The 111,985-nt window shown below is 48.3% G+C and overlaps 4 protein-coding genes and 2 pseudogenes across 4 annotated transcripts; all 6 read right to left on the bottom strand.

The window, feature by feature from the left end:
* Nucleotides 1–11,083: 11,083 nt before the first annotated feature.
* Nucleotides 11,084–18,452, bottom strand: LOC148778655 (carbonyl reductase [NADPH] 1-like). Its single transcript, XM_088832010.1, has 3 exons — nt 17,975–18,452; nt 17,333–17,440; nt 11,084–11,710 (listed from the first exon to the last, which is right to left on the bottom strand). Exons 1-3 carry the CDS (start codon nt 18,258–18,260, stop codon nt 11,250–11,252), a joined length of 855 nt encoding a protein of 284 aa, XP_088688136.1. The 5' UTR covers nt 18,261–18,452; the 3' UTR covers nt 11,084–11,249.
* A 767-nt stretch (nt 18,453–19,219) lies between these two features.
* On the bottom strand, nt 19,220–29,916 carry LOC129552395 (carbonyl reductase [NADPH] 1-like). The gene is made up of 4 exons (XM_088828926.1): nt 29,862–29,916; nt 29,528–29,659; nt 29,049–29,105; nt 19,220–19,826 (listed from the first exon to the last, which is right to left on the bottom strand). The coding sequence occupies exons 1-4, from the start codon at nt 29,914–29,916 to the stop codon at nt 19,390–19,392; spliced, it is 681 nt and encodes a 226-aa protein (XP_088685052.1). The 3' UTR covers nt 19,220–19,389.
* An 11,865-nt stretch (nt 29,917–41,781) lies between these two features.
* LOC148778654 (carbonyl reductase [NADPH] 1-like) lies at nt 41,782–49,156 on the bottom strand. Its single transcript, XM_088831652.1, has 3 exons — nt 48,680–49,156; nt 48,038–48,145; nt 41,782–42,415 (listed from the first exon to the last, which is right to left on the bottom strand). The coding sequence occupies exons 1-3, from the start codon at nt 48,963–48,965 to the stop codon at nt 41,955–41,957; spliced, it is 855 nt and encodes a 284-aa protein (XP_088687778.1). The 5' UTR covers nt 48,966–49,156; the 3' UTR covers nt 41,782–41,954.
* An 808-nt stretch (nt 49,157–49,964) lies between these two features.
* Nucleotides 49,965–65,192, bottom strand: LOC148778653 (carbonyl reductase [NADPH] 1-like; annotated as a pseudogene).
* An 11,852-nt stretch (nt 65,193–77,044) lies between these two features.
* LOC148778652 (carbonyl reductase [NADPH] 1-like) lies at nt 77,045–84,419 on the bottom strand. Its single transcript, XM_088831376.1, has 3 exons — nt 83,943–84,419; nt 83,301–83,408; nt 77,045–77,678 (listed from the first exon to the last, which is right to left on the bottom strand). The coding sequence occupies exons 1-3, from the start codon at nt 84,226–84,228 to the stop codon at nt 77,218–77,220; spliced, it is 855 nt and encodes a 284-aa protein (XP_088687502.1). The 5' UTR covers nt 84,229–84,419; the 3' UTR covers nt 77,045–77,217.
* Nucleotides 84,420–85,227: 808 nt separating this feature from the next.
* On the bottom strand, nt 85,228–100,455 carry LOC129552388 (carbonyl reductase [NADPH] 1-like; annotated as a pseudogene).
* Between the last annotated feature and the right edge of the window lie 11,530 nt (nt 100,456–111,985).

Raw genomic sequence — 111,985 nt, 5'->3', positions numbered from 1 at the left:
AGGAACAAACAGGTGAATTAATACATGAGAAGGAATCAGTAGCAGAATAACAGAGGCAGAGGAATGGATAAATGACCTAGAGGATAGAATGGTGGAAATCCCACTGCCTCAGAACAGAAGATAGAGGAAAGGATGGAAAGAAACGAAGACAGCCTAAGAGACCTCTGAGAAAACATTAAACACATCAACATTCGCATGATAGGGGTCCCAGGAGGAGAAGAAAGAGAGAAAGGACCTGATAAAATATTTGAAGAGCTAATAGCTGAAAGCTTCCTGAACGTGAGAAAGCAAATAGTCAACCAAGTCCAGGAAGTGCAGTGTCCCAGGAAGGAGGAACACACTGAGACACATAGTAATCAAACTGACAAAAATTAAAGGCAGAGATAAAATATTAAAAGCAGCAAGAGAAAAATGACAAATAACATAGAAGGGAACTCCCATCAGGCTATCAACTGATTTCTCAACAGAAACTCTACAAGCCAGAAGGGAATGGCCTGATATATTTAAAGCGATGAAAGGGAAGCACTTACAACCAAGAATACTCTACTCAGCAAGACTCTCCTTCACATTTGATGGAGAAATCAAAAGCTTTCCAGACAAGCAAAAGTTAGGAGAATTCAGCACCACCAAACCAGCTTTACAACAAATGCTAAAGGAACCTCTCTAGCCAGGAAACAAGAGAAGGATAAGACCTACCTACCGAAAATAAACCCAAAACAATTAAGCAAATGGTAATAGGAACAGCTCAAAAAGATGTCCTTTTCATTATAGGAGACTGGAATGCAAAAGTAGGAAGTCAAGAGATACCTGGATTAACAGGCAAATTTGCCCTTGGAGTATAAAACGACGCAGGTCAAAGGCTAAAAGAGTTCTTCCAAGAGAATGCACTGGTCGTAGCAAACACCCTCTTTTAACAACAGAGAAGACTCTACACATGGCCATGGCCGGTGGTCGATCCCAAAATCAGATCGATTATACTCTTTGCAGCCAGAGATGGAGAAGCTCTATACCGTCAGCAAAAACAAGACCGGGAGCTGACTGTGACTCAGATCATGAACTGCTTATTGCCAAATTCAGACTTAAATTGAAGAAAGTAGGGAAAACCACTAGACCATTCAGGTATGACCTAAATCAAATCCCTTAACGATTATACGGTGAAAGTGACAAATAGATTCAAGGGATTAGATCTGATAGACAGAGTGCCTGACGAACTATAGATGGAGGTTTGTGACATTGTACAGGAGGCAGTGATCAAGACCATCCCCAAGAAAAGGAAATGCAAAAAGGCAAAATGGTTGTCTAAGGAGGCCTTACAAATAGATGAGTAAAGAAGAGAAGCGGAAGGCAAAGGAGAAAAGGAAAGATAAACCCATCTGAATGCAGAGTTCCAAAGAAAAGCAAGGAGAGATAAGAAAGCCTTCCTCAGTGATCAGTGCAAAGAAATAGAGGAAAGCAATAGAATGGGGGAAGACTAGAAATCTCTTCAAGAAAATTAGAGATACCAAGGGAACATTTCATGCAAAGATGGGCTCAATTAAGGACAGAAATGGTAGGGACCTAACAGAAGCAGAAGATATGAAGAAGAGGTGGCAAGAATACACACAAGGACTGTACAAAAAAGGTCTTTATGATCCATCCTGGAATGTGAAGTCAAGTGGGCCTTAGGAAGCATCACCACGAACAAAGCTAGTGGAGGTGATGGAACGCCAGTTGAGTTATTTCGATCCTAAAATATGATGCTGTGATAGTGCGCACTCAATATGAAAGCAAATCTGGAAAACTCAGCAGTGGCCACAGGACTGGAAAAGGTCAGTTTTCATTCCAGTCCCAAAGAAGGGCAATGCCAAAGAATGTTCGAACTACTGCACAATTGCACTCATCTCACATGCTAGCAAAGTAATGCTCAAAATTCTGCAAGCCAGGCTTCAACAGTATGTGAACCATAAACTTCCAGATGTTCAAGTTGGTTTTAGAAAAGCCAGAGGAACCAGAGCCAAATTGCCAACATCTGCTGGATCATCGAAAAAGCAAGAGAATCCCAGGAAAACATCTACTTCTGCTTTATTGACTATGCCAAGCCTTAGACTGTGTGGATCACAACAAAGTGTGGAAAATTCTGAAAGAGATGAGAATTCCAGACCACCTGACCTGCCTCCTGAGAAATCTGTATGCAGGTCAAGCAGCAATAGTTAGAACCGATCATGGAACAACAGAGTGGTTCCAAATCCGGAAAGGAGTACGTCAAGGCTGTATGTTGTCACTTTGCTTATTTAAATTATATGCAGAGTCCATCAAGTGAAATGCCAGGCTGAATGAAGCACAAGCTGGAATCAAGATTGCTGGGAGAAATATCAATAACCTCAGATACGCAGATGACACCACCCATATGGCAGAAAGCAAAGAGGAACTAAGGAGCCTCTTATTGAAAGTCAAAGAGGAGAGTGAAAGAGGTGTCTTAAAGCTCAACATTCAGAAAACAAAGATCATGGCATCGGGTCCCATCACTTTATGGCAAATAGACGGGCAAACAATGGAAACAGTGAGATTCTATTTTTGGGGGGCTGCAAAATCACTGCAGATGGTGACTGCAGCAATGAAATTAAAGGACAGTTGCTCCTTGGAAGAAAAGTCATGAGCAACCTAGACAGCATGTTAAAAAGCAGAGACACTACTTTGCCAACAAAGGTCCATCTAGTCAAGGCTATGGTTTTTCCAGTACTCATGTATGGATGTGAGAGTTGGACTGTAAAGAAAGTTGAGCGCCGAAGAATTGATGCTTCTGAACTGTGGTGTTGGAGAAGACTCTTGAGTCCCTTGGACTGCAAGGAGATCCAGTCAGTCCATCCTAAAGGAAATCAATCTTGCGTATTCATTGGTAGGACTGCTGCTGAAGCTGAAACTCCAATACTTTGGCCACCTGAAGTGAAGAATTGATTCACTGAAAAAGACCCTGATGCTGGGAAAGGTTGAAGGGAGGAGAAGGGGATGACAGAGGATGAGATGGTTGGATGACATCACCAACTCGATGGACATGAGTTTGAGCAAGCTCCGGGAGTTGGTGATGGACAGGGAGGCCTGGTGTGCTGCAGTTCTCAGGGTCACACAGGGTCAGACATGACTGAGCACCTCAACTGAAGTGGGATTGTGGTCCTTTCCTGGTCGTTTTTTTGGCCTGAGGTGACCCAGACCTTAGTTTTACAGGCTCTATTGTCAGTGGTGAATGCCAAGAGGGTTTGTGCCAAAGGGGACCTTCCCAGACTGGTACCCCCATCCCGGTGGTGAGCCCCTGCCAAACCAGGCCTCCACAGGAGACCCTGCAACACTAGCAGGTCGATTGGGGTCACTCTCCTGTGGGGTCACTGCTCTTTTCCTCTGCGTCTTGGTTCAGGCAAGGTTTTGTTGAGCCCTCCAAGACTGGAATCTCTGGTTCCCCCAGTCCTGTGAAAGTCTTATAATCAAATGCTCTGGTCTTCAAGGCCAGATTCTCAGGGCATTCCCAGTCCTTTGTTGGATCCCCAAGCTGGGAAACCTGATATGACATTCAGAACCTTCACAACAGTGGGAGAATCTCTTTGGTATTATCGTCCTCCAGTTTGTGGGTTGCCTACCTGACGGGTATGGGACTTGATTTTATCCTAATTGTTCCCCTCCTACCATCTTGCTGCGGCTTCTTCTTTGTCTTTGGACACGGGGTATCCTTTTTTTTTGGTAGGTTCCTGCATCCTCCTGGGCTTCCCTGCTGGCTCAGCTGGTAAAGAATCCGCCTGCAATGCGAGAGACCTGGGTTCGATCCCTGCATTGGCAAGATCCCTGGGAAAAGGGAAAGGCTACCCACTCCAGTATTCTGGCCAGGAGAATTCCATGGACTCTATAGTCCGTGGGGTGGCAAAGAGTCGGCCACGACTGAGTGACTTTCACTTCACTTCACTTCAGCGTCCTCCTGTCGTTGGTTGTTCCACAGCTCGTTGTGATTTTGGCTCACAGATAAGAATTCTTGACTACGTATATAACGTTCAGTTTTCTTTTTCTATAATTTGCTCTTACATGTTTTCTGTCATCATAGAAATTATATATGATAACTATTATGTTTTTTGTTATCTGATATTGGTAAGTGTCTCTAGAGAAACGTGATTGGATTGTTAGCTTTCTTTCCCTTCCCTCCCTTCCTGGCTTTTAAAAAAATGGTAGATAGTTTTTATTGAGTTCCTGCTCTCAGCATTTAATGTGTGTATGCTGAGACTCCTAGTCGTGTCCAACTCTTTGAGACACTTTGGACTGTAGCCCGCAAGGCCCCTCATGGACACATGGGTTTCTCCAGGTAAGAATACTGACGTAGGCTGCCATGCCCTCGTCCAGGGGATCTTCCTGACCCAGATCGAACCCATGTCTCTTGTGTCTCCTGCATTGCAGGTGGACTCTTGACCAGCATTTAATACTGCAGCTCAATTTATTACGACAGGAGGCTTTCTATAGTGGAGCCAAACTTGAGGAACCCCTTTTGAAGGCAGACTTGAAAGCATCTTGCTAGCCACACTAGTGTTCTTTCATAGCTTTCTCGCTGTTTCCTGCTCCTCTCCGTTTCAGCTGGTGATGGGTCCTCCCAGTTATCAGTGGTCTATCAAAGAGAAGATTCTTTTAGCAGTTTCCAGAGACATTATATTCCTTGGGAAGGAATCTTTGTGCTGCTGTCAAAAGATGTATCTGTCCCCCATTTTTAGAAACTCTTATTCTTTGAGCCTTCCCTTTATTATGAGGTAATACTGAATAATACACCCGTTTAAAGGATACGTTTCAATTGTTTTAATATGTTCTCATATTTGTGCCACCAGCACCACAGTTTTAGAACAGTTTCATGACCCCGCCTTTCCCCCCGTCCCCCGCAGATATCCCATACCTATTAGTAGTTGCATGCTTTCCCCCCAGCCCTAGGCAACCACTGATCTATCTTCTGTCTGTTGCTGTGCCTATATGGAACACTTCCTATGGATGGAGTCCTAAGATATGTGCTCTTTGTGGCTGACTGACTCCTTTCACATTGTGTTTTAAGGTTTACTTGTTTTGTAGTATCTCATTGGTTTTTGAACTTCACACTTAGCAAGTGTGATTTTTGATGGTATTTTATATTGAGCTTTTAGTTTGCAGAAATATTTATTTCTACAGGTATTAATCAAACATAATGAAATTGATGGGATATTGGCTTTAGAAGTCATTTTAAAAATTATAAGTACTTATAACTATTGTCAAAATTTCAGAATTTTAACTAGGTAAAACATTTCAGTGTTCAGAATTTTTACTAAGTAAAACATTTCAGTATTCTATTTTGCTCATCAATACTTAAAATAAAAATTTTGTTTTAAAGTGCTAAGAAATGGTTGGTGTAAAATATATACTCTTGAGAGTCCCTTGGACTGCAAGGAGATCCAATCCGTCTATCTGAAAGATCAATCCTGGGTGTTCACTGGAAGGTCTGATGTTGAAGCTGAAACTCCAATACTTTGATCACCTGATGGGAAGAGCTGACTCATTTGAAAAGACCCAGAGTCTGGGCAAGATTGAGGGCAGGAGGAGAAGGGGACAACAGAGGATGAGATGGTTGGATGGCATCACCGACTCAATGGACATGGGTTTGGGTGGACTCTGGGAGTTGGTGATGGACAGGGAGGCCTGGCGTGCTGTGATTCATGGGGTCGCAAAGAGTCAGACACGACTGAGCAACTGAACTGAACTGAACTGAACTGAAAATATATATTCTGTAATACCAAATTTGTGAAGCTGTAACAGTCTTCAATACCTAAGTAGGTATATCTAAACAAAATTTTACAGATATAGATTCTTCATTGACAATTTTAATTTTAAATTAAAGCTGTGTATTGGTAACTTTTTGTTCCATTACAAATTAGTCAAATTTAGTGATTAAATCAAGAAACATTTGTTTTCCCAGTTTCCACAGATGAGGAATTTGGTAATGGCTTAGCTGGGCAGCTCTGGCTCAAGGCTCCTGAGGTTGCAGTCAGGATGTCAGTTGGGGTGCATCTTCTAAAGGCTTGACGGCAACTGGAGGATCCATCCCAAGGTTATCAGCTCATGTGGCTCTTGGTTGGAGGCTTCAGTTCTTAGCCAAGTGGACCTTTCTGTAGGCTCTTAGGGGATCCTCAAGTTGTAGCTGCTGGCTTCCTCTCGAGTGGGTGATCCAGGGGACAGTGAGAAAGACAGAAGGCAAAAAGGGTCTTTTATGACCTAGTTTCATGAATTACATACCACTTCTCTGCTGTGGCTATTGGTCACACGGGCCAATTCTGGTCTAATGTGGGAGGAGACTACAAAGGGTTTGAATAGGCGGCAGGGGTCAACGGACCATCTTGGCTGGCTAGTGTGAGTTGGAAAGTCGTCTGACTCCCCAGACTGACAGTCCCAACATAATATGACATCAGTCATCAGGTAAAAATTAGGTCAACTCTGGTTTATACGTATTTTTAATATTTGCCTGCGTGAACTTAAAGAATATGGCACAGAACATATGAAAACACATTATTTGGGTGTGTGCCATGTGGAACTTCATCACCTGGGGATGGAACTCATGTTCCCTTCATTGGCAGCTTGAAGTCTTAACCCCTGGACCACCAGGGAAGTCCTGAAAATACATTTTATATCTGTGTGTGGATGACAGATTTGAGTCCTAGTGGAATAATCATAGTTCACACAAACATAATGGGGTTGGGCAACCATTGAGGATCTGGGCTCTGACATGTCCCTGTATCGCTAAGAACTGAATCTTTCTGAACTGTATCAAATCCAAGGGAACACCTGCTACCTTTACCTTGATTTCTCAGGTTCCCACTTGGACCTTTGTATCCATTTCAGAACTCAACCAATCTTTGTTGAATGAAAAAAGAAAACCCTTAGTTTTTTGCCAGCTCCAATCATGCTGCTGCTGCTGCTAAGTCGCTTCAGTCGTGTCCGACTCTGTGTGACTCCATAGACGGCAGCCCACCAGGCTCCTCCATCTGTGGGATTTTACAGGCAAGAGAACTGCAGAGGGGTGCCATTGCCTTCTCCGAGCTCCAATCAAATTCTTGGCAAACAACTTATGTAACTGTGACCTTAGTTTTTTTTTTTTGCCTTTATAAACTTCCTTCCATTTTGTAATCCAATGGCATATAATTGAAGTACTTCTTGAATTTTTGTCTCCTGGATGCAAACCTCAAATAATAAATCTTTCCTTGTTTCAGGTCTTTGTTTCTGAGATTTTGGTTTACAATGTGTGTGTGTGTGTGTGTGTGAAAGGGAAAGTCACTCAGTCGTGTCCGACTCTTTGCCACCCCATGGACTATATAGTCAATGGAATTCTCCAGGCCAGAATACTGGAGTGGGTAGCCTTTCCGTTCTCCAGGGGATCTTCCCAACCCAGGGATCAAACCCAGGTCTCCCACATTGCAGGCGGATTCTTTACCAGCTGAGCCACAAGGGAAGCCCGAGAATACTGGCGTGAGTAGCTTATCCCTTCTCCAGCAGATCTTCCCAACCCAGGAATCGAACTGGGGTCTCCTGAATTGCAGGCGGGTTCTTTGCCAACTGAGCTATGTTTTAAATGTGCATTTAAGGCAAAAATTCAACTTTTGAAAAAAAATTAGAAATTGTATACTAGCAATCACTAGTCAGTCTTATAAATTGAATCCTGAGTAACATCTTCACATGCTTGAGGAAAAACTGCATTATTATTTTGAAAAAAAAAAAATTGCTGCCTAGTTTGGTAGTCACCAAGCACTTGACGTGTAAAGAGTCTAAACTGTGATGTGCTGTAACCCTTAAAATTTCAAGACTGGACTTCCTTTGTGGGCCAGTGGTTGAGAATCTGCCTGCCAATGAAGGGGTCATGGGTTTGTTCCCTGTTCTGGGAAGATCCCACATGCTGAGGGGCAACTAAGTCCATGCACTACAACTACTGAGCCTGTGCTCAGGAGCCTGTGCTCTGCAGGCAACAAGAGAAGCCACCGCTGTGAGAAGCCCGAGCGCTGCAACGAGAGGAAGCGTGGGCAGCAAGGAACACACAGCACAACCAAAAAACAAAAAAAATGTTAAGACTCACCGCAACAAATTATAAATTATCTTACTAATTTCCATTCTCGTTACATATTACAGGGATGATGTTCTGGTTGTGGTGGGTTAAATACGTGAACATTAATTTCACCAATTTCTTTTCACTTTAATGTACTTCATGCACATGGCTGAAATATCACAGAGGAAATGCTTCCACAACCAGAAGAGGCAGAAAACGCTTTCCAAGGGTTCACTGAATCCTGAAGCACGGAATTATGCTACAGGAATAAACTTATTTCTCATTGGCAAAAACGAATTGATTGTAATGGTTCCTATTTTGATCAATAAAGATGTGCTTGAACCTGTCAACTAAAAAGATGCAAATGTGAGAGTTGCGAGTTGCATTTTATTTGGGGCAAAACGAGGACTGCAGCCCGGGAGACAGCGTGTCAGGTAGCATGTCAGGAACTGCCAGCACAGGTCATGCGCGACGGCAAGGCCGATGCCCTTGTTTACTCCAGTGACCAGCGCCATGGGGGTAATGGACATGGACATGGCAGGGTGCACAGGGCCCTTTCCATCTGGTAGAGCTTACCAGCCTGGGGGCCACCCATAGTGTGGCAGAGTGGGACGTGGAGGCCCATCACAGTCAGAAAAGCCAAGGACTGTGTTCCTGAGTCCAGTGCTGTGACTACTTGAGAAGGAGGCCTTGCTCCTTTCCCTCCCTCCTAGGAGGGGCCAGATGTTCCAGAAGATTCCTAATGACCACTCCTGACTTCACCCCTTCCTGGTGCAGCATCCTGAGCCAAACCGAGACACATCCCTCTTTTGATCCCACCTCTGAGATACACTGTGGTTTGAGGGGTGGAGTGGGGAGCTTCCTCCAAACAAAACTGCTGGTGAATGGTCATTAGGAGACTAGGGATTTCTGGCAGAGGAATAAAAATCATTAGGGGTGCTGCATGCGTGCACGTGTAGGTCTCCAAAAAGAGGAAGGAGTACAGTTATTATCTAGTGCTGGGTCCATCAAACCCACAGAATTGGCATGGTTGCTTCTTCCTAAGATGCAATGAAATTACTTAGGGTAACTGCTTTGAACTGTGGTGTTGGAGAAGACTCTTGAGAGTCCCTTGGACAGCAAGAGATCAAACCAGTCCATCCTAAAGGAAATCAACCCTGAATATTCATTGGAAGGACTGATGCTGAAGCTGTAGCTCCAATACTTTGGTCACCTGATGCAAAGAGCTGACTCATTGGACAAGACTCTGATGCTGGGAAAGACTGAAGGCAAGAGGAGAAGTGGGCGACAGAGGATGAGAAGGTTGGATGGCATCACTGACTCAAAGGACATGAGTCTGAGCAAGCTCCAGGAGATGGTGAAGGACAGGGAAGCCTGGCGTGCTACAGTCCATGGGGTCGCAGAGTTGGACATGGCTGAGTGACTGAACAACAATACAACTACTTCTAAGGACACAGCTCTGCCTGCTCTCTTGGTAGAAACTCAGCTTTTGACAATAGGTCCTGTGATCAGACTTTCTGTGTGGGCAGGCTAGCTGACTCTGGAATTCAGTGTGTCCCATGCTGAAGGGTTGTTTCTGAACCTCTTACTGTGAGCAGGGCCATTGACAGGAACGTTGCATTTCAAAGTTGCATATCCCTAGGTTTGTTGCAAGTGCATACGTATTGATTTGTCTTAGGTCACAGTTAACAACTGGTTTATCACGTGGGCTTCATTTTCCTGGAACTAAGGGTGCGTGACCATTGCGATTCCACTATCCATTTCCAAACTAGCAGGTGTGATGCTGACTGTTGACCTAGACATTGATGATCCTCTGCTGTCAGATGGTGTGGGGTGCGGGGAGAGGAGGAAAATAGCAGACTAGTTGAAAGCCTACAGTTGTGAAGTCAACCTGACTCTTCAGGAAGGGCCCTGCTTTGCCTTCAGGGGCTGTCACTTTTTACTTCCCCAGGGCTGACAGTCAGAGGTGGAAAGGGACAGGTAACCATGACAGTAGGGGCATCTGTACCACATGGAGCTTCTGTGAAGAGGGGATGTGGTGGACAGCCCTTGGCGCCTTGGGGAGCCAGACGTAGTTCTGGGCAGCAGGAAGCTTCTCGTCAATGCCCTGGGTGCCGCTGCGCCCCTCTTACAGGGACTCATGACATAGGACCCTTGGCACCTCCAGTGTATTTTCAGCACCATCACCGATATCTGGACAATTTATAGCAATCCTGTGAGAGTTCTCCTCCTTTGCCAATTGAGGGGATACAGCAGAGGTGGGATTTTTCTCAAGGTCACACAGGAAAGGGCAGAGGCAGGCTGTTTTGGTTCAAAGATTTTAAACAGAAAGTTGAAAGCGCAGTAAAGCGCTCACCCAGGTGTCCTCCCAACTAGGTGCGACTGTTATGTTACTCTGGTGATGAGTTCCACTTCTGTGTACAGTGTGCAGAACCATGCTAGTGCTGCAGACCTCCTGACACCTCATCCCACAAACATGACACATTCACCCTGAAGAGATTTGACAGTGACCTCTCATACCCACTCACACCCATCCATTCGCAATTTTCTCCATTGTCTCAGATTCTTGTAGGATGTTATCTTTCACACCAGCGCCCCCTCACATTTCACATTTACACTGTTTCTTTTCCCAATGAGTTTGGCATTTACAGGCCCCAGAGCAGATGTTTTCCCCTCATGGTGTGGTCCATGTTATGCAGGAGGCCGGTCAGCTTAAGCTGGCAGACCCAATGTGGCCATGCTCGTCGGCTTCTATATTGTCTCTGGCTACTTTCATGGTGAAAGAGAGGAGGTAAACAGTTCTCACAGAGGCCACTTGAACCTGAAAACTAAAAGTATTTCCCATCTGGCCCTGTTGATGACAATTCTTACCCCAAGTACTACTCTCCCTTTCCTTGACCTATATTTTGGTCTATCAGACTTCTGAACTTGTTTGACATATAATCAGTGGAATAAATGGACATTTATAAAGAACCACGTATTCATCTACTGATGCTTATTCCTTATTTGTCATCCATTCTTCTTTTATTCCCTGGGGTCACATAAGAAATCACAAAAGATCTCACAGAATAGTAGCCACTTCAAAGTGGCTTTGAAATTTACACAGAGGTAGGCTTGTTTGATTTTATTCATGGGGAGATATTTTGAACGCTGTGTTTTTTTAGTCTAATCAGGACAGGTAACATAGTAGGGCCTATGGGTAGAACTGTGGCATGAATTGCCATTTTGCAACTTTTTTCTCATGGACATACTGTCCATGAGGCCCCTCGGCATCCGAGGGCAGAAGGGCCAAGTACACGGGGGTCTCTGCTCCTTCTTTGGGGCTTTTGTGGGCTTTGGGTCCTGTCATGTCGGTTCTCACCCACCCTGGGCAGCAGGCATTCAGGAGGATCTTGTCCCCTCCTCTCTGCTCACTCAGTTTCCTGGCGTGGATTCTGGACAGGGCCGTGACACCGATTTTCGTCACTCCATATGTATAATCCGGCCAGCCCTCCTTCCTGTGCACCCCGTTCTTCGTGTCTTCCACAAACTTGTTCATGAGCCCCACCAGCTCCTCCTCCGTGATGGTCTCACTCCTCAGTTTCTGCTGCAGTTCAGGGCTGCAGCTTTCAAGAGCTTTGAACCCCATTCCGCTAGACACGTTCACCACTCTGCCTAAAATGCAACACAAACCATTACCTGGGAAGGTGTGTATGAGAAAAATGAATACCCAATTTGCTGAGGTGTTGGACTCAATTCCCCCTGGAGAGCCAGTTACCAGTTTCCTGCGAGATGAGCTAAACCTGTACCTGTGAGTGAAGTATCCGCCTGCAATGCGGGAGACCTGAGTTCGATCCCTAGGTTGGGAAGATCCCCTGGAGAAGGGAACGGCCACCCACTCCAGTATTCTGGTCTGGAGAAGTCCATGGACTGTATAGTCCATGGGGTTGCAAGAGCAGACACAGTTGAGCGACTTCCACTTCACTTCACTATGAGTGAAGGGTATTAGACAGTCTTGTAACCTGCCCTAACCCTGATCCTAGGGTAACTAAAGAGAAAGACATGGTATAATGGGGAGGGCAGAGACCAGGTTCCCATAGGAAAATGAAAACGGTATATTGAGGAAAGAGCTCCGAAGGCTGGAGGAGTCCTTACCGCCTTCAGGAGCAGACAGCATCTTTTTCTCAAAGGTCTCCTCTGGAACCAGCTGAGGACCTTAGGTCACTTGGGCAGGGCTCTATGACAAGCCTGTGTCGACCATAAAGGGCTGATGGGTTTGTGGATGGCATATCCAAGTTGACCAGAGAGCATCAGGTTGAAGGACGGTGAACTCAACTCAGTTCAGAGAGCTGAACTGATGCTTGTTTCTTTGGGTTCAGGTTTATATCAGCTCGGGAGTGGTGACTCACGTCCTGGCTGTATGATGACAGAGGTGGGCAGCGGAAAATGGACTGTTTAAGGGACAGTCACATGAGCATGACACTCTGGGAGTCAAATGGGAAGTCAGGAGGAATTAAAGTACAACTACTTCAGGCTCATCACAAGAACCACTTCCAAACTTGGGAGGCAAATGGAAGCACTGAGCGTTTTCAGGTGTGCTTATTTGAAGTGCTACCTGGCCCCATGAAAGCGAAAGTTGCTCAGTCGTGCCCGACTCTTTGCAACCTCATGGACTATACAGTCCCTGGGATTCTCCAGGCCGGAATACTGGAGTGGAGAGCCTTCCCCTTCTCCAGGGGGCCTTCCCCTTTTCCAGGGGATCTTCCCAACCTAGGGATCGAACCCAGGTCTCTTACATTTCAGGTGGATTCTTAACCAGCTAAGTCACAAGGGAAGCGCAAGAATACTGGAGTGTGTAGCCTATCCCTTCTCTAGCAGATCTTCCCAGCCCAGGAATCGAACCGGGGTCTGGCCCCGTGAGATGAGTGCAAATGGGATGCTGCAGGAATGCAGAGATGGGATCGTCGTTCATCCATGCCTCTCCTACGCCTGCTGTATCTGACAGCATGAGAGAAAAAGTCTTTGCATGGTATGAGTCATATTCTTTGAGCCAAAGGATCGGCACAGAGCTGGTGAGTTGCAGGTAGTAGCCGGGGGAAGTTAGAAAATGTCCTGACGAGGTGAGATGCTGTCTCAGGGCACAGCTCTGTGTACCCGGCAGTAGATCCTTGGGCCCAAGCTGTATTATGGTACTGAAGCAGAAGATACTGCATGATTTGGACTGATGAGGTACAGTCCTCAGGCCAGGGAACACACTTTCATGCTCAGAGTAGAGGTTTGATACAGAATTGGGAACAGCAAATGAAACTCTGGTTGTCTCAAACGTTGGCTAACAGACATTCATGAGCTTATTATGCCCACAATCAGCATGATGGGAGCCTTGGAAGAAGACCCCGGATAGACTCCTCTCTCCTCTGGGGAAGAAGGGATGTGGAAGATGCCAGGGTGACTCTGCAATCCTTGCCCTACTTCATTCCAACCTTCGTCTTTCTGGCCATACTGTAGTTCTGGGACCAGGCTGCAATTATGATATAGAAGTCAGGGGATAATTGGCAAGCAAGAAAGTAACTATCAATTTAGTTTTTTTGTCAGAATTCCAAAGGGCCCGATGAAATGGACTGAGTCTTCACCTATCTGGCCAATTTGGAGGAACAGCAACTGCAGTTGTATTGTCTAGTCAGTGGCTGAGAGAGTCCACCAGTCTGGGCCTGTGTAACCCTACCTGTGTGATGGGAGTGGACTAACGGGAGGCACTTGTTAGGCTAGTATTGCTGAGGGCAGTCAGCATGAGCAGTGACTGAACTTAACATCCCTTTGAAAGATGAGAAAGTATGGGTAAAAGTCGATGAAAAATGGGGAGTAGGGGGAATGGAAATGAGGGTGTTTAAAAGGGTTATGCAATAAGAGAAATCAATATTATGCTGAGATCAGGAGGCGATATCCTCTCTTAGCTCACTTATCCCAGATGCCTGATAGAGTGAAGCCACCTACAGTCAAGGTCACTCCTGCTTTGGGACCTGCCAAAGTCAAGCATGGCTGTAATAGTTGGACTATAAAGAAAGCTGAGTGCCGAAGAATTGATGCTTTCAAACTGTGGTGTTGGAGAAGACTCTTGAGAGTCCCTTGGACTGCACCGAGATGCAGCCAGTCCATTCAAAGGAAATCAGTCCTGAATATTCGATGGAAAGACTGATGCTGAAGCTGAAACTCCAATATTTTGATGTGAAAAACGGACTCATCTGAAAAGACCCTGATGCTGGGCAAGACTGAATGTGGGATGAGAAGGGGATAACAGGAATGAGATGATTTGATGGCTTCACCAACTCAATGCACATGAGTTTGAGTGAACTCCGGGAGTTGGTGATGGACAGGGAGGCCTGGCACACTGGAGTCCATGGGGTCACAAAGAGTTGGACACAAGTGAGCAACTGGACTGAACTGAAAGTCAAGCAGAAGCCCTGGGATCTCTGTGGGATATTTTCATAAGATGTGCTGATGGATTGAACCAATCGTTAATCACTGAGTGGTTCTCTAGCCAGGTGCCAGCATCTCTTGAGTCTTCGTTTTCAGGTCACATGTTCTACCTACTGTCCTGTGATATGGGTTATCACTGGCCTTGCTGGTAATATCCAACTCTCACATGTAAAAGAGCCATAGGAAGATACTGATACTGATGATCAAGTGTGATGGGAGATGGAGGTAAAGTCTCTGCAGGGTGTGATGCTAATGGAAAATAACTAGTTGATGAAGAACTCGGCATAGCTAACCATGAGCCAGTTTCCATGATGCAAATGAGTTAAACACGGAGGTCAGTAGGCTGAGCTGGCTCTAATTCCTTGGCGGCCTCTGTAAGCAAACCAAAACTGAAGCCTGAAAATGCCTCAAGGTGACCAAATGGGAACCTAAGGACCAATAGTCACAAAGAGCCCCCTGGGCCAGAAGCTGAAGACAGTCCACAATTTCCTTACTTTGCTTTAGCCTTTTCTCCACAATAGTCTCTTCCTGAGTGCCTGTCAGTGAGGCCATCCTCACTACGTCCTGTTCGGTGGTTTCCCAGTCAAACAGTTTTTTGTCTCAAACTCAATTTTTTTTTTGGCTTCTTTTTCTCTCTTAACAATACTAAATAGACTGCACAAAGAGTTTTATGCTAAATAAAAAGCTGAGCGCTGAAGAATTGATGCTTTAGAACTGTGGTATTGGAGAAGACTCTTGAGAGTCCCTTGGACTGCAAGGAGATCCATCCAGTCCATCCTAATGGAGATCAGTCCTGAGTGTTCATTGGAAGGACTGATGTTGAAGCTGAGACTCCAATACTTTGGCCACCTGATGGGAAGAGCTGATTCATTTGAAAAGACCCTGATGCTGGGAAAGATTGAAGGCAGGAGGAGAAGGGGACGACAGAGGATGAGATGGTTGGATGGCATCACCGACTCAACGGACATGGGTTTGGGGAAACTCTGGGAGATGGTGATGGATAGGGAGGCCTGGCATGCTGCGGTCCATGGGGTCACAAAGAGTCAGACACGACTGAGCCACTGAAGTGAACTGAAGGGACAGTAGCAGTTGATCAAGGTGGGAATCAAGGTGGTATCAATAAGGTGGATGAATCTACAGCCTAGTATACAGACTGAAGCAAGTCAGAAAGAGAAAGATCAATACTGCCTATTATGCAGGTGTATGGAAAGTGGAAAGATGGTGCTGATGAACCTATTTTCAGGGTAGCAGTGGAGACACAGACGTAGAGAACACACTTGTGAAGCCAGTGGGGGAAGCAGAGGGTGGGCAGAATTGAGAGAGTATCACGGAAACACACATACTGCCATATGTAAAACAGGTAGCCAGGGGGAATTTGCTGTGTGCCTCAGGGAGATCAACCCAGTGCTCTGTGACAACCTAGAGGGGTGGATGGGGTGGGAGGGGGCAGAGGGTTCAGGAGGGAGAGGGCATATGTATACCTGTGGCTGATTCATGTGGATGTATGGCAGAAAGCAGCACAATATTGCAAAGCAACTATCTTCCGATAAAAAGTAAAAACAACTTAGTATCAGCAGAAACACATGAAAATGGAAGTAGTGGCTTTAGAAGCTGGAATATCTGTTCCTCTAAACTACTCCAGCCCCACTCTGGCTGCTCCTGATGGGAGATGTATTTCTGTACTCTTTCTGTATCTGTGAAATAAATTCTATGCTGATTTTAGATGCCCAATGATCCTTTTGATGTAAGGGAGCCTTAGTGAGAGTCCAGAGGGTGTTCTCTATAAGTAAAGGGCTAAGGTTGGCCAGAGGAAGCTTCAGCCCTACTCCAGGACATCTGGGAGGTAATAGTGAAGCCTGAATGTCCTGCCTGAGAAGACTGTCCTCAATTACTTGTTCGAGAGGCAGGTTACCTAATCCATGTTCACACGTGAGTACGGTGGGGGCCTCTGCCTACCTAGTATCAGCTGGACCTCTGGAGGGGCTGGAGAGCAGGGCCAGCCATGAGGGCAGTGGGCCATGCCTGCGTGACCACCTGTCACCACGAACCCTGGACATCAAGGCTGGGGCGAGCCCGCTAGTTGGTAATAGCCCTTGTGTCTGACACAGGCTGTTTGGGGGAGAAATATGTGCTGCCCCAGGATCTGCAGGGAGACGTCAAGTCACAGCTCCATGCCATGAGACCTTTACCACTGCCGAACTGAGGAACTGTCCACTTTTCTGAAACCATGTCCTTTTGAATACAATGGCCTTTGCCGAGTTCCTGGTCCTTACAGTGAATTATTGAACTTGAGGATGGTCTGGGGACTTCCAGAACCTTAAAGACCGAAGTATGTATACTTGGTTTAGCATCTGGAAACCAGTACTGGTAATACACCATGTCAGTACCCTGGGAAGAAACACCCTGGTGACCGGAAGCAGAAAAAGCTTCAGGGGTCTAATAAATGTGGTAGTATGAGCGCCACAAACCCAAATCAGGTCACTCGGAGAGAGGCCCGGGGGAGAGAAGGTCTGGGGCAGACTCCTGAGAGGGCACCCCCTGGGATGGGCATGGAGCTCGTGAAGGGCCTCTTGGAGGAGACCTTTGAACTAAGATGGGAAAAAGAAGAAAGAGCCAAATGTGCAAAGTGCAGATGGACAGAGAGCACCAAGGACTCGGGCAGTGCTTAGAGGGACCAGAGGCCACAGGGCATCCTGCCCAGGGAACACACAGATGGGAGTCAGTGCAGCTGAGAAGGAGACGTAGGGAGTCCGGAGATGAGACCGGATGCAGGTGGGCTCAGATCTGGCCAGAAACCCTGCAGTTTGGGCTCATCATACTCACCTCGGCTTTTTATCAGAGGCAGGAGCTCCGTGCACACATCTCGGGTACCAAGGAAGTTTGTTTTCATGGTTACTTCTGCCTGAATTGCAATCGGTGTGGGATCACCAGCTTTTAGGGTAGAACAAGAATAGCACTAATAAACACAAGCCATATGGGAAAAATGCTCACTTGATACAGTACTTTTTTCTCTGAAATCTGTTTCCGGCTAGTGGTGTTTGGAGTTAGTGAACGGTATTGCACCGATGGGTATTTTGTGGTTTGATAATGCTATATAGTTAAGTAAGATGGCATCATCCGGGGAGGCTGAGTGAAAGAAGCCCATATGACCACTTGTGTACCACTGTGCAATTTTAAATTGGTTTCAGAAGTTAAAAATTCACCCAACTCATCCAAAGTTCAGTGAAACCAATACTGCGGAAATCTGGGCTTTGTCCTTTAGCCTGGTCAAAGCTATTGGAAGGCCTTCTTGCTGGAACAGCTTGTGATCGCAGAGGACCTGTTCTCCCTGTGACCTCTGGCCTGTGCTCCATCCCTAGGGAGGGGGTTCTAGATCCCACAGAGGAGATTCAGGCGATAGCCCCACCCCACCCATATGGCTCCCCTTACAGAGGCTGTAACCACCCCCAGCTCCCACCCACTTACTCTTGAAGCCGATGCCGGCATTGTTGACCAGCACGTCCAGGCCCCCGTACTCCTTGCTCAGGAAGTCACGCAGGGCGCGGATGCTCTGCAGGTCAGTGATATCCAGCTGGTGGAAACGGGGCTTCAGGCCCTCGGCCTGCAGCTGCTGCACAGCCGCCCGACCCCGCGCCTCGTCCCGCGCCGTGAGCAGCACGTCCCCCTGGAACTGCTGGCACAGGTCGCGCACGATGGCAAAGCCGAGGCCCTTGTTGGCCCCAGTGACCAGCGCCACGCGGGTGGAGGACATGGCCGGTGTGCAGGGCCCTTTGGAGTAGAGTTGCCAAGACTGGAGACGGACGGGGTGGCGTGGCGTGGGACGTGGAGACCCTGGAGACCAACGGGATGGGGCAGCGAGGGATGTGAAGACCCGTCAGTCCCAGAGGCAAAGACCTGTGTCCTCGGACCCAGTGCAGTGACTAGTTGAGAAGGAGGCCCTGCCTTCTCCCCCAGTCCCTGAAGGTGGGATCAAATGTTCCATACGGTTAATAAACACCACTGCTTGCTCCACCTCCTTCCTGGTACTGTACCTTGAGCCAAAAAAGAGGACACAGCCTTCTTTTTCTTTAAACTTTTGATTTTATATTGGAGGACAGGGCGTCCCTGGTGTCTGGGACAGTATAGAATCTGCCTGCAGTGCTGCAGACCCTGGTTTGATCCCTGCGTCAGGAGCATCCCCTCGTGAAATAAATGGCAACTGACTCCAGTATTCTTGCCTGGGAAACCGCATGGACAGAGGAGCCCGGTGGGCCACAGTCCATGGAATCCCAAAGAGCTAGACAGGACTGGGCGACTCACACTTTCAAGCTGATTGACAACGTGGTGAATTGTCACAACAGTCTCAGGTGGACAGCACAGGGACTCAGCCACACATATACATGTATCGGTTCTCCCCAGCCTCCCCTCCCTCCCAGGCTGCCACGTAACACTGAGCTGGTTTCCCTGTGTTAGACACTAGTATCTTGGATTTTGGCTCAAGGTCATGCAGGAAGGGGGCAGAGCTAGGAATCTCAGGTTCCTGATGTTTGTCCTGAAAAATTTTAAATAGAAATGTAGAAGTAACACTAGATACCCACATGTCCACCAACCTAGGTTCAACTATTACAAATAATGGCGCAGCTTTACCATTTAAGAGTTTGCACAAATGGACATTTATAATGAATTATTTATTTTTATTATTTGTCATCCATCCCACTTTCCCTCCCTGGGATCACAGAAGAAATCACAAACTCTTTACAATATTAGCAGCCCTCTCCCAGTGAGAACTTGATCTGGATATTTTGATTCTTTTTTATGCATAGGGATAATTCTGTCAGTGTCTGTTTGGTGAATCTGGGACAGCAATACAAACGGACCCATGGGTGGAGCTCTGAGTGAGCTCACCATTGCACAACTTTTTTCTCAGAAACGAACGCTCCATGAGGCCCCTCGGCATCCGAGGGCAGAAGGGCCAAGTACACAGGGGTCTGTGCTCCTTCCTCTGGGCTTTTTGGGGCTTTGGGTCCTGCCATGTTGGTTCTCACCCACCCTGGGCAGCAGGCATTCAGGAGGATCTTGTCCCCTCCTCTCTGCTCACTCAGTTTCCTGGCATGGATTCTCGACAGAACCGTGACACCGATTTTCGTCACTCCATATGCGGTATCGGGCCAGCCCTCCTTCCTGTGCACCCCGTTCTTCGTGTCTTCCACAAACTTGTTCATGAGCCCCACCAGCTCCTCCTCCGTGATGGTCTCACTTTGAAACTTCTGCTGCAGTTCAGGGCTGCATTTCTTTAGAGAGTTGACACTGACGAAGCTGGATACATTCACCACCCTGCCTAAAATACACCACAGATCAGTACATAGAAAGGCGAGCACGAGAAGGATGAATACCCAACTGGGGACAGGACTGACCTCTGGAAAGAGGACATCAGGGAAGAAAGAGAATGTATCATTGGGTTTTATTTGTTTTATTGTTATAAGTAACAGATATATAAGTATTATTCTGATGTTTTCAAAAGTTACACTACATCTAATTATTTTAGAAATTACAGGACTGAAATATTTCACTCAAAGTCAATAGATCAGTCATGACCAATGGAAGAAGTCTGTGAATATACTACCCAGAATGACTTATGAAAATTATTTTCAAAACTCAACTATTTAAATCTCTGGAAGTGGTCCCATCAGCGGACAGGAAATGAACCTTTTTTTCCAGATATCTCCAATAACTCAGGTGAGAACAGAGAGGATCTAGTTCAACCATGGCTGCTCCTCTCTTGCCTCCTTTCTGCCCGTAACCATGGAAACTTCACTCTGCGATGGTGCATCTGAGACACAGGGCTCCCTCCCTGCCAAGGGGCTGTGGTATCTTCCCACGCTGGGGACCACAGCAGCGTTTCTCATCCTGTTCCTCAGCCACCTGCTGCAGAGGTTCAGTTCCTGGCAAGTGTACCAGGGGGTTAGGACTTCCTTCTCCAACCCAGTCCTCACTCATGGGACCAAGGCTCTAACCTTGGGCTGGGCATCCGGAGAATACCCTGAGACTATCACTGGTCATAGCAAATACGCTTTTTTAACTTCACAAGAGACGACTCTACACATGGACATCACCAAATGACTGGTCAATACCAAAATCAGATTGATTCCATTCTTTGTAGCCAAAGACGGAGAAGCTGTATACAGTCAGCAGAAACAAGACCTGGAGCTCTCTGGGGCTCAGACCATCAGCTCTTCATAGCCAAATTCAGGCTTTGACTAAAGAAAGTGGGGAAAACCATTAGGCCGGTCAGCCACAACTTAAATCCAGTTCCCTAGGAATATACAGTGCAGCTAATGAATTAATCAAGCGATGAGATCTAGTAAACAGGGTGCCTGAAGAACTATGGACAGAAATCCCAAATAGTATCCTGGAGGCAGTGAACGAAACCATCCTAAAGAAAAAGAAACGCAAGAAGGCAAAGTGGTGGTCGGAGGAGGCTGAGGAAAGAAGAGAAGCGAAAAGCCAAGGGGGAGAGGGAAGGTTCACCCAACTGAACGCAGAGTTCTGAGGACAGCGAGGACAGACAAGAAGGCCTTCTTCAGTGAATAATGCAAGAAACAGAGGAGAACAACAGAAGCGGGGAGACTAGAGGTCTCATCAAGAGATCAGAAATGTCAAGGGAACATTTCATCCAAGGATGGGTACAACAAAGGACAGACGTGGTAAAGACTAATAGAAGCCGAAGAGAAAGCCAGGGCATTCCGGAAGAATATCCACCTCTGCTTCACTGACTACACTAAAGCCTGTGACTGTGTGGGTCTTAACAAACTGTGGAAAGCTCTAAAAGAGACAGGAATACCAGACCTTCTTACCTGTCTCCTGAGAAACCTGTATGCGGGTCAAGAAGCAACAGTTAGAACCCTGTGTGGAACAACTGGTTGGTTCAGGGTTGAGAAAGGAAGGAGAAGCAACAGGTAGAATCCTGTATGGAACAACTGATGGGTTGAGAAAGGAGTTCGAGAAGGCTCTTTATGGTCACCATGTTTACCTTTTACGCAGAGCACATCATGTGAAACACCAGGCTGGACGAGTTAGCAAGCTGGAAACCAAGACTGTGGGAGAAATATTCACAGCCTCAGATATGCAGAGGGTCTCTAATGGTAGAACGCAAAGAGGAACGAAAGAGCCCCTTGATGAGGATGAAGGAGGAGAGTGAAAAAACCGGCTTAACACTCAATATTTAAAATCTAAGATCATGGCATCTGGTCCCATTAATTCATGGCAAACAGAAGGAGAAAAGGAGGAAGCAGTGAGAGATTTCCTCTTCTTGGGCTCTCAAATCACTGTGGATGGTGAAGGCAGCCATGAAATCAGGAGATGACTGCTTCTTGGCAGGAAAGCTCTGACAAACGTACACGTGTCTTAAAAAGCAAAGATATAACTTCCGAGAATCAGGGGACACTTAGGAGGTGACTTCTGAGGTCCTAGTGAAGCAAGTCTCTGAAGGAGTAGCACCTTCCAGAAGGAGTGGACAGGGAAACAGGCTAGAAGCTGAGTGTAAATTGTAAACACGTGTCCTTAATCTCTAGGCACACTCTGAATCCTTCTTAAAGCATCTGCTTGTATTACCTTGTGTGTTTAATGGGTGGTGGTTCCCCTCCTGGCCCCTTACTTCAGGGTAAACATTACAGTAGTTTAACCTAGAGGAATGAGTGTGTTTTGTCCACAATACTGAGCACATTGAAAGGCAGATATCAGATTAGAGATCCTGTTAGCCACACTAAGGCCTTGAACTTCACACTTGCAGGATTTCTGGAAGGGGCAGTGAGCCTGCCGAGAAAGAAAGGCCTCAAGAAGGGCAGGGGCTCGCTTAGGAGGGTTTACAAGTGTTTAGAAACAACAGCTGAGGCCTGTTTGTAGAGTTGGGATGGGGCAAAGGTGTGGGGAGAAACTCAGTTGGATGATTAGGACCTGGTAATGGCAATAAGCGGGCAGGGTGACCTCCAGGTTCCTGGTGGGTGGATGATGGGACTGGTGACCAAGATGATTTGGGGAAAGGACGAGTCTTTGGTGGGGGTGGTGGGGACAGGACTATTGAACTGGAGGTGGTGCAGGCTCCAGTAGCCTGAGTAAGAGGGGGACAGGGGAGAGAAGGTCTGGGAAGGGCTCCTGAGGGAACGCCCCCTGTGATGGGCACAGGGCAAGTCAAGGGCCTCTTGGAGGAGGAAACATCTGAGCTAAGGTGGGAAAGAGAAGAAAGAGGCAGACATGCACAAAGCAGGTGGACAGACAGCACCACGGACCTGGGCATTGTGTGCAGGGACCTCCGGGTGCAGGACACCCGGCTGGGTGGAGACAAGGGTGGAGGCCAGTGGGGCCGAGCAGGAGTGGTAGGCGGCCTGTAGATGAGACCAGACCCGGGGGGCCCAGATCTTGCCAGAAGCACTGCAGTCTGGGCTCCAATCAGACTCACCTCGGGGCTTCATTAGAGGCAGGAGCTCTGTGCACACATCTCTGGTGCCAAAGAAGTTTGTTATTTAGTCACTTCTGCTGGAATGTGAAACGCTGTGGTATCAGCAGCTTTCAGGAGCAAAGGAAAGCGTCGCGAATAAATAGTACTCATGTGGTGGTATTCCATAAGAGGATATAAACAATAGTAAAATTGATAGTATTATGCCAGTGTGAATTTCCCAGTTTGAGAATGCCTTATAGTTTTGTAATAAGATGGCGCCACTGGGGGAGGCTGCACCAAGGGTGAGGACTTGGGACCACCTCTGGATCATTTTGCCGTCTTGCCGTCTTGTGGTTTCTGTGAGATTGTATTAAAAAATAACCCAGCTGCCCAAAGTTCAATCAGAGAGGCTGCGGGACTACCTGGAAAAGGGGCCCAGGATTCTGAGCCAGAGGAACACAAAGTTCCCTCTGGTGAGAGCGCGTATTCCCAGACACTTACCTTTGAAGGCAATGCCCTTGTGGGCCCCGGTGACCAGTGTCCTGTGGGTGTTGAATGACATAGCCGAGGGCAGTGGCGCTCCAGGCGCTTGGGTGGAGAGCGGAACTGACCCAAAGTCACCGGCGGCACGCGCTGCAGAGGCCAGTCCACAGTCAGAGAAGCCGGGAAGAACTGGGTTCTAGGCTCCGGCGTTGTGACTTGTAGAGAGAGAGGCTCCGGTCCCAGTTTTCCCTTCTTAGGAGGCGCAGTCTGTTTCTGAAGGTCTTGAAACATCGTATCCCGCGCGTACCCCTCACCCCCTTGCGCCCACTGTTGATGTGGCCTCTGAGCCACATCTGAGCCAAGCAGTGGTCTGCGGGGATGGAGAGGGGGTTCCCCTCCTGGCCCCTTACTTCAGGGTAAACATTACAGGAGTTTAACCTAGAGGAACGAGCGTGTTTTGTCCAGAATACTGAGCACATTGAAAGGCAGATATCAGATTAGAGATCCTCTTAGCCACACTAAGGGCTTGAACCTCACACTTGTAGGATTTTTGGGAGGGGCAGTGAGCCTGCTGAGAAAGAAAGGACTCAAGAAGGGCAGGGGCTCCCTTAGGAGGGTTTACGTGGTGTTGGAGAAGACTCTTGAGAGTCCCTTATACTGCAAGGAGATCCAACCAGTCCATTCTAAAGGAGATCAATCCTGGATGTTCATTGGAGGGACTGATGCTAAAGCTGAAACTGCAATACTTTGGCCACCTCATGCGACGAGTTGACACACTGGAAAAGACTCTGATGCTGGGAAAGGTTGGGGGCAGGAGGAGAAGGGGACAACGGAGAATGAGATGGCTGGATGGCATCACCGACTCTGTGGACATGAGTTTGAGTATACTCCGGGAGTTGGTGATGGACAGGGAGGCCTGGCGTGCTGTGATTCATGGGGTCGCGGAGATTCGGACACGACTGAGCGACTGAACTGAACTGAACTGAACTGAACTGAGAAACAACAGCTGAGGGCCTGTTTGTAGAGTTGGGATGGGGCAAACGTGTGGGGAGAAACTCAGTTGGATGATTAGGACCTGGTAATGGCAATAAGCGGGCAGGGTGACCTCCAGGTTCCTGGTGGGTGGATGATGGGACTGGTGACCAAGATGATTTGGGGAAAGGAGGATTCTTTGTTGGGGGTTGTGAGGACAGGACTATTGAACTGGAGGTGGTGCAGGCTCCAGTATCCTGAGTAAGAGGGGGACAGGGGAGAGAAGGTCTGGGAAGGGCTCCTGAGGGAACGCCCCCTGTGATGGGCACAGGGCAAGTCAAGGGCCTCTTGGAGGAGGAAACCTCTGAGCTAAGGTGGGAAAGAGAAGAAAGAGGCAGACATGCACAAAGCAGGTGGACAGACAGCACCACGGACCTGGGCATTGTGTGCAGGGACCTCAGGGTGCAGGACACCCGGCTGGGTGGAGACAAGGGTGGAGGCCAGTGGGGCCGAGCAGGAGTGGTAGGCGGCCTGTAGATGAGACCAGAGCCGGGGGGCCCAGATCTTGCCAGAAGCACTGCAGTCTGGGCTCCAATCAGACTCACCTCGGGGCTTCATTAGAGGCAGGAGCTCTGTGCACACATCTCTGGTGCCAAAGAAGTTTGTTATTTAGTCACTTCGGCTTGAATGTGAAACGCTGTGGTATCAGTAGCTTTCAGGAGCAAAGGAAAGCGGCGTGAATAAATAGTACTCATGTGGTGGTATTCCATAAGAGGATATAAACAATAGTAAAATTGATAGTATTATGCCAGTGTGAATTTCCCAGTTTGAGAATGCCTTATAGTTTTGTAAGAAGATGGCGCCACTGGGGGAGGCTGCACCAAGGGTGAGGACTTGGGACCACCTCTGGATCATTTTGCCATCTTGCCATCTCTGGTTTCTGTGAGATTGTATTAAAAAATAACCCAGCTGCCCAAAGTTCAATCAGAGAGGCTGCGGGACTACCTGGAAAAGGGGCCCAGGATTCTGAGCCAGAGGAACACCAAGTTCCCTCTGGCGAGAGCGCATATTCCCAGACACTTACCTTTGAAGGCAATGCCCTTGTGGGCCCCGGTGACCAGCGTCCTGTGGGTGTTGAATGACATAGCCGAGGGCAGTGGCGCTCCAGGCGCTTGGGTGGAGAGCGGAACTGACCGAAAGTCACCGGCGGCACGCGCTGCAGAGGCCGGTCCACAGTCAGAGAAGCCAGGAAGAACTGGGTTCTAGGCTCCGGCGTTGTGACTTGTAGAGAGGCTCCGGTCCCCAGTTTTCCGTTCTTAGGAGGTGCAGTCTGTTTCTGAAGGTCTTGAAACATCGTATCCCGCACGTACCCCTCACCCCCTTGCGCCCACTGTTGATGTGGCCTCTGAGCCACATCTGAGCCAAGCAGTGGTCTGCGGGGATGGAGAGGGGGTTCCCCTCCTGGCCCCTTACTTCAGGGTAAACATTACAGGAGTTTAACCTAGAGGAACGAGCGTGTTTTGTCCAGAATACTGAGCACATTGAAAGGCAGATATCAGATTAGAGATCCTCTTAGCCACACTAAGGGCTTGAACCTCACACTTGTAGGAGTTTTGGGAGGGGCAGTGAACCTGCTGAGAAAGAAAGGACTCAAGAAGGGCAGGGGCTCCCTTAGGAGGGTTTACGTGGTGTTGGAGAAGACTCTTGAGAGTCCCTTATACTGCAAGGAGATCCAACCAGTCCATTCTAAAGGAGATCAATCCTGGATGTTCATTGGAGGGACTGATGCTAAAGCTGAAACTGCAATACTTTGGCCACCTCATGCGACGAGTTGACTCACTGGAAAAGACTCTGATGCTGGGAAAGGTTGGGGGCGGGAGGAGAAGGGGACGACGGAGAATGAGATGGCTGGATGGCATCACCGACTCTGTGGACATGAGTTTGAGTATACTCCGGGAGTTGGTGATGGACAGGGAGGCCTGGCGTGCTGTGATTCATGGGGTCGCGGAGATTCGGACACGACTGAGCGACTGAACTGAACTGAACTGAACTGAGAAACAACAGCTGAGGGCCTGTTTGTAGAGTTGGGATGGGGCAAAACTGTGGGGAGAAACTCAGTTGGATGATTAGGAGCTGGTAATGGCAATAAGCGGGCAGGGTGACCTCCAGGTTCCTGGTGGGTGGATGATGGGACTGGTGACCAAGATGATTTGGGGAAAGGACGAGACTTTGGTGAGGGTGGTGGGGACAGGACTATTGAACTGGAGGTGGTGCAGGCTCCAGTAGCCTGAGTAAGTAGGGGACAGGGGAGAGAAGGTCTGGGAAGGGCTCCTGAGGGAACGCCCCCTGTGATGGGCACAGGGCAAGTCAAGGGCCTCTTGGAGGAGGAAACCTCTGAGCTAAAGTGGGAAAGAGAAGAAAGAGGCAGACATGCACAAGCAGGTGGACAGACAGCACCAAGAACCGGGGCATTGTGTGCAGGGACCTCAGGGTGCAGGACACCCGGCTGGGTGGAGACAAGGGTGGAGGCCAGTGAGGCCGAGCAGGAGTGGTAGGCGGCCTGTAGATGAGACCAGAGCCGGGGGGCCCAGATCTTGCCAGATGCACTGCAGTCTCGGCTCCAATCAAACTCACCTCGGGGCTTCATTAGAGGCAGGAGCTCTGTGCACACATCTCTGGTGCCAAAGAAGTTTGTTATTTAGTCACTTCTGCTTGAATGTGAAACGCTGTGGTATCAGCAGCTTTCAGGAGCCAAGGAAAGCGGCGTGAATAAATAGTGCTCACATGGTGGTATTCCATAAGAGGATATACACAACAGTAAAATTGATAGTATTATGCCAGTGTGAATTTCCCAGTTTGAGAATGCCTTATAGTTTTGTCTTAAGAAGGCGCCCCTGGGGGAGGCTGCACCAAGGGTGAGGACTTGGGACCACCTCTGGATCATTTTGCCGTCTTGCCGTCTTGTGGTTTCTGTGAGATTGTATTAAAAAATAACCCAGCTGCCCAAAGTTCATCAGAGAGGCTGCGGGACTACCTGGAAAAGGGGCCCAGGATTCTGAGCCAGAGGAACACAAATTTCCCTCTGGCGAGAGCGCATATTCCCAGACACTTACCTTTGAAGGCAATGCCCTTGTGGGCCCCGGTGACCAGCGTCCTGTGGGTGTTGAATGACATAGCCGAGGGCAGTGGCGCTCCAGGCGCTTGGGTGGAGAGCGGAACTGACCGAAAGTCACCGGCGGCACGCGCTGCAGAGGCCGGTCCACAGTCAGAGAGGTCAGGAAGAACTGGGTTCTAGGCTCCGGCGTTGTGACTTGTAGAGAGAGAGGCTCCGGTCCCCAGTTTTCCCTTCTTAGGAGGCGCAGTCTGTTTCTGAAGGTCTTGAAACATCGTATCCCGCGCGTACCCCTCACCCCGTTGCGCCCACTGTTGATGTGGCCTCTGAGCCACATCTGAGCCAAGCAGTGGTCTGCGGGGATGGAGAGGGGGTTCCCCTCCTGGCCCCTTACTTCAGGGTAAACATTACAGTAGTTTAACCTAGAGGAACGAGCGTGTTTTGTCCAGAATACTGAGCACATTGAAAGGCAGATATCAGATTAGAGATTCTCTTAGCCACACTAAGGGTGAACTTCACACATGTAGAATTTTTTGGGGGGGGCAGTGAGCCTGCTGAGAAAGAAAGCACTCAAGAAGGGCAAGGGCTCCCTTAGGAGGGTTTACGTGGTGTTGGAGAAGCCTCTTGAGAGTCCCTTATACTGCAAGCAGATCCAACAAGTCCATTTTAAGGAGATCAATCCTGGATGTTCATTGGAGGGACTGATGCTAAAGCTGAAACTGCAATACTTTGGCCACCTCATGAGACGAGTTGACTCACTGGAAAAGACTCTGATGCTGGGAAATGTTGGGGGCGGGAGGAGAAGGGGACGACGGAGAATGAGATGGCTGGATGGCATCACCGACTCTGTGGACATGAGTTTGAGTGAACTCCAGGAGTTGGTGATGGAGAGGGATGCCTGACGTGCTGTGATTCATGGGGTCGCGGAGATTTGGACACGACTGAGCGACTGAAATGAACTGAGCTGAACTGAACTGAGAAACATCAGCTGAGGGCCTGTTTGTAGAGTTGGGATGGGGCAAACCTGTGGGGAGAAACTCAGTTGGATGATTAGGACCTGTTAATGGCAATAAGCGGGCAGGGTGACCTCCAGGTTCCTGGTGGGTGGATGATGGGACTGGTGACCAAGATGATTTGGGGAAAGGACGAGTCTTTGGTGGGGGTGGTGGGGACAGGACTATTGAACTGGAGGTGGTGCAGGCTCCAGTAGCCTGAGTAAGAGGGGGACAGGGGAGAGAAGGTCTGGGAAGGGCTCCTGAGGGAACGCCCCCTGTGATGGGCACAGGGCAAGTCAAGGGCCTCTTGGAGGAGGAAACCTCTGAGCTAAGGTGGGAAAGAGAATTAAGAGGCAGACATGCACAAAGCAGGTGGACAGACAGCACCAAGGACCTGGGCATTGTGTGCAGGGACCTCAGGGTGCAGGACACCCGGCTGGGTGGAGACAAGGGTGGAGGCCAGTGGGGCCGAGCAGGAGTGGTAGGCGGCCTGTAGATGAGACCAGAGCCGGGGGGCCCAGATCTTGCCAGAAGCACTGCAGTCTGGGCTCCAATCAGACTCACCTCGGGGCTTCATGAGAGGCAGGAGCTCTGTGCACACATCTCTGGTGCCAAAGAAGTTTGTTATTTAGTCACTTCTGCTTGAATGTGAAACGCTGTGGTATCAGCAGCTTTCAGGAGCAAAGGAAAGTGGCGTGAATAAATAGTACTCATGTGGTGGTATTCCATAAGAGGATATAAACAATAGTGAAATTGATAGTATTATGCCAGTGTGAATTTCCCAGTTTGAGAATGCCTTATAGTTTTGTAAGAAGATGGCGCCACTGGGGGAGGCTGCACCAAGGGTGAGGACTTGGGACCACCTCTGGATCATTTTGCCGTCTTGCCGTCTTGTGGTTTCTGTGAGATTGTATTAAAAAATAACCCAGCTGCCCAAAGTTCAATCAGAGAGGCTGCGGGATTACCTGGAAAGGGGCCCAGGATTCTGAGCCAGAGGAACACAAAGTTCCCTCTGGCGAGAGCGCATATTCCCAGACACTTACCTTTGAAGGCAATGCCCTTGTGGGTCCCGGTGACCAGCGTCCTGTGGGTGTTGAATGACATAGCCGAGGGCAGTGGCGCTCCAGGCGCTTGGGTGGAGAGCGGAACTGACCGAAAGTCACCGGCGGCACGCGCTGCAGAGGCCGGTCCACAGTCAGAGAAGCCAGGAAGAACTGGGTTCTAGGCTCCGGCGTTGTGACTTGTAGAGAGAGAGGCTCCGGTCCCCAGTTTTCCCTTCTTAGGAGGCGCAGTCTGTTTCTGAAGGTCTTGAAACACCTTATCCCGAGCATATCCGAAGCGTATCCCGAGCGTATCCCAAGCGTATCCCGAGCGTACCCTTCCCCGCGTTGCGCCCACTGTTGATGCGGCCTCTGAGCCACATCTGAGCCATGCGGTGGTCTACTGGGATGGGGAGGGGGTTTTCCCAGAGCAAAGCCAGACGGTGGTGAGTCGAAATAGTCTGAAGATTTTCGGCAGTTTGAATGAAGAAACTCGTGTAGGAGAAACCCCATGGAGAAAAACAAATGGTGACAATTATCTTGTGCATGCGCCTGTCATCCACTGCAAAAGGAGGATGCTTGCTTTTCTCTTGAATACAGTGAAATGATTTCGACATGGTACCTGCTTCTCAGGACCTAGATTCACTTCCTTGCTTCAGAGAAACTCAAGACAGGGAATGAGAGAGAGAAGGTCCCAGGAGCAGGTTTCTAAGTGTGGGCCGGGAACCCAGCTCTGTGGGATCCCAGTGCGCCCCCACGTGGGCGAGAGTGTTTATGAAACTGTCCTTGTGTGCCAAGCCTCTTGCCTCCATGTTTTATCTTGCATAACTCCTATGGGTGCTAAGTGTGAGATTTAATTTTATCCAAGGAGGATACATACATGTTTTTTGTGTTTTAGTCTCAGTGAAACCTGTGCTCACAAAGGTCTACTGAAAATGAATCAGTCTCCAAAGTGTGTATGGGTTGGACAAGCAGAACCCTCCCACCCACCTTCCTTAGTGTAATTTCAGTGCATTTAATCCAAGTGTGTTTGATTAGTGACTTTCAGATTTATGCAGAGCTGCGATCTCATCATGACTCAGCTTTCCCCAAGCACAGCTTGGCTGAGCTGCCTAGAATGGAGGCAAAGAGTGAGAAGATGCAAGGAATGTTTACTAAAGACTTAGAAGAACTCAGAAGGAACAAACAGGTGAATTAATACATGAGAAGGAATCAGTAGCAGAATAACAGAGGCAGAGGAATGGATAAATGACCCAGAGGATACAATGGTGGAAATCCCACTGCCTCAGAACAGAAGATAGAGGAAAGGATGGAAAGAAACGAAGACAGCCTAAGAGACCTCTGAGACAACATTAAACACATCAACATTCGCATTATAGGGGTCCCAGGAGGAGAAGAAAGAGAGAAAGGACCTGATAAAATATTTGAAGAGCTAATAGCTGAAAGCTTCCTGAACGTGAGAAAGCAAATAGTCAACCAAGTCCAGGAAGTGCAGTGTCCCAGGAAGGAGGAACACACTGAGACACATAGTAATCAAACTGACAAAAATTAAAGGCAGAGATAAAATATTAAAAGCAGCAAGAGAAAAATGACAAATGACATAGAAGGGAACTCCCATCAGGCTATCAACTGATTTCTCAACAGAAACTCTACAAGCCAGAAGGGAATGGCCTGATATATTTAAAGCGATGAAAGGGAAGCACTTACAACCAAGAATACTCTACTCAGCAAGACTCTCCTTCACATTTGATGGAGAAATCAAAAGCTTTCCAGACAAGCAAAAGTTAGGAGAATTCAGCACCACCAAACCAGCTTTACAACAAATGCTAAAGGAACCTCTCTAGCCAGGAAACAAGAGAAGGATAAGACCTACCTACCGAAAATAAACCCAAAACAATTAAGCAAATGGTAATAGGAACAGCTCAAAAAGATGTCCTTTTCATTATAGGAGACTGGAATGCAAAAGTAGGAAGTCAAGAGATACCTGGATTAACAGGCAAATTTGCCCTTGGAGTATAAAACGACGCAGGTCAAAGGCTAAAAGAGTTCTGCCAAGAGAATGCACTGGTCGTAGCAAACACCCTCTTCTAACAACAGAGAAGACTCTACACATGGCCATGGCAGACGGTCGATCCCAAAATCAGATCGATTATACTCTTTGCAGCCAGAGATGGAGAAGCTCTATACCGTCAGCAAAAACAAGACCGGGAGCTGACTGTGACTCAGATCATGAACTGCTTATTGCCAAATTCAGACTTAAATTGAAGAAAGTAGGGAAAACCACTAGACCATTCAGGTATGACCTAAATCAAATCCCTTAACGATTATACAGTGAAAGTGACAGATTCAAGGGATTAGATCTGATAGACAGAGTGCCTGACAAACTATAGATGGAGGTTTGTGACATTGTACAGGAGGCAGTGATCAAGACCATCCCCAAGAAAAGGAAATGCAAAAAGGCAAAATGGTTGTCGAAGGAGGTCTTACAGATAGCTGAGAAAAGAAGAGAAACGGAAGGCAAAGGAGAAAAGGAAAGATAAACCCATCTGAATGCAGAGTTCCAAAGAAAAGCAAGGAGATCTAAGAAAGCCTTCCTCAGTGATCAGTGCAAAGAAATAGAGGAAAACAATAGAATGGGGGAATGCTAGAAATCTCTTCAAGAAACTTAGAGATACCACGGGAACATTTCATGCAAAGATGGGCTCAATTAAGGACAGAAATGGTAGGGACCTAACAGAAGCAGAAGATATGAAGAAGAGGTGGCAAGAATACACACAAGACCTGTACAAAAAAGGTCTTTGTGATCCATCCTGGAATGTGAAGTCAAATGGGCCTTAGGAAGCATCACCACGAACAAAGCTAGTGGAGGTGATGGAACGCCAGTTGAGTTATTTCGATCCTAAAATATGATGCTGTGATAGTGCCGCACTCAATATGAAAGCAAATCTGGAAAACTCAGCAGTGGCCACAGGACTGGAAAAGGTCAGTTTTCATTCCAGTCCCAAAGAAGGGCAATGCCAAAGAATGTTCGAACTACTGCACAATTGCACTCATCTCACATGCTAGCAAAGTAATGCTCAAAATTCTGCAAGCCAGGCTTCAACAGTATGTGAACCATAAACTTCCAGATGTTCAAGTTGGTTTTAGAAAAGCCAGAGGAACCAGAGCCAAATTGCCAACATCTGCTGGATCATCGAAAAAGCAAGAGAATCCCAGGAAAACATCTACTTCTGCTTTATTGACTATGCCAAGCCTTAGACTGTGTGGATCACAACAAAGTGTGGAAAATTCTGAAAGAGATGAGAATTCCAGACCACCTGACCCGCCTCCTGAGAAATCTGCATGCAGGTCAAGCAGCAATAGTGAGAACCGATCATGGAACAACAGAGTGGTTCCAAATCCGGAAAGGAGTACGTCAAGGCTGTATGTTGTCACCTTGCTTATTTAAATTATATGCAGAGTCCATCAAGTGAAATGCCAGGCTGAATGAAGCACAAGCTGGAATCAAGATTGCTTGGAGAAATATCAATAACCTCAGATACGCAGATGACACCACCCATATGGCAGAAAGCAAAGAGGAACTAAGGAGCCTCTTATTGAAAGTCAAAGAGGAGAGTGAAAGAGGTGTCTTAAAGCTCAACATTCAGAAAACAAAGATCATGGCATCGGGTCCCATCACTTTATGGCAAATAGACGGGCAAACAATGGAAACAGTGAGATTCTATTTTTGGGGGGCTGCAAAATCACTGCAGATGGTGACTGCAGCAATGAAATTAAAGGACACTTGCTCCTTGGAAGAAAAGTCATGAGCAACCTAGACAGCATGTTAAAAAGCAGAGACACTACTTTGCCAACAAAGGTCCATCTAGTCAAGGCCATGGTTTTTCCAGTACTCATGTATGGATGTGAGAGTTGGACTGAAAAGAAAGTTGAGCGCCGAAGAATTGATGCTTCTGAACTGTGGTGTTGGAGAAGACTCTTGAGTCCCTTGGACTGCAAGGAGATCCAGTCAGTCCATCCTAAAGGAAATCAGTCTTGCATATTCATTGGTAGGACTGCTGCTGAAGCTGAAACTCCAATACTTTGGCCACCTGAAGTGAAGAATTGATTCACTGAAAAAGACCCTGATGCTGGGAAAGGTTGAAGGGAGGAGGAGAAGGGGATGACAGAGGATGAGATGGTTGGATGACATCACCAACTCAATGGACATGAGTTTGAGCAAGCTCCGGGAGTTGGTGATGGACAGGGAGGCCTGGTGTGCTGCAGTTCTCAGGGTCACAAAGGGTCAGACATGACTGAGCACCTCAGCTGAAGTGGGATTGTGGTCCTTTCCTGGTGGTTTTTTTGGCCTGAGGTGACCCAGACCTTAGTTTTACAGGCTCTATTGTCAGTGGTGACTGCCAAGAGGGTTTGTGCCAAAGGGGACCTTCCCAGACTGGTACCCCCATCCCAGTGGTGAGCCCCTGCCAAACCAGGCCTCCACAGGAGACCCTGCAACACTAGCAGGTCGATTGGGGTCACTCTCCTGTGGGGTCACTGCTCTTTTCCTCTGCGTCTTGGTTCAGGCAAGGTTTTGTTGAGCCCTCCAAGACTGGAATCTCTGGTTCCCCCAGTCCTGCGAAAGTCTTATAATCAAATGCTCTGGTCTTCAAGGCCAGATTCTCAGGGCATTCCCAGTCCTTTGTTGGATCCCCAGGCTGGGAAACCTGATATGGCGTTCAGAACCTTCACAACAGTGGGAGAATCTCTTCATTATTATCGTTCTCCAGTTTGTGGGTTGCCTACCTGACGGGTATGGGACTTGATTTTATCCTAATTGTTCCCCTCCTACCATCTTGCTGGGGTTCTTCTTTGTCTTTGGACACGGGGTATCCTTTTTTTTTTGGTAGGTTCCAGCATCCTCCTGGGCTTCCCTGCTGGCTCAGCTGGTAAAGAATCCGCCTGCAATGCGAGAGACCTGGGTTCGATCCCTGCATTGGCAAGATCCCCGGGAAAAGGGAAAGGCTACCCACTCCAGTATTCTGGCCAGGAGAATTCCATGGACTCTGTAGTCCGTGGGGTGGCAAAGAGTCGGCCACCACTGAGTGACTTTCACTTCACTTCACTTCAGCGTCCTCCTGTCGTTGGTTGTTCCACAGCTCGTTGTGATTTTGGCTCACAGATAAGAATTCTTGACTACGTATATAACGTTCGGTTTTCTTTTTCTATAATTTGCTCTTACATGTTTTCTATCATCATAGAAATTATGTATGATAACTATTATGTTTTTTGTTATCTGATATTGGTAAGTGTCTCTAGAGAAACGTGATTGGATTGTTAGCTTTCTTTCCCTTCCCTCCCTTCCTGGCTTTTAAAAAAATGGTAGATAATCTTTATTGAGTTCCTGCTCTCAGCATTTAATGTGTGTATGCTGAGACTCCTAGTCGTGTCCAACTCTTTGAGACACTTTGGACTGTAGCCCGCAAGGCCCCTCATGGACACATGGGTTTCTCCAGGTAAGAATACTGACGTAGGCTGCCATGCCCTCGTCCAGGGGATCTTCCTCACCCAGATCGAGCCCATGTCTCCTGTGTCTCCTGCATTGCAGGTGGACTCTTGACCAGCATTTAATACTGCAGCTCAACTTATTACGACAGGAGGCTTTCTGTAGTGGAGCCAAACTTGAGGAACCCCTTTTGAAGGCAGACTTGAAAGCATCTTGCTAGCCACACTAGTGTTCTTTCATAGCTTTCTCGCTGTTTTCTGCTTCTCTCCGTTTCAGCTGGTGATGGGTCCTCCCAGTTATCAGTGGTCTATCAAAGAGAAGATTCTTTTAGCAGTTTCCAGAGACATTATATTCCTTGGGAAGGAATCTTTGTGCTGCTGTCAAAAGATGTATCTGTCCCCCATTTTTAGAAACTCTTATTCTTTGAGCCTTCCCTTTATTATGAGGTAATACTGAATAATACACCCGTTTAAAGCATACGTTTCAATTGTTTTAATATGTTCTCATATTTGTGCCACCAGCACCACAGTTTTAGAACAGTTTCATGACCCCGCCTTTCCCCCCGTCCCCCACAGATATCCCATACCTATTAGTAGTTGCATGCTTTCCCTCCAGCCCTAGGCAACCACTGATCTATCTTCTGTCTGTTGCTGTGCCTATATGGAACACTTCCTATGGATGGAGTCCTAAGATATGTGCTGTTTGTGGCTGACAGATTCCTTTCACATTGTGTTTTAAGGTTTACTTGTTTTGTAGTATCTCATTGGTTTTTGAACTTCACACTTAGCAAGTGTGATTTTTGATGGTATTTTATATTGAGCTTTTAGTTTGCAGAAATATTTATTTCTACAGGTATTAATCAAACATAATGAAATTGATGGGATATTGGCTTTAGAAGTCATTTTAAAAAATTATAAGTACTTATAACTATTGTCAAAATTTCAGAATTTTAACTAGGTAAAACATTTCAGTGTTCAGAATTTTTACTAAGTAAAACATTTCAGTATTCTATTTTGCTCATCAATACTTAAAATAAAAATTTTGTTTTAAAGTGCTAAGAAATGGTTGGTATAAAATATATACTCTTGAGAGTCCCTTGGACTGCAAGGAGATCCAATCCGTCTATCTGAAAGATCAGTCCTGGGTGTTCACTGGAAGGTCTGATGTTGAAGCTGAAACTCCAATACTTTGATCACCTGATGGGAAGAGCTGACTCATTTGAAAAGACCCAGAGTCTGGGCAAGATTGAGGGCAGGAGGAGAAGGGGACAACAGAGGATGAGATGGTTGGATGGCATCACCGACTCAATGGACATGGGTTTGGGTGGACTCCGGGAGTTGGTGTTGGACAGGGAGGCCTGGCGTGCTGTGATTCATGGGGTCGCAAAGAGTCAGACACGACTGAGAAACTGAACTGAACTGAACTGAACTGAAAATATATATTCTGTAATACCAAATTTGTGAAGCTATAACAGTCTTCAATACCTTAAGTAATTTATATCTAAACAAAATTTTACAGATATAGATTCTTCATTGACAATTTTAATTTTAAATTTAAAGCTGTGTATTGGTAACTTTTTGTTCCATTACAAATTAGTCAAATTTAGTGATTAAATCAAGAAACATTTGTTTTCTCATTTTCCACAGATGAGGAATTTGGTAATGGCTTAGCTGGGCAGCTCTGGCTCAAGGCTCCTGAGGTTGCAGTCAGGATGTCAGTTGGGGTGCATCTTCTAAAGGCTTGATGGCAACTGGAGGATCCATCCCAAGGTTATCAGCTCATGTGGCTCTTGGTTGGAGGCTTCAGTTCTTAGCCAAGTGGACCTTTCTGTAGGCTCTTAGGGGATCCTCAAGTTGTAGCTGCTGGCTTCCTCTCGAGTGGGTGATCCAGGGGACAGTGAGAAAGACAGAAGGCAAAAAGGGTCTTTTATGACCTAGTTTCATAAATTACATACCACTTCTCTGCTGTGGCTATTGGTCACACGGGCCAATTCTGGTCTAATGTGGGAGGAGACTACAAAGGGTTTGAATAGGCGGCAGGGGTCAAGGGACCATCTTGGCTGGCTAGTGTGAGTTGGAAAGTCGTCTGACTCCCCAGACTGACAGTCCCAACATAATATGACATCAGTCATCAGGTAAAAATTAGGTCAACTCTGGTTTATACGTATTTTTAATATTTGCCTGCGTGAACTTAAAGAATATGGCACAGAACATATGAAAACACATTATTTGGGTGTGTGCCATGTGGAACTTCATCACCTGGGGATGGAACTCATGTTCCCTTCATTGGCAGCTTGAAGTCTTAACCCCTGGACCACCAGGGAAGTCCTGAAAATACATTTTATATCTGTGTGTGGATGACAGATTTGAGTCCTAGTGGAATAATCATAGTTCACACAAACATAATGGGGTTGGGCAACCATTGAGGATCTGGGCTCTGACATGTCCCTGTATCACTAAGAACTGAATCTTTCCGAACTGTATCAAATCCAAGGGAACACCCGCTACCTTTACCTTGATTTCTCAGGTTCCCACTTGGACTTTTGTATCCATTTCAGAACTCAACCAATCTTTGTTGAATGAAAAAAGAAAACCCTTAGTTTTTTGCCAGCTCCAATCATGCTGCTGCTGCTGCTAAGTCGCTTCAGTCGTGTCCGACTCTGTGTGACTCCATAGACGGCAGCCCACCAGGCTCCTCCATCTGTGGGATTTTACAGGCAAGAGTACTGCAGAGGGGTGCCATTGCCTTCTCCGAGCTCCAATCAAATTCTTGGCAAACAACTTATGTAACTGTGACCTTACTTTTTTTTTTTGCCTTTATAAACTTCCTTCCATTTTGTAATCCAATGGCATATAATTGAAGTACTTCTTGAATTTTTGTCTCCTGGATGCAAACCTCAAATAATAAATCTTTCCTTGTTTCAGGTCTTTGTTTCTGAGATTTTGGTTTACAATGTGTGTATGTGTGTGTGTGTGAAAGGGAAAGTCACTCAGTCGTGTCCGACTCTTTGCCACCCCATGGACTATATAGTCAATGGAATTCTCTAGGCCAGAATACTGGAGTGGGTAGTCTTTCCGTTCTCCAGGGGATCTTCCCAACCCAGGGATCAAACCCAGGTCTCCCACATTGCAGGCGGATTCTTTACCAGCTGAGCCACAAGGGAAGCCCAAGAATACTGGCGTGAGTAGCTTATCCCTTCTCCAGCAGATCTTCCCAACCCAGGAATCGAACTGGGGTCTCCTGAATTGCAGGTGGGTTCTTTGCCAACTGAGCTATGTTTTAAATGTGCATTTAAGGCAAAAATTCAACTTTTGAAAAAAAATTAGAAATTGTATACTAGCAACCACTAGTCAGTCTTATAAATTGAATCCTGAGTAACATCTTCACATGCTTGAGGAAAAACTGCATTATTATTTTGAAAAAAAAAAAAATTGCTGCCTAGTTTGGTAGTCACCAAGCACTTGACGTGTAAAGAGTCTAAACTGTGATGTGCTGTAACCCTTAAAATTTCAAGACTGGACTTCCTTTGTGGGCCAGTGGTTGAGAATCTGCCTGCCAATGAAGGGGTCATGGGTTTGTTCCCTGTTCTGGGAAGATCCCACATGCTGAGGGGCAACTAAGTCCATGCACTACAACTACTGAGCCTGTGCTCAGGAGCCTGTGCTCTGCAGGCAACAAGAGAAGCCACCGCTGTGAGAAGCCCGAGCGCTGCAACGAGAGGAAGCCTGGGCAGCAAGGAACACACAGCACAACCAAAAAACAAAAAAAATGTTAAGACTCACCGCAACAAATTATAAATTATCTTACTAATTTCCATTCTCATTACATATTACAGGGATGATGTTCTGGTTGTGGTGGGTTAAATACGTGAACATTAATTTCACCAATTTCTTTTCACTTTAATGTACTTCATGCACATGGCTGAAATATCACAGAGGAAATGCTTCCACAACCAGAAGAGGCAGAAAACGCTTTCCAAGGGTTCACTGAATCCTGAAGCACGGAATTATGCTACAGGAATAAACTTATTTCTCATTGGCAAAAACGAATTGATTGTAATGGTTCCTATTTTGATCAATAAAGATGTGCTTGAACCTGTCAACTAAAAAGATGCAAATGTGAGAGTTGCGAGTTGCATTTTATTTGGGGCAAAACGAGGACTGCAGCCCGGGAGACAGCGTGTCAGGTAGCATGTCAGGAACTGCCCGCACAGGTCATGCGCGACGGCAAGGCCGATGCCCTTGTTTACTCCAGTGACCAGCGCCATGGGGGTAATGGACATGGACATGGCAGGGTGCACAGGGCCCTTTCCATCTGGTAGAGCTTACCAGCCTGGGGGCCACCCATAGTGTGGCAGAGTGGGACGTGGAGGCCCATCACAGTCAGAAAAGCCAAGGACTGTGTTCCTGAGTCCAGTACTGTGACTACTTGAGAAGGAGGCCTTGCTCCTTTCCCTCCCTCCTAGGAGGGGCCAGATGTTCCAGAAGATTCCTAATGACCACTCCTGACTTCACCCCTTCCTGGTGCAGCATCCTGAGCCAAACCGAGACACATCCCTCTTTTGATCCCACCTCTGAGATACACTGTGGTTTGAGGGGTGGAGTGGGGAGCTTCCTCCAAACAAAACTGCTGGTGAATTGTCATTAGGAGACTAGGGATTTCTGGCAGAGGAATAAAAATCATTAGGGGTGCTGCATGCGTGCCCGTGTAGGTCTCCAAAAAGAGGAAGGAGTACAGTTATTATCTAGTGCTGGGTCCATCAAACCCACAGAATTGGCATGGTTGCTTCTTCCTAAGATGCAATGAAATTACTTAGGGTAACTGCTTCGAACTGTGGTGTTGGAGAAGACTCTTGAGAGTCCCTTGGACAGCAGGAGATCAAACCAGTCCATCCTAAAGGAAATCAACCCTGAATATTCATTGGAAGGACTGATGCTGAAGCTGTAGCTCCAATACTTTGGTCACCTGATGCAAAGAGCTGACTCATTGGACAAGACTCTGATGCTGGGAAAGACTGAAGGCAAGAGGAGAAGTGGGCGACAGAGGATGAGAAGGTTGGATGGCATCACTGACTCAAAGGACATGAGTCTGAGCAAGCTCCAGGAGATGGTGAAGGACAGGGAAGCCTGGCGTGCTACAGTCCATGGGGTCGCAGAGTTGGACATGGCTGAGTGACTGAACAACAATACAACTACTTCTAAGGACACAGCTCTGCCTGCTCTCTTGGTAGAAACTCAGCTTTTGACAATAGGTCCTGTGATCAGACTTTCTGTGTGGGCAGGCTAGCTGACTCTGGAATTCAGTGTGTCCCATGCTGAAGGGTTGTTTCTGAACCTCTTACTGTGAGCAGGGCCATTGACAGGAACGTTGCATTTCAAAGTTGCATATCCCTAGGTTTGTTGCAAGTGCATACGTATTGATTTGTCTTAGGTCACAGTTAACAACTGGTTTATCACGTGGGCTTCATTTTCCTGGAACTAAGGGTGCGTGACCATTGCGATTCCACTATCCATTTCCAAACTAGCAGGTGTGATGCTGACTGTTGACCTAGACATTGATGATCCTCTGCTGTCAGATGGTGTGGGGTGCGGGGAGAGGAGGAAAATAGCAGACTAGTTGAAAGCCTACAGTTGTGAAGTCAACCTGACTCTTCAGGAAGGGCCCTGCTTTGCCTTCAGGGGCTGTCACTTTTTACTTCCCCAGGGCTGACAGTCAGAGGTGGAAAGGGACAGGTAACCATGACAGTAGGGGCATCTGTACCACATGGAGCTTCTGTGAAGAGGGGATGTGGTGGACAGCCCTTGGCGCCTTGGGGAGCCAGACGTAGTTCTGGGCAGCAGGAAGCTTCTCGTCAATGCCCTGGGTGCCGCTGCGCCCCTCTTACAGGGACTCATGACATAGGACCCTTGGCACCTCCAGTGTATTTTCAGCACCATCACCGATATCTGGACAATTTATAGCAATCCTGTGAGAGTTCTCCTCCTTTGCCAATTGAGGGGATACAGCAGAGGTGGGATTTTTCTCAAGGTCACACAGGAAAGGGCAGAGGCAGGCTGTTTTGGTTCAAAGATTTTAAACAGAAAGTTGAAAGCGCAGTAAAGCGCTCACCCAGGTGTCCTCCCAACTAGGTGCGACTGTTATGTTACTCTGGTGATGAGTTCCACTTCTGTGTACAGTGTGCAGAACCATGCTAGTGCTGCAGACCTCCTGACACCTCATCCCACAAACATGACACATTCACCCTGAAGAGATTTGACAGTGACCTCTCATACCCACTCACACCCATCCATTCGCAATTTTCTCCATTGTCTCAGATTCTTGTAGGATGTTATCTTTCATACCAGCGCCCCCTCACATTTCACATTTACACTGTTTCTTTTCCCAATGAGTTTGGCATTTACAGGCCCCAGAGCAGATGTTTTCCCCTCATGGTGTGGTCCATGTTATGCAGGAGGCCGGTCAGCTTAAGCTGGCAGACCCAATGTGGCCATGCTCGTCGGCTTCTGTATTGTCTCTGGCTACTTTCATGGTGAAAGAGAGGAGGTAAACAGTTCTCACAGAGGCCACTTGAACCTGAAAACTAAAAGTATTTCCCATCTGGCCCTGTTGATGACAATTCTTACCCCAAGTACTACTCTCCCTTTCCTTGACCTATATTTTGGTCTATTAGACTTCTGAACTCGTTTGCCATATAATCAGTGGAATAAATGGACATTTATAAAGAACCACGTATTCATCTACTGATGCTTATTCCTTATTTGTCATCCATTCTTCTTTTATTCCCTGGGGTCACATAAGAAATCACAAAAGATCTCACAGAATAGTAGCCACTTCAAAGTGGCTTTGAAATTTACACAGAGGTAGGCTTGTTTGATTTTATTCATGGGGAGATATTTTGAACGCTGTGTTTTTTTAGTCTAATCAGGACAGGTAACATAGTACGGCCTATGCGTAGAACTGCGGCATGAACTGCCATTTTGCAACTTTTTTCTCATGGACATACTGTCCATGAGGCCCCTCGGCATCCGAGGGCAGAAGGGCCAAGTACACGGGGGTCTCTGCTCCTTCTTTGGGGCTTTTGTGGGCTTTGGGTCCTGTCATGTCGGTTCTCACCCACCCTGGGCAGCAGGCATTCAGGAGGATCTTGTCCCCTCCTCTCTGCTCACTCAGTTTCCTGGCGTGGATTCTGGACAGGGCCGTGACACCGATTTTCGTCACTCCATATGTATGATCCGGCCAGCCCTCCTTCCTGTGCACCCCGTTCTTCGTGTCTTCCACAAACTTGTTCATGAGCCCCACCAGCTCCTCCTCCGTGATGGTCTCACTCCTCAGTTTCTGCTGCAGTTCAGGGCTGCAGCTTTCAAGAGCTTTGAACCCCATTCCGCTAGACACGTTCACCACTCTGCCTAAAATGCAACACAAACCATTACCTGGGAAGGTATGTATGAGAGAAATGAATACCCAATTTGCTGAGGTGTTGGACTCAATTCCCCCTGGAGAGCCAGTTACCAGTTTCCTGCGAGATGAGCTAAACCTGTACCTGTGAGTGAAGTATCCACCTGCAATGCGGGAGACCTGAGTTCGATCCCTAGGTTGGGAAGATCCCCTGGAGAAGGGAACGGCCACCCACTCCAGTATTCTGGTCTGGAGAAGTCCATGGACTGTATAGTCCATGGGGTTGCAAGAGCAGACACAGTTGAGCGACTTCCACTTCACTTCACTATGAGTGAAGGGTATTAGACAGTCTTGTAACCTGCCCTAACCCTGATCCTAGGGTAACTAAAGAGAAAGACATGGTATAATGGGGAGGGCAGAGACCAGGTTCCCATAGGAAAATGAAAACGGTATATTGAGGAAAGAGCTCCGAAGGCTGGAGGAGTCCTTACCGCCTTCAGGAGCAGACAGCATCTTTTTCTCAAAGGTCTCCTCTGGAACCAGCTGAGGACCTTAGGTCACTTGGGCAGGGCTCTATGACAAGCCTGTGTCGACCATAAAGGGCTGATGGGTTTGTGGATGGCATATCCAAGTTGACCAGAGAGCATCAGGTTGAAGGACGGTGAACTCAACTCAGTTCAGAGAGCTGAACTGATGCTTGTTTCTTTGGGTTCAGGTTTATATCAGCTCGGGAGTGGTGACTCACGTCCTGGCTGTATGATGACAGAGGTGGGCAGCGGAAAATGGACTGTTTAAGGGACAGTCACATGAGCATGACACTCTGGGAGTCAAATGGGAAGTCAGGAGGAATTAAAGTACAACTACTTCAGGCTCATCACAAGAACCACTTCCAAACTTGGGAGGCAAATGGAAGCACTGAGCGTCTTCAGGTGTGCTTATTTGAAGTGCTACCTGGCCCCATGAAAGTGAAAGTTGCTCAGTCGTGCCCGACTCTTTGCAACCTCATGGACTATACAGTCCCTGGGATTCTCCAGGCCGGAATACTGGAGTGGAGAGCCTTCCCCTTCTCCAGGGGGCCTTCCCCTTTTCCAGGGGATCTTCCCAACCTAGGGATCGAACCCAGGTCTCTTACATTTCAGGTGGATTCTTAACCAGCTAAGTCACAAGGGAAGCGCAAGAATACTGGAGTGGGTAGCCTATCCCTTCTCTAGCAGATCTTCCCAGCCCAGGAATCGAACTGGGGTCTGGCCCCATGAGATGAGTGCAAATGGGATGCTGCAGGAATGCAGAGATGGGATCGTCGTTCATCCATGCCTCTCCTACGCCTGCTGTATCTGACAGCATGAGAGAAAAAGTCTTTGCATGGTTTGAGTCATATTCTTTGAGCCAAAGGATCGGCACAGAGCTGGTGAGTTGCAGGTAGTAGCCGGGGGAAGTTAGAAAATGTCCTGACGAGGTGAGATGCTGTCTCAGGGCACAGCTCTGTGTACCCGGCAGTAGATCCTTGGGCCCAAGCTGTATTATGGTACTGAAGCAGAAGATACTGCATGATTTGGACTGATGAGGTACAGTCCTCAGGCCAGGGAACACACTTTCATGCTCAGAGTAGAGGTTTGATACAGAATTGGGAACAGCAAATGAAACTCTGGTTGTCTCAAACGTTGGCTAACAGACATTCATGAGCTTATTATGCCCACAATCAGCATGATGGGAGCCTTGGAAGAAGACCCCGGATAGACTCCTCTCTCCTCTGGGGAAGAAGGGATGTGGAAGATGCCAGGGTGACTCTGCAATCCTTGCCCTACTTCATTCCAACCTTCGTCTTTCTGGCCATACTGTAGTTCTGGGACCAGGCTGCAATTATGATATAGAAGTCAGGGGATAATTGGCAAGCAAGAAAGTAACTATCAATTTAGTTTTTTTGTCAGAATTCCAAAGGGCCCGATGAAATGGACTGAGTCTTCACCTATCTGGCCAATTTGGAGGAACAGCAACTGCAGTTGTATTGTCTAGTCAGTGGCTGAGAGAGTCCACCAGTCTGGGCCTGTGTAACCCTACCTGTGTGATGGGAGTGGACTAACGGGAGGCACTTGTTAGGCTAGTATTGCTGAGGGCAGTCAGCATGAGCAGTGACTGAACTGAACATCCCTTTGAAAGATGAGAAAGTACGGGTAAAAGTCGATGAAAAATGGGGAGTAGGGGGAATGGAAATGAGGGTGTTTAAAAGGGTTATGCAATAAGAGAAATCAATATTATGCTGAGATCAGGAGGCGATATCCTCTCTTAGCTCACTTATCCCAGATGCCTGATAGAGTGAAGCCACCTACAGTCAAGGTCACTCCTGCTTTGGGACCTGCCAAAGTCAAGCATGGCTGTAATAGTTGGACTATAAAGAAAGCTGAGTGCCGAAGAATTGATGCTTTCAAACTGTGGTGTTGGAGAAGACTCTTGAGAGTCCCTTGGACTGCACCGAGATGCAGCCAGTCCATTCAAAGGAAATCAGTCCTGAATATTCGATGGAAAGACTGATGCTGAAGCTGAAACTCCAATATTTTGATGTGAAAAACGGACTCATCTGAAAAGACCCTGATGCTGGGCAAGACTGAATGTGGGATGAGAAGGGGATAACAGGGATGAGATGATTTGATGGCTTCACCAACTCAATGCACATGAGTTTGAGTGAACTCCGGGAGTTGGTGATGGACAGGGAGGCCTGGCACACTGGAGTCCATGGGGTCACAAAGAGTTGGACACAAGTGAGCAACTGGACTGAACTGAAAGTCAAGCAGAAGCCCTGGGATCTCTGTGGGATATTTTCATAAGATGTGCTGATGGATTGAACCAATCGTTAATCACTGAGTGGTTCTCTAGCCAGGTGCCAGCATCTCTTGAGTCTTCGTTTTCAGGTCACATGTTCTACCTACTGTCCTGTGATATGGGTTATCACTGGCCTTGCTGGTAATATCCAACTCTCACATGTAAAAGAGCCATAGGAAGATACTGATACTGATGATCAAGTGTGATGGGAGATGGAGGTAAAGTCTCTGCAGGGTGTGATGCTAATGGAAAATAACTAGTTGATGAAGAACTCGGCATAGCTAACCATGAGCCAGTTTCCATGATGCAAATGAGTTAAACACGGAGGTCAGTAGGCTGAGCTGGCTCTAATTCCTTGGCGGCCTCTGTAAGCAAACCAAAACTGAAGCCTGAAAATGCCTCAAGGTGACCAAATGGGAACCTAAGGACCAATAGTCACAAAGAGCCCCCTGGGCCAGAAGCTGAAGACAGTCCACAATTTCCTTACTTTGCTTTAGCCTTTTCTCCACAATAGTCTCTTCCTGAGTGCCTGTCAGTGAGGCCATCCTCACTACGTCCTGTTCGGTGGTTTCCCAGTCAAACAGTTTTTTGTCTCAAACTCAATTTTTTTTTTGGCTTCTTTTTCTCTCTTAACAATACTAAATAGACTGCACAAAGAGTTTTACGCTAAATAAAAAGCTGAGCGCTGAAGAATTGATGCTTTAGAACTGTGGTATTGGAGAAGACTCTTGAGAGTCCCTTGGACTGCAAGGAGATCCATCCAGTCCATCCTAATGGAGATCAGTCCTGAGTGTTCATTGGAAGGACTGATGTTGAAGCTGAGACTCCAATACTTTGGCCACCTGATGGGAAGAGCTGATTCATTTGAAAAGACCCTGATGCTGGGAAAGATTGAAGGCAGGAGGAGAAGGGGACGACAGAGGATGAGATGGTTGGATGGCATCACCGACTCAACGGACATGGGTTTGGGGAAACTCTGGGAGATGGTGATGGATAGGGAGGCCTGGCATGCTGCGGTCCATGGGGTCACAAAGAGTCAGACACGACTGAGCCACTGAAGTGAACTGAAGGGACAGTAGCAGTTGATCAAGGTGGGAATCAAGGTGGTATCAATAAGGTGGATGAACCTACAGCCTACTATACAGAGTGAAGCAAGTCAGAAAGAGAAAGATCAATACTGCCTATTATGCAGGTGTATGGAAAGTGGAAAGATGGTGCTGATGAACCTATTTTCAGGGTAGCAGTGGAGACACAGACGTAGAGAACACACTTGTGAAGCCAGTGGGGGAAGCAGAGGGTGGGCAGAATTGAGAGAGTATCACGGAAACACACATACTGCCATATGTAAAACAGGTAGCCAGGGGGAATTTGCTGTGTGCCTCAGGGAGATCAACCCAGTGCTCTGTGACAACCTAGAGGGGTGGATGGGGTGGGAGGGGGCAGAGGGTTCAGGAGGGAGAGGGCATATGTATACCTGTGGCTGATTCATGTGGATGTATGGCAGAAAACAGCACAATATTGCAAAGCAACTATCTTCCGATAAAAAGTAAAAACAAATTAGTATCAGTAGAAACACATGAAAATGGAAGTAGTGGCTTTAGAAGCTGGAATATCTGTTCCTCTAAACTACTCCAGCCCCACTCTGGCTGCTCCTGATGGGAGATGTATTTCTGTACTCTTTCTGTATCTGTGAAATAAATTCTATGCTGATTTTAGATGCTCAATGATCCTTTTGATGTAAGGGAGCCTTAGTGAGAGTCCAGAGGGTGTTCTCTATAAGTAAAGGGCTAAGGTTGGCCAGAGGAAGCTTCAGCCCTACTCCAGGACATCTGGGAGGTAATAGTGAAGCCTGAATGTCCTGCCTGAGAAGACTGTCCTCAATTACTTGTTCGAGAGGCAGGTTACCTAATCCATGTTCACACGTGAGTATGGTGGGGGCCTCGGCCTACCTAGTATCAGCTGGACCTCTGGAGGGGCTGGAGAGCAGGACCAGCCATAAGGGCAGTGGGCCATGCCTGTGTGACCACCCGTCACCACGAACCCTGGACATCAAGGCTGGGGCGAGCCCGCTAGTTGGTAATAGCCCTTGTGTCTGACACAGGCTGTTTGGGGGAGAAATATGTGCTGCCCCAGGATCTGCAGGGAGACGTCAAGTCACAGCTCCATGCCATGAGACCTTTACCACTGCCGAACTGAGGAACTGTCCACTTTTCTGAAACCATGTCCTTTTGAATACAATGGCTTTTGCCGAGTTCCTGGTCCTTACAGTGAATTATTGAACTTGAGGATGGTCTGGGGACTTCCAGAACCTTAAAGACCGAAGTATGTATACTTGGTTTAGCATCTGGAAACCAGTACTGGTAATACACCATGTCAGTACCCTGGGAAGAAACACCCTGGTGACCGGAAGCAGAAAAAGCTTCAGGGGTCTAATAAATGTGGTAGTATGAGCGCCACAAACCCAAATCAGGTCACTTGGAGAGAGGCCCGGGGGAGAGAAGGTCTGGGGCAGACTCCTGAGAGGGCACCCCCTGGGATGGGCATGGAGCTCGTGAAGGACCTCTTGGAGGAGACCTTTGAACTAAGATGGGAAAAAGAAGAAAGAGCCAAATGTGCAAAGTGCAGATGGACAGAGAGCACCAAGGACTCGGGCAGTGCGTAGAGGGACCAGAGGCCACAGGGCATCCTGCCCAGGGAACACACAGGTGGGAGTCAGTGCAGCTGAGAAGGAGACGTAGGGAGTCCGGAGATGAGACCGGATGCAGGTGGGCTCAGATCTGGCCAGAAACCCTGCAGTTTGGGCTCATCATACTCACCTCGGCTTTTTATCAGAGGCAGGAGCTCCGTGCACACATCTCGGGTACCAAGGAAGTTTGTTTTCATGGTTATTTCTGCCTGAATTGCAATCGGTGTGGGATCACCAGCTTTTAGGGTAGAACAAGAATAGCACTAATAAACACAAGCCATATGGGAAAAATGCTCACTTGATACAGTACTTTTTTCTCTGAAATATGTTTCCGGCTAGTAGTGTTTGGAGTTAGTGAACGGTATTGCACCGATGGGTATTTTGTGGTTTGATAATGCTATATAGTTAAGTAAGATGGCATCATCCGGGGAGGCTGAGTGAAAGAAGCCCATATGACCACTTGTGTACCACTGTGCAATTTTAAATTGGTTTCAGAAGTTAAAAATTCACCCAACTCATCCAAAGTTCAGTGAAACCAATACTGCGGAAATCTGGGCTTTGTCCTTTAGCCTGGTCAAAGCTATTGGAAGGCCTTCTTGCTGGAACAGCTTGTGATCGCGGAGGACCTGTTCTCCCTGTGACCTCTGGCCTGTGCTCCATCCCTAGGGAGGGGGTTCTAGATCCCACAGAGGAGGTTCAGGCGATAGCCCCACCCCACCCATATGGCTCCCCTCACAGAGGCTGTAACCACCCCCAGCTCCCACCCACTTACTCTTGAAGCCGATGCCGGCGTTGTTGACCAGCACGTCCAGGCCCCCGTACTCCTTGCTCAGGAAGTCACGCAGGGCGCGGATGCTCTGCAGGTCAGTGATATCCAGCTGGTGGAAACGGGGCTTCAGGCCCTCGGCCTGCAGCTGCTGCACAGCCGCCTGACCCCGCGCCTCGTCCCGCGCCGTGAGCACCACGTCCCCCTGGAACTGCTGGCACAGGTCGCGCACGATGGCAAAGCCGAGGCCCTTGTTGGCCCCAGTGACCAGCGCCACGCGGGTGGAGGACATGGCCGGTTGCAGGGCCCTTTGGAGTAATGCTGACAAGACTGGAGACGGATGGGGTGGCGTGGCGTGGGACGTGGAGACCCTGGAGACCAACGGGGTGGGGCAGCGAGGGATGTGAAGACCCGTCAGTCCCAGAGGCAAAGACCTGTGTCCTCGGACCCAGTGCAGTGACTAGTTGAGAAGGAGGCCCTGCCTTATCCCCCAGTCCCTGAAGGTGGGATCAAATGTTCCATAAGGTTAATAAACACCACTGCTTGCTCCACCTCCTTCCTGGTACTGTATCTTGAGCCAAAAAAGAGGACACAGCCCTCTTTTTCTTTAAACTTTTGATTTTATATTGGAGGACAGGGCGTCCCTGGTGTCTGGGACAGTATAGAATCTGCCTGCAGTGCTGCAGACCCTGGTTTGATCCCTGCGTCAGGAGCATCCCCTCGTGAAATAAATGGCAACTGACTCCAGTATTCTTGCCTGGGAAACCGCATGGACAGAGGAGCCCGGTGGGCCACAGTCCATGGAATCCCAAAGAGCTAGACAGGACTGGGCGACTCACACTTTCAAGCTGATTGACAACGTGGTGAATTGTCACAACAGTCTCAGGTGGACAGCACAGGGACTCAGCCACACATATACATGTATCGGTTCTCCCCAGCCTCCCCTCCCTCCCAGGCTGCCACGTAACACTGAGCTGGTTTCCCTGTGTTAGACACTAGTATCTTGGATTTTGGCTCAAGGTCATGCAGGAAGGGGGCAGAGCTAGGAATCTCAGGTTCCTGATGTTTGTCCTGAAAAATTTTAAATAGAAATGTAGAAGTAACACTAGATGCCCACATGTCCACCAACCTAGGTTCAACTATTAGAAATAATGGAGCAGCTTTACCATTTAAGACTTTGCACAAATGGACATTTATAATGAATTATTTATTTTTATTATTTGTCATCCATCCCACTTTCCCTCCCTGGGATCACAGAAGAAATCACAAACTCTTTACAATATTAGCAGCCCTCTCCCGGTGAGAACTTGATCTGGATATTTTGATTCTTTTTTACGCATAGGGATAATTCTGTCAGTGTCTGTTTGGTGAATCTGGGACAGCAATATAAACGGACCCATGGGTGGAGCTCTGAGTGAGCTCACCATTGCACAACTTTTTTCTCAGAAACGAACGCTCCATGAGGCCCCTCGGCATCCGAGGGCAGAAGGGCCAAGTACACGGGGGTCTGTGCTCCTTCCTCTGGGCTTCTGGGGGCTTTGGGTCCTGCCATGTCGGTTCTCACCCACCCTGGGCAGCAGGCATTCAGGAGGATCTTGTCCCCTCCTCTCTGCTCACTCAGTTTCCTGGCGTGGATTCTGGACAGAACCGTGACACCGATTTTCGTCACTCCATATGTGGTATCGGGCCAGCCCTCCTTCCTGTGCACCCCGTTCTTCGTGTCTTCCACAAACTTGTTCATGAGCCCCACCAGCTCCTCTTCCGTTATGGTCTCACTTTGAAACTTCTGCTGCAGTTCAGGGCTGCATTTCTTTAGAGAGTTGACACTGACGAAGCTGGATACATTCACCACCCTGCCTAAAATACACCACAGATCAGTACATAGAAAGGCGAGCACTAGAAGGATGAATACCCAACTGGGGACAGGACTGACCTCTGGAAAGAGGACATCAGGGAAGGAAGAGAAGGTATCATTGGGTTTATTTGTTTTATTATTATAAGTAACAGATATATAAGTAATATAGGTATTATTCTGATGTTTTCAAAAGTTACACTACATCTAATTATTTTAGAAATTACAGGACTGAAATATTTCACTCAAAGTCAATAGATAAGTCATGACCAAAGAAGAAGTCTGTGAATCTACTACAAAGAATGACTTATGAAAATTATTTTCAAAACTCAACTATATAAGTCTCTGGAAACGGTCCCATCAGCGGACAGGAAATGAACCTTTTTTGCCAGATATCTCCAATAACTCAGCTGAGAACAGAGAGGATCTAGTTCAACCATGGCTGCTCCTCTCTTGCCTCCTTTCTGCCCGTAACCGTGGAAACTTCACTCTGCCATGGTGCATCTGAGACACAGGGCTCCCTCCCTGCCAAGGGGCTGTGGTATCTTCCCACGCTGGGGACCACAGCAGCGTTTCTCATCCTGTTCCTCAGCCACCTGCTGCAGAGGTTCAGTTCCTGGCAAGTGTACCAGGGGGTTAGGACTTCCTTCTCCAACCCAGTCCTCACTCATGGGACCAAGGCTCTAACCTTGGGCTGGGCATCCGGAGAATACCCTGAGACTATCACTGGTCATAGCAAATACGCTTTTTTAACTTCACAAGAGACGACTCTACACATGGACATCACCAAATGACTGGTCAATACCAAAATCAGATTGATTCCATTCTTTGTAGCCAAAGACGGAGAAGCTGTATACAGTCAGCAGAAACTAGACCTGGAGCTCTCTGGGGCTCAGACCATCAGCTCTTCATAGCCAAATTCAGGCTTTGACTAAAGAAAGTGGGGAAAACCATTAGGCCGGTCAGCCACAACTTAAATCCAGTTCCCTAGGAATATACAGTGCAGCTAATGAATTAATCAAGCGATGAGATCTAGTAAACAGGGTGCCTGAAGAACTATGGACAGAAATCCCAAATGGTATCCTGGAGGCAGTGAACGAAACCATCCTAAAGAAAAAGAAACGCAAGAAGGCAAAGTGGTGGTCTGAGGAGGCTTTCCAAATAACTGAGGAAAGAAGAGAAGCGAAAAGCAAGGGGGAGATGGAAAGGTTCACCCAACTGAACGCAGAGTTCTGAGGACAGCGAGGACAGACAAGAAGGCCTTCTTCAGTGAATAATGCAAAGAAACAGAGGAGAACAACAGAAGCGGGGAGACTAGAGGTCTCATCAAGAGATCAGAAATGTCAAAGGAACATTTCATCCAAGGATGGGTACAACAAAGGACAGACGTGGTAAAGACTAATAGAAGCCGAAGAGATTTAGAAGAGATGGAGAGAATACACAGGAGAACTATATGAAAAAGATATTAATGACCTGGACAACCACGATGGTGCAGTCTCTCGTTCAGAGCCCGCAATTCTGGAGTGTAAAGTCAAGTGGGTCTTAGTAAGCACTGCGATCGATAAAGCTAGTGGAGGTGATGGGATTTCAGCAAAACTATATAAAATCCTAAAAGATGATTCTATTGAGTGCTGCACTCAACATGTCAGCAAATTTGGAAAACCCAGCAGTGGCCACAGGACTGGAAAAGGTCAATCTTCATCCCAGTTCCCAAGAAGGGGAATACTAAAGAATGTTCAAACCACTGGACAATTATACTCATCTCCCATGTGCTCAAAATCCTCAAAGTGAAACTTCAGCATTACATGAATCGAGAACTTTCAGATGTTCAAGCTGGGTTTAGAAAAAGACAAATCAGAAATCAAATTGCCAACATTCACTGAATCATAGAGAAAGCAAAGGAATTCCAGAAAAATATCCACCTCTGCTTCACTGACTACACTAAAGCCTGTGACTGTGTGGGTCTTAACAAACTGTGGAAAGCTCTAAAAGAGACAGGAATACCAGACCTTCTTACCTGTCTCCTGAGAAACCTGTATGCGGGTCAAGAAGCAACAGTTAGAACCCTGTGTGGAACAACTGGTTGGTTCAGGGTTGAGAAAGGAAGGAGAAGCAACAGGTAGAATCCTGTATGGAACAACTGATGGGTTGAGAAAGGAGTTCGAGAAGGCTCTTTATGGTCACCATGTTTACCTTTTACGCAGAGCACATCATGTGAAACACCAGGCTGGACGAGTTAGCAAGCTGGAAACCAAGACTGTGGGAGAAATATTCACAGCCTCAGATATGCAGAGGGTCTCTAATGGTAGAACGCAAAGAGGAACGAAAGAGCCCCTTGATGAGGATGAAGGAGGAGAGTGAAAAAACCGGCTTAACACTCAATATTTAAAATCTAAGATCATGGCATCTGGTCCCATTAATTCATGGCAAACAGAAGGAGAAAAGGAGGAAGCAGTGAGAGATTTCCTCTTCTTGGGCTCTCAAATCACTGTGGATGGTGAAGGCAGCCATGAAATCAGGAGATGACTGCTTCTTGGCAGGAAAGCTCTGACAAACGTACACGTGTCTTAAAAAGCAAAGATATAACTTCCGAGAATCAGGGGACACTTAGGAGGTGACTTCTGAGGTCCTAGTGAAGCAAGTCTCTGAAGGAGTAGCACCTTCCAGAAGGAGTGGACAGGGAAACAGGCTAGAAGCTGAGTGTAAATTGTAAACACGTGTCCTTAATCTCTAGGCACACTCTGAATCCTTCTTAAAGCATCTGCTTGTATTACCTTGTGTGTTTAATGGGTGGTGGTTCCCCTCCTGGCCCCTTACTTCAGGGTAAACATTACAGTAGTTTAACCTAGAGGAATGAGTGTGTTTTGTCCACAATACTGAGCACATTGAAAGGCAGATATCAGATTAGAGATCCTGTTAGCCACACTAAGGCCTTGAACTTCCCACTTGCAGGATTTTTGGGAGGGGCAGTGAGCCTTCTGATAAAGAAAAGCCTCAAGAAGGGAAGGGCCTCGCTTAGGAGGGTTTACAAGTGTTTAGAAACAATAGCTGAGGGCCTGTTTGTAGAGTTGGGATGGGGCAAACGTGTGGGGAGAAACTCAGTTGGACGATTAGGACCTGGTAATAGCAATAGCGGGCAGGGTGACCTCCAGGTTCCTGGTGGGTGGATGATGGGACTGGTGACCAAGATGATTTGGGGAAGGACGAGTCTTTGGTGGGGGTGGTGGGGACAGGACTATTGAACTGGAGGTGGTGCAGGCTCCAGTAGCCTGAGTAAGAGGGGGACAGGGGAGAGAAGGTCTGGGAAGGGCTCCTGAGGGAACGCCCCCTGTGATGGGCACAGGGCAAGTCAAGGGCCTCTTGGAGGAGGAAACCTCTGAGCTAAGGTGGGAAAGAGAAGAAAGAGGTAGACATACACAAAGCAGGTGAACAGACAGCACCAAGGACCTGGGCATTGTGTGCAGGGACCTCAGGGTGCATGACACCCGCCTGGGTGGAGACAAGGGTGGAGGCCAGTGAGGCCGAGCAGGAGTGGTAGGCGGCCTGTAGATGAGACCAGAGCCGGGGGCCCAGATCTTGCCAGAAGCACTGCAGTCTGGGCTCCAATCAGACTCACCTCGGGGCTTCATTAGAGGCAGGAGCTCTGTGCACACATCTCTGGTGCCAAAGAAGTTTGTTATTTAGTCACTTCTGCTTGAATGTGAAACGCTGTGGTATCAGCAGCTTTCAGGAGCCAAGGAAAGCGGCGTGAATAAATAGTGCTCACGTGGTGGTATTCCATAAGAGGATATACACAACAGTAAAATTGATAGTATTATGCCAGTGTGAATTTCCCAGTTTGAGAATGCCTTATAGTTTTGTCATAAGATGGCGCCCCTGGGGGAGGCTGCACCAAGGGTGAGGACTTGGGACCACCTCTGCATCATTTTGCCGTCTTGCCGTCTTGTGGTTTCTGTGAGATTGTATTAAAAAATAACCCAGCTGCCCAAAGTTCAATCAGAGAGGCTGCGGGACTACCTGGAAAAGGGGCCCAGGATTCTGAGCCAGAGGAACACAAAGTTCCCTCTGGCGAGAGCGCATATTCCCAGACACTTACCTTTGAAGGCAATACCCTTGTGGGCCCCGGTGACCAGCGTCCTGTGGGTGTTGAATGACATAGCCGAGGGCAGTGGCGCTCCAGGCGCTTGGGTGGAGAGCGGAACTGAGCCAAAGTCACCGGCGGCACGCGCTGCAGAGGCCGGTCCACAGTCAGAGAAGCCAGGAAGAACTGGGTTCTAGGCTCCGGCGTTGTGACTTGTAGAGAGAGAGGCTCCGGTCCCCAGTTTTCCCTTCTTAGGAGGCGCAGTCTGTTTCTGAAGGTCTTGAAACATCGTATCCCGCGCGTACCCCTCCCCGCATTGCGCCCACTGTTGATGCGGCCTCTGAGCCACATCTGAGCCAAGCAGTGGTCTGCGGGGATGGAAGGGGGGTTCCCCTCCTGGCCCCTTACTTCAGGGTAAACATTACAGTAGTTTAACCTAGAGGAACGAGTGTGTTTTGTCCAGAATCCTGAGCACATTGAAAGGCAGATATCAGATTAGAGATCCTCTTAGCCACAGTAAGGGCTTGAACTTCACACTTGTAGGATTTTTGGGAGGGGCAGTGAGCCTGCTGAGAAAGAAAGGACTCAAGAAGGGCAAATGCTCCCTTAGGAGGGTTTACGTGGTGTTGGAGAAGACTCTTGAGAGTCCCTTATACTGCAAGGAGATCCAACCGGTCCATTCTAAAGGAGATCAATCCTGGATGTTCATTGGAGGGACTGATGCTAAAGCTGAAACTGCAATACTTTGGCCACCTCATGCGACGAGTTGACTCACTGGAAAAGACTCTGATGCTGGGAAAGGTTGGGGGCGGGAGGAGAAGGGGACGACGGAGAATGAGATGGCTGGATGGCATCACCGACTCTGTGGACATGAGTTTGAGTATACGCCGGGAGTTGGTGATGGACAGGGAGGCCTGGCGTGCTGTGATTCATGGGGTCGCGGAGATTCGGACACGACTGAGCGACTGAACTGAACTGAACTGAACTGAGAAACAACAGCTGAGGGCCTGTTTGTAGAGTTGGGATGGGGCAAACGTGTGGGGAGAAACTCAGTTGGATGATTAGGACCTGGTAATGGCAATAAGCGGGCAGGGTGACCTCCAGGTTCCTGGTGGCTGGATGATGGGACTGGTGACCAAGATGATTTGGGGAAAGGACGAGTCTTTGGTGGGGGTGGTGGGGACAGGAGTATTGAAGTGGAGGTGGTGCAGGCTCCAGTAGCCTGAGTAAGAGGGGGACAGGGGAGAGAGGTCTGGGAAGGGCTCCTGAGGGAACGCCCCCTGTGATGGGCACAGGGCAAGTCAAGGGCCTCTTGGAGGAGGAAACCTCTGAGCTAAGGTGGGAAAGAGAAGAAAGAGGCAGACATGCACAAAGCAGGTGAACAGACAGCACCAAGGACCTGGGCATTGTGTGCAGGGACCTCAGGGTGCAGGACACCCGGCTGGGTGGAGACAAGGGTGGAGGCCAGTGAGGCCGAGCAGGAGTGGTAGGCGGCCTGTAGATGAGACCAGAGCCGGGGGGCCCAGATCTTGCCAGAAGCACTGCAGTCTGGGCTCCAATCAGACTCACCTCGGGGCTTCATTAGAGGCAGGAGCTCTGTGCACACATCTCTGGTGCCAAAGAAGTTTGTTATTTAGTCACTTCTGCTTGAATGTGAAACGCTGTGGTATCAGCAGCTTTCAGGAGCCAAGGAAAGCGGCGTGAATAAATAGTGCTCACGTGGTGGTATTCCATAAGAGGATATACACAACAGTAAAATTGATAGTATTATGCCAGTGTGAATTTCCCAGTTTGAGAATGCCTTATAGTTTTGTCATAAGATGGCGCCCCTGGGGGAGGCTGCACCAAGGGTGAGGACTTGGGACCACCTCTGGATCATTTTGCCGTCTTGCCGTCTTGTGGTTTCTGTGAGATTGTATTAAAAAATAACCCAGCTGCCCAAAGTTCAATCAGAGAGGCTGCGGGACTACCTGGAAAAGGGGCCCAGGATTCTGAGCCAGAGGAACACAAAGTTCCCTCTGGCGAGAGCGCATATTCCCAGACACTTACCTTTGAAGGCAATGCCCTTGTGGGCCCCGGTGACCAGCGTCCTGTGGGTGTTGAATGACATAGCCGAGGGCAGTGGCGCTCCAGGCGCTTGGGTGGAGAGCGGAACTGAGCCAAAGTCACCGGCGGCACGCGCTGCAGAGGCCGGTCCACAGTCAGAGAAGCCAGGAAGAACTGGGTTCTAGGCTCCGGCGTTGTGACTTGTAGAGAGAGAGGCTCCGGTCCCCAGTTTTCCCTTCTTAGGAGGCGCAGTCTGTTTCTGAAGGTCTTGAAACATCGTATCCCGCGCGTACCCCTCCCCGCATTGCGCCCACTGTTGATGCGGCCTCTGAGCCACATCTGAGCCAAGCAGTGGTCTGCGGGGATGGAGGGGTGTTCCCCTCCTGGCCCCTTACTTCAGGGTAAACATTACTGTAACTTAACCTAGAGGAACGAGTGTGTTTTGTCCACAATACTGAGCACATTGAAAGGCAGATATCAGATTAGAGATCCTCTTAGCCACAGTAAGGGCTTGGACTTCACACTTGTAGGATTTTTGGGAGGGGCAGTGAGCCTGCTGAGAAAGAAAGGACTCAAGAAGGGCAAATGCTCCCTTAGGAGGGTTTACATGGTGTTGGAGAAGACTCTTGAGAGTCCCTTATACTGCAAGGAGATCCAACCAGTCCATTCTAAAGGAGATCAATCCTGGATGTTCATTGGAGGGACTGATGCTAAAGCTGAAACTGCAATACTTTGGCCACCTCATGCGACGAGATGACGCACTGGAAAAGACTCTGATGCTGGGAAAGGTTGGGGGCGGGAGGAGAAGGGGACGACGGAGAATGAGATGGCTGGATGGCATCACCGACTCTGTGGACATGAGTTTGAGTATACGCCGGGAGTTGGTGATGGACAGGGAGGCCTGGCGTGCTGTGATTCATGGGGTCGCGAAGATTCGGACACGACTGAGCGACTGAACTGAACTGAACTGAACTGAGAAACAACAGCTGAGGGCCTGTTTGTAGAGTTGGGATGGGGCAAACGTGTGGGGAGAAACTCAGTTGGATGATTAGGACCTGGTAATGGCAATAAGCGGGCAGGGTGACCTCCAGGTTCCTGGTGGGTGGATGATGGGACTGGTGACCAAGATAATTTGGGGAAAGGACGAGTCTTTGGTGGGTGTGGAGGGGACAGGACTTTTGAACTGGAGGTGGTGCAGGCTCCAGTAGCCTGAGTAAGAGGGGGACAGGGGAGAGAAGGTCTGGGAAGGGCTCCTGAGGGAACGCCCCCTGTGATGGGCACAGGGCAAGTCAAGGGCCTCTTGGAGGAGGAAACCTCTGAGCTAAGGTGGGAAAGAGAAGAAAGAGGCAGACATGCACAAAGCAGGTGAACAGACAGCACCAAGGACCTGGGCATTGTGTGCAGGGACCTCAGGGTGCAGGACACCCGGCTGGGTGGAGACAAGGGTGGAGGCCAGTGAGGCCGAGCAGGAGTGGTAGGCGGCCTGTAGATGAGACCAGAGCCGGGGGGCCCAGATCTTGCCAGAAGCACTGCAGTCTGGGCTCCAATCAGACTCACCTCGGGGCTTCATTAGAGGCAGGAGCTCTGTGCACACATCTCTGGTGCCAAAGAAGTTTGTTATTTAGTCACTTCTCCTTGAATGTGAAACGCTGTGGTATCAGCAGCTTTCAGGAGCCAAGGAAAGCGGCATGAATAAATAGTGCTCACGTGGTGGTATTCCATAAGAGGATATACACAACAGTAAAATTGATAGTATTATGCCAGTGTGAATTTCCCAGTTTGAGAATGCCTTATAGTTTTGTCATAAGATGGCGCCCCTGGGGGAGGCTGCACCAAGGGTGAGGACTTGGGACCACCTCTGCATCATTTTGCCGTCTAGCCGTCTTGTGGTTTCTGTGAGATTGTATTAAAAAATAACCCAGCTGCCCAAAGTTCAATCAGAGAGGCTGCGGGACATCCTGGAAAAGGGGCCCAGGATTCTGAGCCAGAGGAACACAAAGTTCCCCCTGGCGAGAGCGCATATTCCCAGACACTTACCTTTGAAGGCAATGCCCTTGTGGGCCCCGGTGACCAGCGTCCTGTGGGTGTTGAAAGACATAGCCGAGGGCAGTGGCACTCCAGGCGCTTCGGTGGAGAGCGGAACTGAGCCAAAGTCACCAGCGGCACGCGCTGCAGAGGCCGGTCCACAGTCAGAGAAGCCAGGAAAAACTGGGTTCTAGGCTCCGGCGTTGTGACTTGTAGAGAGAGTGGCTCCGGTCCCCAGTTTTTCCTCCTTAGGAGACGCAGTCTGTTTCTGAAGGTCTTGAAACACCGTATCCCGAGCGTACCCCTCACCCCCTTGCGCCCACTGTTGATGTGACCTCTGAGCCACATCTGAGCCAAGCAGTGGTCTGTGGGGATGGAGACAGGGTTCCCCTCCTGGCCCCTTACTTCAGGGTAAACATTACAGTAGTTTAACCTAGAGGAACGAGTGTGTTTTGTCCAGAATACTGAGCACATTGAAAGGCAGATATCAGATTAGAGATCCTCTTAGCCACACTAAGGGCTTGAACCTCACACTTGTAGGATTTTTGGGAGGGGCAGTGAGCCTGCTGAGAAAGAAAGGACTCAAGAAGGGCAGGGGCTCCCTTAGGAGGGTTTACGTGGTGTTGGAGAAGACTCTTGAGAGTCCCTTATACTGCAAGGAGATCCAACCAGTCCATTCTAAAGGAGATCAATCCTGGATGTTCACTGGAGGGACTGATGCTAAAGCTGAACCTGCAATACTTTGGCCACCTCATGCGACGAGTTGACTCACTGGAAAAGACTCTGATGCTGGGAAAGGTTTGGGGCGGGAGGAGAAGTGGACGACGGAGAATGAGATGGCTGGATGGCATCACCGACTCTGTGGACATGAGTTTGAGTGAACTCCGGGAGTTGGTGATGGAGAGGGAGGCCTGGCGTGCTGTGATTCATGGGGTCGCGGAGATTCGGACACGACTGAGCGACTGAACTGAACTGAACTGAACTGAGAAACAACAGCTGAGGGCCTGTTTGTAGAGTTGGGATGGGGCAAACGTGTGGGGAGAAACTCAGTTGGATGATTAGGACCTGGTAATGGCAATAAGCGGGCAGGGTGACCTCCAGGTTCCTGGTGGGTGGATGATGGGACTGGTGACCAAGATGATTTGGGGAAAGGACGAGTCTTTGGTGGGGGTGGTGGGGACAGGAGTATTGAACTGGAGGTGGTGCAGGCTCCAGTATCCTGAGTAAGAGGGGGACAGGGGAGAGAAGGTCTGGGAAGGGCTCCTGAGGGAACGCCCCCTGTGATGGGCACAGGGCAAGTCAAGGGCCTCTTGGAGGAGGAAACCTCTGAGCTAAGGTGGGAAAGAGAATTAAGAGGCAGACATGCACAAAGCAGGTGGACAGACAGCACCAAGGACCTGGGCATTGTGTGCAGGGACATCAGGGTGCAGGACACCCGGCTGGGTGGAGACAAGTGTGGAGGCAAGGGTGGAGGCCAGTGGGGCCGAGCAGGAGTGGTAGGCGGCCTGTATATGAGACCAGAGCCGGGGGGCCCAGATTTTGCCAGAAGCACTGCAGTCTGGGCTCCAATCAGACTCACCTCGGGGCTTCATGAGAGGCAGGAGCTCTGTGCACACATCTCTGGTGCCAAAGAAGTTTGTTATTTAGTCACTTCTGCTTGAATGTGAAACGCTGTGGTATCAGCAGCTTTCAGGAGCCAAGGAAAGCGGCGTGAATAAATAGTACTCATGTGGTGGTATTCCATAAGAGGATATAAACAATAGTAAAACTGATAGTATTATGCCAGTGTGAATTTCCCAGTTTGAGAATGCCTTATAGTTTTGTAATAAGATGGCGCCACTGGGGGAGGCTGCACCAAGGGTGAGGACTTGGGACCACCTCTGGATCATTTTGCCGTCTTGCCGTCTTGTGGTTTCTGTGAGATTGTATTAAAAAATAACCCAGCTGCCCAAAGTTCAATCAGAGAGGCTGCGGGACTACCTGGAAAAGGGGCCCAGGATTCTGAGCCAGAGGAACACAAAGTTCCCTCTGGCGAGAGCGCATATTCCCAGACACTTACCTTTGAAGGCAATGCCCTTGTGGGCCCCGGTGACCAGCATCCTGTGGGTGTTGAATGACATAGCCGAGGGCAGTGGCGCTCCAGGCGCTTGGGTGGAGAGCGGAACTGAGCCAAAGTCACCAGCGGCACGCGCTGCAGAGGCCGGTCCACAGTCAGAGAAGCCAGGAAGAACTGGGTTCTAGGCTCCGGCGTTGTGACTTGTAGAGAGAGAGGCTCCGGTCCCCAGTTTTTCCTCCTTAGGAGGCGCAGTCTGTTTCTGAAGGTCTTGAAACACCGTATCCCGAGCGTACCCCTCACCCCCTTGCGCCCACTGTTGATGTGACCTCTGAGCCACATCTGAGCCAAGCAGTGGTCTGTGGGGATGGAGACGGGGTTCCCCTCCTGGCCCCTTACTTCAGGGTAAACATTACAGTAGTTTAACCTAGAGGAACGAGTGTGTTTTGTCCAGAATACTGAGCACATTGAAAGGCAGATATCAGATTAGAGATCCTCTTAGCCACACTAAGGGCTTGAACTTCACACTTGTAGGATTTTTGGGAGGGGCAGTGAGCCTGCTGAGAAAGAAAGGACTCAAGAAGGGCAGGGGCTCCCTTAGGAGGGTTTACGTGGTGTTGGAGAAGACTCTTGAGAGTCCCTTATACTGCAAGGAGATCCAACCAGTCCATTCTAAAGGAGATCAATCCTGGATGTTCACTGGAGGGACTGATGCTAAAGCTGAACCTGCAATACTTTGGCCACCTCATGCGACGAGTTGACTCACTGGAAAAGACTCTGATGCTGGGAAAGGTTTGGGGCGGGAGGAGAAGGGGACGACGGAGAATGAGATGGCTGGATAGCATCACCGACTCTGTGGACATGAGTTTGAGTGAACTCCGGGAGTTGGTGATGGAGAGGGAGGCCTGGCGTGCTGTGATTCATGGGGTCGCGGAGATTCGGACACGACTGAGCGACTGAACTGAACTGAGAAACAACAGCTGAGGGCCTGTTTGTAGAGTTGGGATGGGGCAAACGTGTGGGGAGAAACTCAGTTGGATGATTAGGACCTGGTAATGGCAATAAGCGGGCAGGGTGACCTCCAGGTTCCTGGTGGCTGGATGATGGGACTGGTGACCAAGATGATTTGGGGAAGGACGAGTCTTTGGTGGGGGTGGTGGGGACAGGACTATTGAACTGGAGGTGGTGCAGGCTCCAGTAGCCTGAGTAAGAGGGGGACAGGGGAGAGAAGGTCTGGGAAGGGCTCCTGAGGGAACGCCCCCTGTGATGGGCACAGGGCAAGTCAAGGGCCTCTTGGAGGAGGAAACATCTGAGCTAAGGTGGGAAAGAGAATTAAGAGGCAGACATGCACAAAGCAGGTGGACAGACAGCACCAAGGACCTGGGCATTGTGTGCAGGGACATCAGGGTGCAGGACACCCGGCTGGGTGGAGACAAGTGTGGAGGCAAGGGTGGAGGCCAGTGGGGCCGAGCAGGAGTGGTAGGCGGCCTGTAGATGAGACCAGAGCCGGGGGGCCCAGATCTTGCCAGAAGCACTGCAGTCTGGACTCCAATCAGACTCACCTCGGGGCTTCATTAGAGGCAGGAGCTCTGTGCACACATCTCTGGTGCCAAAGAAGTTTGTTATTTAGTCACTTCTGCTTGAATGTGAAACGCTGTGGTATCAGCAGCTTTCAGAAGCAAAGGAGAGCGGCGTGAATAAATAGTACTCATGTGGTGGTATTCCATGAGAGGATATAAACAATAGTAAAATTGATAGTATTATGCCAGTGTGAATTTCCCAGTTTGAGAATGCCTTATAGTTTTGTAAGAAGATGGCGCCACTGGGGGAGGCTGCACCAAGGGTGAGGACTTGGGACCACCTCTGGATCATTTTGCCGTCTTGCCGTCTTGTGTTTTCTGTGAGATTGTATTAAAAAATAACGCAGCTGCCCAAAGTTCAATCAGAGAGGCTGCGGGACTACCTGGAAAAGGGGCCCAGGATTCTGAGCCAGAGGAACACAAAGTTCCCTCTGGCGAGAGCGCATATTCCCAGACACTTACCTTTGAAGGCAATGCCCTTGTGGGCCCCGGTGACCAGCGTCCTGTGGGTGTTGAATGACATAGCCGAGGGCAGTGGCGCTCCAGGCGCTTGGGTGGAGAGCGGAACTGACCGAAAGTCACCGGCGGCACGCGCTGCAGAGGCCGGTCCACAGTCAGAGAAGCCAGGAAGAACTGGGTTCTAGGCTCCGGCGTTGTGACTTGTAGAGAGAGAGGCTCCGGTCCCCAGTTTTTCCTCCTTAGGAGGCGCAGTCTGTTTCTGAAGGTCTTGAAACACCGTATCCCGAGCGTACCCCTCACCCCCTTGCGCCCACTGTTGATGTGACCTCTGAGCCACATCTGAGCCAAGCAGTGGTCTGTGGGGATGGAGACGGGGTTCCCCTCCTGGCCCCTTACTTCAGGGTAAACATTACAGTAGTTTAACCTAGAGGAAGGAGTGTGTTTTGTCCAGAATACTGAGCACATTGAAAGGCAGATATCAGATTAGAGATCCTCTTAGCCACACTAAGGGCTTGAACTTCACACTTGTAGGATTTTTGGGAGGGGCAGTGAGCCTGCTGAGAAAGAAAGGACTCAAGAAGGGCAGGGGCTCCCTTAGGAGGGTTTACGTGGTGTTGGAGAAGACTCTTGAGAGTCCTTTATACTGCAAGGAGATCCAACCAGTCCATTCTAAAGGAGATCAATCCTGGATGTTCATTGGAGGGACTGATGCTAAAGCTGAAACTGCAATACTTTGGCCACCTCATGCGACGAGTTGACTCACTGGAAAAAACTATGGTGCTGGGAAAGGTTGGGGGCGGGAGGAGAAGGGGACGACGGAGAATGAGATGGCTGGATGGCATCACCGACTCTGTGGACATGAGTTTGAGTATACTCCGGGAGTTGGTGATGGACAGGGAGGCCTGGCGTGCTGTGATTCATGGGGTCGCGGAGATTCGGACACGACTGAGCGACTGAACTGAACTGAACTGAACTGAGAAACAACAGCTGAGGGCCTGTTTGTAGAGTTGGTAAGGGGCAAACCTGTGGGGAGAAACTCAGTTGGATGATTAGGACCTGGTAATGGCAATAAGTGGGCAGGGTGACCTCCAGGTTCCTGGTGGGTGGATGATGGGACTGGTGACCAAGATGATTTGGGGAAAGGACGAGTCTTTGGTGGGGGTGGTGGGGACAGGACTATTGAACTGGAGGTGGTGCAGGCTCCAGTAGCCTGAGTAAGAGAAGGACAGGGGAGAGAAGGTCTGGGAAGGGCTCCTGAGGGAACGCCCCCTGTGATGGGCACAGGGCAAGTCAAGATCCTCTTGGAGGAGGAAACCTCTGAGCTAAGGTGGGAAAGAGAAGAAAGAGGCAGACATGCACAAAGCAGGTGGACAGACAGCACCAAGGACCTGGGCATTGTGTGCAGGGACATCAGGGTGCAGGACACCCGGCTGGGTGGAGACAAGGGTGGAGGCCAGTGGGGCCGAGCAGGAGTGGTAGGCGGCCTGTAGATGAGACCAGAGCCGGGGGGCCCAGATCTTGCCAGAAGCACTGCAGTCTGGGCTCCAATCAGACTCACCTCGGGGCTTCATGAGAGGCAGGAGCTCTGTGCACACATCTCTGGTGCCAAAGAAGTTTGTTATTTAGTCACTTCTGCTTGAATGTGAAACGCTGTGGTATCAGCAGCTTTCAGGAGCAAAGGAAAGCGGTGTGAATAAATAGTACTCATGTGGTGGTATTCCATAAGAGGATATAAACAATAGTAAAATTGATAGTATTATGCCAGTGTGAATTTCCCAGTTTGAGAATGCCTTATTGTTTTGTAATAAGATGGCGCCACTGGGGGAGGCTGCACCAAGGGTGAGGACTTGGGACCATCTCTGGATCATTTTGCCGTCTAGCCGTCTTGTGGTTTCTGTGAGATTGTATTGGAAAATAACCCAGCTGCCCAAAGTTCAATCAGAGAGGCTGTGGGACTACCGGGAAAAGGGGCCCAGGATTCTGAGCCAGAGGAACACAAAGTTCCCTCTGGCGAGAGCGCATATTCCCAGACACTTACCTTTGAAGGCAATGCCCTTGTGGGTCCCGGTGACCAGCGTCCTGTGGGTGTTGAATGACATAGCCGAGGGCAGTGGCGCTCCAGGCGCTTGGGTGGAGAGCGGAACTGACCGAAAGTCACCGGCGGCACGCGCTGCAGAGGCCGGTCCACAGTCAGAGAAGCCAGGAAGAACTGGGTTCTAGGCTCTGTCGTTGTGACTTGTAGAGAGACAGGCTCAGGTCCCCAGTTTTCCCTTCTTAGGAGGTGCAGTCTGTTTCTGAAGGTCTTGAAACACCTTATCCCGAGCGTATCCCGAGCATATCCCGCGCGTACCCCTCCCCGCGTTGCGCCCACTGTTGATGCGGCCTCTGAGCCACATCTGAGCCAAGCGGTGGTCTGCTGGCATGGAGAGGGGGTTTTCCCAGAGCAAAGCCAGACGGTGGTGAGTCGAAATGTTCTGAAGATTTTCGGCACTTTGAATGAAGAAACTAGTGTAGGAGAAACCCCAAAGGAGAAAAACAAGTGCTGACAATTATCTTGGGCATGCGCCTGTCATCCACTGCAAAAGGAGGATGCTTGCTTTTCTCTTGAATACAGTGAAATGATTTCGACATGGTACCTGCTTCTCAGGACCTAGATTCACTTCCTTGCTTCAGAGAAACTCAAGACAGGGAATGAGAGAGAGAAGGTCCCAGGAGCAGGTTTCAAAGTGTGGGCCGGGAACCCAGCTCTGTGGGATCCCAGTGCGCCCCCACGTGGGCGAGAGTGTTTATGAAACTCTCCTTGTGTGCCAAGCCTCTTGCCTCCATGTTTTATCTTGCATAACTCCTATGGGTGCTAAGTGTGTGATTTAATTTTGTCCAAGGAGGATACATACATGTTTTTTGTGTTTTAGTCTCAGTGAAACCTGTGCTCACAAAGATCAACTGTAAATGAATCAGTGTCCAATGTGTGTATGGGGTGGACAAGCAGAACCCTCCCACCCACCTTCCTTAGTGTAATTTCAGTGCATTTAATCCAAGTGTGTTTGATTAGTGACTTTCAGATTTATGCAGAGCTGCGATCTCATCATGACTCAGCTTTCCCCAAGCACAGCTTGGCTGAGCTGCCTAGAATGGAGGCAAAGAGTGAGAAGATGCAAGGAATGTTTACTAAAGACTTAGAAGAACTCAGAAGGAACAAACAGGTGAATTAATACATGAGAAGGAATCAGTAGCAGAATAACAGAGGCAGAGGAATGGATAAATGACCCAGAGGACAGAATGGTGGAAATCCCACTGCCTCAGAAAAGAAGATAGAGGAAAGGATGGAAAGAAACGAAGACAGCCTAAGAGACCTCTGAGACAACATTAAACACATCAACATTCGCATTATAGGGGTCCCAGGAGGAGAAGAAAGAGAGAAAGGACCTGATAAAATATTTGAAGAGCTAATAGCTGAAAGCTTCCTGAACGTGAGAAAGCAAATAGTCAACCAAGTCCAGGAAGTGCAGTGTCCCAGGAAGGAGGAACACACTGAGACACATAGTAATCAAACTGACAAAAATTAAAGGCAGAGATAAAATATTAAAAGCAGCAAGAGAAAAATGACAAATAACATAGAAGGGAACTCCCATCAGGCTATCAACTGATTTCTCAACAGAAACTCTACAAGCCAGAAGGGAATGGCCCGATATATTTAAAGTGATGAAAGGGAAGCACTTACAACCAAGAATACTCTACTCAGCAAGACTCTCCTTCACATTTGATGGAGAAATCAAAAGCTTTCCAGACAAGCAAAAGTTAGGAGAATTCAGCACCACCAAACCAGCTTTACAACAAATGCTAAAGGAACCTCTCTAGCCAGGAAACAAGAGAAGGATAAGACCTACCTACCGAAAATAAACCCAAAACAATTAAGCAAATGGTAATAGGAACAGCTCAAAAAGATGTCCTTTTCATTATAGGAGACTGGAATGCAAAAGTAGGAAGTCAAGAGATACCTGGATTAACAGGCAAATTTGCCCTTGGAGTATAAAACGACGCAGGTCAAAGGCTAAAAGAGTTCTTCCAAGAGAATGCACTGGTCGTAGCAAACACCCTCCTCTAACAACAGAGAAGACTCTACACATGGCCATGGCAGATGGTCGATCCCAAAATCAGATCGATTATACTCTTTGCAGCCAGAGATGGAGAAGCTCTATACCGTCAGCAAAAACAAGACCGGGAGCTGACTGTGACTCAGATCATGAACTGCTTATTGCCAAATTCAGACTTAAATTGAAGAAAGTAGGGAAAACCACTAGACCATTCAGGTATGACCTAAATCAAATCCCTTAACGATTATACGGTGAAAGTGACAAATAGATTCAAGGGATTAGATCTGATAGACAGAGTGCCTGACGAACTATAGATGGAGGTTTGTGATATTGTACAGGAGGCAGTGATCAAGACCATCCCCAAGAAAAGGAAATGCAAAAAGGCAAAATGGTTGTCTAAGGAGGCCTTACAAATAGATGAGTAAAGAAGAGAAGCGGAAGGCAAAGGAGAAAAGGAAAGATAAACCCATCTGAATGCAGAGTTCCAAAGAAAAGCAAGGAGAGATAAGAAAGCCTTCCTCAGTGATCAGTGCAAAGAAATAGAGGAAAGCAATAGAATGGGGGAAGACTAGAAATCTCTTCAAGAAAATTAGAGATACCACGGGAACATTTCATGCAAAGATGGGCTCAATTAAGGACAGAAATGGTAGGGACCTAACAGAAGCAGAAGATATGAAGAAGACGTGGCAAGAATACACACAAGGACTGTACAAAAAAGGTCTTTATGATCCATCCTGGAATGTGAAGTCAAGTGGGCCTTAGGAAGCATCACCACGAACAAAGCTAGTGGAGGTGATGGAACGCCAGTTGAGTTATTTCGATCCTAAAATATGATGCTGTGATAGTGCCACACTCAATATGAAAGCAAATCTGGAAAACTCAGCAGTGGCCACAGGACTGGAAAAGGTCAGTTTTCATTCCAGTCCCAAAGAAGGGCAATGCAAAGAATGTTCGAACTACTGCACAATTGCACTCATCTCACATGCTAGCAAAGTAATGCTCAAAATTCTGCAAGCCAGGCTTCAACAGTATGTGAACCATAAACTTCCAGATGTTCAAGTTGGTTTTAGAAAAGCCAGAGGAACCAGAGCCAAATTGCCAACATCTGCTGGATCATCGAAAAAGCAAAAGAATCCCAGGAAAACATCTACTTCTGCTTTATTGACTATGCCAAGCCTTAGACTGTGTGGATCACAACAAAGTGTGGAAAATTCTGAAAGAGATGAGAATTCCAGACCACCTGACCCGCCTCCTGAGAAATCTGTATGCAGGTCAAGCAGCAATAGTGAGAACCGATCATGGAACAACAGAGTGGTTCCAAATCCGGAAAGGAGTACGTCAAGGCTGTATGTTGTCACCTTGCTTATTTAAATTATATGCAGAGTCCATCAAGTGAAATGCCGGGCTGAATGAAGCACAAGCTGGAATCAAGATTGCTGGGAGAAATATCAATAACCTCAGATACGCAGATGACACCACCCATATGGCAGAAAGCAAAGAGGAACTAAGGAGCCTCTTATTGAAAGTCAAAGAGGAGAGTGAAAGAGGTGTCTTAAAGCTCAACATTCAGAAAACAAAGATCATGGCATCGGGTCCCATCACTTTATGGCAAATAGACGGGCAAACAATGGAAACAGTGAGATTCTATTTTTGGGGGGCTGCAAAATCACTGCAGATGGTGACTGCAGCAATGAAATTAAAGGACACTTGCTCCTTGGAAGAAAAGTCATGAGCAACCTAGACAGCATGTTAAAAAGCAGAGACACTACTTTGCCAACAAAGGTCCATCTAGTCAAGTCTATGGTTTTTCCAGTACTCATGTATGGATGTGAGAGTTGGACTGAAAAGAAAGTTGAGCGCAGAAGAATTGATGCTTCTGACCAGTGGTGTTGGAGAAGACTCTTGAGTCCCTTGGACTGCAAGGAGATCCAGTCAGTCCATCCTAAAGGAAATCAATCTTGCATATTCATTGGTAGGACTGCTGCTGAAGCTGAAACTCCAATACTTTGGCCACCTGAAGTGAAGAATTGATTCACTGAAAAAGACCCTGATGCTGGGAAAGGTTGAAGGGAGGAGGAGAAGGGGATGACAGAGGATGAGATGGTTGGATGACATCACCAACTCAATGGACATGAGTTTGAGCAAGCTCCGGGAGTTGGTGATGGACAGGGAGGCCTGGTGTGCTGCAGTTCTCAGGGTCACACAGGGTCAGACATGACTGAGCACCTCAGCTGAAGTGGGATTGTGGTCCTTTCCTGGTGGTTTTTTTGGCCTGAGGTGACCCAGACCTTAGTTTTACAGGCTCTATTGTCAGTGGTGACTGCCAAGAGGGTTTGTGCCAAAGGGGACCTTCCCAGACTGGTACCCCCATCCCAGTGGTGAGCCCCTGCCAAACCAGGCCTCCACAGGAGACCCTGCAACACTAGCAGGTCGATTGGGGTCACTCTCCTGTGGGGTCACTGCTCTTTTCCTCTGTGTCTTGGTTCAGGCAAGGTTTTGTTGAGCCCTCCAAGACTGGAATCTCTGGTTCCCCCAGTCCTGTGAAAGTCTTACAATCAAATGCTCTGGTCTTCAAGGCCAGATTCTCAGGGCATTCCCAGTCCTTTGTTGGATCCCCAGGCTGGGAAACCTGATATGGCGTTCAGAACCTTCACAACAGTGGGAGAATCTCTTCGGTATTATCGTCCTCCAGTTTGTGGGTTGCCTACCTGACGGGTATGGGACTTGATTTTATCCTAATTGTTCCCCTCCTACCATCTTGCTGGGGCTTCTTCTTTGTCTTTGGACATGGGGTATCCTTTTTTTTTTGGTAGGTTCCAGCATCCTCCTGGGCTTCCCTGCTGGCTCAGCTGGTAAAGAATCTGCCTGCAATGCGAGAGACCTGGGTTCGATCCCTGGATTGGAAAGATCCCCGGGAAAAGGGAAAGGCTACCCACTCCAGTATTCTGGCCAGGAGAATTTCATGGACTCTGTAGTCCGTGGGGTGGCAAAGAGTCGGCCACGACTGAGTGACTTTCACTTCACTTCACTTCAGCGTCCTCCTGTCGTTGGTTGTTCCACAGCTCGTTGTGATTTTGGCTCACAGATAAGAATTCTTGACTACGTATATAACGTTCGGTTTTCTTTTTCTATAATTTGCTCTTACATGTTTTCTATCATCATAGAAATTATGTATGATAACTATTATGTTTTTTGTTATCTGATATTGGTAAGTGTCTCTAGAGAAACGTGATTGGATTGTTAGCTTTCTTTCCCTTCCCTCCCTTCCTGGCTTTTAAAAAAATGGTAGATAATCTTTATTGAGTTCCTGCTCTCAGCATTTAATGTGTGTATGCTGAGACTCCTAGTCGTGTCCAACTCTTTGAGACACTTTGGACTGTAGCCCGCAAGGCCCCTCATGGACACATGGGTTTCTCCAGGCAAGAATACTGACGTAGGCTGCCATGCCCTCGTCCAGGGGATCTTCCTGACCCAGATCGAACCCATGTCTCCTGTGTCTCCTGCATTGCAGGTGGACTCTTGACCAGCATTTAATACTGCAGCTCAACTTATTACGACAGGAGGCTTTCTATAGTGGAGCCAAACTTGAGGAACCCCTTTTGAAGGCAGACTTGAAAGCATCTTGCTAGCCACACTAGTGTTCTTTCATAGCTTTCTCGCTGTTTTCTGCTCCTCTCCGTTTCAGCTGGTGATGGGTCCTCCCAGTTATCAGTGGTCTATCAAAGAGAAGATTCTTTTAGCAGTTTCCAGAGACATTATATTCCTTGGGAAGGAATCTTTGTGCTGCTGTCAAAAGATGTATTTGTCCCCCATTTTTAGAAACTCTTATTCTTTGAGCCTTCCCTTTATTATGAGGTAATACTGAATAATACACCCGTTTAAAGCATACGTTTCAATTGTTTTAATATGTTCTCATATTTGTGCCACCAGCACCACAGTTTTAGAACAGTTTCATGACCCCGCCTTTCCCCCCGTCCCCCACAGATATCCCATACCTATTAGTAGTTGCATGCTTTCCCTCCAGCCCTAGGCAACCACTGATCTATCTTCTGTCTGTTGCTGTGCCTATATGGAACACTTCCTATGGATGGAGTCCTAAGATATGTGCTCTTTGTGGCTGACTGACTCCTTTCACATTGTGTTTTAAGGTTTACTTGTTTTGTAGTATCTCATTGGTTTTTGAACTTCACACTTAGCAAGTGTGATTTTTGATGGTATTTTATATTGAGCTTTTAGTTTGCAGAAATATTTATTTCTACAGGTATTAATCAAACATAATGAAATTGATGGGATATTGGCTTTAGAAGTCATTTTAAAAAATTATAAGTACTTATAACTATTGTCAAAATTTCAGAATTTTAACTAGGTAAAACATTTCAGTGTTCAGAATTTTTACTAAGTAAAACATTTCAGTATTCTATTTTGCTCATCAATACTTAAAATAAAAATTTTGTTTTAAAGTGCTAAGAAATGGTTGGTATAAAATATATACTCTTGAGAGTCCCTTGGACTGCAAGGAGATCCAATCCGTCTATCTGAAAGATCAGTCCTGGGTGTTCACTGGAAGGTCTGATGTTGAAGCTGAAACTCCAATACTTTGATCACCTGATGGGAAGAGCTGACTCATTTGAAAAGACCCAGAGTCTGGGCAAGATTGAGGGCAGGAGGAGAAGGGGACAACAGAGGATGAGATGGTTGGATGGCATCACCGACTCAATGGACATGGGTTTGGGTGGACTCCGGGAGTTGGTGATGGACAGGGAGGCCTGGCGTGCTGTGATTCATAGGGTCGCAAAGAGTCAGACACGACTGAGCAACTGAACTGAACTGAACTGAACTGAAAATATATATTCTGTAATACCAAATTTGTGAAGCTATAACAGTCTTCAATAACTTAAGTAATTTATATCTAAACAAAATTTTACAGATATAGATTCTTCATTGACAATCTTAATTTTAAATTTAAAGCTGTGTATTGGTAACTTTTTGTTCCATTACAAATTAGTCAAATTTAGTGATTAAATCAAGAAACATTTGTTTTCTCATTTTCCACAGATGAGGAATTTGGTAATGGCTTAGCTGGGCAGCTCTGGCTCAAGGCTCCTGAGGTTGCAGTCAGGATGTCAGTTGGGGTGCATCTTCTAAAGGCTTGACGGCAACTGGAGGATCCATCCCAAGGTTATCAGCTCATGTGGCTCTTGGTTGGAGGCTTCAGTTCTTAGCCAAGTGGACCTTTCTGTAGGCTCTTAGGGGATCCTCAAGTTGCAGCTGCTGGCTTCCTCTCGAGTGGGTGATCCAGGGGACAGTGAGAAAGACAGAAGGCAAAAAGGGTCTTTTATGACCTAGTTTCATAAATTACATACCACTTCTCTGCTGTGGCTATTGGTCACACAGGCCAATTCTGGTCTAATGTGGGAGGAGACTACAAAGGGTTTGAATAGGCGGCAGGGGTCAAGGGACCATCTTGGCTGGCTAGTGTGAGTTGGAAAGTCGTCTGACTCCCCAGACTGACAGTCCCAACATAATATGACATCAGTCATCAGGTAAAAATTAGGTCAACTCTGGTTTATACGTATTTTTAATATTTGCCTGCGTGAACTTAAAGAATATGGCACAGAACATATGAAAACACATTATTTGGGTGTGTGCCATGTGGAACTTCATCACCTGGGGATGGAACTCATGTTCCCTTCATTGGCAGCTTGAAGTCTTAACCCCTGGACCACCAGGGAAGTCCTGAAAATACATTTTATATCTGTGTGTGGATGACAGATTTGAGTCCTAGTGGAATAATCATAGTTCACACAAACATAATGGGGTTGGGCAACCATTGAGGATCTGGGCTCTGACATGTCCCTGTATCACTAAGAACTGAATCTTTCCGAACTGTATCAAATCCAAGGGAACACCCGCTACCTTTACCTTGATTTCTCAGGTTCCCACTTGGACCTTTGTATCCATTTCAGAACTCAACCAATCTTTGTTGAATGAAAAAAGAAAACCCTTAGTTTTTTGCCAGCTCCAATTATGCTGCTGCTGCTGCTAAGTCGCTTCAGTCGTGTCCGACTCTGTGTGACTCCATAGACGGCAGCCCACCAGGCTCATCCATCTGTGGGATTTTACAGGCAAGAGTACTGCAGAGGGGTGCCATTGCCTTCTCCGAGCTCCAATCAAATTCTTGGCAAACAACTTATGTAACTGTGACCTTACTTTTTTTTTTTGCCTTTATAAACTTCCTTCCATTTTGTAATCCAATGGCATATAATTGAAGTACTTCTTGAATTTTTGTCTCCTGGATGCAAACCTCAAATAATAAATCTTTCCTTGTTTCAGGTCTTTGTTTCTGAGATTTTGGTTTACAATGTGTGTATGTGTGTGTGTGTGAAAGGGAAAGTCACTCAGTCGTGTCCGACTCTTTGCCACCCCATGGACTATATAGTCAATGGAATTCTCCAGGCCAGAATACTGGAGTGGGTAGCCTTTCCGTTCTCCAGGGGATCTTCCCAACCCAGGGATCAAACCCAGGTCTCCCACATTGCAGGCGGATTCTTTACCAGCTGAGCCACCAGGGAAGCCCGAGAATACTGGCGTGAGTAGCTTATCCCTTCTCCAGCAGATCTTCCCAACCCAGGAATCGAACTGGGGTCTCCTGAATTGCAGGCGGGTTCTTTGCCAACCGAGCTATGTTTTAAATGTGCATTTAAGGCAAAAATTCAACTTTTGAAAAAAAATTAGAAATTGTATACTAGCAATCACTAGTCAGTCTTATAAATTGAATCCTGAGTAACATCTTCACATGCTTGAGGAAAAACTGCATTATTATTTTGAAAAAAAAAAAAATTGCTGCCTAGTTTGGTAGTCACCAAGCACTTGACGTGTAAACAGTCTAAACTGTGATGTGCTGTAACCCTTAAAATTTCAAGACTGGACTTCCTTTGTGGGCCAGTGGTTGAGAATCTGCCTGCCAATGAAGGGGTCATGGGTTTGTTCCCTGTTCTGGGAAGATCCCACATGCTGAGGGGCAACTAAGTCCATGCACTACAACTACTGAGCCTGTGCTCAGGAGCCTGTGCTCTGCAGGCAACAAGAGAAGCCACCGCTGTGAGAAGCCCGAGCGCTGCAACGAGAGGAAGCCTGTGCAGCAAGGAACACACAGCACAACCAAAAAACAAAAAAAATGTTAAGACTCACCGCAACAAATTATAAATTATCTTACTAATTTCCATTCTCGTTACATATAACAGGGATGATGTTCTGGTTGTGGTGGGTTAAATACGTGAACATTAATTTCACCAATTTCTTTTCACTTTAATGTACTTCATGCACATGGCTGAAATATCACAGAGGAAATGCTTCCACAACCAGAAGAGGCAGAAAACGCTTTCCAAGGGTTCACTGAATCCTGAAGCACGGAATTATGCTACAGGAATAAACTTATTTCTCATTGGCAAAAACGAATTGATTGTAATGGTTCCTATTTTGATCAATAAAGATGTGCTTGAACCTGTCAACTAAAAAGATGCAAATGTGAGAGTTGCGAGTTGCATTTTATTTGGGGCAAAACGAGGACTGCAGCCCGGGAGACAGCGTGTCAGGTAGCATGTCAGGAACTGCCAGCACAGGTCATGCGCGACGGCAAGGCCGATGCCCTTGTTTACTCCAGTGACCAGCGCCATGGGGGTAATGGACATGGACATGGCAGGGTGCACAGGGCCCTTTCCATCTGGTAGAGCTTACCAGCCTGGGGGCCACCCATAGTGTGGCAGAGTGGGACGTGGAGGCCCATCACAGTCAGAAAAGCCAAGGACTGTGTTCCTGAGTCCAGTGCTGTGACTACTTGAGAAGGAGGCCTTGCTCCTTTCCCTCCCTCCTAGGAGGGGCCAGATGTTCCAGAAGATTCCTAATGACCACTCCTGACTGCACCCCTTCCTGGTGCAGCATGCTGAGCCAAACCGAGACATATCCCTCTTTTGATCCCACCTCTGAGATACACTGTGGTTTGAGGGGTGGAGTGGGGGGCTTCCTCCAAACAAAACTGCTGGTGAATGGTCATTAGGAGACTAGGGATTTCTGGCAGAGGAATAAAAATCATTAGGGGTGCTGCATGCGTGCACGTGTAGGTCTCCAAAAAGAGGAAGGAGTACAGTTATTATCTAGTGCTGGGTCCATCAAACCCGCAGAATCGGCATGGTTGCTTCTTCCTAAGATGCAATGAAATTACTTAGGGTAACTGCTTCGAACTGTGGTGTTGGAGAAGACTCTTGAGAGTCCCTTGGACAGCAGGAGATCAAACCAGTCCATCCTAGAGGAAATCAACCCTGAATATTCATTGGAAGGACTGATGCTGAAGCTGTAGCTCCAATACTTTGGTCACCTGATGCAAAGAGCTGACTCATTGGACAAGACTCTGATGCTGGGAAAGACTGAAGGCAAGAGGAGAAGTGGGCGACAGAGGATGAGAAGGTTGGATGGCATCACTGACTCAAAGGACATGAGTCTGAGCAAGCTCCAGGAGATGGTGAAGGACAGGGAAGCCTGGCGTGCTACAGTCCATGGGGTCGCAGAGTTGGACATGGCTGAGTGACTGAACAACAATACAACTACTTCTAAGGACACAGCTCTGCCTGCTCTCTTGGTAGAAACTCAGCTTTTGACAATAGGTCCTGTGATCAGACTTTCTGTGTGGGCAGGCTAGCTGACTCTGGAATTCAGTGTGTCCCATGCTGAAGGGTTGTTTCTGAACCTCTTACTGTGAGCAGGGCCATTGACAGGAACGTTGCATTTCAAAGTTGCATATCCCTAGGTTTGTTGCAAGTGCATACGTTTTGATTTGTCTTAGGTCACAGTTAACAACTGGTTTATCACGTGGGCTTCATTTTCCTGGAACTAAGGGTGCGTGACCATTGCGATTCCACTATCCGTTTCCAAACTAGCAGGTGTGATGCTGACTGTTGACCTAGATATTGATGATCCTCTGCTGTCAGATGGTGTGGGGTGCGGGGAGAGGAGGAAAATAACAGACTAGTTGAAAGCCTACAGTTGTGAAGTCAACCTGACTCTTCAGGAAGGGCCCTGCTTTGCCTTCAGGGGCTGTCACTTTTTACTTCCCCAGGGCTGACAGTCAGAGGTGGAAAGGGACAGGTAACCATGACAGTAGGGGCATCTGTACCACATGGAGCTTCTGTGAAGAGGGGATGTGGTGGACAGCCCTTGGCGCCTTGGGGAGCCAGACGTAGTTCTGGGCAGCAGGAAGCTTCTCGTCAATGCCCTGGGTGCCGCTGCGCCCCTCTTACAGGGACTCATGACATAGGACCCTTGGCACCTCCAGTGTATTTTCAGCACCATCACCGATATCTGGACAATTTATAGCAATCCTGTGAGAGTTCTCCTCCTTTGCCAATTGAGGGGATACAGCAGAGGTGGGATTTTTCTCAAGGTCACACAGGAAAGGGCAGAGGCAGGCTGTTTTGGTTCAAAGATTTTAAACAGAAAGTTGAAAGCGCAGTAAAGCGCTCACCCAGGTGTCCTCCCAACTAGGTGCGACTGTTATGTTACTCTGGTGATGAGTTCCACTTCTGTGTACAGTGTGCAGAACCATGCTAGTGCTGCAGACCTCCTGACACCTCATCCCACAAACATGACACATTCACCCTGAAGAGATTTGACAGTGACCTCTCATACCCACTCACACCCATCCATTCGCAATTTTCTCCATTGTCTCAGATTCTTGTAGGATGTTATCTTTCATACCAGCGCCCCCTCACATTTCACATTTACACTGTTTCTTTTCCCAATGAGTTTGGCATTTACAGGCCCCAGAGCAGATGTTTTCCCCTCATGGTGTGGTCCATGTTATGCAGGAGGCCGGTCAGCTTAAGCTGGCAGACCCAATGTGGCCATGCTCGTCGGCTTCTGTATTGTCTCTGGCTACTTTCATGGTGAAAGAGAGGAGGTAAACAGTTCTCACAGAGGCCACTTGAACCTGAAAACTAAAAGTATTTCCCATCTGGCCCTGTTGATGACAATTCTTACCCCAAGTACTACTCTCCCTTTCCTTGACCTATATTTTGGTCTATTAGACTTCTGAACTCGTTTGCCATATAATCAGTGGAATAAATGGACATTTATAAAGAACCACGTATTCATCTACTGATGCTTATTCCTTATTTGTCATCCATTCTTCTTTTATTCCCTGGGGTCACATAAGAAATCACAAAAGATCTCACAGAATAGTAGCCACTTCAAAGTGGCTTTGAAATTTACACAGAGGTAGGCTTGTTTGATTTTATTCATGGGGAGATATTTTGAACGCTGTGTTTTTTTAGTCTAATCAGGACAGGTAACATAGTACGGCCTATGCGTAGAACTGCGGCATGAACTGCCATTTTGCAACTTTTTTCTCATGGACATACTGTCCATGAGGCCCCTCGGCATCCGAGGGCAGAAGGGCCAAGTACACGGGGGTCTCTGCTCCTTCTTTGGGGCTTTTGTGGGCTTTGGGTCCTGTCATGTCGGTTCTCACCCACCCTGGGCAGCAGGCATTCAGGAGGATCTTGTCCCCTCCTCTCTGCTCACTCAGTTTCCTGGCGTGGATTCTGGACAGGGCCGTGACACCGATTTTCGTCACTCCATATGTATGATCCGGCCAGCCCTCCTTCCTGTGCACCCCGTTCTTCGTGTCTTCCACAAACTTGTTCATGAGCCCCACCAGCTCCTCCTCCGTGATGGTCTCACTCCTCAGTTTCTGCTGCAGTTCAGGGCTGCAGCTTTCAAGAGCTTTGAACCCCATTCCGCTAGACACGTTCACCACTCTGCCTAAAATGCAACACAAACCATTACCTGGGAAGGTATGTATGAGAGAAATGAATACCCAATTTGCTGAGGTGTTGGACTCAATTCCCCCTGGAGAGCCAGTTACCAGTTTCCTGCGAGATGAGCTAAACCTGTACCTGTGAGTGAAGTATCCACCTGCAATGCGGGAGACCTGAGTTCGATCCCTAGGTTGGGAAGATCCCCTGGAGAAGGGAACGGCCACCCACTCCAGTATTCTGGTCTGGAGAAGTCCATGGACTGTATAGTCCATGGGGTTGCAAGAGCAGACACAGTTGAGCGACTTCCACTTCACTTCACTATGAGTGAAGGGTATTAGACAGTCTTGTAACCTGCCCTAACCCTGATCCTAGGGTAACTAAAGAGAAAGACATGGTATAATGGGGAGGGCAGAGACCAGGTTCCCATAGGAAAATGAAAACGGTATATTGAGGAAAGAGCTCCGAAGGCTGGAGGAGTCCTTACCGCCTTCAGGAGCAGACAGCATCTTTTTCTCAAAGGTCTCCTCTGGAACCAGCTGAGGACCTTAGGTCACTTGGGCAGGGCTCTATGACAAGCCTGTGTCGACCATAAAGGGCTGATGGGTTTGTGGATGGCATATCCAAGTTGACCAGAGAGCATCAGGTTGAAGGACGGTGAACTCAACTCAGTTCAGAGAGCTGAACTGATGCTTGTTTCTTTGGGTTCAGGTTTATATCAGCTCGGGAGTGGTGACTCACGTCCTGGCTGTATGATGACAGAGGTGGGCAGCGGAAAATGGACTGTTTAAGGGACAGTCACATGAGCATGACACTCTGGGAGTCAAATGGGAAGTCAGGAGGAATTAAAGTACAACTACTTCAGGCTCATCACAAGAACCACTTCCAAACTTGGGAGGCAAATGGAAGCACTGAGCGTCTTCAGGTGTGCTTATTTGAAGTGCTACCTGGCCCCATGAAAGTGAAAGTTGCTCAGTCGTGCCCGACTCTTTGCAACCTCATGGACTATACAGTCCCTGGGATTCTCCAGGCCGGAATACTGGAGTGGAGAGCCTTCCCCTTCTCCAGGGGGCCTTCCCCTTTTCCAGGGGATCTTCCCAACCTAGGGATCGAACCCAGGTCTCTTACATTTCAGGTGGATTCTTAACCAGCTAAGTCACAAGGGAAGCGCAAGAATACTGGAGTGGGTAGCCTATCCCTTCTCTAGCAGATCTTCCCAGCCCAGGAATCGAACTGGGGTCTGGCCCCATGAGATGAGTGCAAATGGGATGCTGCAGGAATGCAGAGATGGGATCGTCGTTCATCCATGCCTCTCCTACGCCTGCTGTATCTGACAGCATGAGAGAAAAAGTCTTTGCATGGTTTGAGTCATATTCTTTGAGCCAAAGGATCGGCACAGAGCTGGTGAGTTGCAGGTAGTAGCCGGGGGAAGTTAGAAAATGTCCTGACGAGGTGAGATGCTGTCTCAGGGCACAGCTCTGTGTACCCGGCAGTAGATCCTTGGGCCCAAGCTGTATTATGGTACTGAAGCAGAAGATACTGCATGATTTGGACTGATGAGGTACAGTCCTCAGGCCAGGGAACACACTTTCATGCTCAGAGTAGAGGTTTGATACAGAATTGGGAACAGCAAATGAAACTCTGGTTGTCTCAAACGTTGGCTAACAGACATTCATGAGCTTATTATGCCCACAATCAGCATGATGGGAGCCTTGGAAGAAGACCCCGGATAGACTCCTCTCTCCTCTGGGGAAGAAGGGATGTGGAAGATGCCAGGGTGACTCTGCAATCCTTGCCCTACTTCATTCCAACCTTCGTCTTTCTGGCCATACTGTAGTTCTGGGACCAGGCTGCAATTATGATATAGAAGTCAGGGGATAATTGGCAAGCAAGAAAGTAACTATCAATTTAGTTTTTTTGTCAGAATTCCAAAGGGCCCGATGAAATGGACTGAGTCTTCACCTATCTGGCCAATTTGGAGGAACAGCAACTGCAGTTGTATTGTCTAGTCAGTGGCTGAGAGAGTCCACCAGTCTGGGCCTGTGTAACCCTACCTGTGTGATGGGAGTGGACTAACGGGAGGCACTTGTTAGGCTAGTATTGCTGAGGGCAGTCAGCATGAGCAGTGACTGAACTGAACATCCCTTTGAAAGATGAGAAAGTACGGGTAAAAGTCGATGAAAAATGGGGAGTAGGGGGAATGGAAATGAGGGTGTTTAAAAGGGTTATGCAATAAGAGAAATCAATATTATGCTGAGATCAGGAGGCGATATCCTCTCTTAGCTCACTTATCCCAGATGCCTGATAGAGTGAAGCCACCTACAGTCAAGGTCACTCCTGCTTTGGGACCTGCCAAAGTCAAGCATGGCTGTAATAGTTGGACTATAAAGAAAGCTGAGTGCCGAAGAATTGATGCTTTCAAACTGTGGTGTTGGAGAAGACTCTTGAGAGTCCCTTGGACTGCACCGAGATGCAGCCAGTCCATTCAAAGGAAATCAGTCCTGAATATTCGATGGAAAGACTGATGCTGAAGCTGAAACTCCAATATTTTGATGTGAAAAACGGACTCATCTGAAAAGACCCTGATGCTGGGCAAGACTGAATGTGGGATGAGAAGGGGATAACAGGGATGAGATGATTTGATGGCTTCACCAACTCAATGCACATGAGTTTGAGTGAACTCCGGGAGTTGGTGATGGACAGGGAGGCCTGGCACACTGGAGTCCATGGGGTCACAAAGAGTTGGACACAAGTGAGCAACTGGACTGAACTGAAAGTCAAGCAGAAGCCCTGGGATCTCTGTGGGATATTTTCATAAGATGTGCTGATGGATTGAACCAATCGTTAATCACTGAGTGGTTCTCTAGCCAGGTGCCAGCATCTCTTGAGTCTTCGTTTTCAGGTCACATGTTCTACCTACTGTCCTGTGATATGGGTTATCACTGGCCTTGCTGGTAATATCCAACTCTCACATGTAAAAGAGCCATAGGAAGATACTGATACTGATGATCAAGTGTGATGGGAGATGGAGGTAAAGTCTCTGCAGGGTGTGATGCTAATGGAAAATAACTAGTTGATGAAGAACTCGGCATAGCTAACCATGAGCCAGTTTCCATGATGCAAATGAGTTAAACACGGAGGTCAGTAGGCTGAGCTGGCTCTAATTCCTTGGCGGCCTCTGTAAGCAAACCAAAACTGAAGCCTGAAAATGCCTCAAGGTGACCAAATGGGAACCTAAGGACCAATAGTCACAAAGAGCCCCCTGGGCCAGAAGCTGAAGACAGTCCACAATTTCCTTACTTTGCTTTAGCCTTTTCTCCACAATAGTCTCTTCCTGAGTGCCTGTCAGTGAGGCCATCCTCACTACGTCCTGTTCGGTGGTTTCCCAGTCAAACAGTTTTTTGTCTCAAACTCAATTTTTTTTTTGGCTTCTTTTTCTCTCTTAACAATACTAAATAGACTGCACAAAGAGTTTTACGCTAAATAAAAAGCTGAGCGCTGAAGAATTGATGCTTTAGAACTGTGGTATTGGAGAAGACTCTTGAGAGTCCCTTGGACTGCAAGGAGATCCATCCAGTCCATCCTAATGGAGATCAGTCCTGAGTGTTCATTGGAAGGACTGATGTTGAAGCTGAGACTCCAATACTTTGGCCACCTGATGGGAAGAGCTGATTCATTTGAAAAGACCCTGATGCTGGGAAAGATTGAAGGCAGGAGGAGAAGGGGACGACAGAGGATGAGATGGTTGGATGGCATCACCGACTCAACGGACATGGGTTTGGGGAAACTCTGGGAGATGGTGATGGATAGGGAGGCCTGGCATGCTGCGGTCCATGGGGTCACAAAGAGTCAGACACGACTGAGCCACTGAAGTGAACTGAAGGGACAGTAGCAGTTGATCAAGGTGGGAATCAAGGTGGTATCAATAAGGTGGATGAACCTACAGCCTACTATACAGAGTGAAGCAAGTCAGAAAGAGAAAGATCAATACTGCCTATTATGCAGGTGTATGGAAAGTGGAAAGATGGTGCTGATGAACCTATTTTCAGGGTAGCAGTGGAGACACAGACGTAGAGAACACACTTGTGAAGCCAGTGGGGGAAGCAGAGGGTGGGCAGAATTGAGAGAGTATCACGGAAACACACATACTGCCATATGTAAAACAGGTAGCCAGGGGGAATTTGCTGTGTGCCTCAGGGAGATCAACCCAGTGCTCTGTGACAACCTAGAGGGGTGGATGGGGTGGGAGGGGGCAGAGGGTTCAGGAGGGAGAGGGCATATGTATACCTGTGGCTGATTCATGTGGATGTATGGCAGAAAACAGCACAATATTGCAAAGCAACTATCTTCCGATAAAAAGTAAAAACAAATTAGTATCAGTAGAAACACATGAAAATGGAAGTAGTGGCTTTAGAAGCTGGAATATCTGTTCCTCTAAACTACTCCAGCCCCACTCTGGCTGCTCCTGATGGGAGATGTATTTCTGTACTCTTTCTGTATCTGTGAAATAAATTCTATGCTGATTTTAGATGCTCAATGATCCTTTTGATGTAAGGGAGCCTTAGTGAGAGTCCAGAGGGTGTTCTCTATAAGTAAAGGGCTAAGGTTGGCCAGAGGAAGCTTCAGCCCTACTCCAGGACATCTGGGAGGTAATAGTGAAGCCTGAATGTCCTGCCTGAGAAGACTGTCCTCAATTACTTGTTCGAGAGGCAGGTTACCTAATCCATGTTCACACGTGAGTATGGTGGGGGCCTCGGCCTACCTAGTATCAGCTGGACCTCTGGAGGGGCTGGAGAGCAGGACCAGCCATAAGGGCAGTGGGCCATGCCTGTGTGACCACCCGTCACCACGAACCCTGGACATCAAGGCTGGGGCGAGCCCGCTAGTTGGTAATAGCCCTTGTGTCTGACACAGGCTGTTTGGGGGAGAAATATGTGCTGCCCCAGGATCTGCAGGGAGACGTCAAGTCACAGCTCCATGCCATGAGACCTTTACCACTGCCGAACTGAGGAACTGTCCACTTTTCTGAAACCATGTCCTTTTGAATACAATGGCTTTTGCCGAGTTCCTGGTCCTTACAGTGAATTATTGAACTTGAGGATGGTCTGGGGACTTCCAGAACCTTAAAGACCGAAGTATGTATACTTGGTTTAGCATCTGGAAACCAGTACTGGTAATACACCATGTCAGTACCCTGGGAAGAAACACCCTGGTGACCGGAAGCAGAAAAAGCTTCAGGGGTCTAATAAATGTGGTAGTATGAGCGCCACAAACCCAAATCAGGTCACTTGGAGAGAGGCCCGGGGGAGAGAAGGTCTGGGGCAGACTCCTGAGAGGGCACCCCCTGGGATGGGCATGGAGCTCGTGAAGGACCTCTTGGAGGAGACCTTTGAACTAAGATGGGAAAAAGAAGAAAGAGCCAAATGTGCAAAGTGCAGATGGACAGAGAGCACCAAGGACTCGGGCAGTGCGTAGAGGGACCAGAGGCCACAGGGCATCCTGCCCAGGGAACACACAGGTGGGAGTCAGTGCAGCTGAGAAGGAGACGTAGGGAGTCCGGAGATGAGACCGGATGCAGGTGGGCTCAGATCTGGCCAGAAACCCTGCAGTTTGGGCTCATCATACTCACCTCGGCTTTTTATCAGAGGCAGGAGCTCCGTGCACACATCTCGGGTACCAAGGAAGTTTGTTTTCATGGTTATTTCTGCCTGAATTGCAATCGGTGTGGGATCACCAGCTTTTAGGGTAGAACAAGAATAGCACTAATAAACACAAGCCATATGGGAAAAATGCTCACTTGATACAGTACTTTTTTCTCTGAAATATGTTTCCGGCTAGTAGTGTTTGGAGTTAGTGAACGGTATTGCACCGATGGGTATTTTGTGGTTTGATAATGCTATATAGTTAAGTAAGATGGCATCATCCGGGGAGGCTGAGTGAAAGAAGCCCATATGACCACTTGTGTACCACTGTGCAATTTTAAATTGGTTTCAGAAGTTAAAAATTCACCCAACTCATCCAAAGTTCAGTGAAACCAATACTGCGGAAATCTGGGCTTTGTCCTTTAGCCTGGTCAAAGCTATTGGAAGGCCTTCTTGCTGGAACAGCTTGTGATCGCGGAGGACCTGTTCTCCCTGTGACCTCTGGCCTGTGCTCCATCCCTAGGGAGGGGGTTCTAGATCCCACAGAGGAGGTTCAGGCGATAGCCCCACCCCACCCATATGGCTCCCCTCACAGAGGCTGTAACCACCCCCAGCTCCCACCCACTTACTCTTGAAGCCGATGCCGGCGTTGTTGACCAGCACGTCCAGGCCCCCGTACTCCTTGCTCAGGAAGTCACGCAGGGCGCGGATGCTCTGCAGGTCAGTGATATCCAGCTGGTGGAAACGGGGCTTCAGGCCCTCGGCCTGCAGCTGCTGCACAGCCGCCTGACCCCGCGCCTCGTCCCGCGCCGTGAGCACCACGTCCCCCTGGAACTGCTGGCACAGGTCGCGCACGATGGCAAAGCCGAGGCCCTTGTTGGCCCCAGTGACCAGCGCCACGCGGGTGGAGGACATGGCCGGTTGCAGGGCCCTTTGGAGTAATGCTGACAAGACTGGAGACGGATGGGGTGGCGTGGCGTGGGACGTGGAGACCCTGGAGACCAACGGGGTGGGGCAGCGAGGGATGTGAAGACCCGTCAGTCCCAGAGGCAAAGACCTGTGTCCTCGGACCCAGTGCAGTGACTAGTTGAGAAGGAGGCCCTGCCTTATCCCCCAGTCCCTGAAGGTGGGATCAAATGTTCCATAAGGTTAATAAACACCACTGCTTGCTCCACCTCCTTCCTGGTACTGTATCTTGAGCCAAAAAAGAGGACACAGCCCTCTTTTTCTTTAAACTTTTGATTTTATATTGGAGGACAGGGCGTCCCTGGTGTCTGGGACAGTATAGAATCTGCCTGCAGTGCTGCAGACCCTGGTTTGATCCCTGCGTCAGGAGCATCCCCTCGTGAAATAAATGGCAACTGACTCCAGTATTCTTGCCTGGGAAACCGCATGGACAGAGGAGCCCGGTGGGCCACAGTCCATGGAATCCCAAAGAGCTAGACAGGACTGGGCGACTCACACTTTCAAGCTGATTGACAACGTGGTGAATTGTCACAACAGTCTCAGGTGGACAGCACAGGGACTCAGCCACACATATACATGTATCGGTTCTCCCCAGCCTCCCCTCCCTCCCAGGCTGCCACGTAACACTGAGCTGGTTTCCCTGTGTTAGACACTAGTATCTTGGATTTTGGCTCAAGGTCATGCAGGAAGGGGGCAGAGCTAGGAATCTCAGGTTCCTGATGTTTGTCCTGAAAAATTTTAAATAGAAATGTAGAAGTAACACTAGATGCCCACATGTCCACCAACCTAGGTTCAACTATTAGAAATAATGGAGCAGCTTTACCATTTAAGACTTTGCACAAATGGACATTTATAATGAATTATTTATTTTTATTATTTGTCATCCATCCCACTTTCCCTCCCTGGGATCACAGAAGAAATCACAAACTCTTTACAATATTAGCAGCCCTCTCCCGGTGAGAACTTGATCTGGATATTTTGATTCTTTTTTACGCATAGGGATAATTCTGTCAGTGTCTGTTTGGTGAATCTGGGACAGCAATATAAACGGACCCATGGGTGGAGCTCTGAGTGAGCTCACCATTGCACAACTTTTTTCTCAGAAACGAACGCTCCATGAGGCCCCTCGGCATCCGAGGGCAGAAGGGCCAAGTACACGGGGGTCTGTGCTCCTTCCTCTGGGCTTCTGGGGGCTTTGGGTCCTGCCATGTCGGTTCTCACCCACCCTGGGCAGCAGGCATTCAGGAGGATCTTGTCCCCTCCTCTCTGCTCACTCAGTTTCCTGGCGTGGATTCTGGACAGAACCGTGACACCGATTTTCGTCACTCCATATGTGGTATCGGGCCAGCCCTCCTTCCTGTGCACCCCGTTCTTCGTGTCTTCCACAAACTTGTTCATGAGCCCCACCAGCTCCTCTTCCGTTATGGTCTCACTTTGAAACTTCTGCTGCAGTTCAGGGCTGCATTTCTTTAGAGAGTTGACACTGACGAAGCTGGATACATTCACCACCCTGCCTAAAATACACCACAGATCAGTACATAGAAAGGCGAGCACTAGAAGGATGAATACCCAACTGGGGACAGGACTGACCTCTGGAAAGAGGACATCAGGGAAGGAAGAGAAGGTATCATTGGGTTTATTTGTTTTATTATTATAAGTAACAGATATATAAGTAATATAGGTATTATTCTGATGTTTTCAAAAGTTACACTACATCTAATTATTTTAGAAATTACAGGACTGAAATATTTCACTCAAAGTCAATAGATAAGTCATGACCAAAGAAGAAGTCTGTGAATCTACTACAAAGAATGACTTATGAAAATTATTTTCAAAACTCAACTATATAAGTCTCTGGAAACGGTCCCATCAGCGGACAGGAAATGAACCTTTTTTGCCAGATATCTCCAATAACTCAGCTGAGAACAGAGAGGATCTAGTTCAACCATGGCTGCTCCTCTCTTGCCTCCTTTCTGCCCGTAACCGTGGAAACTTCACTCTGCCATGGTGCATCTGAGACACAGGGCTCCCTCCCTGCCAAGGGGCTGTGGTATCTTCCCACGCTGGGGACCACAGCAGCGTTTCTCATCCTGTTCCTCAGCCACCTGCTGCAGAGGTTCAGTTCCTGGCAAGTGTACCAGGGGGTTAGGACTTCCTTCTCCAACCCAGTCCTCACTCATGGGACCAAGGCTCTAACCTTGGGCTGGGCATCCGGAGAATACCCTGAGACTATCACTGGTCATAGCAAATACGCTTTTTTAACTTCACAAGAGACGACTCTACACATGGACATCACCAAATGACTGGTCAATACCAAAATCAGATTGATTCCATTCTTTGTAGCCAAAGACGGAGAAGCTGTATACAGTCAGCAGAAACTAGACCTGGAGCTCTCTGGGGCTCAGACCATCAGCTCTTCATAGCCAAATTCAGGCTTTGACTAAAGAAAGTGGGGAAAACCATTAGGCCGGTCAGCCACAACTTAAATCCAGTTCCCTAGGAATATACAGTGCAGCTAATGAATTAATCAAGCGATGAGATCTAGTAAACAGGGTGCCTGAAGAACTATGGACAGAAATCCCAAATGGTATCCTGGAGGCAGTGAACGAAACCATCCTAAAGAAAAAGAAACGCAAGAAGGCAAAGTGGTGGTCTGAGGAGGCTTTCCAAATAACTGAGGAAAGAAGAGAAGCGAAAAGCAAGGGGGAGATGGAAAGGTTCACCCAACTGAACGCAGAGTTCTGAGGACAGCGAGGACAGACAAGAAGGCCTTCTTCAGTGAATAATGCAAAGAAACAGAGGAGAACAACAGAAGCGGGGAGACTAGAGGTCTCATCAAGAGATCAGAAATGTCAAAGGAACATTTCATCCAAGGATGGGTACAACAAAGGACAGACGTGGTAAAGACTAATAGAAGCCGAAGAGATTTAGAAGAGATGGAGAGAATACACAGGAGAACTATATGAAAAAGATATTAATGACCTGGACAACCACGATGGTGCAGTCTCTCGTTCAGAGCCCGCAATTCTGGAGTGTAAAGTCAAGTGGGTCTTAGTAAGCACTGCGATCGATAAAGCTAGTGGAGGTGATGGGATTTCAGCAAAACTATATAAAATCCTAAAAGATGATTCTATTGAGTGCTGCACTCAACATGTCAGCAAATTTGGAAAACCCAGCAGTGGCCACAGGACTGGAAAAGGTCAATCTTCATCCCAGTTCCCAAGAAGGGGAATACTAAAGAATGTTCAAACCACTGGACAATTATACTCATCTCCCATGTGCTCAAAATCCTCAAAGTGAAACTTCAGCATTACATGAATCGAGAACTTTCAGATGTTCAAGCTGGGTTTAGAAAAAGACAAATCAGAAATCAAATTGCCAACATTCACTGAATCATAGAGAAAGCAAAGGAATTCCAGAAAAATATCCACCTCTGCTTCACTGACTACACTAAAGCCTGTGACTGTGTGGGTCTTAACAAACTGTGGAAAGCTCTAAAAGAGACAGGAATACCAGACCTTCTTACCTGTCTCCTGAGAAACCTGTATGCGGGTCAAGAAGCAACAGTTAGAACCCTGTGTGGAACAACTGGTTGGTTCAGGGTTGAGAAAGGAAGGAGAAGCAACAGGTAGAATCCTGTATGGAACAACTGATGGGTTGAGAAAGGAGTTCGAGAAGGCTCTTTATGGTCACCATGTTTACCTTTTACGCAGAGCACATCATGTGAAACACCAGGCTGGACGAGTTAGCAAGCTGGAAACCAAGACTGTGGGAGAAATATTCACAGCCTCAGATATGCAGAGGGTCTCTAATGGTAGAACGCAAAGAGGAACGAAAGAGCCCCTTGATGAGGATGAAGGAGGAGAGTGAAAAAACCGGCTTAACACTCAATATTTAAAATCTAAGATCATGGCATCTGGTCCCATTAATTCATGGCAAACAGAAGGAGAAAAGGAGGAAGCAGTGAGAGATTTCCTCTTCTTGGGCTCTCAAATCACTGTGGATGGTGAAGGCAGCCATGAAATCAGGAGATGACTGCTTCTTGGCAGGAAAGCTCTGACAAACGTACACGTGTCTTAAAAAGCAAAGATATAACTTCCGAGAATCAGGGGACACTTAGGAGGTGACTTCTGAGGTCCTAGTGAAGCAAGTCTCTGAAGGAGTAGCACCTTCCAGAAGGAGTGGACAGGGAAACAGGCTAGAAGCTGAGTGTAAATTGTAAACACGTGTCCTTAATCTCTAGGCACACTCTGAATCCTTCTTAAAGCATCTGCTTGTATTACCTTGTGTGTTTAATGGGTGGTGGTTCCCCTCCTGGCCCCTTACTTCAGGGTAAACATTACAGTAGTTTAACCTAGAGGAATGAGTGTGTTTTGTCCACAATACTGAGCACATTGAAAGGCAGATATCAGATTAGAGATCCTGTTAGCCACACTAAGGCCTTGAACTTCCCACTTGCAGGATTTTTGGGAGGGGCAGTGAGCCTTCTGATAAAGAAAAGCCTCAAGAAGGGAAGGGCCTCGCTTAGGAGGGTTTACAAGTGTTTAGAAACAATAGCTGAGGGCCTGTTTGTAGAGTTGGGATGGGGCAAACGTGTGGGGAGAAACTCAGTTGGACGATTAGGACCTGGTAATAGCAATAGCGGGCAGGGTGACCTCCAGGTTCCTGGTGGGTGGATGATGGGACTGGTGACCAAGATGATTTGGGGAAGGACGAGTCTTTGGTGGGGGTGGTGGGGACAGGACTATTGAACTGGAGGTGGTGCAGGCTCCAGTAGCCTGAGTAAGAGGGGGACAGGGGAGAGAAGGTCTGGGAAGGGCTCCTGAGGGAACGCCCCCTGTGATGGGCACAGGGCAAGTCAAGGGCCTCTTGGAGGAGGAAACCTCTGAGCTAAGGTGGGAAAGAGAAGAAAGAGGTAGACATACACAAAGCAGGTGAACAGACAGCACCAAGGACCTGGGCATTGTGTGCAGGGACCTCAGGGTGCATGACACCCGCCTGGGTGGAGACAAGGGTGGAGGCCAGTGAGGCCGAGCAGGAGTGGTAGGCGGCCTGTAGATGAGACCAGAGCCGGGGGCCCAGATCTTGCCAGAAGCACTGCAGTCTGGGCTCCAATCAGACTCACCTCGGGGCTTCATTAGAGGCAGGAGCTCTGTGCACACATCTCTGGTGCCAAAGAAGTTTGTTATTTAGTCACTTCTGCTTGAATGTGAAACGCTGTGGTATCAGCAGCTTTCAGGAGCCAAGGAAAGCGGCGTGAATAAATAGTGCTCACGTGGTGGTATTCCATAAGAGGATATACACAACAGTAAAATTGATAGTATTATGCCAGTGTGAATTTCCCAGTTTGAGAATGCCTTATAGTTTTGTCATAAGATGGCGCCCCTGGGGGAGGCTGCACCAAGGGTGAGGACTTGGGACCACCTCTGCATCATTTTGCCGTCTTGCCGTCTTGTGGTTTCTGTGAGATTGTATTAAAAAATAACCCAGCTGCCCAAAGTTCAATCAGAGAGGCTGCGGGACTACCTGGAAAAGGGGCCCAGGATTCTGAGCCAGAGGAACACAAAGTTCCCTCTGGCGAGAGCGCATATTCCCAGACACTTACCTTTGAAGGCAATACCCTTGTGGGCCCCGGTGACCAGCGTCCTGTGGGTGTTGAATGACATAGCCGAGGGCAGTGGCGCTCCAGGCGCTTGGGTGGAGAGCGGAACTGAGCCAAAGTCACCGGCGGCACGCGCTGCAGAGGCCGGTCCACAGTCAGAGAAGCCAGGAAGAACTGGGTTCTAGGCTCCGGCGTTGTGACTTGTAGAGAGAGAGGCTCCGGTCCCCAGTTTTCCCTTCTTAGGAGGCGCAGTCTGTTTCTGAAGGTCTTGAAACATCGTATCCCGCGCGTACCCCTCCCCGCATTGCGCCCACTGTTGATGCGGCCTCTGAGCCACATCTGAGCCAAGCAGTGGTCTGCGGGGATGGAAGGGGGGTTCCCCTCCTGGCCCCTTACTTCAGGGTAAACATTACAGTAGTTTAACCTAGAGGAACGAGTGTGTTTTGTCCAGAATCCTGAGCACATTGAAAGGCAGATATCAGATTAGAGATCCTCTTAGCCACAGTAAGGGCTTGAACTTCACACTTGTAGGATTTTTGGGAGGGGCAGTGAGCCTGCTGAGAAAGAAAGGACTCAAGAAGGGCAAATGCTCCCTTAGGAGGGTTTACGTGGTGTTGGAGAAGACTCTTGAGAGTCCCTTATACTGCAAGGAGATCCAACCGGTCCATTCTAAAGGAGATCAATCCTGGATGTTCATTGGAGGGACTGATGCTAAAGCTGAAACTGCAATACTTTGGCCACCTCATGCGACGAGTTGACTCACTGGAAAAGACTCTGATGCTGGGAAAGGTTGGGGGCGGGAGGAGAAGGGGACGACGGAGAATGAGATGGCTGGATGGCATCACCGACTCTGTGGACATGAGTTTGAGTATACGCCGGGAGTTGGTGATGGACAGGGAGGCCTGGCGTGCTGTGATTCATGGGGTCGCGGAGATTCGGACACGACTGAGCGACTGAACTGAACTGAACTGAACTGAGAAACAACAGCTGAGGGCCTGTTTGTAGAGTTGGGATGGGGCAAACGTGTGGGGAGAAACTCAGTTGGATGATTAGGACCTGGTAATGGCAATAAGCGGGCAGGGTGACCTCCAGGTTCCTGGTGGCTGGATGATGGGACTGGTGACCAAGATGATTTGGGGAAAGGACGAGTCTTTGGTGGGGGTGGTGGGGACAGGAGTATTGAAGTGGAGGTGGTGCAGGCTCCAGTAGCCTGAGTAAGAGGGGGACAGGGGAGAGAGGTCTGGGAAGGGCTCCTGAGGGAACGCCCCCTGTGATGGGCACAGGGCAAGTCAAGGGCCTCTTGGAGGAGGAAACCTCTGAGCTAAGGTGGGAAAGAGAAGAAAGAGGCAGACATGCACAAAGCAGGTGAACAGACAGCACCAAGGACCTGGGCATTGTGTGCAGGGACCTCAGGGTGCAGGACACCCGGCTGGGTGGAGACAAGGGTGGAGGCCAGTGAGGCCGAGCAGGAGTGGTAGGCGGCCTGTAGATGAGACCAGAGCCGGGGGGCCCAGATCTTGCCAGAAGCACTGCAGTCTGGGCTCCAATCAGACTCACCTCGGGGCTTCATTAGAGGCAGGAGCTCTGTGCACACATCTCTGGTGCCAAAGAAGTTTGTTATTTAGTCACTTCTGCTTGAATGTGAAACGCTGTGGTATCAGCAGCTTTCAGGAGCCAAGGAAAGCGGCGTGAATAAATAGTGCTCACGTGGTGGTATTCCATAAGAGGATATACACAACAGTAAAATTGATAGTATTATGCCAGTGTGAATTTCCCAGTTTGAGAATGCCTTATAGTTTTGTCATAAGATGGCGCCCCTGGGGGAGGCTGCACCAAGGGTGAGGACTTGGGACCACCTCTGGATCATTTTGCCGTCTTGCCGTCTTGTGGTTTCTGTGAGATTGTATTAAAAAATAACCCAGCTGCCCAAAGTTCAATCAGAGAGGCTGCGGGACTACCTGGAAAAGGGGCCCAGGATTCTGAGCCAGAGGAACACAAAGTTCCCTCTGGCGAGAGCGCATATTCCCAGACACTTACCTTTGAAGGCAATGCCCTTGTGGGCCCCGGTGACCAGCGTCCTGTGGGTGTTGAATGACATAGCCGAGGGCAGTGGCGCTCCAGGCGCTTGGGTGGAGAGCGGAACTGAGCCAAAGTCACCGGCGGCACGCGCTGCAGAGGCCGGTCCACAGTCAGAGAAGCCAGGAAGAACTGGGTTCTAGGCTCCGGCGTTGTGACTTGTAGAGAGAGAGGCTCCGGTCCCCAGTTTTCCCTTCTTAGGAGGCGCAGTCTGTTTCTGAAGGTCTTGAAACATCGTATCCCGCGCGTACCCCTCCCCGCATTGCGCCCACTGTTGATGCGGCCTCTGAGCCACATCTGAGCCAAGCAGTGGTCTGCGGGGATGGAGGGGTGTTCCCCTCCTGGCCCCTTACTTCAGGGTAAACATTACTGTAACTTAACCTAGAGGAACGAGTGTGTTTTGTCCACAATACTGAGCACATTGAAAGGCAGATATCAGATTAGAGATCCTCTTAGCCACAGTAAGGGCTTGGACTTCACACTTGTAGGATTTTTGGGAGGGGCAGTGAGCCTGCTGAGAAAGAAAGGACTCAAGAAGGGCAAATGCTCCCTTAGGAGGGTTTACATGGTGTTGGAGAAGACTCTTGAGAGTCCCTTATACTGCAAGGAGATCCAACCAGTCCATTCTAAAGGAGATCAATCCTGGATGTTCATTGGAGGGACTGATGCTAAAGCTGAAACTGCAATACTTTGGCCACCTCATGCGACGAGATGACGCACTGGAAAAGACTCTGATGCTGGGAAAGGTTGGGGGCGGGAGGAGAAGGGGACGACGGAGAATGAGATGGCTGGATGGCATCACCGACTCTGTGGACATGAGTTTGAGTATACGCCGGGAGTTGGTGATGGACAGGGAGGCCTGGCGTGCTGTGATTCATGGGGTCGCGAAGATTCGGACACGACTGAGCGACTGAACTGAACTGAACTGAACTGAGAAACAACAGCTGAGGGCCTGTTTGTAGAGTTGGGATGGGGCAAACGTGTGGGGAGAAACTCAGTTGGATGATTAGGACCTGGTAATGGCAATAAGCGGGCAGGGTGACCTCCAGGTTCCTGGTGGGTGGATGATGGGACTGGTGACCAAGATAATTTGGGGAAAGGACGAGTCTTTGGTGGGTGTGGAGGGGACAGGACTTTTGAACTGGAGGTGGTGCAGGCTCCAGTAGCCTGAGTAAGAGGGGGACAGGGGAGAGAAGGTCTGGGAAGGGCTCCTGAGGGAACGCCCCCTGTGATGGGCACAGGGCAAGTCAAGGGCCTCTTGGAGGAGGAAACCTCTGAGCTAAGGTGGGAAAGAGAAGAAAGAGGCAGACATGCACAAAGCAGGTGAACAGACAGCACCAAGGACCTGGGCATTGTGTGCAGGGACCTCAGGGTGCAGGACACCCGGCTGGGTGGAGACAAGGGTGGAGGCCAGTGAGGCCGAGCAGGAGTGGTAGGCGGCCTGTAGATGAGACCAGAGCCGGGGGGCCCAGATCTTGCCAGAAGCACTGCAGTCTGGGCTCCAATCAGACTCACCTCGGGGCTTCATTAGAGGCAGGAGCTCTGTGCACACATCTCTGGTGCCAAAGAAGTTTGTTATTTAGTCACTTCTCCTTGAATGTGAAACGCTGTGGTATCAGCAGCTTTCAGGAGCCAAGGAAAGCGGCATGAATAAATAGTGCTCACGTGGTGGTATTCCATAAGAGGATATACACAACAGTAAAATTGATAGTATTATGCCAGTGTGAATTTCCCAGTTTGAGAATGCCTTATAGTTTTGTCATAAGATGGCGCCCCTGGGGGAGGCTGCACCAAGGGTGAGGACTTGGGACCACCTCTGCATCATTTTGCCGTCTAGCCGTCTTGTGGTTTCTGTGAGATTGTATTAAAAAATAACCCAGCTGCCCAAAGTTCAATCAGAGAGGCTGCGGGACATCCTGGAAAAGGGGCCCAGGATTCTGAGCCAGAGGAACACAAAGTTCCCTCTGGCGAGAGCGCATATTCCCAGACACTTACCTTTGAAGGCAATGCCCTTGTGGGCCCCGGTGACCAGCGTCCTGTGGGTGTTGAAAGACATAGCCGAGGGCAGTGGCACTCCAGGCGCTTTGGTGGAGAGCGGAACTGAGCCAAAGTCACCAGCGGCACGCGCTGCAGAGGCCGGTCCACAGTCAGAGAAGCCAGGAAAAACTGGGTTCTAGGCTCCGGCGTTGTGACTTGTAGAGAGAGTGGCTCCGGTCCCCAGTTTTTCCTCCTTAGGAGACGCAGTCTGTTTCTGAAGGTCTTGAAACACCGTATCCCGAGCGTACCCCTCACCCCCTTGCGCCCACTGTTGATGTGACCTCTGAGCCACATCTGAGCCAAGCAGTGGTCTGTGGGGATGGAGACAGGGTTCCCCTCCTGGCCCCTTACTTCAGGGTAAACATTACAGTAGTTTAACCTAGAGGAACGAGTGTGTTTTGTCCAGAATACTGAGCACATTGAAAGGCAGATATCAGATTAGAGATCCTCTTAGCCACACTAAGGGCTTGAACCTCACACTTGTAGGATTTTTGGGAGGGGCAGTGAGCCTGCTGAGAAAGAAAGGACTCAAGAAGGGCAGGGGCTCCCTTAGGAGGGTTTACGTGGTGTTGGAGAAGACTCTTGAGAGTCCCTTATACTGCAAGGAGATCCAACCAGTCCATTCTAAAGGAGATCAATCCTGGATGTTCACTGGAGGGACTGATGCTAAAGCTGAACCTGCAATACTTTGGCCACCTCATGCGACGAGTTGACTCACTGGAAAAGACTCTGATGCTGGGAAAGGTTTGGGGCGGGAGGAGAAGTGGACGACGGAGAATGAGATGGCTGGATGGCATCACCGACTCTGTGGACATGAGTTTGAGTGAACTCCGGGAGTTGGTGATGGAGAGGGAGGCCTGGCGTGCTGTGATTCATGGGGTCGCAGAGATTCGGACACGACTGAGCGACTGAACTGAACTGAACTGAACTGAGAAACAACAGCTGAGGGCCTGTTTGTAGAGTTGGGATGGGGCAAACGTGTGGGGAGAAACTCAGTTGGATGATTAGGACCTGGTAATGGCAATAAGCGGGCAGGGTGACCTCCAGGTTCCTGGTGGCTGGATGATGGGACTGGTGACCAAGATGATTTGGGGAAAGGACGAGTCTTTGGTGGGGGTGGTGGGGACAGGAGTATTGAACTGGAGGTGGTGCAGGCTCCAGTAGCCTGAGTAAGAGGGGGACAGGGGAGAGAAGGTCTGGGAAGGGCTCCTGAGGGAACGCCCCCTGTGATGGGCACAGGGCAAGTCAAGGGCCTCTTGGAGGAGGAAACCTCTGAGCTAAGGTGGGAAAGAGAATTAAGAGGCAGACATGCACAAAGCAGGTGGACAGACAGCACCAAGGACCTGGGCATTGTGTGCAGGGACATCAGGGTGCAGGACACCCGGCTGGGTGGAGACAAGTGTGGAGGCAAGGGTGGAGGCCAGTGGGGCCGAGCAGGAGTGGTAGGCGGCCTGTATATGAGACCAGAGCCGGGGGGCCCAGATTTTGCCAGAAGCACTGCAGTCTGGGCTCCAATCAGACTCACCTCGGGGCTTCATGAGAGGCAGGAGCTCTGTGCACACATCTCTGGTGCCAAAGAAGTTTGTTATTTAGTCACTTCTGCTTGAATGTGAAACGCTGTGGTATCAGCAGCTTTCAGGAGCCAAGGAAAGCGGCGTGAATAAATAGTACTCATGTGGTGGTATTCCATAAGAGGATATAAACAATAGTAAAACTGATAGTATTATGCCAGTGTGAATTTCCCAGTTTGAGAATGCCTTATAGTTTTGTAATAAGATGGCGCCACTGGGGGAGGCTGCACCAAGGGTGAGGACTTGGGACCACCTCTGGATCATTTTGCCGTCTTGCCGTCTTGTGGTTTCTGTGAGATTGTATTAAAAAATAACCCAGCTGCCCAAAGTTCAATCAGAGAGGCTGCGGGACTACCTGGAAAAGGGGCCCAGGATTCTGAGCCAGAGGAACACAAAGTTCCCTCTGGCGAGAGCGCATATTCCCAGACACTTACCTTTGAAGGCAATGCCCTTGTGGGCCCCGGTGACCAGCATCCTGTGGGTGTTGAATGACATAGCCGAGGGCAGTGGCGCTCCAGGCGCTTGGGTGGAGAGCGGAACTGAGCCAAAGTCACCAGCGGCACGCGCTGCAGAGGCCGGTCCACAGTCAGAGAAGCCAGGAAGAACTGGGTTCTAGGCTCCGGCGTTGTGACTTGTAGAGAGAGAGGCTCCGGTCCCCAGTTTTTCCTCCTTAGGAGGCGCAGTCTGTTTCTGAAGGTCTTGAAACACCGTATCCCGAGCGTACCCCTCACCCCCTTGCGCCCACTGTTGATGTGACCTCTGAGCCACATCTGAGCCAAGCAGTGGTCTGTGGGGATGGAGACGGGGTTCCCCTCCTGGCCCCTTACTTCAGGGTAAACATTACAGTAGTTTAACCTAGAGGAACGAGTGTGTTTTGTCCAGAATACTGAGCACATTGAAAGGCAGATATCAGATTAGAGATCCTCTTAGCCACACTAAGGGCTTGAACTTCACACTTGTAGGATTTTTGGGAGGGGCAGTGAGCCTGCTGAGAAAGAAAGGACTCAAGAAGGGCAGGGGCTCCCTTAGGAGGGTTTACGTGGTGTTGGAGAAGACTCTTGAGAGTCCCTTATACTGCAAGGAGATCCAACCAGTCCATTCTAAAGGAGATCAATCCTGGATGTTCACTGGAGGGACTGATGCTAAAGCTGAACCTGCAATACTTTGGCCACCTCATGCGACGAGTTGACTCACTGGAAAAGACTCTGATGCTGGGAAAGGTTTGGGGCGGGAGGAGAAGGGGACGACGGAGAATGAGATGGCTGGATAGCATCACCGACTCTGTGGACATGAGTTTGAGTGAACTCCGGGAGTTGGTGATGGAGAGGGAGGCCTGGCGTGCTGTGATTCATGGGGTCGCGGAGATTCGGACACGACTGAGCGACTGAACTGAACTGAGAAACAACAGCTGAGGGCCTGTTTGTAGAGTTGGGATGGGGCAAACGTGTGGGGAGAAACTCAGTTGGATGATTAGGACCTGGTAATGGCAATAAGCGGGCAGGGTGACCTCCAGGTTCCTGGTGGCTGGATGATGGGACTGGTGACCAAGATGATTTGGGGAAGGACGAGTCTTTGGTGGGGGTGGTGGGGACAGGACTATTGAACTGGAGGTGGTGCAGGCTCCAGTAGCCTGAGTAAGAGGGGGACAGGGGAGAGAAGGTCTGGGAAGGGCTCCTGAGGGAACGCCCCCTGTGATGGGCACAGGGCAAGTCAAGGGCCTCTTGGAGGAGGAAACATCTGAGCTAAGGTGGGAAAGAGAATTAAGAGGCAGACATGCACAAAGCAGGTGGACAGACAGCACCAAGGACCTGGGCATTGTGTGCAGGGACATCAGGGTGCAGGACACCCGGCTGGGTGGAGACAAGTGTGGAGGCAAGGGTGGAGGCCAGTGGGGCCGAGCAGGAGTGGTAGGCGGCCTGTAGATGAGACCAGAGCCGGGGGGCCCAGATCTTGCCAGAAGCACTGCAGTCTGGACTCCAATCAGACTCACCTCGGGGCTTCATTAGAGGCAGGAGCTCTGTGCACACATCTCTGGTGCCAAAGAAGTTTGTTATTTAGTCACTTCTGCTTGAATGTGAAACGCTGTGGTATCAGCAGCTTTCAGAAGCAAAGGAGAGCGGCGTGAATAAATAGTACTCATGTGGTGGTATTCCATGAGAGGATATAAACAATAGTAAAATTGATAGTATTATGCCAGTGTGAATTTCCCAGTTTGAGAATGCCTTATAGTTTTGTAAGAAGATGGCGCCACTGGGGGAGGCTGCACCAAGGGTGAGGACTTGGGACCACCTCTGGATCATTTTGCCGTCTTGCCGTCTTGTGTTTTCTGTGAGATTGTATTAAAAAATAACGCAGCTGCCCAAAGTTCAATCAGAGAGGCTGCGGGACTACCTGGAAAAGGGGCCCAGGATTCTGAGCCAGAGGAACACAAAGTTCCCTCTGGCGAGAGCGCATATTCCCAGACACTTACCTTTGAAGGCAATGCCCTTGTGGGCCCCGGTGACCAGCGTCCTGTGGGTGTTGAATGACATAGCCGAGGGCAGTGGCGCTCCAGGCGCTTGGGTGGAGAGCGGAACTGACCGAAAGTCACCGGCGGCACGCGCTGCAGAGGCCGGTCCACAGTCAGAGAAGCCAGGAAGAACTGGGTTCTAGGCTCCGGCGTTGTGACTTGTAGAGAGAGAGGCTCCGGTCCCCAGTTTTTCCTCCTTAGGAGGCGCAGTCTGTTTCTGAAGGTCTTGAAACACCGTATCCCGAGCGTACCCCTCACCCCCTTGCGCCCACTGTTGATGTGACCTCTGAGCCACATCTGAGCCAAGCAGTGGTCTGTGGGGATGGAGACGGGGTTCCCCTCCTGGCCCCTTACTTCAGGGTAAACATTACAGTAGTTTAACCTAGAGGAAGGAGTGTGTTTTGTCCAGAATACTGAGCACATTGAAAGGCAGATATCAGATTAGAGATCCTCTTAGCCACACTAAGGGCTTGAACTTCACACTTGTAGGATTTTTGGGAGGGGCAGTGAGCCTGCTGAGAAAGAAAGGACTCAAGAAGGGCAGGGGCTCCCTTAGGAGGGTTTACGTGGTGTTGGAGAAGACTCTTGAGAGTCCTTTATACTGCAAGGAGATCCAACCAGTCCATTCTAAAGGAGATCAATCCTGGATGTTCATTGGAGGGACTGATGCTAAAGCTGAAACTGCAATACTTTGGCCACCTCATGCGACGAGTTGACTCACTGGAAAAAACTATGGTGCTGGGAAAGGTTGGGGGCGGGAGGAGAAGGGGACGACGGAGAATGAGATGGCTGGATGGCATCACCGACTCTGTGGACATGAGTTTGAGTATACTCCGGGAGTTGGTGATGGACAGGGAGGCCTGGCGTGCTGTGATTCATGGGGTCGCGGAGATTCGGACACGACTGAGCGACTGAACTGAACTGAACTGAACTGAGAAACAACAGCTGAGGGCCTGTTTGTAGAGTTGGTAAGGGGCAAACCTGTGGGGAGAAACTCAGTTGGATGATTAGGACCTGGTAATGGCAATAAGTGGGCAGGGTGACCTCCAGGTTCCTGGTGGGTGGATGATGGGACTGGTGACCAAGATGATTTGGGGAAAGGACGAGTCTTTGGTGGGGGTGGTGGGGACAGGACTATTGAACTGGAGGTGGTGCAGGCTCCAGTAGCCTGAGTAAGAGAAGGACAGGGGAGAGAAGGTCTGGGAAGGGCTCCTGAGGGAACGCCCCCTGTGATGGGCACAGGGCAAGTCAAGATCCTCTTGGAGGAGGAAACCTCTGAGCTAAGGTGGGAAAGAGAAGAAAGAGGCAGACATGCACAAAGCAGGTGGACAGACAGCACCAAGGACCTGGGCATTGTGTGCAGGGACATCAGGGTGCAGGACACCCGGCTGGGTGGAGACAAGGGTGGAGGCCAGTGGGGCCGAGCAGGAGTGGTAGGCGGCCTGTAGATGAGACCAGAGCCGGGGGGCCCAGATCTTGCCAGAAGCACTGCAGTCTGGGCTCCAATCAGACTCACCTCGGGGCTTCATGAGAGGCAGGAGCTCTGTGCACACATCTCTGGTGCCAAAGAAGTTTGTTATTTAGTCACTTCTGCTTGAATGTGAAACGCTGTGGTATCAGCAGCTTTCAGGAGCAAAGGAAAGCGGTGTGAATAAATAGTACTCATGTGGTGGTATTCCATAAGAGGATATAAACAATAGTAAAATTGATAGTATTATGCCAGTGTGAATTTCCCAGTTTGAGAATGCCTTATTGTTTTGTAATAAGATGGCGCCACTGGGGGAGGCTGCACCAAGGGTGAGGACTTGGGACCATCTCTGGATCATTTTGCCGTCTAGCCGTCTTGTGGTTTCTGTGAGATTGTATTGGAAAATAACCCAGCTGCCCAAAGTTCAATCAGAGAGGCTGTGGGACTACCGGGAAAAGGGGCCCAGGATTCTGAGCCAGAGGAACACAAAGTTCCCTCTGGCGAGAGCGCATATTCCCAGACACTTACCTTTGAAGGCAATGCCCTTGTGGGTCCCGGTGACCAGCGTCCTGTGGGTGTTGAATGACATAGCCGAGGGCAGTGGCGCTCCAGGCGCTTGGGTGGAGAGCGGAACTGACCGAAAGTCACCGGCGGCACGCGCTGCAGAGGCCGGTCCACAGTCAGAGAAGCCAGGAAGAACTGGGTTCTAGGCTCTGTCGTTGTGACTTGTAGAGAGACAGGCTCAGGTCCCCAGTTTTCCCTTCTTAGGAGGTGCAGTCTGTTTCTGAAGGTCTTGAAACACCTTATCCCGAGCGTATCCCGAGCATATCCCGCGCGTACCCCTCCCCGCGTTGCGCCCACTGTTGATGCGGCCTCTGAGCCACATCTGAGCCAAGCGGTGGTCTGCTGGCATGGAGAGGGGGTTTTCCCAGAGCAAAGCCAGACGGTGGTGAGTCGAAATGTTCTGAAGATTTTCGGCACTTTGAATGAAGAAACTAGTGTAGGAGAAACCCCAAAGGAGAAAAACAAGTGCTGACAATTATCTTGGGCATGCGCCTGTCATCCACTGCAAAAGGAGGATGCTTGCTTTTCTCTTGAATACAGTGAAATGATTTCGACATGGTACCTGCTTCTCAGGACCTAGATTCACTTCCTTGCTTCAGAGAAACTCAAGACAGGGAATGAGAGAGAGAAGGTCCCAGGAGCAGGTTTCAAAGTGTGGGCCGGGAACCCAGCTCTGTGGGATCCCAGTGCGCCCCCACGTGGGCGAGAGTGTTTATGAAACTCTCCTTGTGTGCCAAGCCTCTTGCCTCCATGTTTTATCTTGCATAACTCCTATGGGTGCTAAGTGTGTGATTTAATTTTGTCCAAGGAGGATACATACATGTTTTTTGTGTTTTAGTCTCAGTGAAACCTGTGCTCACAAAGATCAACTGTAAATGAATCAGTGTCCAATGTGTGTATGGGGTGGACAAGCAGAACCCTCCCACCCACCTTCCTTAGTGTAATTTCAGTGCATTTAATCCAAGTGTGTTTGATTAGTGACTTTCAGATTTATGCAGAGCTGCGATCTCATCATGACTCAGCTTTCCCCAAGCACAGCTTGGCTGAGCTGCCTAGAATGGAGGCAAAGAGTGAGAAGATGCAAGGAATGTTTACTAAAGACTTAGAAGAACTCAGAAGGAACAAACAGGTGAATTAATACATGAGAAGGAATCAGTAGCAGAATAACAGAGGCAGAGGAATGGATAAATGACCCAGAGGACAGAATGGTGGAAATCCCACTGCCTCAGAAAAGAAGATAGAGGAAAGGATGGAAAGAAACGAAGACAGCCTAAGAGACCTCTGAGACAACATTAAACACATCAACATTCGCATTATAGGGGTCCCAGGAGGAGAAGAAAGAGAGAAAGGACCTGATAAAATATTTGAAGAGCTAATAGCTGAAAGCTTCCTGAACGTGAGAAAGCAAATAGTCAACCAAGTCCAGGAAGTGCAGTGTCCCAGGAAGGAGGAACACACTGAGACACATAGTAATCAAACTGACAAAAATTAAAGGCAGAGATAAAATATTAAAAGCAGCAAGAGAAAAATGACAAATAACATAGAAGGGAACTCCCATCAGGCTATCAACTGATTTCTCAACAGAAACTCTACAAGCCAGAAGGGAATGGCCCGATATATTTAAAGTGATGAAAGGGAAGCACTTACAACCAAGAATACTCTACTCAGCAAGACTCTCCTTCACATTTGATGGAGAAATCAAAAGCTTTCCAGACAAGCAAAAGTTAGGAGAATTCAGCACCACCAAACCAGCTTTACAACAAATGCTAAAGGAACCTCTCTAGCCAGGAAACAAGAGAAGGATAAGACCTACCTACCGAAAATAAACCCAAAACAATTAAGCAAATGGTAATAGGAACAGCTCAAAAAGATGTCCTTTTCATTATAGGAGACTGGAATGCAAAAGTAGGAAGTCAAGAGATACCTGGATTAACAGGCAAATTTGCCCTTGGAGTATAAAACGACGCAGGTCAAAGGCTAAAAGAGTTCTTCCAAGAGAATGCACTGGTCGTAGCAAACACCCTCCTCTAACAACAGAGAAGACTCTACACATGGCCATGGCAGATGGTCGATCCCAAAATCAGATCGATTATACTCTTTGCAGCCAGAGATGGAGAAGCTCTATACCGTCAGCAAAAACAAGACCGGGAGCTGACTGTGACTCAGATCATGAACTGCTTATTGCCAAATTCAGACTTAAATTGAAGAAAGTAGGGAAAACCACTAGACCATTCAGGTATGACCTAAATCAAATCCCTTAACGATTATACGGTGAAAGTGACAAATAGATTCAAGGGATTAGATCTGATAGACAGAGTGCCTGACGAACTATAGATGGAGGTTTGTGATATTGTACAGGAGGCAGTGATCAAGACCATCCCCAAGAAAAGGAAATGCAAAAAGGCAAAATGGTTGTCTAAGGAGGCCTTACAAATAGATGAGTAAAGAAGAGAAGCGGAAGGCAAAGGAGAAAAGGAAAGATAAACCCATCTGAATGCAGAGTTCCAAAGAAAAGCAAGGAGAGATAAGAAAGCCTTCCTCAGTGATCAGTGCAAAGAAATAGAGGAAAGCAATAGAATGGGGGAAGACTAGAAATCTCTTCAAGAAAATTAGAGATACCACGGGAACATTTCATGCAAAGATGGGCTCAATTAAGGACAGAAATGGTAGGGACCTAACAGAAGCAGAAGATATGAAGAAGACGTGGCAAGAATACACACAAGGACTGTACAAAAAAGGTCTTTATGATCCATCCTGGAATGTGAAGTCAAGTGGGCCTTAGGAAGCATCACCACGAACAAAGCTAGTGGAGGTGATGGAACGCCAGTTGAGTTATTTCGATCCTAAAATATGATGCTGTGATAGTGCCACACTCAATATGAAAGCAAATCTGGAAAACTCAGCAGTGGCCACAGGACTGGAAAAGGTCAGTTTTCATTCCAGTCCCAAAGAAGGGCAATGCAAAGAATGTTCGAACTACTGCACAATTGCACTCATCTCACATGCTAGCAAAGTAATGCTCAAAATTCTGCAAGCCAGGCTTCAACAGTATGTGAACCATAAACTTCCAGATGTTCAAGTTGGTTTTAGAAAAGCCAGAGGAACCAGAGCCAAATTGCCAACATCTGCTGGATCATCGAAAAAGCAAAAGAATCCCAGGAAAACATCTACTTCTGCTTTATTGACTATGCCAAGCCTTAGACTGTGTGGATCACAACAAAGTGTGGAAAATTCTGAAAGAGATGAGAATTCCAGACCACCTGACCCGCCTCCTGAGAAATCTGTATGCAGGTCAAGCAGCAATAGTGAGAACCGATCATGGAACAACAGAGTGGTTCCAAATCCGGAAAGGAGTACGTCAAGGCTGTATGTTGTCACCTTGCTTATTTAAATTATATGCAGAGTCCATCAAGTGAAATGCCGGGCTGAATGAAGCACAAGCTGGAATCAAGATTGCTGGGAGAAATATCAATAACCTCAGATACGCAGATGACACCACCCATATGGCAGAAAGCAAAGAGGAACTAAGGAGCCTCTTATTGAAAGTCAAAGAGGAGAGTGAAAGAGGTGTCTTAAAGCTCAACATTCAGAAAACAAAGATCATGGCATCGGGTCCCATCACTTTATGGCAAATAGACGGGCAAACAATGGAAACAGTGAGATTCTATTTTTGGGGGGCTGCAAAATCACTGCAGATGGTGACTGCAGCAATGAAATTAAAGGACACTTGCTCCTTGGAAGAAAAGTCATGAGCAACCTAGACAGCATGTTAAAAAGCAGAGACACTACTTTGCCAACAAAGGTCCATCTAGTCAAGTCTATGGTTTTTCCAGTACTCATGTATGGATGTGAGAGTTGGACTGAAAAGAAAGTTGAGCGCAGAAGAATTGATGCTTCTGACCAGTGGTGTTGGAGAAGACTCTTGAGTCCCTTGGACTGCAAGGAGATCCAGTCAGTCCATCCTAAAGGAAATCAATCTTGCATATTCATTGGTAGGACTGCTGCTGAAGCTGAAACTCCAATACTTTGGCCACCTGAAGTGAAGAATTGATTCACTGAAAAAGACCCTGATGCTGGGAAAGGTTGAAGGGAGGAGGAGAAGGGGATGACAGAGGATGAGATGGTTGGATGACATCACCAACTCAATGGACATGAGTTTGAGCAAGCTCCGGGAGTTGGTGATGGACAGGGAGGCCTGGTGTGCTGCAGTTCTCAGGGTCACACAGGGTCAGACATGACTGAGCACCTCAGCTGAAGTGGGATTGTGGTCCTTTCCTGGTGGTTTTTTTGGCCTGAGGTGACCCAGACCTTAGTTTTACAGGCTCTATTGTCAGTGGTGACTGCCAAGAGGGTTTGTGCCAAAGGGGACCTTCCCAGACTGGTACCCCCATCCCAGTGGTGAGCCCCTGCCAAACCAGGCCTCCACAGGAGACCCTGCAACACTAGCAGGTCGATTGGGGTCACTCTCCTGTGGGGTCACTGCTCTTTTCCTCTGTGTCTTGGTTCAGGCAAGGTTTTGTTGAGCCCTCCAAGACTGGAATCTCTGGTTCCCCCAGTCCTGTGAAAGTCTTACAATCAAATGCTCTGGTCTTCAAGGCCAGATTCTCAGGGCATTCCCAGTCCTTTGTTGGATCCCCAGGCTGGGAAACCTGATATGGCGTTCAGAACCTTCACAACAGTGGGAGAATCTCTTCGGTATTATCGTCCTCCAGTTTGTGGGTTGCCTACCTGACGGGTATGGGACTTGATTTTATCCTAATTGTTCCCCTCCTACCATCTTGCTGGGGCTTCTTCTTTGTCTTTGGACATGGGGTATCCTTTTTTTTTTGGTAGGTTCCAGCATCCTCCTGGGCTTCCCTGCTGGCTCAGCTGGTAAAGAATCTGCCTGCAATGCGAGAGACCTGGGTTCGATCCCTGGATTGGAAAGATCCCCGGGAAAAGGGAAAGGCTACCCACTCCAGTATTCTGGCCAGGAGAATTTCATGGACTCTGTAGTCCGTGGGGTGGCAAAGAGTCGGCCACGACTGAGTGACTTTCACTTCACTTCACTTCAGCGTCCTCCTGTCGTTGGTTGTTCCACAGCTCGTTGTGATTTTGGCTCACAGATAAGAATTCTTGACTACGTATATAACGTTCGGTTTTCTTTTTCTATAATTTGCTCTTACATGTTTTCTATCATCATAGAAATTATGTATGATAACTATTATGTTTTTTGTTATCTGATATTGGTAAGTGTCTCTAGAGAAACGTGATTGGATTGTTAGCTTTCTTTCCCTTCCCTCCCTTCCTGGCTTTTAAAAAAATGGTAGATAATCTTTATTGAGTTCCTGCTCTCAGCATTTAATGTGTGTATGCTGAGACTCCTAGTCGTGTCCAACTCTTTGAGACACTTTGGACTGTAGCCCGCAAGGCCCCTCATGGACACATGGGTTTCTCCAGGCAAGAATACTGACGTAGGCTGCCATGCCCTCGTCCAGGGGATCTTCCTGACCCAGATCGAACCCATGTCTCCTGTGTCTCCTGCATTGCAGGTGGACTCTTGACCAGCATTTAATACTGCAGCTCAACTTATTACGACAGGAGGCTTTCTATAGTGGAGCCAAACTTGAGGAACCCCTTTTGAAGGCAGACTTGAAAGCATCTTGCTAGCCACACTAGTGTTCTTTCATAGCTTTCTCGCTGTTTTCTGCTCCTCTCCGTTTCAGCTGGTGATGGGTCCTCCCAGTTATCAGTGGTCTATCAAAGAGAAGATTCTTTTAGCAGTTTCCAGAGACATTATATTCCTTGGGAAGGAATCTTTGTGCTGCTGTCAAAAGATGTATTTGTCCCCCATTTTTAGAAACTCTTATTCTTTGAGCCTTCCCTTTATTATGAGGTAATACTGAATAATACACCCGTTTAAAGCATACGTTTCAATTGTTTTAATATGTTCTCATATTTGTGCCACCAGCACCACAGTTTTAGAACAGTTTCATGACCCCGCCTTTCCCCCCGTCCCCCACAGATATCCCATACCTATTAGTAGTTGCATGCTTTCCCTCCAGCCCTAGGCAACCACTGATCTATCTTCTGTCTGTTGCTGTGCCTATATGGAACACTTCCTATGGATGGAGTCCTAAGATATGTGCTCTTTGTGGCTGACTGACTCCTTTCACATTGTGTTTTAAGGTTTACTTGTTTTGTAGTATCTCATTGGTTTTTGAACTTCACACTTAGCAAGTGTGATTTTTGATGGTATTTTATATTGAGCTTTTAGTTTGCAGAAATATTTATTTCTACAGGTATTAATCAAACATAATGAAATTGATGGGATATTGGCTTTAGAAGTCATTTTAAAAAATTATAAGTACTTATAACTATTGTCAAAATTTCAGAATTTTAACTAGGTAAAACATTTCAGTGTTCAGAATTTTTACTAAGTAAAACATTTCAGTATTCTATTTTGCTCATCAATACTTAAAATAAAAATTTTGTTTTAAAGTGCTAAGAAATGGTTGGTATAAAATATATACTCTTGAGAGTCCCTTGGACTGCAAGGAGATCCAATCCGTCTATCTGAAAGATCAGTCCTGGGTGTTCACTGGAAGGTCTGATGTTGAAGCTGAAACTCCAATACTTTGATCACCTGATGGGAAGAGCTGACTCATTTGAAAAGACCCAGAGTCTGGGCAAGATTGAGGGCAGGAGGAGAAGGGGACAACAGAGGATGAGATGGTTGGATGGCATCACCGACTCAATGGACATGGGTTTGGGTGGACTCCGGGAGTTGGTGATGGACAGGGAGGCCTGGCGTGCTGTGATTCATAGGGTCGCAAAGAGTCAGACACGACTGAGCAACTGAACTGAACTGAACTGAACTGAAAATATATATTCTGTAATACCAAATTTGTGAAGCTATAACAGTCTTCAATAACTTAAGTAATTTATATCTAAACAAAATTTTACAGATATAGATTCTTCATTGACAATCTTAATTTTAAATTTAAAGCTGTGTATTGGTAACTTTTTGTTCCATTACAAATTAGTCAAATTTAGTGATTAAATCAAGAAACATTTGTTTTCTCATTTTCCACAGATGAGGAATTTGGTAATGGCTTAGCTGGGCAGCTCTGGCTCAAGGCTCCTGAGGTTGCAGTCAGGATGTCAGTTGGGGTGCATCTTCTAAAGGCTTGACGGCAACTGGAGGATCCATCCCAAGGTTATCAGCTCATGTGGCTCTTGGTTGGAGGCTTCAGTTCTTAGCCAAGTGGACCTTTCTGTAGGCTCTTAGGGGATCCTCAAGTTGCAGCTGCTGGCTTCCTCTCGAGTGGGTGATCCAGGGGACAGTGAGAAAGACAGAAGGCAAAAAGGGTCTTTTATGACCTAGTTTCATAAATTACATACCACTTCTCTGCTGTGGCTATTGGTCACACAGGCCAATTCTGGTCTAATGTGGGAGGAGACTACAAAGGGTTTGAATAGGCGGCAGGGGTCAAGGGACCATCTTGGCTGGCTAGTGTGAGTTGGAAAGTCGTCTGACTCCCCAGACTGACAGTCCCAACATAATATGACATCAGTCATCAGGTAAAAATTAGGTCAACTCTGGTTTATACGTATTTTTAATATTTGCCTGCGTGAACTTAAAGAATATGGCACAGAACATATGAAAACACATTATTTGGGTGTGTGCCATGTGGAACTTCATCACCTGGGGATGGAACTCATGTTCCCTTCATTGGCAGCTTGAAGTCTTAACCCCTGGACCACCAGGGAAGTCCTGAAAATACATTTTATATCTGTGTGTGGATGACAGATTTGAGTCCTAGTGGAATAATCATAGTTCACACAAACATAATGGGGTTGGGCAACCATTGAGGATCTGGGCTCTGACATGTCCCTGTATCACTAAGAACTGAATCTTTCCGAACTGTATCAAATCCAAGGGAACACCCGCTACCTTTACCTTGATTTCTCAGGTTCCCACTTGGACCTTTGTATCCATTTCAGAACTCAACCAATCTTTGTTGAATGAAAAAAGAAAACCCTTAGTTTTTTGCCAGCTCCAATTATGCTGCTGCTGCTGCTAAGTCGCTTCAGTCGTGTCCGACTCTGTGTGACTCCATAGACGGCAGCCCACCAGGCTCATCCATCTGTGGGATTTTACAGGCAAGAGTACTGCAGAGGGGTGCCATTGCCTTCTCCGAGCTCCAATCAAATTCTTGGCAAACAACTTATGTAACTGTGACCTTACTTTTTTTTTTTGCCTTTATAAACTTCCTTCCATTTTGTAATCCAATGGCATATAATTGAAGTACTTCTTGAATTTTTGTCTCCTGGATGCAAACCTCAAATAATAAATCTTTCCTTGTTTCAGGTCTTTGTTTCTGAGATTTTGGTTTACAATGTGTGTATGTGTGTGTGTGTGAAAGGGAAAGTCACTCAGTCGTGTCCGACTCTTTGCCACCCCATGGACTATATAGTCAATGGAATTCTCCAGGCCAGAATACTGGAGTGGGTAGCCTTTCCGTTCTCCAGGGGATCTTCCCAACCCAGGGATCAAACCCAGGTCTCCCACATTGCAGGCGGATTCTTTACCAGCTGAGCCACCAGGGAAGCCCGAGAATACTGGCGTGAGTAGCTTATCCCTTCTCCAGCAGATCTTCCCAACCCAGGAATCGAACTGGGGTCTCCTGAATTGCAGGCGGGTTCTTTGCCAACCGAGCTATGTTTTAAATGTGCATTTAAGGCAAAAATTCAACTTTTGAAAAAAAATTAGAAATTGTATACTAGCAATCACTAGTCAGTCTTATAAATTGAATCCTGAGTAACATCTTCACATGCTTGAGGAAAAACTGCATTATTATTTTGAAAAAAAAAAAAATTGCTGCCTAGTTTGGTAGTCACCAAGCACTTGACGTGTAAACAGTCTAAACTGTGATGTGCTGTAACCCTTAAAATTTCAAGACTGGACTTCCTTTGTGGGCCAGTGGTTGAGAATCTGCCTGCCAATGAAGGGGTCATGGGTTTGTTCCCTGTTCTGGGAAGATCCCACATGCTGAGGGGCAACTAAGTCCATGCACTACAACTACTGAGCCTGTGCTCAGGAGCCTGTGCTCTGCAGGCAACAAGAGAAGCCACCGCTGTGAGAAGCCCGAGCGCTGCAACGAGAGGAAGCCTGTGCAGCAAGGAACACACAGCACAACCAAAAAACAAAAAAAATGTTAAGACTCACCGCAACAAATTATAAATTATCTTACTAATTTCCATTCTCGTTACATATAACAGGGATGATGTTCTGGTTGTGGTGGGTTAAATACGTGAACATTAATTTCACCAATTTCTTTTCACTTTAATGTACTTCATGCACATGGCTGAAATATCACAGAGGAAATGCTTCCACAACCAGAAGAGGCAGAAAACGCTTTCCAAGGGTTCACTGAATCCTGAAGCACGGAATTATGCTACAGGAATAAACTTATTTCTCATTGGCAAAAACGAATTGATTGTAATGGTTCCTATTTTGATCAATAAAGATGTGCTTGAACCTGTCAACTAAAAAGATGCAAATGTGAGAGTTGCGAGTTGCATTTTATTTGGGGCAAAACGAGGACTGCAGCCCGGGAGACAGCGTGTCAGGTAGCATGTCAGGAACTGCCAGCACAGGTCATGCGCGACGGCAAGGCCGATGCCCTTGTTTACTCCAGTGACCAGCGCCATGGGGGTAATGGACATGGACATGGCAGGGTGCACAGGGCCCTTTCCATCTGGTAGAGCTTACCAGCCTGGGGGCCACCCATAGTGTGGCAGAGTGGGACGTGGAGGCCCATCACAGTCAGAAAAGCCAAGGACTGTGTTCCTGAGTCCAGTGCTGTGACTACTTGAGAAGGAGGCCTTGCTCCTTTCCCTCCCTCCTAGGAGGGGCCAGATGTTCCAGAAGATTCCTAATGACCACTCCTGACTGCACCCCTTCCTGGTGCAGCATGCTGAGCCAAACCGAGACATATCCCTCTTTTGATCCCACCTCTGAGATACACTGTGGTTTGAGGGGTGGAGTGGGGGGCTTCCTCCAAACAAAACTGCTGGTGAATGGTCATTAGGAGACTAGGGATTTCTGGCAGAGGAATAAAAATCATTAGGGGTGCTGCATGCGTGCACGTGTAGGTCTCCAAAAAGAGGAAGGAGTACAGTTATTATCTAGTGCTGGGTCCATCAAACCCGCAGAATCGGCATGGTTGCTTCTTCCTAAGATGCAATGAAATTACTTAGGGTAACTGCTTCGAACTGTGGTGTTGGAGAAGACTCTTGAGAGTCCCTTGGACAGCAGGAGATCAAACCAGTCCATCCTAGAGGAAATCAACCCTGAATATTCATTGGAAGGACTGATGCTGAAGCTGTAGCTCCAATACTTTGGTCACCTGATGCAAAGAGCTGACTCATTGGACAAGACTCTGATGCTGGGAAAGACTGAAGGCAAGAGGAGAAGTGGGCGACAGAGGATGAGAAGGTTGGATGGCATCACTGACTCAAAGGACATGAGTCTGAGCAAGCTCCAGGAGATGGTGAAGGACAGGGAAGCCTGGCGTGCTACAGTCCATGGGGTCGCAGAGTTGGACATGGCTGAGTGACTGAACAACAATACAACTACTTCTAAGGACACAGCTCTGCCTGCTCTCTTGGTAGAAACTCAGCTTTTGACAATAGGTCCTGTGATCAGACTTTCTGTGTGGGCAGGCTAGCTGACTCTGGAATTCAGTGTGTCCCATGCTGAAGGGTTGTTTCTGAACCTCTTACTGTGAGCAGGGCCATTGACAGGAACATTGCATTTCAAAGTTGCATATCCCTAGGTTTGTTGCAAGTGCATACGTTTTGATTTGTCTTAGGTCACAGTTAACAACTGGTTTATCACGTGGGCTTCATTTTCCTGGAACTAAGGGTGCGTGACCATTGCGATTCCACTATCCGTTTCCAAACTAGCAGGTGTGATGCTGACTGTTGACCTAGACATTGATGATCCTCTGCTGTCAGATGGTGTGGGGTGCGGGGAGAGGAGGAAAATAGCAGACTAGTTGAAAGCCTACAGTTGTGAAGTCAACCTGACTCTTCAGGAAGGGCCCTGCTTTGCCTTCAGGGGCTGTCACTTTTTACTTCCCCAGGGCTGACAGTCAGAGGTGGAAAGGGACAGGTAACCATGACAGTAGGGGCATCTGTACCACATGGAGCTTCTGTGAAGAGGGGATGTGGTGGACAGCCCTTGGCGCCTTGGGGAGCCAGACGTAGTTCTGGGCAGCAGGAAGCTTCTCGTCAATGCCCTGGGTGCCGCTGCGCCCCTCTTACAGGGACTCATGACATAGGACCCTTGGCACCTCCAGTGTATTTTCAGCACCATCACCGATATCTGGACAATTTATAGCAATCCTGTGAGAGTTCTCCTCCTTTGCCGATTGAGGGGATACAGCAGAGGTGGGATTTTTCTCAAGGTCACACAGGAAAGGGCAGAGGCAGGCTGTTTTGGTTCAAAGATTTTAAACAGAAAGTTGAAAGCGCAGTAAAGCGCTCACCCAGGTGTCCTCCCAACTAGGTGCGACTGTTATGTTACTCTGGTGATGAGTTCCACTTCTGTGTACAGTGTGCAGAACCATGCTAGTGCTGCAGACCTCCTGACACCTCATCCCACAAACATGACACATTCACCCTGAAGAGATTTGACAGTGACCTCTCATACCCACTCACACCCATCCATTCGCAATTTTCTCCATTGTCTCAGATTCTTGTAGGATGTTATCTTTCACACCAGCGCCCCCTCACATTTCACATTTACACTGTTTCTTTTCCCAATGAGTTTGGCATTTACAGGCCCCAGAGCAGATGTTTTCCCCTCATGGTGTGGTCCATGTTATGCA

This window comes from Moschus berezovskii, chromosome 1, assembly GCF_049115385.1.
Source record: "Moschus berezovskii isolate FMDL1 chromosome 1, NW_MosBer_1.0, whole genome shotgun sequence".
NCBI classification, from domain to species: Eukaryota; Metazoa; Chordata; class Mammalia; order Artiodactyla; family Moschidae; genus Moschus; species Moschus berezovskii.
This window is presented reverse-complemented; position numbering and strand designations above follow the sequence as displayed.

Bases quoted from the DNA above. Each gene is read 5' to 3' on its own strand.
- LOC148778655 (XM_088832010.1), bottom strand. From the start codon at position 18,260: ATGTCCTCCACCCGCGTGGCGCTGGTCACTGGGGCCAACAAGGGCCTC. The intron at 17,441-17,974 runs GTAAGTGGGTGG...CTACCCTAAAAG, and splicing joins TGCCGGCATCGGCTTCAAGA to CTGGTGATCCCACACCGATT. The intron at 11,711-17,332 runs GTGAGTATGATG...GTTGCATTTTAG, and splicing joins GCCTCTGATAAAAAGCCGAG to GCAGAGTGGTGAACGTGTCT.
- LOC129552395 (XM_088828926.1), bottom strand. From the start codon at position 29,916: ATGGCTCAGATGTGGCTCAGAGGCCGCATCAACAGTGGGCGCAACGCG. The intron at 29,660-29,861 runs GTACGCTCGGGA...CGGCCTCTGCAG, and splicing joins TGGGCGCAACGCGGGGAAGG to CGCGTGCCGCCGGTGACTTT. The intron at 19,827-29,048 runs GTGAGTCTGATT...GGTGTATTTTAG, and splicing joins GCCTCTCATGAAGCCCCGAG to GCAGGGTGGTGAATGTATCC.
- LOC148778654 (XM_088831652.1), bottom strand. From the start codon at position 48,965: ATGTCCTCCACCCGCGTGGCGCTGGTCACTGGGGCCAACAAGGGCCTC. The intron at 48,146-48,679 runs GTAAGTGGGTGG...CTACCCTAAAAG, and splicing joins CGCCGGCATCGGCTTCAAGA to CTGGTGATCCCACACCGATT. The intron at 42,416-48,037 runs GTGAGTATGATG...GTTGCATTTTAG, and splicing joins GCCTCTGATAAAAAGCCGAG to GCAGAGTGGTGAACGTGTCT.
- LOC148778652 (XM_088831376.1), bottom strand. From the start codon at position 84,228: ATGTCCTCCACCCGCGTGGCGCTGGTCACTGGGGCCAACAAGGGCCTC. The intron at 83,409-83,942 runs GTAAGTGGGTGG...CTACCCTAAAAG, and splicing joins CGCCGGCATCGGCTTCAAGA to CTGGTGATCCCACACCGATT. The intron at 77,679-83,300 runs GTGAGTATGATG...GTTGCATTTTAG, and splicing joins GCCTCTGATAAAAAGCCGAG to GCAGAGTGGTGAACGTGTCT.